The sequence below is a fragment of the Pectinophora gossypiella genome, chromosome 21 (genome assembly GCF_024362695.1).
Source record: "Pectinophora gossypiella chromosome 21, ilPecGoss1.1, whole genome shotgun sequence".
Lineage (NCBI taxonomy): Eukaryota > Metazoa > Arthropoda > Insecta > Lepidoptera > Gelechiidae > Pectinophora > Pectinophora gossypiella.
The window spans coordinates 533,198-655,582 of NC_065424.1; the positions used below are offsets into that span (position 1 = coordinate 533,198).

The window sequence follows — 122,385 nt, forward strand, 5'->3', positions numbered from 1 at the left end:
GTATCTGCTTACTACTGGGACTATTTATACAAAAATCTCATAGTTGTCACACATGCTGAAGCATTATGCAGGTGTTGGTGAGGGAGTCCTAACTGCAGTCACACCCCGGACACTTCATACAAAACACCTCGTTTTACACCGACACTACACATTGACGTTATCGTATACGCGCATCTGTGTGTGAGACGTCTGACGCCTATACGATTGAAGACTAACATAAGACGTAAACCAAGCTCAGCCGTTGGAGGAAGCGGAGACTTGCCGTTCTATACGTAGTATTATTCCTTATTCTATTCTACTGTAGTATGCTACGTATAGGTAAGAGAGCCTAATTTAATCTAGCCTACAAGATCCCACTGCTGGGCAAAGGCCTCCCATTCATTTTTCCATTTTTCGCGGTCCTGTGCGTACTCCGGCCAGTCCCTCCGGCAAGCGTCCAAGTCGTCACGCTATCTCTTCCGAGGTCTACCACGACGCCTGTAGGCACCCAATGCGTGACGATCCGAAAAGTGCGTGAAGTGAGCCTCAGTTGACTAAATATCACATGCATACACATATCTACACACACATCCATAGACATATCTTTCTTGCCTTGTGTATGCGAGGGAGACGAACTAACTGCGCGCGCTACCTTACTTCTTAAGGGTGATTCTTATTCTTACGTTTTTTTTTTGTGAGTTGTAAGAATTGTATATGTTTTTTAGGAAAATCAGTGACCCCTGAATTATTTTACTTAGGTAATTACTTCTAGTATCGTGTCCGGATATAATTTTTGCCATAAAATTATTAGATATTATATTAAAAAAAATTAGAAGTCATAAATGTCACGGAACGTGTCGTGTGAGATTGCCAGAATTGCAGATAAAATGATTTTTTCTGAAGATGTGGCATGTTATTTTTCGAAATATTACAATAACTATGCAAGACGAACCTTTGTTCTATAAGACTGTTTAACAAAATATATAAATAATGCACACTATTTATGATTTTGAACAACATACATTTTGTGAGCAGTTTTTGTGTCACAACCGTGTGCGACTCTTTAAAATTGCAATACTCCGTAGAAATAAATCTATGACATTGGCAACCCTTTCTAAGTTTTTTTAGAACGGCAACAATATGTTCTTGTCAGTATTGCAAATGGCTAAGAGCGTTGAGACCAGTATAAAATCAATCTGCTTTTACATTTTTAAAAAAGGACAACCTTAACGCGTCAACGCCGTGTTAGAGTTTGAAACTTAAGTATCAGTGTTACACTATTGTTTGAAATATAATATGCACGTCATACAGTGTAGTTTAAAATAATTACTTAAGATTTGCAGTATCGTGGATAGCTTTTGGGTTATATCGAACACGTTTCAAATTGTCACAACCATGTAATGATAAAAATGTCACAGCCGTAGACATTTTAAACACATGGTTGTGACATATAATGCATGATCGTGACATTCTTTTTTATTTCAATAATTTAGTGGGTTTTGTTGAATTTATTTATAAATTATATTATTGTTTGATATGCTTATATACGAGTACTTACTTTACTAGTCCATATAGATCCCAGTACTGGGCAAGGGCCTCTTCCAAGATATTTGGAAGGAATTTATTCATAGCCACACTAGGCAGGGGTTTTTTAGGCGGTTGTATGGTATTGTTACGGAAGTGGATTTCGGGATTGGAACGAAACTCACTGAGTTCAAGGAGAAATATTTGTTGATCAAATTGTTAGTATAAATAACAACAACCCTGATACCCCTTGCTACGCTACTAAGAAGAAATATCATAGCGTGATATCAGGAGACACGGTCTTTACCTGGAATAGCAACGATCTTGGCCCTGAAGTTCCCAGTACAAATAACCTCCTTAGAGGAGGCCTCGACAGCTATTAACTCCCTCACGGATCACGTGAGGTCGGTTTTGAACGAAACTTCAAAACAGGTTCCTGAGATGGAAGACCATATCGCTGGAAACTGCCTACCGATATCCGTGATCTGCCAACGGAGAAAAACGCAGCCACCCGCGCATATGATTCCAATCGCACCGAGGAATGTCGCCGTCATTTGCGTCTCTAGCAGCATACTGTAAGAAAACGTATTAATGACATGCGACAGAATCGGTGGGATAATCTTTTGAGCGGCATTGAGCACCACCACCAGGCCATCTGGCAGCTGTCTAGGTCTCTTCAAAAGGATACGGTTTTACCTCTCAATAGGCCTAACCAACCCCCCGCTTTTGACGGTGACAAAAAAGCCGAATGCCTTGCCGACAGTCTCGAAGCCCAATGTTCGCCCAGCACTCTCCCTATCGATCGTAGGCACCGCTCGACGGTGAACTCTGAAGTTCAGCGTAGGGCTTCTGTGCCTCCCACCGATCCTTCTCTTCCACAGGTCACTAAGGAAGAGGTACTAGATATCATTAAAAATCTTCATACCCGAAAAGCCTCTGGCTCAGACGGTATCACAAATCGTGTCCTTAAAAACTTCGGTGCTCCCCTCATCTGTTTACTAACGGCCATATTCAACGTCGCCATGATCAACTGTCCGTCTTTCCACAGCAGTGGAAAGAAGCAATTGTAATTGGTATACCAAAGCCTGGGAAACCTAAAAACGAACCTTCAAGTTACCGCCCCATAAGTCTCCTCAATACCATGGGGAAGATTTATGAGCGGCTCATATTTGCTAGATTACGGGACTACGCCGAATCCAATAGTCTTATTCCACTAGAGCAGTTTGGTTTTAAAACCAAACACTCCTGCGTTCAACAAGTGCACCGTATTATTGAACATATCTCTAGTAGGTTAAACTTAAAAAACCTGTCGCTACGGGAGCGCTCTTCTTCGATGTGGCGAAAGCGTATGACAAAGTCTGGCACAACGGCTTGATCTACAAGCTTTATTCACTGGGAGTGCCAGACCGTCTCGTGCACATCATACGAGACTTACTCTCAAATCGAACCTTTCGCTACCGCGTGGAAGGGACGCTCTCGTCACCGCACCCGATACATGGCGAAGACCCACAAGGCTCCGTCCTCTCCCCTTTACTATTTTCATTGTATACTAGTGACATTCCCAAATCCCCTAAAACCTAACTAGCTTTATTTGCGGATGATATAGCCATCTATTCTTCGTGCCGTGATCAAGTTATGATGACCGGAATTCTCCAACGCGCGGCCAATGCCTTGGGCAAGTGGTTTCGCAAATGGAGAATCGAGGTAAACCCGGAAAAAAATGCAGCGGTGTACTTTTGAAAAAGCTATTATAACACGCCACGGCCACGCCGTCAACTTAAAGTCATGAAGATGTTTGGCAAGCCGATCCCTTGGGAGGAGTAAGTCAAATATCTCGGCGTAGTCTTAAATAGAAGTCTTACGTTTAAGGCCCATATCAAACGTGTGCGCGATCGCGCCGCGTTTGTAATGGGCAGTCTTCATTGTCTCCTTAACAAGCGTAGTAAATTGTCCCTTAGGAATAAGGTGAAAATCTACACGACTTGCATCCGTCCGATCATGACCTCATGAAAAGTATCGGCGTCCGAAGGACGTAATATACGATCCCGACGACCCGATAACTCTAGCCATAGAGGCAGCCAATCAGCTCGCGACACCAAACACTTCAGGACCCCGATACTGACCCCGCCGGCGTGGTCGACGACTTCCCTCAATCAGCGCTTATCGCTATCGACCCTCTAGGATCGATTAACTCTTTCAAATATTTTTCTTCTCACACGACGCTCTGAGCCGAGGTGGGCACCCCCGATACTGACCCCGCCCAACTGGGCACCCTCAGGCCTGTTGCCTTAAACGTTGTACCGGGTGAGAGCCTTCAGCGCTCCCCATTTGTCCGGCCAAGTAGATAATGCCATCTGCGGCAAATGTACAATAAGTATAAAGGTTTTTGTTTCCTAACTTTTTTATGACGCCATCTCAATTATTGTGATTTAGTTAAGTATCACATAATCAGAAAGAAGTTTACCAAATAAATACTTTTGATTAAACCTATTCAGTGTTTGCTTACTGCCTAATTGCTCCAATCAATTGAGACAAAAAACTAAGATGACAAAAAAAATAACAGCAACAGTTACAATGAAAAATGCAAGACAGTCACATCCATGTCATATTGTGTCACAGCCATGTTTAGTGATGTCACGACCGAGGCACAAATGTCACAACCGTGTTTTTCTACCCTTGTTTTTTAATATTCCTGAGGGTATTAAGCTTGTCCATATGCATCCAAAATATGCTTTTGACATAAACTTTTGATTTGCATCATAAAAACTCATAAAAACATATTTTTTTTTTTTGGGTTCTCTGCAAACTATTTAAGAATTACCCTTAAATAGACTAAAGTCTGGTGTTGGAATATGTTCTCCGCTCCGGGCCCGCAATACCTCTTACCTGTGCTTGGGTCTTTATTATGCCCGAATACTCACATAGTGAGCATGAGGCAAGAAAAGTGATCAAACAAATATTCCATACGCAATTAACCATACTTCATAATTACCATATCGAAGTCAGACATGTTGAAGTCAATTTTTATACTTTCTATAATATATCTTAATATATCCTTTGCTTACATAACGAAACTTCCGGATTTCTGGTATTTAGATAACTTCAATTATGACGTAGAAAGTAATGAGGAGTTGGTACAGTTTGAGGTATATGAAGACCAAGGACCCTTATGGGTGGTCGACATCAGTCAAAGTAACGTGTGGCGACCTCTACAATTGAAGAAGGCAAGTGATGATGAAAGAAATGACTTCGACGATGCCGTCGGACCTGTGATAAAATTGTAAGTAATTTAAATAATTTGGCTTATGTACTAATCTACATACAGGGTGTTAGTTACATCGTAACGAAAACTGAGGATGATTCAGCACATTGATATCAAGTGTAAATTTCCGTCGCAAAGGTTATGGAACGGAAAATATTTGTAACAAACACTTAAATTTTCATGGGTTTTCCGACAGGACAATCCATTTGATATCAACTCAGTATCACGGTCTGAACCATCCTCCTCAGTATTTGTTACGGTGCGGTGTCACTAAAACCCTATGGCTACTTGTGCGTACTAAGCTTGTACAGGGTGTAAGTGACATCGTAACAAATACTGAAGGCGATGATTCAGCTCATTATTCTGAGTTACTTAATATCAAGTGGAATTTTCCATTGCAAAAGTGTAGAATAGAAAATTATTTTAAAAAAATACATGAATTTTGCGACAGAAAATTCCACTCGATATTAACTCGGAATCATGGTCTGAATCATCCCCATTGTGATGACACTAACACCCGGTATAATATAGAGGTATATAAGTAAGTTCTAACTGGGTAAAAAAGTAAAGATTCTAGGATATTTTTGCGTTAACGGTAACGTTATTGACCATCGGTGTTCGAAGATCTACCCTAATGTACAAGTAACTGCACGAATTATTTTTTGCAGTTACGAGAATAAGCGAAAACCGGTGCTGTTGGACAAAACCAATCAAAAAACACCAAAAAATGTCACTGAAGCAACCAAGAGTAAGGACGTAGTCGGGGATATATTGAAAATGGTTAATAAGTTCGTGTAAGTCTTTCCTTTGTACCTACTTTTACTAATTAATTACACTCTGTTTCGATTCCCGGTTACTTACATTCTATCTCACGCATTTACAGCATGAAATGAATAACGGCAGGACAGAAATATAGCATACAACCTAGCGCGAAAGAGGCGCGAGAATTGTCTCTTTCGCACTAACGGTATACAGCTTAGTACGATAGAGACATGTGACTCTTCTTCTTATCGTGTGAGTTGCGAGGTGGAGTACTTAACAACTTCATCAACCCTTGTGTCACGGTTATTATTGAGCCGCCAATGGCCCCTGACATGATTCATCCGACTACGTACTTATATCAGTCAGTAGTAACCGGAACCAACGGCTTAACGTGCCTTCCGAAGCACGGATCATCTTACTTTCGGACAATCAGGTGATCAGCCTGTAATGTCCTAACCAAACTAGGGATCACAAAGTGATTTTTGTGATATGTCCCCACCGGGATTCGAACCTGGGGCCTACGGATCGTGAGCGTAACTCTCAACCACTGGACCACGGAGGCCGTAGAAGAAGAAGACGTACCTAGTAGTATGATTAGAATACCAACAGGACTAGCGAACATTTTGATATTTCTTTTTGTATTGTACTGACTATATAGAAAAAATAACTATAAAATGCAATTTAATATGTTACTTAATATTTTCAGTTTATCAGCACTTGATGTGGATCCTGAAGTGCAGCTGCCCGATACGGATGACGAATACACCGCACCTTCGGTGGCTGTACGTATTCTTATGTCGTCACCTTCTTAGAGAAAGGGCATACCCCGGACACTTCGTACAAAACATCTCATTTTACACTGACACTACACATTGAAGTTATCTCACACGCGGTTCTTTTTTTGTGACGTCTGACGCCATTCGAATGAAGACTAAACGACCGAGGGGGGTGAGGTAAACCTAGCTCAGCCGCTGGTGCGGAGCGGAGAGTTGCCGTTCTATACGTAGTATTCATTATTCTATGGATAGGATATGCGTTTATAGTGCGTTTGCTTGGCACATTGGAAGGGTTGCGGGGGTTGTGCCAAGTGAGACTATGATAAGGACAACAAATGATTCTCCGTCTTTGTTACTCCTTGGGACTATTGCATTAGTTCATCTCTCTCACTTTTACCATTTCTCCTCCTAAAGTAGCCTTATAGCGAAAAGCTCTCCTTAGTCGTTGGTATACACTGTACACAACAAAAAAGCGCCAACCAACTTCATGCGTTTTTAAAATCGATGTTCTTTTCCAGATATTCTTCAAACAGCTGTACAGTGCTCTGTTCATAAGATACGGGCGAAACGAGTGGCACTTCTTTGTTCGGCCTCCATCGCCATTCCCCAAGTGGTTCTTCGAAGGCCACGAACACTGCTCAGTCAACCGAGGAAGCATCGAAGTCCCGAACGAAGTCCAAATAGAATTCTATCAACAACTCTTGCGGTTAATGCGTAAATACTTTTCTAAGGTCGATTTGTAGTAAGGATTTTACATGTGTTTCTTGTTTTCGTTTTTCCCGGTTCCAACCCCGGTACCGGACTTATTAATATAAATTAATATCGAGTTACGAGCAGTTTTCACTAACGCAGGTGACTCGACCATTATAGACGGCGATACGGCTCATCATCTATCACGTTGGTCTAACAGAAAATTCCCCTTCGTAAACTTAATTCACCTGAGCTAATTCACCTAGGTGCATTAAACAAACTTTTAGTAATCTTTAATCACCTGCATCGCTCGTGGTAAAACAAAAGACATCTTCGGTGAGGTGTGGGTATGTAGTTTATCTTGCGATGGATGTACCTCTAACTACACTATTGGGAAAGTCATGAGCTGATGTCCTTCTCATGTGTACTCTAAACAAGAAGATTTTGATGAAAGAGGAAAAGCAGAAGCGTACAAAAAACTGTAGAAAAAAATAACATAAACAGCCTATATACGTCCCACTGCTGGGCACAGACCACCCCTCAATCAACCGGAGGGGGTATAAGTACCTTAGTACTTTATAAACATAAACAAGTACTCCTATGATATTATTAGGTATGATGCAGCACATCTATTCCGCTATACTATTTATAATACTTGTCTATTGGTCTTTGTTTGTCTACGATGCCTGCAGACACCGAGTTAATTTTTAGTTTGACAGTTCTACTAGCTTTATCTCTGTCTTACACTCGCCGCAAGTGAAGGACGGCAGAGTATTTTTAGAGTTCTCAATCTAAAATAAAAATAAAGTTTTGTATGTTAGAATCAGCACTAACAACTTAGGTATATTAGTAGCCCCGATTCCTGCAGACACATCCTAATTTTATTTTAAGTTATACCTGTCATTTTCTTGTCCGCCGAAAAGGAAAGGGACGGATGATTGACAACAGTTAATTTTGAAATGAATTAATAAAATAGGCATCTCGCTCTTATGCAATCCGCTTGACGTGTGCTGTCAACTTAATTGTGTCGGGTTATTGGCCAATATAAAAATATGGAATGGTTTAAAAAAAATCTGCTTATCGATAACCCGTTCTTTTATTTCTCAGAGGATAAGAAAATGACAGGTATAACCAGTTAAAATGTAATACATATATGTAAGAGGTGGATACTCCTGACACAGGTAAATTAATTTGCCTACTAGGAGATCCCAATTTATTGTAATTATGTTTATTTGGTTTAAGCAATAAATATTTTTCATTTTTAATATTTTATATTCATAATTCATAACTTAAAATAAAATTAGATGGTGTGTACAGGAATCCAGTACAATAAATATTGAAACAACAATTCAACATAACTTTTCATTTATTTATATAACGTATAATACCTACATCACGTGAAATTAAAAACCTATGTCAAGTATACAATATATAAAGAAACCGATTCTAGTGCGTAAGTAACTTAAGGATTTTGTGATTGACTTACCAACCTATTGAATTCATCGAATAACAAATTCCTGCAATTTTCTTATCATATTGACTGGTTTAGCTTATTCGTATCGAATGTAATACTTGACCACTGTAAGTTGAGCGCGCAATACTATCTACGCCCTTATGCGATAATACATCTGGCAATACTTCGCTAATAGTGACTTATCGACCTTATTATTACTGTACTGTGACCGTTATTTGTAGGGTCATATATGCTGTTTGTCAGTATACTGTGAGGATACCATGGTTTTTGGTAGACGGAATATGTCTCATGCAAATTAAGTTCATAGTGCAGTTATAAGGTCTATTTTTTTAAAACTGCCGGAACTAATTCTGTCCGTGGTTTTTCGTCAATATTCTCACAATCAGAGTATATTGCAAGATGTAATATTGCACTTACGCCGCGGCTAAAGTGCTTAGCTTAAGTGTCGCCGTCTATAGTGTTTACTACGCACTAAAGTCGGCCATATTTGACTAATAAATCAGCCCCCGCGGCACGAATTATATTGAGGGCTTATATATACGAATTATATTGAGGGCTTATATAATAGCTTTACGGCGTTTATCTACGTAGATAGCATTCGCTGCGTCTCTAGGTAGAAACCGTCGATATAAGTCGCGCCAAGCGGCGCGGTTGCTGTGCCGCGGGGCCAGGTTAATTTATGGAGATTTTTAACTTCAAAACATAAAACCTGTAAGTATCTATGTGATGGAAACTGAGAACTAAATTAAAGTTTCGAAAGAAAGTTGAATCGTTAACTATCAACGTGAAATGAGCAATAATATATTTATAAGATCTATTTGACATACTTATTACTTCTAATCTATTATTGGATTAGTGTCGATTTAGGTGGATAAAATTTAATGAAAACAAAATAGTGCCTTGCATTTACGCTTGATGTGGGAAAGAGATAGCTATATTAAACATTATTAGTTCTGTGGGGTTAAAAAATCCACCTCGAAGCAGTTCATCTAAAGAAGCAATATTGCAATTTGTCATTTGCGCATATTAATTGCGCAATGCACACAAGTGTCAAATAGCAATATTGGTTTATTAGATGAATTGTTTCGATGTGGCCTTTTTAACCCTGTCTAAAATGCCTATTACACGAATACACGATACGATATCAAGGGTTAGTTATAGTTAAAGTCTTGTAAATAAGTCTTAAGGTAGGAAGTAGGGTTACGTAGTGTCACATCCCGGACATCATCATCATAAATTTAAGAGCCACGGTCTTGGCCGTGTGGCATTTTCCATGCTACTTTATAGGGAAAAAAAGGGCAGTGGTCTCCCTCTTGCCTTCCGCCCCGCAGTCCTCTGACACAAGTGGGATGGCGCCCAGAATAGTCTATTACAAAGCCATACTATGACTACTGTTCTCCGCCTCTGAATAGTACTGACAGTTACTGTGCGAGCCTATTATATTAAAAAAAACTAGGGTCGCGCGCACCCTATTCGCAGGTACCCTTGTAATCGTGTCGTATTACAGCTCTTTAAATTAAAATTAAGTTCGGCCCGCCATAGTCGACACCGTTTTATATTTAAAAGGTTACTTTGTAGTGAGTTTTAATGGTAATGTGTTAAGGTTGTTATATCTTACTAAAAAGTACAAATTCGGGCGTTACATACACATCCAATTAAGGGTATTTTGGAATGTCCCTGCAAGAAAAGTAAGTTACCAAGATAAAGATAAACACTAAATAGTCCTCTATACGCACATCTTTATTGGGTATTTTAAAATATTTATTACCGTTATAATTCGGTCGTGTACTAGGTTCAAGATAAATTATGAAATTCCGATTACTAAATAAAGACAGATCTAAAACTAACGAAATACATTTTCTTTTTTCTATTTAACTTATTTATGAATTTTAATCAAGACAAATATAATAATAAGTCCGACATTTTATCACGTTTCGTATGACGTCACAGTGTGCTTTTTCATACAAATTCCATAGTAATTTCGTGTTTTGACGTTTAGTAAAAAGTAACTGATTTGACTAGTTGGAAACTAGCCTATTATAATTTTATAGATGTTAAATCCGATATATAAAAAAGAAAAACGACCCGTTCACTATTTGAATATGTATGTAAACCCATAGATATAAAAGTAGTTAAAGTAGCGAATAATAATATTTGTTATAAATAAAAAAAAAATCTTACTTCAGTTCGACATGAGAGTATTTTTAGGGTGGTACCATACAATGCAATCGATGCTCATGAAGTGAACATTTGACGTCAATCGTACGTCAGCGATCAGATTCATCTCACGTTCGAAAATATATAATATACCCATTTCACGCCGCACATCAGAGCTTGTCATTTGCAAGATGAGACAGGTATACATTTTCGCCCGCGAGTAGAAGGCGAGCAATGAGGAACTTTCCAGGCTACGTCCTCAAAAACAATATAGGTGGCGCTGTACAGTTTTTCTTCGTTTAACCTTCTAATTTCACGGATAACAGAGATATGCATCTTTTATCTTTGTTTTTGGGTATAAATGATGACTCTTTTTATTACATTCAGGCAAAATTACATCTCCCACCCATTATTCTGGTCAAAATAAAGAGAAGCAATAGCAAAAGCTATAGCAACAAAATTCTATACCTACATAATGGCCCCGATTCCTGCAGACACCGCCTAATTTTGTTTTAAGTTATATCCGTCATTTTCATATCCGTCGAAAAGGAAAGGGACGGATGATTCACAGCTCTTAATTTTAGGAAGAATGAGTAAATGAATGAATAACCCGGGCGAATCAAAAAGGTATCTCGCTGGTATGCAATCCGTTTGACGTGCTGTCTACTTACCTGTGTCGGGTTATTGACTGATGTAAAATTTTTAGACGGTTGTTTTACATTTGTCCTTAAAATTGACGTGTGTTCCATAAATTTTATGCTTGTCGATTACCCGTCCCTTTCCTTTTCGGCGGATAAGAAAATGACAGATATAACTTAAAATAAAATTAGATGGTATTTACAGGAATTAGCACCAATGTCAACCAAATATCAATCAACAATTACTTTTATATATTTTTGAATAATTATTTATCCGAGTAATGAAAAAATTGGTAATTATCGCGTTAAAACTGTACAACGCCATCTACATATATTGTTTTTTGGTGAACGTAGCCTGGAAAGTGAAAATAAGGCGCGTGGACGAAAAAAAAACGACGAACGAAGTCGAGTCTTCTGTACTGTCATCGATCGATTGGTGTGGGAGCACCCTAACCCACTAAACGGAAGGGATAGAAAGTTAAAAATGACACACACCCAACCATAATACGTATTGTTGTAGATATATTTATTAATTTTATAACTAAGAAATACAGTTATACATAATGACTGTAAATAAAAATCGAAACCAATTTCGATATGACGCTTTCGGCAATGTTCGGTCGGTGTGAATTTTCCACTACTTTCATATACAGTATATAATCTATACTACCGTGTAGTATATAAAAATGCACGAACATAAAAAATCTTGACCAAAGAAAAACAATATTAAAAAAGTATAACGCGGAATATTCATTAGCGATAATTATATTTATCGACCAGTGAATAGCCCGTTTATGTATTTAATACACAGTTTAAAATACAATGCTAAAGAGGTGCGTTCAAAAGATGCAAATTTTTGGTTTCTGCAATTTTATATTTCCTTTCGTTTTTAAATTTATTATATTACGCGTGATATTTGAACGCACCTCGAGTGTGGAAGAGATGCAACTATAAATCGGATTTTAGTTTTCATGGTTGTCCTTTTCTAATAAATCTAAATTGCCACACGGCTTACAAACTTTAAAAACATATTATAATCCGATTTTACAGTTAAACCATCATATAATAAAGTCTACCATTATCAATAGGTAACCAATTTATCAGTCTACGTAATGGAGTAACACAAACGCCTGAAAGATCGCGGGAGACTTATGTCCTTGAGAAATATGTAGTATATATAAAAAATATAGTATAATTAAATAAAATAAATAAATATTATGATAGTTCAGTTCAAAGTAAAATCTTAAAACTGACTAATTTAATCAACACTATCAGTAAATAAGTCTATTAAATAAATAAATAAATAAAATAAAACTATAGATATTAAGACTATAGATCAGAAATTGGGTGACATATTTATTATTTACCCGAACTTGATGGTAGTACATAATATAGAGTTGATATTACAATTCACCGCCTTACCTGACTTTTTAAAATGATAATAATTTTATAGTATAGTACTACCATCAAGTTAAGGTGAATATTCCATCGAATTTCCGAATTATAGTTATGTATGAGCTACCGTCGTTTGTGTTACTCCATAAGAATAATTATAAGACGTATAGACTATAGGCTGTTATCATTATAATTAACGCCCATACAATTGAAGACGAGGATGGGGGGTAAACCTTGCTAAGTAGTATTATTCCTTATTCTATGCCCAAGGACAACTCCGCGGCCGATGTATAGGAACAGAGAAATATAGCTAATGACGTCACCTTGAACTAATAGAAAGTTCGGTGAGGCGTGAGTACTTAGTTCTGACTACCCCCATTGGGGCATAGTCGTGAGTTTTTTTTATGTCAAAGGGAAATAACATCATGTTATGTAAATTTCTCTGAGTGTCTATACGTCTTCTATTTATTCTTTTTGTTAGTCCTAAAGACGACATTTCATTTTAATTTGGCATTCAAAGCAACGCGTTTGCGTCTTCTAACATTTATCACATTTCCTCACTTAAAATAGTATTATTTTCACTGTCTTTAAAGCGCAATGTAATTTAGCGCCAATTACGACGTTGTATAAAACTTGACGAGAAGTATTTTTATAAATTGCTACACAAAGTAGAAAGTGACAGCGTATATGGGAAAAATAATATATTAAATGAAAACGCTCTATATATGTCTACTATTCTCGCCCTTACGAGTACGGTCACGAGCATTAATATGTATACACTTTGGTACCATGTCACATTCACTTTTTTGACAAATTGAACTGTAAGTCTCACTAAATGACAAATATGTTCGTACGACAGAGTCCTGAAGTGGGTACATTATATTACTCATGACTGTACACTCCACTCCGTCTAAAATCAGATTGTTACCGAGTGCCGCCTATAGCGTAAGTACAAGCGAGACAGAGAGTCTGCGCGCTCTCCTTTACTCCTCGACGTTGGTACGTAACGGGAAGTAGGATAGCTGACCTCCTAGAGGGACATAACGTCGACGTCACTGAGTTACTAACATTATGTTTTGTTAGGCTGCTTTCTCACGACGATATTAGGGTTGGATTGCCAGTAATAGACGTTTGACAATTTCTTGAAGATGTCGAACTCATTATTTCGTAAAAGTTTAATAGATACGCTTTGATAATTTTAAAAAAGTCAACTAGGTTGTCATCAACCTTAAGGGTTGAACCACATCTGGCGGCAGCTTATAGCACTTTCCTATGCTCCTCCTTTTCTGTTACGCAGAACCGTCATTTGCTAGAGCGAGAGAGAGCGACCGCATGCGTAGGCACGCTATCGCCTTCTCGATTCTGCCGCGTCATGATTTCCAGACACAACTTAATAGGTTTGAATTTTAAAAGGTTATTCGGTGTTACGACTAGGGTTGCCAGGTGCCATTCACCATTTTTCATCCGCCCAGCTGTAAAAACAGTTTGTCTATAAAAAAACATGTCCAACTTTTATCGCAAAATGTCCGGCCTTATATAGCGCCGAGTCCGGCCTTTGTATTTTAGGGCCTGGCAACCCTACTTACGACCCTATTCTCAAATCGTCATTTGTTCGGATATCGCATGAATTGCATCGCGTCGTGAGGAAGCTCGCTAGAAGTGGAACTTGTGGAAGTCTTCACTAGTTCATAACTAGTTACGAAACTTAGGTTACGACCGCGGCTGAAGGTAAACAGTCCTATACAAGGTGTTAGTGACACCGTAACGAAAACTTTGAGGGATGATTCAGACCATGATTCTGAGTTGATATCAAGAGCAATTTTCCATCCCAATGTATGGAATTTAAATAATTAAAAAAAAGAACGAAATAAAATCTTGAGTAAATGAAATTCCACTTGATATTAACTCAGAATTATGAGCTGAATCTACTCCCTCAGCATTCGGTACGGCGTTACCAACACCCTGTATATTTCGGAAGAACATACATTTAGAGGGTGATGAAGATCCGCCGTTTGTACAAAGCGACGCCGACCGCGAGCCATAGCAGCATGGTAGCCGCGTGTGTCGCCAGCAGCTGCGCGTGCGTCGGCGCCGGTACCGAGTAGTAGAACGGGAAGTGTTTCTTGAGGAGCTCGCTGCCGATGTATAGGAACAGCGCGTTTTGACCTGGAAAAATAATATTTATGTAGGAAAGTGAGAATACTATGGAAGGATAATGAATGGGAATTTGATTGTTTATGGTATGAAAGGAGGATGGTTAATGAATGGGATGTAAGGCCGTTTTAAAAAGTAAGAAAGGCGAGTCGATGGTGCAATGTCGGTCGGGTTAGGTTAGGTTGTCCCACTGCTCTTCAAAGGCCTCCCTCTGGGATTCCACATCTTTCTATCCTGAGCGATCTCTCTCCAATCTGTCTCAAAAGCGTCCTGGTCGTCTTTCCATCGCTTCCTGGATCTGCCTTTGCCTCTGCGTCCAGCTTTTGTATGACACAAAGCTTTTATGTATATGAGGCCTCAAAAGTACCTTTGACGGTTGATGGGGTGGGTCATTGACCTCACAACCCACGCGAGAGGAGTGAATCTTAGACGTTAACTCACCAGCGTAGTAGAGCGGGCGCCCTCCCCACTTGTTCTTCAGATCGACGATGAAGTACAACACGGCTTGTATGAATAGTGCCATTGATGACGTCACGAGGCAGTAGGACAGCGACCACAGGTTCTTGTTGATCGGGATCGGGCCCCCGTTCTTTGAGAACAGGCACAGAGCTCCGCCGGTCACGCCGAAGATGATAGACCAGAACACCCAACGCATTATACGGGCTCTGTTAACAAACATTTGTATTTAAAGTACTTCTGAATAATAATAGATAAATTGACATAAATAAAATAGTAATAAATTAAATAAATAAATAAATTAAATTATGAAGTAAAATAAATGAAATAAACTATTAAATTAATAATAATAATAAAATATAATATTAATATAATATTTAATTATTATTGAATTATTAAATTAAATGAAATTATGTATTAGTTATTTGAAGAACGGGAATTCTGCAATCCCATCTAGCTAGTTATTTTTACTGTAAAAACCAAATTATTATTGTAAACTTGTTATTTTTATTTTAATGCATGTCCGAGTCCAACTTATTTTTATGACATATAATTGCAATGCCCTAGTAACCGGGTTCATGTACTGTTCCACCTATGTAAAACATAGTATTTAAGATCTGTATAAGTATTGTATATGATGGCAATAAATAAATAAATAAATAAAAAGTTCACTGCTCTTGCAGCCCGGACCACGGAACAGAAGAAACAGGTTGGAAAGGCCCTAACGCGCATATTGTATGAGAACCTCTGTCGCCGGTTTGACCTCACTCTCTTTTACTACTACTCCTGCAAACAGATAACTACGACAGCTCTACTGCTTCTCAAATACCGCACATAAAAATGTGACAGGGTACAATTTTATGTGCGGTATTCCGATCATACTAAAATTTTTAGCTTTTCTGTGATAAGGAGGGATCTTCTTGCATGATAGTCTACATATATTTGATATTTTGGTATGCAGGTTATTATGTACAAGACGACCATTTAATATACCATCGCGGAGCTCCGTGTGTCGTAAAGTTTGCGAACGAGTTCAGTGCAAAGTTGAAGTATGAACTATTTGCTCATACATGTATGGCGCTCGATTTGCGTTCACTTAGCCCGTCCAACCTTTTTCTTCTATTCCGTGGCCCGGACATTCCATACAAGTCTTTTTGTTACTAACACCGATTCCGAGATGAGTTACGACAAAGAAAAGCAACCAGTTGGAAAAAGGCAGTGTTGATTGATAATAAGTTTTCTAAGATATCTTTCCATGCAGTTAAACGCTGCGGAAAGGATTATAGCGCAAAAATATAACCAAAACAATACGTTTGTTTACTCAAATGCCATGGGGAACTGTCAAAATTTAAGAACACTCAACAGTGGTGACACCTGATGGGAGAAATAAGCAGTTTATATCATCATTCATCTAAAACAGCTTAAATAAATAGTCGTTACATGAGTCAGGTCAGGGGCATTTCACGGTTCAATAATAACCCTGTGATCAGGGATGATGAGGTTGGTAATACACCTTACAGCCCACACGATAGAATGGGATGGATACTTAGTTTTCAGGTCTTTAAAACCTTGTAAGTATTTAACTACTGCAACAAGTGAATAAGCTAACAATGGCCACTCACCTGGCGTGGTTATAAGCGAGCATGATCCTCGTGGCGTGCGCGCCGGCCTGCACCACCAGCACCCCGGAGAGGATGCCCAGCAGGCCCTCAGGGTCGAAGGCCACAGTGGCTGCGTACAGGCTGCGGAAGCTGCCGCGCTTGTACAGGTGCGACGCACCTAGGACCACCCTGTAGGGGAAATTTACTTACTTCTTTTTTTTTATCTTTGATCAAATCAAATCAAATATACTTTATTGCACAGAACTAAATTTCAACATTCAGACATAACACATGAATACAGTACAATTTGGGCGACCTTATTGCTCTAGAGCAATTCCTTCCAGGCAACCACCAAAAGGAAACAAACATGATGGGTTTGCTCTTGGCCCCAGACTTGCCCGAAAGCATTGACGAGGCCTAACATGGAGCGAGCTCGCCCCGAAGGTGCCTGTTCACTCTGGCCTTGAAAGCAACCGGGTTATATGCATTCGGAAATACAGAAGGCGGCGAAGAATTCCATTCCCTAGCAGTGCGCATAATGAAGGACGATGAGTAGCGCTTTGTGCGAATAGTTGGGATATTCACCAAATAGGGATGGACCCCGGCCGTACGTCTGGAAGTCCGAAGATAAAAGGGGGATGGTGGAATGAGCTCGTGTAGATCGCGGGCACACTCTCCGAAGTGCAGTCTGTAGAATACCGACATACTGGCGACTTTTCGCCGATGTGCTAAGGAGTGTAGCTTAGCTGTTAGCCATGATACTTTAGGATTATCAGATTATCACCACCTATCACCTTGGTCTAATAAGATGCTCGGTGAGGTGTGGGTACTTAGTTCATCTTTAAAGCACTTTTTCAACTTTAAAGTCGTAAGACCAAATGTCCTTTTAAAATCCAAGCCCCACTGCTAAACTATTGTGTATGCAAATGTCGGCCTTAGGAGGTTAAATTAATCTAATAAAAAAAAATCTAAAATTACATTTAATTCGTCGTTAGAAAGTACTTAAAATTCAAAAATGGAAAGGATTCTAAATTCATTTGTAGGTTTTGACCTACGTGGACAAATTAATCCAGAGGTTGAGCATTAAGAAACGGAACTGCTAGGAAGATGATAGTGTGGAGTTTTGTAGAGTCGATTCGCACGGGATAATTACATAACATAGTAAATACTTTATTGCACACACAGGAAATACAAAACAAAAGAGAAATAGAAAGAGCATAATATGCGGCCTTCTTGCTAAGTATCACACATAGTATGTACGGTCACGAGCATTAATATGTATACACTTTGGTACCATGTCACATTAACTTTTTTGGCAGATTGAACTGTAAGTCTCACTAAATGTGAAATATGTTAGTGCGACAGAGTCCTAAAGTGTGTACATCATATTGCTCATGACTGTGTAATACATGTATTACATACATGCATAAACTCACGCCTATTTCCCACCGGGATAACTAGAGACTATGGAATTCCATTTGTTCCGATTGTGACACACTTCACAGTGCTATGTAGCAATCGATAAAAATGTAAGTTTAAAGATAAATATTGTACCTGTCGATGTATCCCGCTATGCCGCCCGTGCATCCGCGCAGATCCTGTCCATAGGCCGACATGTGCAGGCCGCCGGGGCCCACATAGCCGCGGGGGCAGTTCGGAGCCGCCACCAGCATCGTCACGCATACCTACAGACAATATTCATTTGGATGTCACCTAGGTATGTGGAATTAGTTAGTTAGGGTTCTGCGTTTATACTCTAATATGGCCCATTATGCGTGCTATTGTTGACTACGTAAGCCAACCTTTATTCTACACCATATCACACTTCTATAAATAAAGCTTAATTAATTTTATAGATGTCAGAATAATACATTTTCTTGATGTCTCTCGTACTGGGCTGGGATCTTTCGATCATTCTGTCAAACAAGTAATATTTAACGAAGTAGAGTCTTTAGTTGTCATTGCCTGTCTTAGAGACAAAATACATTTAAAAAGAAATAATAAAGTCTCTTCTATCGCTGAAGTTTCTTCTTCTTCTTCTAGAAGAATATTGAAGTGATTTACCTGTACGGTCACCAGCACGATTGTAGCCAGCCACTGCCTCCAACCGGCCGCGATGTCACGGAACAGAGAACGACCTGCAAACAGTAAAAAATGCATCAATCAAGAAATTTGAGGAACTTATGAGGGACTCTCCAGGCTATGTTCACCAAAAACAGAGGAAGGGGTCTTTTTTATCGCTACACTAGGTAGATACATACCGGGCGTGATGTTCTGGCTGGTGGGCATGAAGACGCACTCGAGCGCGCCCACCACCAGGTACATGGCGGCCAGCCGCTGCAGCACGCCGGGCAGCCGCACGTGCGCCCACGACACGTTCACGGCGCCCAGGATGATGCCGATTATAGCTAGCAGCAGCGCGCGACGGGCGACCTGCCAACGCATACATCAGAATCATTTCGTAGCGGACCCAACTAGTTGGCCAGCTAATTCCGCCCACATGCAACAGATGGCGCCACATTCAATAGTGCAGTCGTGAATCGCGATATCGAAGTTTCTGCCAACACATGCATCAGAATCATTTTGGCGCCATATTCAATAATGCAGTCTTCAAGCAGACGTGAAACGCGATATCCAAGTTTACACAACAAGACGCATATATACAACTTCCAATATAACACCCGTTGGATCGTCGATCCCTAGTCACACTACTAACTTGTGGCTAGCGGGGTACTGTGCTCTGTTCGGTACCCCGAACATCCTTTGGCGCCAAACTCACCCTCACCGCCAAAATTTATTCAACGCAATTATCATAGATAAACTTACTTAACCGTTCGTTTTGCACTAATACTAGATCTAACTTTGTAATGTTACTAACAAATTTAGGGCTAGCAATGGCGGCTTGACATAGGATTGAGCATACCTGAGGGGTTAAAACCCGCCTGGTCTTCCTATACCATAGCTTGACCGATCGCAAGTGGGTCAAAATTGCAAAAGAAACTAGAGGAACACATTCCTTATTATGAGTCTCTCTCTTTATTTAAGAGCTGCGCTCTTGTCGGTAGAGTAATCGCCATTACTCCATAGATAGGGCGTGTAGAACGGTGGTTGCCCCAATCGCCTTCCGTTCCGCAGTACCTCAATCAATCAATCCATGATCGTATTCGGCCACAGCGACTCGACAACTAATGAGAGCGTCGTTCGTGCGCTCTCAAGTGACTGACATATCCGATCTTAGCATTAAATGTACGACCGCATTCAATGCACGTCAGCACTCCTCCTAATGTATGTGTACAGTACCTCAATCAGTGATGTTCTAGCTAGAGCCCATTTCCTCGGCCTCCAACCGGTACTGTACTGATACCGCTGCTGCCCGGCATCAGGGATGCGCTTTTGAAGTAGCGGCGCCTACTCGCTACGTCACAAGATCGTCATAGAATCTAAGTAGCATTTTATAGGTTAGCCCGTCCCAGTGAGTGTTATTATGAGTACCTATACATTGTTTTAAGTTTACGCGTTATTATCATAATTAAAGCACATAATAAAGGGTTCTTGCCGCGTTTAAATGGGGATATAAGACTCCCGATATTTCCCGATATTTGGGGAGTCTCATATCCCCATTTAAACGCGGTAAGAACCCGTTATTATGTGCTTTAATTATTATGAGTACCTGATAGAAAGCCGTGGTGCGTGGCAACGAGGTCCGCAGGCGGGCGTTGAGCGACAGCACGAGAGCCTCCCCCATAGCGAACGCGAACCACGGGAACACTACGTCCGCGACAGTTATGCCATTCCATGTCGAGTGGGAGAATATCGCGTACCCACCACCGCCGGCGTTCACGAAGATCTGCGGGGAAAATATTAAGGTTTTTTTTTATACATTTGTGTATTTTTATGTATTTTAGTGTAGGATTTTAATTTTACTATGTTATATATTTTATTAACATTGTAACTATAATAAATAGACAAGTAATAGACATAATCCATGCGAATTAACCCCAATATAAATATATACAGGGTGTTAGCAATGGCGGCCCTAGGGCGGTGCGAGGTGTCAACCAAGACTGGTTCACTGTATGTAGGCAAAGTTTCCATAATCACCCTTTTTGCTCAAACAACTAACATGACCTAAGTTTTACGTACACCTCTTGAGCTATCGAAACTAACATTATCACAACACATACACTAGGATAAAACTGACCATGAGAGCGATGCAGAAACCACGGAAGATGTCCAAGGAGCGCAACCGGGAACGCGTGGGTGCTCGCGGGGCGGATACTTCAGCTGTTAAGACGCGCGTCTCAGACCCCAGCTCGTTGTCCTCCCTGGAAACATATAGGTTTATCTTATCTTGTGCAAAGGCCTCCCCTTGATATTTCTACTATTATTAACTTGATATTACCGCAACGCATCAGAAATCAGAATCATTTATTCAACGTAATTATCATGGATAGACTTGTTGTAGGTCAATTTAACATTTCAGAATCCACATCATTTCGCCAGGTGTTATGGCTAAGGAGAAGCAATGTTTGCAATTTTATCATAACTTCGATACTGGTTTTAGCTTTTCTGTAATATGGAGGGATCTCCTCGCATGATTGTCGATATTAACTGGTTCTAATATACAAGACGATTTTTTAATATATCTTCGCGGAGCTCTGTGCGTCGTAAAGTTTGCGGACGAGTGGAGTGCAAGTTGAAGTATGAACTATTTGCTCATACATGGCCCTTGCAACCTCTATCTTCTATTCCGTGGCTGATTAAATCACGGATCATCTTACTTTCGTAAAAATAAATAAAACTAAAATTCTGATTACTAAATAAAGACTGCACTAAAACTAACGAAAAACATTTTCTTTTTTCTATTTAACTTATTTATGAATTTTAATCAAGAAAAACGTAATAATAAGTACGACATGTTAGCACGTTTTTCTATGACTTCACAGTGGGCTTTTTCATACTCCATAGTAATTTCGTGTTTTGACGTTTTGTAAAAAGTAACTGATTTGACTAGTTGGAAATTAGCCTATTTGTTGAACAGCCTGTGTCTCGCTCACACTTACGCGTAGATTTTGGTATGGAGTGTCTGTGGTGTGACAGAGGGCTTAGATGATTGTGCATAGAGTCAGTAAATAATAGAGCATTAAAGTGATGAATACCTAATTAAAACACATAATAACGGGTTCTTAACGCGTTTAAAATAGGGATATGAGACTCCTGATATTTCGACACTGTTGCAAGTGTTACCTTCTATAATTTTATAACATATATTTATTCCTCTATTTTAGTTAAAACAATACTTTTAAGCTTATTATACAATTCCGTAAAAATCCTAGTTTTTCCACGTCCCTCCATGACAAACCCAAAAAAACAATTCCCCGTCTACCAACATTTATCTTTTACCGTACTTCTAATTCCGGCCAGTGTTGCAATCTCTCGAAAACATTTTACTCGTGAGATTTTACTCGATTAAAATTATTATGTGTTTTAATTATGATAATAACCGCGTAAACTTAAAACAATGATGAATACCTGTTGAAGTAGTTAGCGACGAAGCTATGTGTAAGCAGCCTCTTGCCGATGCCCTTGACGATGTACCAGAGCGTGGCCATGGCGAGGAGCACCACGACCGCCGTCAGGATGGGCAGGTGCGCCGCGTCGGGCTCCGCCTTCATGCGCGGCAGACATTCCTCCTTCGTCGCCTCTGTCAGGTTCAACGTGTATTGGCCGAATTCCCCGAAGAGGTATGTGCCTGGAAATGCAAGTAGATTAAAATCACATTAGTATTGTAATTTTGAGGAGCTCGGTGGCGCAGCGGTTAACGCGCTCGGTCTGCGATTGTTGAAGTAAAGCAACTTTCGCAAAGGCCGGTCATAGGATGGGTGACCACAAAAAAAAAAGTTTTCATCTCGAGCTCCCCCGTGCTTCGGAAGGCACGTTAAGCCGTTGGTCCCCGCTGCATTAGCAGTCGTTAATAACCATCAATCCGCACTGGGCCCGCGTGATGGTTTAAGGCCCGATCTCCCTATCCATCCATAGGGAAGGCCCGTGCCCCAGCAGTGGGGACGTTAATGGGCTGATGATGATTGTAATTTTGAAAACATAAATGTTTGTTTCCTGGTAGTATTTGCTTGGAAGAAATTGCTCTAGAGAATAAGGTCGCCCGAGTTCTACTGTATTTATGTGTTATGTGTGATAGTTAAAATTAAGTTCTGAGCAATAAAGTATTTGATTTGATAAAAACAAGTTTGAAAATAGAATAGGTACAGTCATGAGTAATATCATGTACCCACTTTAGAACCCTGTCGCACTATACCTAATATTTGACATTTAGTGAGACTTACGGTTTAATTTGTCAACAAAGTTAATGTGACATGGTATTCTTCTTCATGACTTGAGAGGTGGATTACCAAACCTATCAACCCTGATGTCAGGGTTACGATTGAGCCGCCAAAGGCCCCTGACATGGCTCATGTCACAACTACTAACTTACATCAGTAAGTAGTAACCGGAACCAACGGCTTAACGTGCCTTCCGCAGCACGGATCATCTTACTTTCGGACAATCAGGTGATCAGCCTGTAATGTCCTAACCAAACTAGGGATCACAAAGTGTTTTTTGTGATATGTCACCATCGGGATTTGAACCCGGGACCTCCGGATCGTGAGCCCAACGCTCAAACCACTGGACCACGGAGGCCGTTGGCATGGTATTAAAGTTTATACATATCAGTGCTCGTGACAGTACCTAAAATCGCTTACTTTACAGTATAGACAGCCTGAGCAGCAGCAGCAGGAAAGGAGGAAGGGGAAGACCAAGAAGAGCTTACATGGAACAGATTAAAGAGAAGGCGAACGTCGTGTCTTATAAGGAGGTGAAGGAATTGGTCTTTGATAGACAAGAATGGAGAATGCTACACCGACAAGAGAGTGGCTTATAAATTAGTGATGATACTTAGGCCTCATCCATCTTTTCAGACGATTTAAACAGTGTCTAGGAGACACTTCTTTTCATGACTATATAAGCCGTGGAGATCCTTGGGGGAGGCGTATGCCCAGCAGTGGGCGTCGTACGGCTGATGATAAGCCAATCCGAGAGCGACAAACAGTGATGAATGATGATAAACAGCTTAGTAATTGCAGGCATTCCCTCTGAGTAGCGCATTAAAAATATCCGATGATGACTCATACATGTAATCCATACAATTCAAAACAGTACTTGATAAAATTGCGCCATTACGCAGCTAGCTTTGGAACCATAGAGCATGAAAGTACTTTATAACCCAACTGGTTTATAGCAACTGTTTTATTTACAACTAGTTCAATACTAGGCCATTTAAATTTTGTATTTCATGCCGGGTCATACATAATCATAACTAGTTACACATACATACGTAAAGTCACGCCACCGGGGTAACGGCATCTGTGGCCCAGTGGTTGAGCGTTGGGCTCACGATCCGGAGGTCCTGGGTTCGAATCCCGGTGGGGACATATCACAAAAATCACTTTGTGATCCCTAGTTTGGTTAGGACATTACAGGCTGATCACCTGATTGTCCGAAAGTAAGATGATCCGTGCTTCGGAAGGTACGTTAAGCCGTTGGTCCCGGTTACTGATGTAAGCGAGTAATCGTTACAGCGGTGCGGGGCGGAGAATGTCCGTTCTATGTACGTATTATTCTATGCTACAGCCAGGAAGAATTGAAACGCACAATAAAGGGCATATGGACCATTTGACCAACCATCCAAACCCCTTAGCAACCATGCTGTTGGAAACCAGCAAGAGAATGGATGTTCTTGGGCACTAATAATTATGGACGATAGTGACATTGGTTGCTTTACTTCTAACAAATGAGTAATATTGCATTAAATGTGATTAAAATTTTGCGACTGATTACAGATAAAAAAAAACAAATAAAATGCTACAGGCATGTTTTAAAAGTAAATATAGTGAACCAAATCTAAATATATAAAAGGAGAAACTGACTGACTGACATATCAACGCACAGCCTTAACGGCTAAACGTAGGCACTTGAAATTTGGAAGGGACGTAGCTTAGGTACCGTAGAGGTGCACTAAGAAAGGAATCCCCGAAATTCTCACGAGAACGGGAATTAGCGGGAAAATCCTTTTGTATGAAAAATCTAAACCACTTAAGTTAGACGCTTGAAATTTGGCATGCAGGTACCTTAGTACACTTAAAGCTTAGTTGCAACAGGATATTGCAAAATTCCCACGGGAACGGGAGTTAGCAGGAAAAAACATTTGTATGAAAAAATCTAAACCGCGTAAGATATGGGTAGATGTTTTCAATCTAGCATGCAAGCATACCTTAGTAAATATAAAGTTTAGTTATGGCTGTATTTTGAAAAATGGGAGTTAGCGGGAAAAAAATGTATCAAAACAATCTAAACTGCATAAGTTAGATGCTTGAAATTTCACATGCACTCCCAAACACACACAAAGATCTCTATAAGACGCCACGCGGACGAAGTCGCGGGCAGAAGCTAGTAACTAACATAAAGGTGTATTTGAATATTTAAAATACAGCACAGGAAATATAAAATACACAAACAAAAGCGAAATAGCAACTTAGTTTAGGACATAAACAAGATTGCTATTTTGTTTGGGACTTAAACTGAGCTGTCCTAAACCATCACAAGAGATCATGAGTTCGCAAACAAATAGGTACGCCCCTTATTGAACAGTAAGAAGTATGTTTGTTTATTAGTGAAATGGTTTTATTTACATTTAACAATAACACATACAGTGCTCCATTGCCCTACATTCTTAGATTTCTATATCTACATTGATATAATGAACCCAATTCATATTGTTTTAGTTGTCAAGTGGAACGGAAAAATATTTTTAATGAGCAATAGTGTTTGATTACTTTAATGAATCATAAATACTTGTTATCCATTTTTATATACAGTCGTACCGGTCATAATAGCAAAAGCTTATATTATTTATTTTGCACCAAATTACTAAATAATTTCAATGGCTGGAAACACTAAGACCTGGACCAGATTAGCGCACGACAAAGAAGAATGAAGAAAAATGGGAGAGGCCTTTGCCCGATGGCACACAGATTTGGTTAAGGAAAAACTTTAAAATCTAACTTCTATTTCTGATATAAGGCTAAAGATAGATAAATAAATAAATAAAATCACTAAATTGTATAACAATATTTTATGTTTTTTTAAAGAATGTCTAGGTCCCTGTGATGAGGTTTTTCTTGCAGCTTCTTTTCCCCAGCTATATAGGTTGTGAGAAGATGCAGTAGCAGTAGTTTTAGGCAGATAAGACATTATGTAAAAAATGATGATTTAAGTGTAACTATGCTACCTACTGAATAAAGATATTTTTGAATTTTGAATTTGAATTTACATATAAATATTGAAACGGCTAATACATATGGGTTAACCTATCACAATAAAGGCTGTCCAACAATGGAAGAACAAGCCTCACTCATCATCATCGACAGTCCAAGGACTGATTGCAAGTTTATATATAACATAAACTGCCTATATACGTCCCACTGCTGGGCACAGGCCTCCCCTCAATCAACCGGAGGGGGTATGGAGCATACTCCACCACGTTTATATATAAAAAAAATATCATTAAAATCACATAAAGCAGTGGAAACTAGTTCAGTATATGACTTCAATATTGTAAAGGATAATAAAGATTACAGCTAAGTGCTTCTTTATCTAATTATTGCCCTGTAGCTTGACCTTAGGAGAGAGTGCATGTTTCTTATAATATTGGATTAACTTCCGTGAACTTTATGGGCTGCATCAGCTATTAACAGTACAATTGAATTTCTTTAAAACATTATGTCATATGTGCTGTTCCTTCGTCCATATAAGGTTCATCATATCCATCTTAGGACTTCAATACAATACACTATTTGTCTCTCTCTTGTTTGTCACTCAGACTTGTTTGCTAGTTCTTGGATCATAATGTTTTAGGTTATCTGAGTTGTCCGTTATAGGTACTATGTCATCTGCAAATCTCAGGTGGTTAATTTTTTCTACATCAATGTTTATATCCATGTCCTCCCAATGAATTGTCCTGAAGAGTTCTTCTAGAACCAATGTGAAAATTTTTGCAACAAAGGGTCGCCGTGTTTTACTCCCCTTTTGGTTGGAATTACAGACATTGGTAAAAAAGGCAGTATTTTGAACTTTGTATCAAGAACTGTAATTTGTTTTCTGATTATTTGTGGCTCTGCCCACCTCATTAGGGATTACGGGTGTGAGTTTATACATGTATGCCATATGTTAGGTATTAGAGGGTAGCTGTAGAAACAATTTTATTTATTAATAGGCACACACATCAGATGGATTAAAAAGGCCACATCAAAGCAATTCATCTAGAAAAGCGATACTCCTATTTGACATTTGTTTGCATTGCACACTTACTTTTATATGCATTTTTATTTCTTTAGATGAATTGCTTCGATGTGGCTTTTTGTTAACCCCCCAGGTAACAATCAATATTACATTCACCCATGAGGGTGATCTACCTCTCGATGAAAAAAAATTAAACTACATTATGATCTAAAGTAGTTTTGAAATAATCATTAATATAATAAATAGAATTATGTAAATAATTATAAAAATATAATGTTATAAATTTATTTCCTCATAACTCTTGATTTCCTTTACATAAAGGACTCTATTCAACATTTCAGAGGAGATCTAAATACCTACAAATAATAGAACTACAAAATTGAGAAAGTTTTAACACTGAGATCTTAATACCATAAACATTCAAATGGAATTATGGATGGAAAGTACCTACTAGCCGAGTGTCTGAGTCATAGTTAGAAATACATATTTAGTAAAATTACTGAAGCAGTTTGATACTGATATTAATTATGTTTATAATCAAAGATAAACACAGTGATTAATTTTCAATGTAAATAGCCTTCGACAACGGTGTCACTTCGACAATGTTTGTAAGACGACACTATAAAACACCCAAACAAAGGAACAATGAGTAAACATTATTAGCTATACTAACCATTGCATATCTGTCCATTGCCATTTTTCACAGCATAGTGGACAGGGCTCAAAGTCTTCAAGACTATTTCTCCGGTGGTCTCCAAAGTCTTCGTTAGCACCAACTTGCATCCTTCACATTCCTCATACTGGCTCCAGAAAGTAACTGTCTCACTCGTGATCACTTCCAAACACGCTTCGTCATAAAGCAAAGTACCATTTCTACAGTCTCTCACAAACGCACCAACGTTCTCAAACTTGCCGAGAGACATTTTGCAGCGCACTACATGGATTTTATCGAATTATTCACCGAAACGACAATGCACACACAAAATAAATGCACAAATTGCAAAAACAAATCTAGTTAGAATCTGTCAAATGTGAGTGATTCATCTGTGAATGAATGAGACGAACGAATGATATTGATATTTTGTTGTCGAGTCGAGGAAAAGACAGACAGCCAGCACTAGCACTATTCGTCCCAATTGAGGTCCCAATGGTCCAAATCTAGCACTCTCTAGCAGAAACAAAACGCGAATAACCTTCAAACGCCTTTGAAATATGAAATGTCAAAAAGACGTTTCTTATCATTGATAGTGCAGTTTCGATCGTGCCGCATCAAAGAACCCGGTTACTTTCTCTCGCCACCATGGAACAGAAGACTAATTTGAAACAAGACCCAGCATACCAAAAACTTCAAGACTTCTATGGCTTGAATTCTGAGAAGATCAACATTCAACAACTTTTCCAACAAGACCCGGACCGGTTCAATAAGTTTAGGTATTTTTCGTGTTTACTTTCAATAATTTAAAATTAATTCGTTTTTTTGCAAGTATAATTTAGTATAATTATGATTTTATCTATTTGACGTAACATTTTTTAAGTAGCATTCAGATTACACGTAGTTTTGTAAAGTTATATCATCAAAGTTTTCGACTTTCGTGTACTTGTAAAGGTCAAAGCTTTCGGCAGTTTAACGCTATCTATCTTGCCTTTCAAACTTATCGATGTGGCACCGAATTGACTTCAATTACTTCCAATGAATTCTGTCATGTAATCTTTAATGATCATTTGGTAGATGTAAGTACCTCACACGATTTTGTTGGAGTTGGAATTGTCAGAAATTCAATCATTACTTCAATTTAAGTAGATTATATGCCTATTTACTATATATACTTTTTGCTATAAGTTTTTGTATATTTTTTACAGGAATATTACACAGTTATTACTCATGATACATTACCAGAATATAGTTTAAAACTCAAGTCAAATATAGTTTTAAACTATATTCTGGTAATGTATCATGAGTAATCATGATGATGATTACTCATGATACATTACCAGAATATAGTTTAAAACTCAAGTCATCATTATTAATTTCAGAGACACGCTTTTGTTGGTGCAGCATTCTCCATTCTTGTCTATCAAAGGATAATTCTTTCACTTCCTTATAAGACATGACATTCACCTTCTCTTTAATCTGTTCCATGGAAGCTCTTCTTGGTCTTCCCCTGCCTCTTTTTCCTTATAGCTTCCCTTCTATGATGTTTTTTATAAATCTTTATATAGCCTCTTCTGTCCTTAATATTTGCCTCTCTCTCAACCCAAAAAACCTATAAATAAGAGGCCACAATAGGTGGTGTTATTGCTTTCTACTAGGCCACCCTATATTATATTGTATATAATATACCTAACCTACCTAGTTAAATACACAAAATGTTTCGGTTTAAATATTTTATTTTACAAGTAGTAAATGACATCAGCAGTACCTAACATGCATTTATTTATTAAAAATGCAAAAGTATTTTTATTTAAAATAAGAATTATATTATATTATTTTAAATAAAAATTCTTTTGCGTTTTTTGGGAAAATATTTTAATGGAATTAAAAAAAATGGGTGTAGTTAAACATAAAAAGTATGGTTTGTGGTACAACTTACCCCTTATAATATAATTCTTATTTTAAATAAAAATTCTTTTGCGTTTTTTGGGAAAATATTTTAATGGAATTAAAAAAAATGGGTGTAGTTATACTGTACTCATATGTATTTGTACAACCAATACATCAACTTAATTATACAGACTTATAGGGCGCTGCTTGCCTTAGGGCTTGCCCTAACAAGTGGTTACTTATGTCAGGTCATTGAAACCACCTATGTATTATTTCAGCCTCCGTATACCAACTCCAAATGATGGTGAAATCCTGCTGGACTATTCCAAGAACCGCGTGGACGGTGCCGTCATGGCGCTGCTCCACAACCTGGCAAGGAACCGCGGCGTCGAGAAAGCCAGAGATGCCATGTTCTCAGGTACTTGTATTTTTTATATTTATTTATTTTGGTTTAGTAACAGTCACTTACACTAAAATATTATAATACATTTGAAATATTAAAAGCTGAATGTAGTGACTAATTATAAGTAAACACAGCATGGAAATGTGTAGAAAAAGTATATAAAAAAAGTGAGTACATATAATTAAGACTTAAGTATTATTTTCCATATCACATAGTTCAAAAAAAAAAAATGTTTATTTACTTTTAAAGTAAATAAACATTTTTTATTTTTTTTATTTTTTATTTATTTTATAGTAAAAAGAACTGTTTTAATAATATGTATATGACACTCATACCAGAAAATGTACTGTATAAAAACACTCCATCAGTAGCCGCATGGGGTAGATCTGTCCAAACCGCGGCGACCAATAGACGCAGCGAGTGCTATCTACGTGGACAGACGTAGTACAGTCATGGTGCGTTTTGTTTGGACAAGAATGCTTTTAGCGATAACGCCGCATTTGCTGTAAGTTTTTTAATGTGTTGCAATAGACGATTTATTTTGTAATACTATATTAGTCGGCGTCGGCTAGATCGGCTTTTTATCGAAAAAATATTTGTATGCAGTGTCTTACGAAAAGTAATGATAAAATTGAGTACCAGTTACAGAATAGATAAAAAATCTATGCGGTCGCTATTAGACCTTTTTATTTATGGGTGAATATCAAAATGTGCCAAGGTTGGTGGCGAACTTTCATATTATTTTTTCGTGCAAAATTGGTTAAAAAAGTTCACCACCGAACTTGGAATTTTGATATTCACCCTTATTCTTTCTATCCAGGCCAGAAGATAAACTTCACGGAAGACCGTGCGGTGCTGCACATTGCGCTGCGCAACCGCCAGAACCGGCCCATCGAGGTTGCCGGGAAGGATGTCATGCCCGACGTCAACGCGGTCCTGGCGCACATGAAGGAGTTCAGTCAGCAGGTCATCTCCGGGGAGTGGAAGGGGTAAGTTGTACCACAAACCATACTTTTTATGTTTATTTTTTAAAAAAAGAACGTCAAAGGCCCTGTGCCGAGGTTTTCCTTGCAGCTTCTTTTCCCCGGCTATACAGGTTGTTAGAAGCTGGAGTAGTTTTAGGCGGATGAGACGTTCGTTATAAGTGTAACTATGTTACCAAAATATTTTTTCTTTTATCAGGTACACTGGCAAGCAGATCACTGACGTGATCAACATTGGTATCGGCGGCTCAGACCTGGGCCCGCTCATGGTCACCGAAGCGCTGAAACCCTACGCCAACCATCTGAAGGTATGCCGTCATGGGCGCTTCTTTCCCATTGCCATAGAATAACGCTCGCTCTCTCTCTCTTTCCCTCTCCACCCCGTACCAATTCATATCAGGCACCGACCTCACCCCCTCACAAATGTCAAATTGCAATATTGCTTTTGAAGATGAATTGCTTCGATGTGATCTTTTTAGACCCCTTGCCGGGTCTGCATGACAACCGCGTCGCGCGCGGCGCGAATTATATCGAGGCCTTCGACCAATAGCCGTTTCACGTCCATCTACGTAGACAGCATTCGTATTGTTTATTTGGTCCGAGCGCTCGATACAATTCGCGCCGCGCGTGGCGCGGTTGTCATGCGGACCCGGCTGGTGGTATACAGATACGAATACTCTTGTATCTAGTTTCAAACATTCAAACATGAATTATTGACATTTACATTAAAACATTGTTTAGTTTTAAAATCTTAAAACTATTTGTAGGAAAAATATATTAAAAAATAAAACATAATTATGATTATACTTTTTCATTCGCTCTCAGGTACACTTCGTGTCGAATATCGACGGCACCCACTTGGCCGAGGTTCTCAAGAAGTTAAACCCGGAGACGGCGCTGTTCATTATCGCCTCCAAGACCTTCACCACCCAGGAGACCATAACTAATGCCACTTCGGCCAAGACCTGGTTCCTTGAAGCTGCTAAGGATGTGAGTATACTTTATCTCGACGTATCTGAGTTTTAGGGTTCCGAACCTCAAACAGAACCCGTAGGGTTTTATTTATTTTTTATTTATTTCCATAATTCTTAAACAATATCTTTACAGGTATACCCAATGCGATATCGATACATAAATGCGATTAAATATTTTATAAAACAAAGTATGAACACACACACAACATAACATCTAGTACCCACTGAAATAATTTAGAGACCGTTGGGTTGTCAGGTGTCTGGCTTTAGCCGGACATGTTTGCGAATATTTGCGTGTTAGGCTTAACATTAACAGCCTATATACGTCCCACTGCAGGGCACAGGCCTCCCCACAATCAACCGGAGGGGGTATGGAGCATACTCCACCACGCTGCTCCAATGCGGGTTAGTTTGGTCGGGTTGGTGCGTGTTAGGCTTGTCCGGCTTTTATAGCAAAATGTCCGGCCTTATATAGCGCCGAGTCCGGCACCGACAAGAGCGTGCTCTTAAATTAGTGATGAATTAACAATAACGTAACAAACTAACAATAAATACAACCTGAGAAATGTCAGTGTTTTTGTGCAATAAAATATAATTTAGAATGTGTTTCCCAGCCATCTGCGGTGGCGAAGCACTTCGTCGCGTTGTCCACGAACGGCGAGAAGGTGACGGCCTTCGGGATCGACTCCAAGAACATGTTCGGTTTCTGGGACTGGGTTGGTGGAAGGTGCGTAATGTTAATTGTAGTTTGACAACTCTTAAACGTGCCGTCCTTCACTTACAATAAACGCAAGACGGAGATAGCGCTACTTTTAGTCCTGTCATTGCTGTTTGCTAAAAATACGTCTTGTTTATATAACGTCGCGTAAAAACCACGTAAGCGCGGACACTAACTTAACGTAATTCTAGTTTGACAGCTCTTAAACTAGTGCCGTCTTTCACTTACAGTAAGCGCAAGAAAGAGATAGAACTACTTTCAGTCCTGTCAAATTAATAGATAGTTTCCAATTAGTCAAATCAGTTACTTTTTACTAAACGTCAAAACACGAAATGACTATGGAATTTGTATGAAAAAGCAAACTGTGACGTCATAGTAAAAAGTGATAAATTGTCGGACTTATTATTACGTTCTTTTTTCATAAATAAGTTAAATAGAAAACAGAAAATGTTTTTCGTTAGTTTTAGATCTATCTTTATTTAGTAATCTAATACACGACCCGATTGAAATTGTATTTAATATTGTAATTATGTTATATTAACTACTATTACACAAACCTCGGTGAAGTGTGGGTTAGGTTAGTTACTTATTTCATCTTGGGTTTGCCTCTGACTACCTCTTTGGGTAAGCACCGAGGTAAGCAGAGACTATCGAGCGGGGTAAGCTTATGTTATTATTTTTTTTAACTACTTAGGGTGGTATTAATGAACTAATATCAGCTTCGAGACTGCCCACAAGATCATGTCAATGTGACAGTTCTCATATAAAAACAGAGACTTGAGCATGATCTTGAGGGCAGTCATAATACCACCTTTAGTTCGTAAACACATACACATTAGGGATTGTTTGTATGTATTTATGGTTGCCGTTTTTTTATATACATTTTTTTGTCTCTCAGGTATTCCCTGTGGTCGGCGATCGGTCTTTCCATCTCCCTGTACGTCGGCTTCGATAATTTCGAGAAGCTTCTAGAAGGAGCCTTCTTCATGGACCAGCATTTCGCCACTGCGCCGTTGGAGCAGAATGTAAGTTTTTTTATTAAGAACACATATGTCACCATCATCATCATCACCAGCCCATTAACGTCCCCACTGCTGGGGCACGGGCCTTCCCTACGGATGGAAACAGGGAGATCGGGCCTTAAACCATCACGCGGGCCCAGTGCGGATTGGTGGTTATTAACGACTGCTCATGCAGCTGGGACCAACGGCTTAACGTGCCTTCCGAAGCACGGAGGAGCTCGAGAAATGTTAGCTGTCACTTTTGAGTATACGTTGTTTTATTGTACCATGATTTAAATATTCTAAAACAGCTATCCCACATCGTCTCTCCCTTTTACTCTCCATTCAATCATACCTCCCGTTCTTCTACTCTGTTCAATCACATCCGGTTTGACTCATTTCCTTTCTCTTTCACACACGTATCCTGCATCTTTGTCTACCTCGTTTAAATTCCATCATCTTACTCATTCTTACCTAAATTTTATTTCATCTGTAGGCGCCTGTGATCCTGGCATTGCTCGGAATCTGGTACAGCAATTTCCACGGCGCGGAGACACACGCGCTTCTGCCCTACGACCAGTATCTGCACAGGTAAGCTGGTACTCACACATTAAAATATCTTTATTCATTAGGTAACATACACACACACTACACCCACCCACACAGACACTACACCCCCACACACACACACTACACCCCCCCACACACACACTACACCCCCCCACAACTACACCCCCCCCACACACACACACTACACCCCCCACACACACACACTACACCCCCCCACACACACACCCACTACACCCTCCCCACACACACACTACACCCACCCACACATATACTACACCCCCACACACACACTACACTCCCCCCCCACACACACACACTACACACCCACATTACACTTTGATTCGTTAATTTTATTATCTACCTGTCCTTTTCAAATCCGCTAAAAAGGTGATATTACAGTTTTCAAATAAACTTTTCGCTAGATTCGCGGCATACTTCCAACAAGGCGACATGGAGAGTAACGGCAAGTATGTGACGCGGTCTGGCCAGCAGGTGGACTACAGCACCGGGCCCATCGTGTGGGGCGAGCCCGGCACCAACGGACAGCACGCCTTCTACCAGCTCATACACCAGGGCACCAGGTAATGACCAAAGCAGAACAAAATAACACTCAGTATCATGCCTGCGTGTATGATCCACTAATGTAAAGGGGAAAATTCAAAAATGTCTTTATTCAGTAGGTAACATAGTTACACTTTGAATCGTCAATTTTTACACAACGAACGTCTCATCCGCCTAAAACTACTGCAAATAACCCCTATTCCCATTAGTTTTACCTAGTATTCCCTTCGCTCCGTCATTCATTATGCGCACTGCTAGAGAGTGGAATTATTTACCGTCTTCTGTATTACGAATGCATATAACCCGGGTGCTTTCAAGGCCAGAGTGAACAGGCACCTTCTGGGCGAGCTCCATCTTAGGCCTCGTCAATGCCTTCGGGCAAGTCTGGGGCCAAGAGCAAACCCATCAAAGGTAAAAAAGAGTAGTCCGACCAGTTGAACTTTTCGGAATTTGCACCAATAACAACATGAATGATCTCTTTCAGACTGATCCCCTGCGACTTCATTGCGCCCGCGCAGACCCACAACCCCATCTCTGGCGGCGTGCACCACAAGATCCTCTTAGCCAACTTCCTCGCGCAGACCGAAGCCTTGATGAAGGGCAAGACTGCTGATGAGGTAAACATACATAATATCACATCTATTTCCCGTTGGGGTAGGCAGAGGCCACGAAATTACCACTTACTACGATCTTGATACGCCTTATTCGCTTTCTCCACTCTCATCAACATTATTTAATACATTTTTAGATACAGTTAAACATGATATACGAAAACCAGGTATGCTCAAAAGTGATAGCTAACATTTCAAGGTTAGCCCAGCTGACGTCATCCCACCCTTTTTTTCAGTTTTGTACTGTACTAAACATGATAATGTACTTTGCAATAGTTTATAATAATAATAAAAATAATTGTCTTTGGGTGCACTCCCATAGTGCATACAGGGATAATCGCCGGTTGGTGTCACACCACATTTAGATTAAACTGTCTTAAGGGGCCTCTACGTGTTGGCTTCGGCCCTACGCACGCCTTCCAAAAGTCCGGGCCTCCATAGGCCCGAGATATGAAAAAGACATAAAAATAATACCCTGCGTAGCCATTGCGTAAAAAATAAATTACCCACGACCAATGTTTTTATATTAACTTTGCAAGGCCATTTTGAACTTTTAGTAAAAGATTTACTTACAGTTTTTATGATTTTTATATATGTTACAATTTTCAGGCGAAGGCGGAGTTAGAGAAGTCCGGCATGGCGCCGGAGGCTGTGGCCAAGATCCTCCCGCACAAGGTGTTCAAGGGCAACCGGCCCACCAACTCCATCGTCGTGAAGAAAGTCACGCCCTTCACTCTTGGCGCGCTTATTGGTAAGTACAAAAAAGCACAATATTCAGTAATATTTAATGTCTTGTTTGAGGTTTACGCGGTTATTATCATGATTGGGTAGTTTCCTAGGTCACAAATAAATTATGAAATTCTGATTAATAAATAAAGACAGATCTAAAAGTGACTAAAAACGTTTTCTTTTTTCTATTTAACTTATTTATGAATTTAAATTAAGAATAATATGTGCGAAATTTTGTCACGTTTTTCTATGACGTCACAGGATGCTTTTTCATACAAATTCCATAGTGTTTTGACGTTTAGTAAAAAGTAGTTGATTTGACTAATTGGAAACTACCCTATTAGCTCGACAGGACTAAAATTAGCTCTATCTCTTTCTTGCGCTTATTGTAAGTGAAGGACGGCACGTTTAAGAGCTGTCAAACAAAAATTAGGTTAACTTAGCGTCATCCGTCCGCGCTTATATGCGACGTTATATAAACAAGACGTATTTTTAGCAATAAAGAATCTGTCATATTTCCCAACAGCAATGTACGAGCACAAAATCTTCACCCAAGGCGTGATCTGGGACATAAACTCGTTCGACCAGTGGGGCGTGGAGCTCGGTAAGCAGCTGGCGAAGGCTATCGAGCCTGAACTCCAGGACAACAAGCCTGTCACCAGCCACGACGGCTCCACCAACGGGCTTATTAACTTCTTGAAGCAAAACTTCTAAGCTATACCCTCTTGCGTTAATAGCATGGTGCTGACAGCTGACATAATACATTAGTATATTGTTCACCTAGGGAATAAAGTGATCGATTACCAACGAGGATGTAGCCTTAATACATCGGAGTTGGAAATTTATACTACACTTAAAAGGAAAATGGCTGAAATTGTTGTAACCCTTATCCATTTTCATATTGAAAATTCGTATAATACAATATGGCGTCCGCGCGCAATTGTCATTGTTTTAAATTTATTCTTTTTATTTATTATATAACATTCAGCCACGTCACGCCTCCTACTAGTAACACAGCCACAAACCTGTTTGTATTTTGACATGTCCCAAAATTTAATTTTAGAATGCGGAATGGTATTTATTTTCATAGGGGCTTATTTTGACATCACAGTAATGTCGTACTTTCTGCCCCTTTAAAAAAATTTTTTTGGGGCCGTCCATTAATCATGTGATATTTTTTTTGGCATTTTTTCTTATTGTAATCTATCTTTCGGTCCTGCTCTCATAAGCACCATGCTAGAGCGAACTTAGTTGGGAAATGGTCTTTATGTAAACGTTATTTAGAATGAAGAATAATTTATTGAAAAGTTTGGAACCTAACTCTCGAAGTAAGATCTGATTGTTTGCGTTTTATTTTGGGCTCTAAGGTCGATCGCACTTTGGTCGCTTTTTAGTTTCGTACGAATTTATCTCGCGAGAACACGTACGAACTAGAGGTGCCGATCGATAGTTGAGCAATAGTAAGAATATCGATAATTTAATCGATAGTGTTGATAGTTACCGATATTATCGAACCGCACAGAAACAGAACAATCGATATTTATTACGCGATATAATAACCTCAAACTAAATCAAATCAAATATACTTTATTGCACACAACATACAGAACAGATTCACACAGATGAAGATAGATACAGTACAAACTAACGAGTTTTGTATCTGTGAGCATCAACAGTATTCCACTATTTCCACTCCGACGATGCTAATGTCAGGTTTCGAGTTATCGATAGTTTTGTTATTATTAATTCAGGTAGGTTTTCAATTTTGGCAAATATTTCACAGAATTTCCGACATTTTTATGTCAAATCCTGTCTTAATTATTATTTCTAAGGTTCCGCTTGTATTTAAATATTGAAGACGTAACACTGCAGTATTTTAAGACCATATTTTTCAATAACTTAAACTTTATTATGCTATACATTCAATAATTTTTAGAGATGCTTTTGTTAATAATGAAGTCGTTTCGTGTATACTTTGATAGCAATGTACGTATGTGTGGTAAGAGATCAAATTATGAAAATATTTATTTATTAATAAGAAAAAGTGGAAAAAAAGAATTAATATCACTGCCTATGTAATGAAAATTATCGGCGAAATAAATTTATTGTTGTATCTAAATGTTTAATCTGATATTTTAGTACATAAAATATTGAAAATACATTTATAATCAATATAAATGTAGTAAAATAGAATATCTTAGAATGTCTGCTTTTAAATGTTCGAAACTCTGTTGGTTTATAGATGATATATTTTTAATGTTGTATAGAGCAATAAATAAAACAAAATTCTGTAAAAATCACGGATTTTATTTATGATACTTATTATTAGAAATGAATTATCATAATAATTGTTACAATAAATGCAGAACGGTACTATTATTAACACAATTATACAGATCAGCTGAAGTCAACTCCCGTATATAATTTTTCGGAGCTTATTTCAAATCTAAGCCGTTAAGGAGTGGCGTATTCGGGGCATCTAGCCGACCAGTTTAAGTCACGTTGGAAAGTATATATCCATTTCACATAGCACAATAGAACTTGTCATTTGAAAGATGAGACAGATATATATTTTCGCACGCGAAAAAATAAGGCATCTGGCCCCATGATCGGTTGGGTTTTCCCCACGTTTCCGTCAATCTCCACTGTGCCAGGCAGGCAGAGAGCATCCAAGACTCGCTGCATTCTTCGCGGCGTGCTTGGCGTTCAAGGAAGGTGAACGCGCATACAGCCGAAGTCATCGCATTTTGAGGAAAACGGCTACCGGCGCGGATAAGATATAAGTAAATAAGTAGGTGCGCGACGTTGCACACGATGTCATATAAATATTTATAAAATGCGATGACTTCGGCGCGTGGCGCTCTTGTGGCGTTTGTAATACATGTACCCACTTTAGAACCCTGTCGCACTATCATATTTGACATTTAGTGAGAGTTACAGTTTGATTTGTCAAAAAAGTTAATGTGACATAGTACCAAAGTGTATACATATTATAATGCTCGTAACCGTACTCGTGACCACACGTTAGGTACAGCAAATCGGAGTTCTAGAGAGTCGCTCACAGGGCCTCACCCGGTTAACTGAACCGCCAGTACCAACCTCAGCAGGACTCGGGCTCGAAAGGCAACTTGACATGACCGGAGTAAGGGAGCGCGCGCGTATGTTTGTCTCGCTCGCACGTACGCGTTAGGCGGCACGCACAACACTACACGCATGGTACACGGTGAAAGTTAGATAATATAGCTACAAAAATTGAGAGGATAAGTTACGGAATTAAATGTTGTGGAGGAACTTTGAAACTGTCATGTCGAACAAGATGGCGGCTGGCACTCTGGCAGGTGAAATAGGAAAGAAAAGGAGGGGCGTGGTGAATCTGTCATCTTCTATATGAGCAACCATAGACGTAATGCGAGAATCATATGTAGGAAGGTAACCGGCCATGAGTTAATGTATATTTAATATTAACTTGTCCCACATATGCTTGCAAGCAAACTGAGCGTGTAACATTCCTGTCACACTTAACAAATGACCTGATAACCTTGAAGACCTGAACCGATTTCCATCAAACATAGCTAAGAACACTCTCGACTGATATACCTTTCAAACAAAAAACCCGCACAAAAATCGGATCATCCGTTTAGGAGCTACAATGCCACAGACAGGCACATACACATTTACACAGACACGTCAAACTTATAACACCTCGTCGTTTTTGCGTCGGGGGTTAAAAATGTTTGAGACGGCCTCCGTGGTCCAGTGGTTGAGCGTTGTGCTCACGATCTGGAGGTCCTGGGTTCGATTCCCAGTGGGGACATATCACAAAAATTACTTTGTGGTCCCTAGTTTGGTTAGGACATTACAGGCTGATCACCTGATTGTCCGAAAGTAAGACGATCCGTGCTTCGGAAGGCACGTTAAGCCGTTGGTCCCGGTTACTACTTACTGTGTAAGTACGTAGTCGTTATAAATGAGTCATGTCAGGGGCCTTTGGCGGCTCAATAGTAACCCTGACACCAGGGTTGATGAGGTTGGTAATTCGCCTCACAACCCACACGATAGAAGAAGAAGAATGTTTGAGAGAGATAGCGCTCTACTTGTTTCGGTGAACGGAGTATAGCTTGGCATTCTCGGCACTCGATACGCATTGGTGCGGGGCGGAGTGTCCGTTCTATACGTATTATTATTTACCCAATTGGCACGACCACTATACGGCGATACGGCTCACTTCCTATAACGTTGCTCTTGCTCTAACAGAAACCTCGGTGAGGTGTGGGTACTTAGTTCATCTTACGATGGATGTACCCCTGACTATCCCAAGGGGTGTAGCAAGCTTTTGTTATGTTATTATTACTTATTCTATGATCTTAGGTACTTAAATACTTAATAGACTATTTGGGTTTCCTTCCTCGGCCGGCGCCTGTTTTAGCTTTTTTATTGTTTGCTTTGTTTTTATCTTCCTCAGCCTTGCGTTTCGGGTTCGGTGTTGTTTTTACCTGTGCAGTATATATCAATTACAATAATGTATCGATAGAATTGATCTAAATGGGGTATCGATAGCCTTTCGATAATATTTTTCTTTTTTTCAAACTATCGATAATGGCCAATCGATAAGCAACACTAGACTTACAGTAAAGAATCCATCGAGGCGGCCCTGGGTGGTCCCAGTCCTTGCCTTCATGAGTTTCTTGGCGCCATTCCTGACCCGCTCCTCGTTGAACTGTTTGTCTCCACACAGGAACTTCACCAGCCCTTCTTCGTCCGGGTCTGTCCACTTTAACTGCAACAGAAGTAAATTATACATACATATACAAGCGGCGGCGTTCGATTCCCGATGGGGATATGGTCGAAATCACTTTGTGTCGGTTGTCCTTTCTTTAGTAAGAAGGACTTTTCAGGCTTGGCTTGAATCACCTTATTGTCTGAAAAAGTAAGATGATTCCGTGGTTCGGAGGTGACGTTAAGCTGTTGGTCCCGGCTATTAGCCGTAAAAACACCTCCACCAACCCGCAGTGGAGCAGCGTGGTGGATTATGCTCCATACCCCCTCAAGAATTTTGTGATATGTCCCCACCCCGGGAATTGAACCCGGGACCTCCGGATCGTGAGCTTTTCACTCAATCACTGGGCTGGGAGGCCTGGACTGCAGCTGTAGTGCGGACGTAGCCTAAGGCCTGTCTAGAAACACGAGATTTTTTTTTTGTACATTTGTGATCAATAGTGTTTATCAGTGTATCTTAGTATGAGTGTCACCTCGATATCCTTAGCATCAGCAACTTCAGGCTGGAGGAACAGTCTCCGCGCCTGCGCGTAGTCCCAGTCTTCGGGCGGCGGGTACTTGCTGTCGAGGATAAAATAAATCATTTTATTTTTTCGTTCTTTTTTTAATTTTTTCGTAAAGAATATAATTTAAAGTAATTTATATACTTCTTCTAATCCTTTTATCTCTTGCTGGGCACAGGCCTCCTCTCAAACAACCTGAGGGTGTATGGAGCATACTCCACTACGCTGCTCCACTGCAGGTTGGTGGAGCTCTGTTCTAATAGCCGGAACCAACAGCTTAACGTGCCCTCCGAAGCACGGAACCACCTTACTTTTTCGGACAATCAGGTGATTCAAGCCTGCAATGCCCTTACCAAACAAATGACAGTCTAACAAAGTGATTTCAACAATACCCGCATCGGGAATTGAACCCGGGCCTCCAGATCGTGAGCCCAACGCTATAATTACTAGTCCACGGAGGCTGTTTATACTTACATATAGATTAGATACTACATTGCTTATATTTTTTTAATTTCCCTTGATAATCATCGAATTTCAGAAAAAAAAAAAGACATTAAGGTTGAGCGGTGGGCACGGATCGTCACGCATTGGGTGCCTCACGACGGGTACAGGCGTCGTGGTTAGACCTCGGAAGAGATGGCGTGACGACTTGGACGCTTGCCGGAGGGACTGGCCGGAGTACGCAAGGGACCGCGAAAAATGGAAAGAGGGAGGCCTTTGCCCAGCAGTGGGATCTTGTATGCTAGATTAGATTAGGCTGTCTATGTTATGTTTATAGTATCTACAGGTGACCTGGTGTCTATGTTCTTGAGGATCTCATCGAGGGAGCGGTGCTGGCGGATGAGCTCTATGGCGCGCTTGGGGCCGATGCCGCGGATGGAGCCGCAGTAGTCGCAGCCCAGCAGGATGCAGAGGTCAATGAACTGTGGAGGATATTTTAAAAACATCAGTATGTTTTTGTGTTGTTGCTTTGTATGTGTGTTGTTGCTGTGTGTGTGTGTGTGTTGTTGCTGTGTGTGTGTGTGTGTGTTGTTGCTGTGTGTGTGTGTGTTGTTGCTGTGTGTGTGTGTTGTTGCTGTGTGTGTGCGTTGTTGCTGTGTGTGTGTGTGTGTTGTTGTTGCTGTGTGTATATTGTGTGTGTTTTCCACAAATAAATGATGATTGATTGTGGGGTTAAATAGGCCACATCAAAGCAATTCATCTAAAGAATCAATATTCTTATCTGACATTTGTTAGCATTGCGCAAATGTCAAATTGCAATATTGCTTTTTAAATGATTTTTTAACCACATTTGGTTACATTTCGTTTCTGTAATAGACCAAAAACACCTACAAAAACATAAATTTTATAATTATGACAACTAATGGTTCATAATTTCACCAATGTTGACAAATAATTCGCACTTTTGCTCTTTGTTTGTATGTACACTAAACTGTAATATTATGAAGAATTTTATGAAATAACTTTTTATTTTTACTAAATTCTTCTTTGCGAGTCGATGGCGATCGATATTAAATTTTTGCTGACCGATAATTGGCTACGCTTACGGCATTGTCAGTAGCTTTGTGAAGGTCTTTAATAGTGCAGGTGTTAGGGGCACTTAGGACAGCACAAAAGGTGAGCCATAGTTTGTGGTGATACTCCATTCATCGCAACCATCGACCAGGTATCCCCACCTGCAGAGATTATCCTTTACTAAATAAAGCATAAGATATTAAAAAAAAAACTTTTGCCAAAAAACTGTACCATTTTTATTGTAAATAAATGCATTATGCTTATTGAACGAAAAAATCAAGCATCTCAATCAATCAATCAATAATACTTTATTGCACAACGACATATACAAAGGACATGAACATACGAATAAAAACATAAGTACAATAGGCGGCCTTATTGCTAAATAGCAATTTCTGCCAGGCAACCTTAGGGTGAAATAAGTTAATGCATTGGAGCACGGGCTGGTGCAATAAACATATAATGACACGAACATTAATAAAATGAAAAAAAGAAAAAAAAATATAAGAAAATAGTAATAATAAAATAATAAATAATATATATATATATATTTACATACACACACATACATATACATACATACAAATAGCCTATACAATATAATAATACATATAAGGAGAATAAGAATTAAAAAAAAAAAACATCTTCTAAGTCACCTCGTCCTGTAGCAGCCCCAGCCCGTCGAGCACCTGGTCGAGGTGGAACTCCTGCACGGGCATCTTGCGCGCCTCCGAGAACGTGAGGTGCCGCAGCAGCACCTTGGAGCCGAACGTCAGCGCGTCCATGTCCTCCGTCGCCGTACCATACACCTTGCCTGCTTTTACCTACACATAACATGATCACTCAGTTTTAAAAGCCTGATCACCTGATTGTCAACGACATCTGTGGTCTAGTGGTTGAGCGTTGGGCTCAAAATCCGGAGGTCCGGGGTTCGATTCCCGGTGGGGACATATCACAAAATAACAAAAATACTATGTGGTCCCTAGTTTGGTTAGGACATTACTGGTTGATCACCTGATTGTCTGAAAGTATGATGACCCGTGTTTCGGCCGCTGGTTGCCGTTGGTTCCGGTTACTACTTACTGATGTAAGTAGTCGTTACTTGAGCCATGTCAGGGGCCTTTGGCAGCTCAATAGTAACCCTGACCATAGGGTCGATGAGGTTGATAAATGGCTGGTGCTGGTTTAATATTGATTTATTTTTTAGGGTTTATGGTCTCCAATGTGCTGAATTATGGTAGTAAAGTGTGTGTGTGCCTGTGTAAGTGTGTGTGTGTGTGTGTGTGTAAAGTGTGGGTAGATGGTTATCCACATCACAATCCACATGACAGAAGAGTCCAAAAACTTACAAGTTCCGCGCACTGCGCTTCGGCCTCGCAGGGCGCCTCCACGACGGGCACGCCCATCAGCCGGAGCAGCTCGCGGGCCTCCTCACCATGCTGCTTCGTCACCTTCACCAGACGCCGGTTGAACTTGTCTATAGACGCTTGGTCGCCTGTGAACATGGATTTATAGTAAAATTGGGTAGTTTCCTTGATCAAAACAGATGTAAAGGTGACAAAAAACGTTTTATGAATTTTAATAAAGAAAAATTACGTTTCGACAAGTTTTTCTACGACATCACAGGTTGATTTTTCGTTTTCAAATCAAATATACTTTATTGCACACAACATACAAAACAAATTAACACAGATGATGATAGATACAGTACAATCTCGTTTCTCGTTTTCGTGTTTTGTCGTTAAGTAAAAAGTACCTAACTGATTTGTGACTAGTTGGAAATTACCCTATTACATAGCTGACTCTGACCTCTGCCTACCCCCTTCGGGTATACAGGCGTGATGCTATGTTATGGTACCATCGCCTTATAGGGAAAATCACATAACCGCATTCAGATGTGTTTTTTTAAAACAAAACTTCAAAAAACAAGTTTATTTTAATCCAGTAAAATAATTGTGCTCTAAATTTTTACCAGGAATAATAAAAAAAAACATTTTTTAAAGAAATCAAGGTTTTGTTTCAAACATTTAAAAAAGAGCGCCATGCAAAGAGCAATCACAATTCACATCAAATACACAACAATTTTTTTATGTTTGCTATATATGCAATCAGCATCCTTTTTTTACTACGAGCATATTTGGTATGAGCAAATACAGAAGCTAATGTTTTATTTATAATTTATTTTAACATGTATTATGTATAAGTTTTATCATTTAATGGGTATTAAACCTTCACCTCTGTGCCATGTCTGTCATATGGTCGATGACCTTTACCACGTTTTGTTGGAATGTGCCCGGAATATAGACGTGAGAAGAAAGGTTTTTCGCTCTCAAGGTGTGATTTCTCTTGGCAACGGAGCAGTCAATTGCTGGTTGGCAGAGCCACTATCAAATAAGGCTTTTAGTTTATACTATCTGGTTGACCAATCCCTTGTCTAAGGGATAGGTACACGAAAGCACCTATGAGGCTGGCATGATCACACAGGGTGTTCAAAGCCTCGTTAAAAATAAGAATAAAAAAAAAAAAAAAAAAACATGTATTCACATAAACCTCGGTACGAATACACAAAAAAAAATCAACAACAAGTTTAAAAAACAACATACCAGCTTCTGTAGCCTTTTGTAGTTCCTTCTCGGCCTCCTCTCTTCTCTCGGCTCTCTTGTTTAGCTGATGTGATTTCAGGTCTGGAGGTTTCCCGTCAAACACGTATACCGGCTTGATACCCGCTTCCACCAGCCGGATGGTCCGGTAAAATGTGCCCATGAGGTGAGATGTTGTTTCTCCATCCACTGACGTTAGCTGGTGACCTGGTATTAAGGATTTTTATTATAATATGATTAATATACAGCCATTAGCATTCTTCAAGTAGTTTCTATGTTCATTATAAACCAATTAAGCTGTTGGTCCCAGTTACTACTTACAGATGTAAATAAGTAGTTGTTACATGAGCCATGTCAGCCCTAACCCTGACACCAGGGCTGATGGGGTTGGTAATCCACCTCACAGCCCACATGATAGAAGAAGAGAAGATAAACCAAAAATAAATTATGAATTTCTGATTACTGAATAAAGACAGATCTTAAGGTAACAAAAACATTTACTTTTTTCTATTTAACTTATTTAAGAAATTTAATAAAGAAAAATTTAATAATTGCAACATTTTGTCACATTTTTCTATGACATCATAGGTTGGTTTTTCATACAAATTCCATAGTATTTTTGTTTTTTGATGTTTAGTAAAAAGTAGCAGATTTGACTAGTTGGAAACTAGCCTATTATACAATGAAACTTATGACACATCCCAGACACTCCATACAAAAGTGTATTTCTTAGCATACCATAACCTTACCGCGTAAGTGTGAACGAGACAGTCTGCACGCATTCTTTCTTGCTCCTTAGCATCTTATGGTTATAGTCATTTAAACTAAAGTAAGAACCGGAGGGGATGAGGCAAATCTAGCAGATACAAATTGGTGCAGAGCAAAGAGTTACTGTTCTACACACTATTATTCTTTATACCATGAATGTGGTCTGCTTTTTTATGGAAAGATTAGTTAAGATGAGGACTTACCTTCACTTCTTACAGCTATCAAGAACTGGTACAAGCTCATAGATGCATCAATTGCTATTTTCCGCCCTGCAACATGAAGAAATGATGCAAAATAATGTCAATAAAGACATTCGTAAACAAACATAAATAGGCGTCGGTGTCTCACTAATTAGCACTGGTCTACCATTGGGAGTGGGTTTATGGAGTATACTCCACCGCGTTGCTCCACTACGGGTTAGCGTAAGCCACAAAGAAAATATATTAATCTTGTTGGTTAAGGTTATAACATTTCGGTACGATTTTCACTCACCGAAATAGTTCTTAATCTCTAATTCTTTTACAGCTTGCGGAGCTATATCCGCAATTAACTTCGCTAAACCTAGAATACCCATTCCGGCTTACTAATTATATTTTTCACTACAAAATTTTGCGTATACACCGGTTCAAGGAAGCAAGACAGTATTTTGGCGGGAATTTTGACGTTTACAGTGTTGTGACAATTGTAAATTAATGATAATGCTTTAAATCGATATTTTGAATGAACGAAAAGCATTACAAAAGCAAAACTCGTAGTGTTCTATTTAAAAAAAACAGCACAATTTAAAGTTTTTATGAATGTTCTTTTTTTATATAATTTTTTTTATTATCTTCAAAATATAATCACAGCTAGCATAGCAAACAGTTGTGCAATATTAAAACGGATTGGAGTGAAAATAGTTTATTGACAATTCACAGGGGTCGCATAATAGTCACGTAGTCAGCTGTTTACGCACGTAATCATTACGACGAATGTGAAAGGGCGTTGTTAATTGTATTAATTGAAGAGTGAATTAAAACAAAACTTTTAACAGGATGGGGAATTACTTTACGGTGAATATGGAAGAAAACTTCAAAAAGAACCAAGAGTTTATACAAACCATAAATAAAATAAAGGTAAACAAAGACTTTATATGTGAAGAAAGAAAGTTTTTTTTAACAATTATATGAAATATTGTAATTCACTGTTTTTTTGTAGATGGAAAGACAAATTCAACTTCAGTATCAAATGCAAGAGCGGCAAGTGGCGATGCAGATTGCTAAAAATAGAGATACGTGCTTGTGGCTTACTGCATTCTACATTGCCAGTGCTACTGGATTGTTTACAGGGTAATATTTTGAACTAAAATAGTTTTTGATAAAGCGTTTGGTTAACAGTAATTTAATTAAATGTGAGTTCTTAATATTTTTAAAAAAATTAAAAAAGTACTTTTTTGATTTAATAAATATTCACATAACTTACCCTTACCTCTAGAGACTTAATTTTTCCAAAATATTTTTTACTTCATTATAAGACTATGATTTTTTTTAGAAGTTGACTTAAGACTTTTTACTAGAAGTTGAGAATAGAGTCACTTTTGATAATTTTATGATTTTGCCTTTTTTAAAGAATGTTATTATAATTTATATAAAATTAGTTTCAGGAGGACCAAACGACAATACCTGCTTATGCCATTAATACCGTTAACATTCGTAACTCTGTACTACTGGGATCTTGCATATGGAAATAAAATACACAGAATTAGAAGTAAGTATCAAAGTTCAATTGATAACGCTAATTTACTTTAGGTTGATGACCTGATGCTTAACTACAGAATGATAACATATTTATATGTATTTCTTTTCAGTGGAAGCTGAACACATTATGACACATGAAGCTGACAGCTTGGAGTGGCCTTGTGGTTTGCCAACCCCATCGTCTATTGACCTCGGTCGTCTCGAAGTGGAAGAGAAGAAAAAGATCCATCCACCATTGCTTTAAAGCTGGTTTACAGAATGTTCAGGAGTGTGCCTTCACGCATCTGCTTCGTAGATTAGAGGGCTGGTGAAAACTGTTGTCATATATTGGAATTTACTAGTTTGTTGATATTTATATTTAAATAACGAAGAGAAATGCGGTTTTATGCACTTAAAACATGGTGGGTTATTATTCGTATACTCAACTACATATCTTCTATGGCAGAAAGAGATAACTTTAGGTGTCTCTCAAATAAGGTTTCGGTATTCGGGTTTATCTTAGTATACATTTCCAATATATGAAGGCAGGATTAAAAGATAGTAAAAGCTAGATTTGTAGAGTTGCGCACGCTTGACTTTGTGCACTCAATTAACGTGAGTGGGTTTGAAACTTAACTTTAAAATCGTTCAAACGTCTTAAAATTTGATTCATTCCATTTTTGAAGAATCTCAAAATAATAGCATGTAGGTCTCTGGTATTGCATTATATTATACAGGTGTTTTTTAGAAATTGTATCTTCATTCTGTTAGCTATACAATATTTAATAATAATAAAAAATGTCGTTAAGTTGGAATAATACATTCTGATTTAATACGCAATAAAATTTGCAAGTGTTTTCAGTACAAGTTAAAAATATTTCCAATTCAAATATTTCAGTTGGAACTATCAATTTCTAACAAATACTCTGCTGAATTTGAATGTGCTATTATGATAGGTAAGTACATACAATTACTATTTAAAAGTGCTTTTACCCGTTCCAATAGTACGTACATATTTAAAATTTTGTCAAGTGATTGTGATATTTTAAAAACCCATTTAGTGCTAAGGACGCATTGATAAATATTTTTTTATTGCCATTGTTATTATATTTTTATTATTATTTTGTAAGAGTAGTTTTATTAATATTGTTATTGTTTTTATGAAGTTTTAAAGTTTTAACTAGTGACTTTAATTTTTATTATATATTTTTGGTTTACGTAGCGCAGCTTTTTTCTATCAAATAAGTTTGTCGAGTTTTATTAATTTTGCATATTAGCCAAATTAATGCCGATACGAGTATATTAGTATTAACAAGACAAATAATTCGTGTATCTTTGGAAATGTTAAATATAACTTTACAAACGTATAAAAGGTATTTCATTGTTTAGAATAAGTTTCAACTACTTCTACAAAGGTGAATGTATTTTATAATTTGTGTGAAAATTTGTAATTATCGATTTATCGATTATACATTTATTTGTGTCATCATCTCTAGCAAAGTTGTCAATCGCGGTTACTATGGCAACTGACAGTCTTGTTTGGGCGCCGTAAACAAATGAATTTCGATTGGCAGTTTTGAGAACCTGTCGGTATTAGCCTAATTACCTCGTGAAATACTTAGTTCCATGTAAAAAGTCCGAAAATATGGAAATTGTGAGACATTATTACTATTTTGTAAGTAAGTACTTGTAAATAATTACTTTTATGGAAGTTTGTGAAAAGAGTAAATTTTCTTGATTGGGGTCTCTTCAATTTATATCGATTTGTCGGTTGCTTAGTGTGTTGTTAGAGATCAATATAGTTTAAAATGATGGTCGGCACGCGCGGCTATCATATTCAAATGAGTTTACGATGTAGAAGGGCGCTGAATTTACATATTACGATAACCGACATGCCTGTCTTGAGTCCTTCATAAATAATGTCCTTTGAATTGTAGAGCGGAATTTTGCATTAGCGATTTGAACAACGAGGTTTTGTGTGCAATATGAGTCAGAATCAGCCTAATGTGAGGAAAGAGGAGAGGAAGAAGGATGCAGCACAAAAACCTGCCCAGAAAAAGAGCCCGGAAAAGAATATGTCTGAAATTGATGAGCATATACTGAAGAGGTAAATTATATTTATTATTAATAATTATAATTATTGGGGAGCATAACAACCAAGAGTGGCTCAAGCCTCTATTAAAAAAAATGGGTAATAGAACTGAACAAGAAAAAGTTTAAGGAAAAGCTTTGCCCACTAGTGGCATAATTTAGTACCTATATAAAGTTTATAATAGTATAGGGTTAGGAATGACTATGGCAAACAGACAATAGTTTCCAACTAGTCAAATCAGTTGCTTTTTACTAAACATCAAAACACGAAATTACTAAGGAAATTGTATGAAAAAGCACACTGTGATGTCATAGAAAAACATGATAAAAATTCGTACTTATTATTACGTTTTTCTTCATTAAAACTGTTAAATAAGTTAGAAAAAAAGAAAATCTGTCTTTATTTAGGAATCAGAAATTCATAATTCAAATATATCTTAAACCTAGAACACAAGCCAATTTTTCAATCTTATTACATAAATATTATTAAGTGACCGGAAAATATTGCTTGTATACCTTCTATGCTGTTCAGGTAGCAAATAAAAAACATGGAACACATTCAGCTGCTTGTCTTCGTTGTCAGCCGACGGAGGGATTGTCTGCTTTCTGTTTGATATCACAGGCGATAGGCTGATCCCTTGTCACCATAAGGTTCATCATATTCATCTTAGGACATTGTATCAACAGTGGCTGCAAGTTGTCTTTGATCGCTTGTGGCTCTGCCCACCCCTTTGAGATTGCGGGCGTGGGTTTATGTGTATGTATGCCTGAAATTAGGTATATATTTTGAGCAAATAATTAACACTACAATAACTACATCAACTGTATGATAACTGTATACTACTCAGATCTTATTTAGCAGATAATTTCTATCAGACACTTATCAGCCAGATATTTTTCTGGGTAGGCATCATTACAGAAATAGTGATAGTCATGCCAATGATGTCATGGTTTGACTGAAGCTTACTTACTCAGCTATTCTGTTCAATTCAAATAGCTGTACTAGATTGACTTTCGTATGTATTACTAGGAATTGAGCTTTTTAATACCTAGAGCTAGGGTTACCTCTTTGAACGATTTTAGGGTTGTAGTAGCTTTTATATTTGATTAGTCATCCTTGGTGCTGATTTCAGCTGACATTTTGTAGTTTTATTTTTATGTCAGTGAGTCACTCAGTCAGTACATGGGTCTCTAGCTATATAATATATCTATCACTTTCTTATGCGCCGAAAGGGAAGGGGACGGATGAGTGACGCGCGAATTATGCGCGAGGGCTTCGTTACAACTTCGTAGCATTCTAAAGTTTTGTACTTTTGTCCGTCAGTGAATGCCATCCAAGGCATCTCTATAAGACACGTCAATGATACTTGCAAAATAGTGGCTGCAAATTATCATCCGATATGTGGTTCTGCTCTACCTACCCCATTAGGGATTACGGAGTTTATTTATGTATGATTTTTGTTTTATAAAACGTGCTTAGGGAAATTCACAAAGAGAAAAAAAATGCTGACTCGGACGAGACTTGAACTTGGCTTTTGTCAATTATTACACGACCGGGTCCTCCTTCTGTCCATGTGAATTTTTTTCGATCTATAAGTTGAAATCTACATGTAACTGTAGACTTCTCGGTCTAAGTAATATTAGTACTCAATATTCTAGATATATGGCGCTGGCATCGGCTTAATACATACGGTCACGAGCACGAGCATTAATATGTATACACTTTGGTACCATGTCACATTAACTTTTCTGATAAATTGAACTGTAAGTCTCACTAAATGTCAAATATGTTAGTGTGACAGAGTCCTAAAGTGGGTAAATTATATTGCTCATGACTGTTATAGATCGAAAGAATTTCGCATGGACAGGAGGACTCGGTGTAATGGTTAACCGGGTGAGAGCCTTCAGCGCTCCCAATTTGTCGGGTCACGTAGTTAATGCCATCTGCGGCAAATCTACAATAAGTCATGTCAAAAAAAATAAAATAGAGGTGTAATGGTTAACACGCTCGTCCCGGCTGCGGGTTCAAGTCCCTTATTCCCCCCCCCCCTCCTTATCCCCCTTTATTTATGTATGTGGTTCCCAAGGTTCGACATAAAGAAGCGTCTAGGTAAAGGCGCGTATGGCATCGTGTGGAAGGCTGTTGACAAGAAGACTAAGGACGTGGTCGCTATCAAGAAGATCTTCGATGCGTTCAGGAACCAGACGGACGCGCAACGCACCTTCCGGGAGATCATCTTCCTACAGTCGTTCAGGAATCATCCCAACATCGTTAAGCTGCATAGTATTCACAGGTTAGTATTCGTTTTTTTTCTTATCGTGTGGGTTGTGAGGTGGAATACCAACCTCATCAACTCTGGTGACAGGGTTATCGTTGAGCAGCCAAAGACCCCTGACATGGCTCATGTAACGATTACGCACTTACATCAGTAAGTAGTAACCGGGACCAACTGCTTAACGTGCCTTCCGAAGCACGGATCGTCTTAGTTTCGGACAATCAGGTGATCAGCGGTAGAGTTAGAAAAGGAAGGCCTAGGCGGACATACCTACCGAGATCAAATTCAGGATATTTTCAAAGGAAAGTCAGCTAAGAGTCAGAGTGGGTATTCAAAACCGGCGAGCATGTATGAAGATTTTGATAATAGTGGAAGAATTGACAGTGGTGCGTCAGGATTGTAGTAAGTGGAACTCAGCCTACCCGATAGAAGCGATTAGGCAACGAAGACTTCTTCCTACAGTCGTTCACTCAACACTGGTTGGTATTAAGACTTAAGTACTGTATAGACTGGGAGCGAAGAAAAAGGTGCTTATCGTCCCCGGGCATGTCGTAAAAACCACAAAGGAATTGTGTACTTTTTAATACAATACAATACTCTTCCTTTCCTTTTCGGCGGATAAGAAAATGACAGATATAACTTAAAATAAAATTAGATGGTATTTACAGGAATTAGCACCAATATCTTTGTTCCAGGGCTCTAAATAACCGGGATATCTACCTTGGCTTCGAGTACATGGAGACGGACCTGCACAACGTGATCAAGCGCGGCAACATCCTCAAGGACATCCACAAGCGGTACATCATGTACCAGATGCTGAAGGCCACCAAGTACATACACTCCGGGAACGTCATACACAGGGACCAGAAGCCCAGCAACGTGCTTATTGACAGCGCTTGCAGGTCGGTGTAATTTAGTAGCCAGTAGCATGGATATATGATGTTAGTGACATCGTAACGAATACTGAGAGGGATGATTCAGCTCATGATCCTGAGCTAATATCAAGTGGAATTTTCCGTCGTGGCCGGATAAATGGAGAGCGCTGAGGGCTCTCACCCGGTACAAAATTTAAGCCAATAGGCCTGAGGGTAGTTGAGCGCGAATCTCTGCTCAGGGCGTTGCCTGAGAGAATAATATTTGAAAGAATTAATCGACTCTAGTGGGACGATAGCGATAAGCGCTGAATGAGTTACACTTATCTTCTAGTGTGTGGCACAACCCACTGGTGTCAGGGTTATTGAGTCGCCATTAGCCCCTGACATGGCTGATGTAACGACTACTTACAAGAGTAAGTAGTAACTGGGACAAACGGCCTTCCGAAGCACGGATCATCGTACTTTTAGGACAATCAACCAATCATAAAAAATACAAAGCGATTTTTGTGATATGTCCCCACCGGGATTTGAACTGGTACGGACCGTAAGGATTAAGATTTCTTCCTTTTTCTGCTTTCACTTGATCGTCAAATCCTCGCCACGGAATCCTTAATAGTTTTCTCACGGTTTCTGTCCAGGGTGAAGCTAGCAGACTTCGGTCTGGCGCGGTCGGTGTCGAGCATGTACTCGGGCGGCGAGGAGGGCGCGGACCCCTGTCTCACGGACTACGTAGCCACACGCTGGTACCGCGCGCCGGAGATACTCATCGCTAGCAAGAAGTTAGTATAACCCGTGCGAATTTATTACATACATCGTGTCAAGGCGGTTGCATACCAGCGAAGTTACTTGGCGAATGAGGATAAAAACTAGAATCGTGAATGTAGGCGGCAGCACTGTTGAATGTTCCTAAATTTTGACAGTACTCTACATTCTGCAGCTAAAATTCGTGATAAACTACTATAAAATGTAGAGCAACGTGGAGTGTATTCCGTCTGAAGGATTACTTACGAAAAAGAAAAGCAGCCAGTTGGAAAAAGGCAGTTTGATTGAAAATACGTTTCTCTAAGTTTTCTTCTTTCCGATCTTTTGGGAATAAATATATAACTTATACCTATGATTTGGCAGTTAAACGCTGCGCAAAGGTTTATAGTGTAAAAATATAACCAAAACAGTATGTTTGTTTACTTAAATACTATGGGGAACTGTCAAAATTTAAGAACACTCAACAATAGCGACACCTGATGAGAGAAATAGGCAGTTTTTATCGACATTTCTCTCTGTCTCTGCTGTGGACAGTTAAAAAGGCCATATTAAACTACTTGTAGAAGAGTTGAGTAGTAGTCGAAAAGGGAGTTTTATATCCCTGATTTTAACGCGGTAAGAACCCGTTGTGTTTTAATTAATTATATTGAAGCATTTTGACATTTATTGGCATTGTGCATTGCGTACTTACTTTTATATTACGCTCAAATGTCATATTAAAATATTGCTTTTTAGATGAATTGCTTCGATGTTGCAGAATTCGTGATCTGTGCCCAAAAGTGAACTGCAATTGAGTTTGATTTTTCGTGATCGGTCGTTTGGAGCCTTTGACAACTAAAATTAACAATTCCATATCTTCCCCAGCTACACAAAGGGCATAGACATGTGGTCGCTGGGCTGCATCCTGGGCGAGATGCTGACTGGCAAGCCTCTGTTCCCGGGCACCTCCACCGTCAACCAGGTGGAGCGTATCATGGCCGCGCTGCCCAAACCCTCCTCTGAAGGTATATTAGGGTTCCCAGACTTTCTGTAAAGCCAAGTTAAGTTTTGTTACCTTGTTGCCATTTTGTAAAACTATACATATAGGTTCGTAATGAAGAGTAGCCCTGTTAGATAGTCCTCCGTTGAGGTCCAAGAGTACAGCACAGGAATTTCTGAGATTTCACGAGATATGTTATACGGCCTTCTTTTTACGGAAGCTTGTCGTTTTCTCAGACATAACAGCAGTGTGCTCCGGCTATGGCTCGTCGCTCATCCGCGAGCAAGTGTCGGGCGGGGCTGCGGGCGGAGCGCCGCTAACGTCCCTGCTGTCGTGCGCCCCGCGGGACGCCGCCGACCTGGTGCAGCGCCTGCTGCTGTTCAACCCCGCCAAGCGGCTCAGCGCTGAAAGAGCGCTTGACCACGAATATGTTGCCAAGTAAGTGATAATATAATAATTGATTTCCCTTTGACGGTCGGGTAAAAAGCAACAAAGGTCACCGTGGTCCTGTAGTACACCGGCTTGCTTCTCAATTGGGGAGCGCTGTTTGGAACCTTGGTACTGGACTTGCACCAATGAGTTATCAATTTCTTTTAAATGCAGTTTTCAGTAACAAAGTTGGCTCGACCATTATAAACCGCGATACGGCTCACTACATATCACTAACAAGGCTAACGTCTAAAACCATGAGATTTAGATATGTTCTTTAAGCAGCATTATGGATTATTTTACCGATGATTGATTTTCAACTAAAGCTGAGTCTCCATTTGAGCGAAGGGAGTGTCAGCGAAATCCCCGTTTGAGAAGCAGCCTGGTGACGCACAGGATCAAAAGATAAATAAGTAGCCAAAATATCTCGTTCATCTTTGACAAATGACTGTCGAATTTGTTTTTCGAATCCATCTTTGGATCATAAATGATTATCACGTGCTCAGCGGTTAAGGAAGTCATTGTGAGGAAACCCACATTCCCGAGAAAAGCATTTTCGGAGGTATGTGACGTAACCTGTATCGGGCTGGTTTTCCCTTCGCGGGTTCGAAGGTCAGACAGGCAGTCTGTTTCTGTAAAAAACTGGACCTGTCAAATCTTCAGGTTAGGTGAGCGGACCCTGTGGAAAACGTGATAATGCTAGGGAGATGATGATCTGGTTCATCTTTCCTAGGTTCCATTGCGAGCGAGACGAGCCGACGCTCCCATCAGATGTATTACTTCCCCTTCGCGATGACAAGCAGATGTCAGTGGACGACTACAGGAACAAGCTCTATAGCATCATGGCCAAGACCTCGCACGGACACCAGCCGCAGACAAGGAAGAACCATACCAGGTAAATACAACAATGCTTTCAGGGCGCTGCTGGGGTTGCCGCGACGCTGTGGCGCCTCCGGTGTGTTTTCGAGCTGTACGTCTCTGTTGTGTCGTGCGCGCGCCAGCTCCAGCGCCATCATGAGCGCATTGGTGGAACGCTACGACTTGCTGCTGCTGAACCGCTGGGTTCGATTGCACGCAGTCGCCAGCAATGTGATCGGTGACTCGGGCTTGTCCCATGGAACTTATTATTTAGTTGTCGTGTTTCGAATCTGTTACTAATACTAGGTTAAGCTTTCTGTTACCAACATAATAATGGACTAGTTTCCGAAATAAATATTTTTAAATTGAAATAAGGGTCTCTACGTCTGGGGCCCTGTGCTGAGATTTTTCTTGCAGCTACTTTTTCTCGGCTATATAGGTGGTCAGAATCTGCAGTTGATTCAGCATAACGGCAACGGCAACTCTCCGGTCCCCACCAGCGGCTGAGCTAGGTTTACCCATCCCCCTTCGGTCTTACTTTAGTCAAACTGATATCCTTTTGAATTCTTCACAGTACGAAGCCTCACCCAATGCAAGCTCCAACAAAGAGCAGCAAGAGCTACCACGAGCCAGAACCGACCCGAATTTATTCCAAGAGCAAGATCAGTGTCTCCGCAGACCAGAAGTCTCGGCAGAAACCCGCGCAGACCAAGTCCACCGAACGGCATATCAAGGAGTACCGCTCAGAACAAACTGGCCAGAAGCCTTTACGAGCCATGGAGTACGAACGCCACGACTGGCTTGAGACTAACTGCCGAGGGGATTACTTCCAACCAGTCACCAGACAATCGCCGTCTAGAAGCGGATTCATGAGTGGGGACAAGAAGACGGTTCAGCAACGAAGGAGTTCCACCTCCTTCTCGACAATAACTCTAGGAGGTGACGCCGATTACATAAGGTGTGTAAGGCCAAGTCAGAAGTACGGAGTGATCACAGCCAGTGCCTTCATGGACCTACGGACCAGCATGAGATGAGTTCAGGTAGGTAGCGCGTAGAATCTCACTTTGCTCTCGCTTTAGGCCAACGGTCTTTTGTATTAGTTTTGAGGTTAATTATTTGTTATTATGTTTGAGTTTTGTTGTTTTCTGGGTGCGATTGTCGTTTATTTTTGGCGGGAGATTTTAATAATGGCGGATTTTTGATGGGATGTAAAAGGTAATATTAAAGTCGATCGATTGATCCAGATTTTATATTTGATGGGAAATTGCTGGTAGGTTTTTTTATTTAGTTTACAATAATATTTCCGCAATTTTGTTCTCAATGTTGGCATGCGATAAAAATATGACGATCAAAGATTAATTTGATAAGAAAGACTCTTATTTTAATGATCTGTCTTATCTAGGCAAAGTATCTAGGCAAAAATAGGCTAATGGGGCACAATTATAAATAGATTTTATTTATTTACTACTTATATTGAAACTGCCATAAAACTATTGATGTTCTACATATCGGACAAATTGACAAAAATATGAAATAAAAACTGTGATCTATGAAAACATAGGAAATTTTAGAACAAACAGCGCATTTTCATGAAAATCGAATTAATGTTGCTAGTTAAAAAAATACTTTGCCGTTCGATTGCGGATTCTTCTTGGCTTCTAATGTCAAGGTTTAGAAATTGTTTTAACCTATATTTTTAATTATTTGATTTTTTTTATTATATTCTGTTAAATTCTAGTCCTAAATGTGATAGAATAATATTTACTTTTTCTTTTTTGTATTTTGTTGGAAATGTAAATTGAAATGAAATGTCAAGTCCGTCCAGACAGAATAAAAAAAAATTTGTTAGCGACGGCATTTTTTTATAATACTTACTACACTATAGATATTAAAATTGAACTCAGGTATTCGATTGTCATTTAAGTAAATTATTTGACGTTAAAAAAAGTCTATATACGTCCCTGTCGGGCACAGGCCTTCCGCTCATTCAACCTATTTCAATATTTCATGATATTTTTGTAGATATGTCTATGTACCACAATTCAGAGAAACAAAACCCTGTGGTAACAATGTAATACAACATAACGCGAGGTAAATGACGACACGAATGTTGCCATCCTTGCACTAATTTTAGTGCAAAGATGGCAACACTAAGCAACTGTTATTTTTCATGTGACAATTTCTATCTTGTTCACATTGCGTATTGGGTAGTTTCCTAGATCAAAGATAAATTATAAAATTCTGATTAATAAAAAAAGACAGATCTAAAGCTCTTTTCTATTTAACTGCCACTGCTGGGCAAAGCTTTTCCTTAATCTTTCTCTTATTCGGTTCTGCTACTCTTTTTTTAATCGAGGCTGGAGCATTTCTTTGTGGTTATGCTCCTTGTAAAAAGTAACTGATTTGACTAGTTGGAAACTACCGTATTCAAGGATTTAAATGATAATCGAGTACGATTTGTTTTTAGGGAATATTAATATAATTATACACGATTTTGCAAATTTTAATATAGATAGAGTACAAAAATTGATTTTACTAGCACCCGGGTGATACCAGTCATTCAAAACACTTATGATCATTCTTATGATAGACCTATTGATAAAGTATACAACCACTGCCATAATATTAATAATTTTTTATTTTACATTTAAAAAGCGGTTTTTCGGCGTATCTTTCTCGAATGCGATTTGTCTCTTTTTAATGAGGGTAAACTGGAACATTCTAAATACTTACGTTTAGAAATAAATAAATAATAATAGGTACCTATTTGAATTCTAGATTTTCTATAAAATATAAAGTGGCCTTTCACACTAATCAATTGCATATACATTACGTGTAAGTACTTAAACAACTTTTTACCAAAAATTCACCTAGTTTTGGGACCTTATAACAGGAATCGCTCACTATTTTTTCTAATGGTACCTAGACTTGACTAACACAAGTGTTCAAAAGGGATCAAATATCTAATACGTCTTGATGTCAAATTTGAAGCTGAATTAATCTTCCTGTGAAATATAAATGCTTCAAAATTGATAAAAATATTGCGTATTCATTTTATTATACCTTATAATAACACGGTTTGAACAGTATAAGGGAGTACTGTACCGCGCCTTAGGTGGCACAGACATGCGGGGGAGGGAAAGCACGAGTTCAAATACTGCGGGCTTAAAACGGCCACATTGAAGCAATTCATCTAAAAAGCAATATTGCTATTGGACATTTTATTTGCATTGCGCACTTACTTTTATATGCGTAAATGTCAAGTTGCAACATTGCTTTTTTAGATGAATTGTTTCGATGTGGCCTTTTTAAGCCCCATGCTCTTAACAGACCGAGATAGGTAGTGTTTAGTGAGTTACTCCGACGTGCTCTGTCTGAATCGCGCGTGAATCGCAGGAGAGTAGTTTTTCGAACACCGGAATACAATATCATTAAGTACCTTTAACGCGAATATATTCTGGAATCTTTTGTCTGGAAATATCCAGTTAAAACTTATATGTCGCCAACTTCGTATATTGACTTCCGGTGTTGGAAGAACCACCCAGTTACGGCCGGGCGTAGCGCTTGGAGTTAAACCGCACTAGACGTACGGTCACGAGCATAAATATGTATACACTTTGGTACCATGTCACATTAACTTTCTTGTCAAATTGAACTGTAAGTCTCACTAAATGTCAAATATGTTAGTACGTCAGAGTCCTAAAGTGGGTACATTATATTGCTCATGACTGTACCTACTATGATCCTTAAGGTTTAGATAATATTGAGACGTACAGGCACCTGTATTATGTTGTACCGTGAAACGGACCACACATACGACAAGCTGTAAAAATTGTAGCAAGTTAAATAGCACAAACACCTACGAGGCTCTTTATCGAGTCAGTGTTGCTATATGAGAATAACATTTCAGTCGTATGTGTATTGTACTGTGGATTAAAATATGTGGGTACTTCATGGAACTGTTAAAATGTTTCGTAGAAATAAAAGACAAATGTATGTTGAAATGAAATTGGAATCCCGAAATATTTGTAAAGTTTTGGTTTTGTTTAACACTTTTGTATGATGAATTTTACATGGCAAATAAACGATTGTACTCGAAATGTATTTTTATTAATTAAAATAGATATGCTATAGCGGTGTGCTATGTCGCTTCATCGATTCTGCTGCGTGTTGACGCTAGCTCTCACTCTAGCAAATGATGGTTTTGAGTAACAGAAAAGGATAGATGCATAGGAAAGTGCGATGAGGTGCTGTCAGGTGCTATATTCTGCGTATTGCGATATGCGTCTGAAGGGATCCAAATCATTATAGAAGACACCAACCATTGACCAGATTGACAACTCATGCATCAAAAATAGAATAGTTAACACATTATAATTATCATCATCATCACAACAAAGTATGCTCAATCCTATGAAAAGCAGCAATTGCCAGGCGTCTGAAGATGTAAGTGTAAGTAAGTACATGAGTATTAACATTAAATTGATATCTCCAACATTCCAAAGACTTGAATTTTATTATTGAAAATTAAGCGAATTACTGACTTTTGCCACATACTTATATAAAAAGCATTAAAACTGTAAGTAAATCTTTTACTAAAAGTTTTGTTTTGTTGTACCATGCCATGCATCAATCAATGTGCGCCAACAATCAAAAGCTCTGTCAAAAACATCCTACCTAGGTACCTAGTGCAATCTCCTTTCATAAAATCCATGAAAGTCGAAAAAAGTAACTGGCCACTCTCATTCTAGTCCACTGAAGAGAAAACGATGACAACACTCAAAGCTTTTTGAATCACCGTTTTACAGACGTAATCTAAAAAAAATTGTAAAATCAAGATGAAATTTTCTTTCTTCCTCCTTCTCGAGATCCTATTGGTACTGGGCAGGTTGAACTCATTGCTTGGGAACAGTGTGCCTGTCCTGAGCCCTGATGCGGCGAAGCTGTCCATTGCGAACAAAACCCGTAATGATAACTTGCAGGTAAAATTTCGTAAAGGGTTTCACAATAAATCTTTACACCTACCTCACGGGTAGAGAGCACATATTCCCTTGTATATAAGTAGATACCTTTTCTTGCTAATGTCATGTAACCTTGGTACTAATTTTACCTTGTACCTCATATCATTTGTACCTTGGTACACATTGTATTTTGTACCTTATCATTTGTATGTTGGTACTTGTGGCTTTGTCCATGACAAAAATTACAATTACATTACAAGCGTGATTAGCTACATATTAATAACATAGTTCTTTGGACATTGTTTGATGTTTACGCGGTTAAATTATAGGTAGGTTACATGATGAGTTAGCTAAATAGAATACTTACAGAGCTAAGTCAAATACAAAGAACTAAGTATAATTAAATAATACTGGGTTATTACCGCGTTAAAATCAGGCACGTGTTGAAATATCTATCTGATTTTAACGCGGTAAGAACCCGGTATTAAATATGTGTTTTAATTGTAGTCCTTTGTATTTGACTCAGCTAACTGTATTCTATTTAGCTACCTCATCATCTATACCTTGGTATTTGAGGTTCTTTGTCCATGCCAACTCTTCCACAGTTCCTTCCATTCATAATGTTGATCGACAAGAGCAAGGATACCAGCGAGTTCTGGCGAGAGACGGAGATCCTGTCTCTGGTCCGCAACAACTTGGACAGCATTGACTATGAGCAGTGCAAAGCTGGAGAGAAGAAGAATATCGTGGTCCGGTTTCCCAGCAGAAGGACTGTCAGACCCATTTGTCGAGGACCTAGTGGTAATGTTTTTATGTTGTTATAAATAAATTTCAGGACTGACCATTGAACTTGGCACCCATTTAGATCTCACTTCTTTTGTCGTTAGGTAAACGTGAGGTAAACCTAGCTCAGACGCTGGTGGGGAGCGGGGAGTAGCCTTTCTATACGTAGTATTATTCCTCATTCTATGCCTCAAAAAACATTTCGTTTTGTGCATATTTTGGACTATGACGACTATGCTACCCAGGCATTTCTATATAATAAGAGTTCGGTGAAATCGACCATGGACCTTGCTATAGACATTCCACATCAGGACCGACCGTTTTCCACATAGTTCTTCAGAAGTTAAACCTACTTTAAAGAGAATTCATAATCAACTCTTGCACACAGACTTAACCAGTAGTGGCAGGGTTCATAGCGAACCTCCGTGCTTTTGTGATAACTTCCCGTTGCGAAGCTTCAGGGTCAGAAATCGCATATTTGAACATAAGCACTTATGTCCTTGCTACAAGAAGAAAGGGGTTCCAATCCAGACGAAGAGGAGGAAGAATATGAAGTCGGTGGAATCGACAAGTTTGACAACTGCGATGGATGTGGATTCAGATTGGAATTGTAGTTTTATTTTAATGTTTGGTTTAGTTTGAAAGTGGAAAGTGGAGCCGTGGTAGCTCAGTTGGTAGAACGCTCGCCTCTCTCTTTGAGGTCGGAGGTTTGAATCCACCACGGGCCTGAACCAATGATTGTCGAATTTGGCGTTTACGTGGTTTTCACTATAAGGCCGCGTTCAGGGACGCGCGGCGGGCGATATGGCTTAAGTGACGCGGTGGGCGACGCCACAGGTGACGCGGCGGGTGACGCGCCACGCGCCTCTATGGCACTAAACTGCGCGCGCCGCATGACGCGCCTCTATGGCACTAAACTGCGCGCGCCGCATGACGCGCCTCTATGGCACTAAACTGCGCGCGCCGCATGACGCGCCTCTATGGCACTAAACTGCGCGCGCCGCATGACGCGCCTCTATGGCACTAAACTGCGCGCGCCGCATAACGCGCCGCATGACGCGCTGCTCGATGTGCCTCTTGACGTGCCGCTTAACGCCCCGCCTCTCCATTAAAGGAGAAATCGCTTGAAGCCCCGCGCGTCGCACAGGGAGACTCCCCGCGTGTCCCTGCACGCGGCCTAAGGCGACGTCACGTACGGTCACGAGCATTAATACGTGCATTAATACTACTACTTTGGTACCATGTCACATTAACTTTTTTGACAAATTGAACTGTAAGTCTCACTAAATGGCAAATAAATGTTAGTGCGACAGAGTCCTAAAGTGGGTACATTATATTGCTCATGACTGTACCTAAGTAGGTATTTGGACATGTAACTGATATCGTACCTAATAATTGTTTATTTCTATTTAAGATCGCTACCTTTGCCCGCAATGCCCTCAATTCAGCAATTATACGGAATGTGAACTGTTCCGGGACTCTTGCAAGTAATATTTTTTTGTTAACCCTTTCTCTACAGGATTTTAGTGGTATCGTAACGAATACTGAAGGGGATGATTCAGGCAATGATACTGAAAAAAAGTTGACTTTATATCAACTGGAATATTCCGTCGCAAAATTGACGTTTTTTTTAATTTTCAATTCTACAAGCACCATGATTCTGAGTTGATATCAAGTGAAATTTCTTGCCAGAAAATTCATGAAAATTTTTAGTGTTTTTATAAAATTATTTTCAGTTCCATACTTTTGCGACGGAAAATTCTACTTGATATCAACTATGAATCATCCCTCAAAGTTTTCGTTACGATGCCACATACTAACAACCATTTAATATATAAGAAGATGATTATGTTGATAATCAAGCGTCCAGTTGAGAGCCCTCGAAGTACTGAATGCCATATGCGGCAAATCTACAATAAGTCACGTCAAAAATAGATTACCAAGCATCGGACTGCTTTGTCTTTGGAAGGCTTCTAACTCATTAAATTCAAACCTTAGCAGTGAGATAACTCAGGCTTTTGAAATACCTTTACGTACATAAAGCTTATAATTATGCTGTATACAATACGCATGTTTTTAGGGAAAGGCGAGTGTTGCCAGCTGAACGGCAGACATACTGCGACCGGAAGTATGGCAAATGGCGAGCCATGTTCATACCAGCTGATTACACCCAGTGCAGATGTTGTGACGAGTGTGTCTTCTATAGAGGTAGGTTTGCTGAGGTGAGGTTGGCTGACCGAGTCCAACTGTCAATTACTGAACCACGGAGGCCGCAGGTACTGAGAGTGGTATTAATAAACGAATCTCAGCCTTGAGACTGCTCTCAAGATCATGTCAATGTGACAGTTCTCTTATAAAAACGGAGACTTGAGCATGATCTTGATACCACCCTAAGTTTCAGGTTCTATTTTAGTTTTGGTGGTTACCTGAACAGCCTTTTGCCACACTCCGGTCAACGTGTGCTGTGTGTAGCGTGTGCTGACTGCTGGCTTACCAGCCTTATTTATTAAACAGCCTTGTTTTTTGTTGTTGTTAGAGTTTAGGTTATTTATTTATATTTTAATTTATTTAAAAAATCGGTGAGAAAGCTTTTCTCTTAGTAACATTATCTTTTTGTCGCATTTAGAATTGGACCAATCCTGCATATCAGATGAATACAGCTTCGACGCTGAAGAATTCTTGCCAGTCACTTCAATTGGTGAGCCTTGGACCTCTGCCTTCTCGTTATTATACAGGGTGTTAGTGACATCGTAACGAATACTCAGAGGGATGATTCAGACCATGATTCTGAGTTAATATCAAGTGGAATTTTCCGTCGCAAATTCATGTTGTTTTTTTAGATTTTTTTAATTATTTTCAATTCTATACTTTTGCGATGGAAAATTCCACTCGATATTAACTCAGAATAATCAGCTGAATCATCCCTCTCAGTATTCGTTACGATGTCACTTACACCCCATACAAGTACATACAGTAGCCATACAAGTAGGTATGGGTGTTAGTGACACTGTAACGAATACTGAAGGGGATGATTCAGACCATGATTCTGAGTCGATATCAAGTGGAATTTCCTGTCGGAGAAGTCATGAAAATTTTAGAGCTTATTTAAATTATTTTCCGTTCCATACTTTTGCGACGGAAAATTCCACTTGATATCAACTCAGAATTATGGCCTGAATCATCCCTCAAAGTTTTCGTTACGATGTCACTAACACCCTGTATTTAGATTTTGACCACGTCACAAATAAAAAATAAACTAGTGATGAACGTGGGTTTTAGTATTTGACAGCCCTTTGCTTATTTTTAAGGTGATAAATGTTTTATTATAGTTAGGTTAAGTTAGGTTATTAAGCTTCAGTACGACCTACTGGGTCGATAGCGATAAGCGCTGATTGAGGGTAATCGTCGACCACGCCGGTGCGGTCGGTATCGGGGTCCTGAAGTGTTACATGGTATCGCGAGCTCATTGGCTGCCTCTATGGCTAGAGTAATCGGGTCGTCGGGATCGTATATTACGTCCTCCGGACGCCGATACTTTTCAGACGACCTACTCTGAACCGGCGTGCGTGTATGAAACGATTGATGAATGTGGAGGAAGCAAGAGAAGTGGGTCCGGATCGAAGTCAATGGAATGATCCATAATCTCTGCCTCGGTGGGAAATAGGCATGAATTTATGTATGTAGCTTTGATGTGGCTTCTTTAGACCCCAGCTCAAACTCAGATTCAATGAGGGCTTTTAAGGCCTCCGTGGTCCAGTGGTTGAGCGTTGTACTCACGATCCGGAGGTCACGGGTTCGAATCCCGGTGGGGACATATCACAAAAATCACTTTGTAATCCCTAGTTTGGTTAGGACTTTTTGATTGTCTAAAAGTAAGATGATCCGTGCTTTGGAAGGCACGTTAAGCCGTTGGTCCCGGGTACCACTTACTTCTTCTTCTATCGTGTGGGTTGTGAGGTTGATTACCTACTTACTCATGTAAGTAGGTGCGTAGTCAACTCAGGGGCCTTTGGCGGCTCAATAATAACCCTGACACTAGCTTTGATGAGGTTGGTCATCCACCTCACAACCCACACGATAGAAGAAGACCGTGTTTAGATTTCAGAGCCGGCTGCAACCCTTATTGGGGCCATACTGAACAGGAGTTCCGAGCACTTAGATGCGATCACATTCTAAGACGATGTGAGTAGGTTACTTATATTCCTGGCTTAGGGTGGTATTAATAAACTAATCTTAATTTAATTTTATATAATCCCACAATTAATTCAGATTGTTTTGACTTATATTATGTTATGCATGCCCTCTGCTTAATTTGCACACCTGAATACAGGTTGAATATACCTACTGTACTAGATTTAAGACCTTTAACAATGTATATCGAGCAAATAAATGTTTTTATTATTATTATTATATCTCAGCTGAGACTGCCCTCAAGACCATGCTCAAAATCCTGTTTTTATATAAGAACTGTCACATGGATATCGTCACTGGAAAGGCAAAATTACATAAACGCCTAACTATTGCTAGACATAGAAATCGAAAACTCAAGGTAATCTGTAGATTGGATAAATGGGTAAAAAGTTATGATAAAAAACGAAAAAAATACTTTAAACGGCTTTTCAGTGACGATATGATCTTGAGAGTAGTCTCGAAGCTGATATTAGTTTATTAATATCAACTTTAGTCTATCTGTTGTAGTTTGTGCCGCTGTGCCGCGCCTTCAATTTGAGAAGCAGTAGTGCAATAGTGGAGGAGCTCGGTGGCGCAGCGGTAAACGCGCTCGGTCTGCGATTGTTGAAGTTAAGCAACTTTCGCAAAGGCCGGTCATAGGATGGGTGACCAAAAAAAAAAGTTTTCATTTCGAGCTCCTCCGTGCTTCGGAAGGCACGTTAAGCCGTTGGTCCCGGCTGCATTAGCAGTCGTTAATAACCATCAATCCGCACTGGGCCCGCGTGATGGTTTAAGGCCCGATCTCCCTATCCATCTATAGGGAAGGCCCGTGCCCCAGCAGTGGGGACGTTAATGGGCAGATGATGATGAGACAAGAATGCATAATGATACACCAACAAGAGGGTGGCCCTTAAATTAATGATGATGATGTAGAAATCGAAGCAGACCGCGTAAAAGATGGTGTGACGATCTCAGTGCTCATCGAAGGGATAGGCCGGAGATCGCGCAAAGTCGAGACTAGTGGAAATATCCAAGGGGAGGCCTTTGCCCAGCAGTGGGATCGAATGGGCTAGATAATAAGATGATGTAGTTAGCGGCAGACGTACGGGGGAGGGGAAGGGAAAGCATAGTAGTTAGGTATGCATACTTAGGTAGACTCATAGATTGTACTTACTGTATTGATTTATTGATAAGCTTAGAAGAATATTATTCTTATGGTTGTTTTCAGGCGTCCCTGTGTCCGTTCCAAATGTACCTAAAGAATCACTACACATGTAAGTATATTTTTAATCGAAAATTAATAACGTAAGTAGGTACCTAGGTAAATATGTAAGTATGTTGTTACATACAGTACAGTAGTTGTCCAAGAAACCACTATGTAGGGGAAGGCTGGGCAAAGTGAATACCCCGGGCAAAGCGAATACTCCCCACTACTCCTAAAATATTAGATATTAATTCAACACACCACTACTGTTACGTCGGGCCATCTTGGTTTAATACGCGGCAAACATCGAAGCGAGGGGCTGCGTCGTGTCCCGTCCGCGGAGTGGAGATTTGTGTTTTCGTAAATAAAAGATTGATTTTACGCGGTAAGTACATTGATTAATTCTCCTATATTTCTAGTTTTTGATTCTTAGGAATGTCTTAATTCAGTAGCATACCAAAATAGGTTTTTATGGTATATTTAACAGAAAGTCAGAATTATTAGTTTTTGCATGAAATGTGTTAACCTCAAAATTTACCTAGTGGGGCAAAGTGAGTAGGGCAAAGCGGATACCATATCCACTGATGACTTATTATCTAAAAAGGTCTTTTACTTGTTTCAGATGATGAATAAATTTAAAAAAATTTATTCACCGTTTTCACCGAAGATTAGGAAAATATATATAAAAGAAGACGGTAAACTAATTGAAAATTGGATTCGTTGTGACATTTGTCAACAATGGTATCACGAAGATTGTTCTGCTTTTGATGGCACTTAAGGGTATACCTGTGACAATTGCCAATCTTAATTTTATAATTTTATGGTCAATAATAAAAGTTATTGTTTCAGTTTATTAAAGTTATTTCTATATTTTCAGAGACTGATTATGGGTATTCACTTTGCCCAAGTGCTGTATCCGCTTTACCCGGGGTACCGGGCAAAGCGAATACAATCGTACTTTTTTTTATTTTAACTGCAGTTGATTATTGTTTAAATATTCTTGGTTACTGATGTTGGTATTTGTAAGAGCAATAAATAAAGACTAATTTGTGATAATTATTTTGTTTTTGTATTGTAAACCTTTTCTGCTATAACCTTAAATACCTTAAGGTATCCACTATGCCCGGCCTTCCCCTAAATGAATACTTAGGTATCATTATCTCCCTAGCATTACCTAACCTGAACATTTGACAGGTCCGGTTTTTTACAGAAGCGACTGCCTGTCTGACCTTCCAACCCGCGAAGGGAAAACCAGCCCAATACAAGTTAGGTCACATACCACCGAAAATACATTTCTCGGGAATGTGGGGTTTCCTCACGATGTTTTCCTTCACCGCTGAGCACGTAATAATTATTTAATATACAAACATGAATTCGAAAATAAATCCCACAATCATTGGTCATTGGCCTGTGCTGGATTCGTACCTGCGATCTCAAAGTAAGGGGCAAGCGTACCAACAAATACCAACTAGGCTACCACGGCTAAATTTGACATCCCTAAGAATTAATACTTAGGTATGTCACATTTAAAAATGGTTTTGGTCGTATTTACGGTTGCGGTTGGTTTGGTTGTATGCTTCAAATCGCCAAAAACATGTGTATTAAAACAAGGGCTTTAATACACATGTTTTTTGGCGATTTGATGGTTCCCAACGGGAAATAGGCGTGTTATTATGTGTGTTGATGGTTCATTTTATGCTCAGAGACCCAAAAGATCTTATTGTACTTATGTGTTTGTTGGTGGTTCATTTTATGCTCAGAGACCCGAAAAAATACTCAGTATTGTAGCTACGTACCAATGTGTGTGGTTATGTTGGCAGGCGTCGCAACTTCCGGTACGAGCCCCCCTCTGGTGGTAGCGACTGTCCAGTCTCTTGCCGGGGATATGATTGCAAAGAAGGTATATATTATTTATTTGGAGGTACGCCATTCATTTAGTCCCATAAAGATATAACCAATAGGGTATCTGAATGGGTCAAAGATAAATTATAAACTTGCCGCGGGGGTGGGCGCCATTTAGGTACTTCAGTAGGCCGGAGCGAGATGGTGGCTGAGTTCGAATAGGGACCCAGCCCAACGGGGTAAAACGTAGAACCCTTGCCCAGGGATACGGATGAAGACCTCAACGATTGCAGAGGCGGAGATGGGAGCCATCTGTACGGCAATGCGGGGCGGAAGGGGCAAGTCACAGGGACTGTAACCTGGAACGCGACAGAGGGCAGCAGTAACTGTCAGTACTATTCAGAGACGGAGGTCAGGAGTCTTAGCTCGGCTTTGAAATAGACTACTCTGGGCGCCATCCCACTCGCGTCAGACAGAGTACAGCGGAGCGGAAGGCCAGACGGAAACCACTGCCCTATTTTTCCCTAAAAAGTACCATGGAGAGCATTAGTGGTGATGAACACTAGCATGTTGGCAATGTTTTGTTTTTGTTTCAGATAAGCTGAAGGAGGCTCAATGCCGCCCTGGTGCGTTCCTCCCAGACAGGGACACCTGCAACTGCTGCGGGAGGTGCAGCTCATACCAACGTTAGTGTTTGGTTCTTTTATCATTTAAATATTATAAAGATAGACCTCGTATAACAAATGGATAGCCAATCTCTGTAAACAGCGGCCGCGGCGCCTTTGTTGAGGTTTTTATTTTGTGAAATCAATTATGTTCCAGAATTAAACGAGAAATGTGCAGAATTCAAAAAGACAGTCCATAATGTAAATGGTACCAAGGAAATCGAGGTAAGTTTCGTACAACTTTTCGGTTGATTGTATCGTGTGTGCAATAAAATATAAATAAGTATTTGATTTGAATTTTGATTTGATTTGATTTGTGTGCACTCAAGTGGCGAGCGGGCTGATGCGGGGAATTTCCTGGCTCTGTATGCACCAAGCTAAACTTAGGGCAGATGTTTTGTTTTGACGTGACTTATCGAAGATTGGCAAATGGCATTAACTACTTGCCCGGAACCGTGGTGTGCCGTCCCCAGGAATGTTCCGAAGTGGGAATGTTCCTGTTGTAAGAACTCTAATAGTAAGGACAATGGCTGCTTTTTTTAAAAAATATTCTTTTTTTGTACTCTGCTCTTATCTGCCTAAAGATTAAAGCTTACATAAGGTTTGCGTCTTTCTACTGCCGGGAACATTCCCAAAGTGAGGACTGACTGAATGAGGGACTCTCCAATCGACGAGGGACGATTGTGAATCCCAATACCGACCCCGCCGGCGTGGTCGATGATTTCCCTCATTCAGCGCTTATCGCTATCGACCCACTAGGATCGATTAATCCTTTCAAATATTTTTCCTCTCAGACGACGCCCTGAGCCGAGGTTCGCGCCCAACTGGGCACCCTCAGGCCTGTTGTCTTAAACGTTGTACCGGGTGAGAACACAAGTAGAACTTTTTCTCCAGGTGGAAGAAGAATTCCTGGAGCCAGGCTGCGACGACGGGCTCGTGTGCCGGCAGGGTCGCTGCCAGGACATCCACACCGTGAAGACCACGGTCGGCAGCCGCCGGAAAAGAGACGAGAGCGACCTTGAAGCCAATGGTGACTTGAGGATGAACATCTCATCGGCTAATCACTCGTTCTTCGCGTCCATACATATATAAACAAAACATGAAGAGCCTTTAAACGTCCCACTGATCCGCACAGGCCTCTCCTCAATTAACCGGAGGGGGTATGGAGCATACTCCACTACGCTGCTCCGCTGCGGGTTGGTGGAGGTGTCTATAGGCGGGACTAACGTGATTTCCGAAGCACGGAATACATACACACGCGTACATAAGTATACGTTGGCAATCCGCATTACCTACAGACACATATACAATGCAATGAGCATTTGAGCACATTATATTAAGTAGGTATTTTAAGTTTCTTCACTCCAACTCTTACAAAGATAAGGAGTATTTATAGTGCACAGTTAGCTAAGTAATATTAAGTAGTAGTTGTCTAGTTTGGGATGTACAATTCAATACAATACAAATATACTTTATTGTACCAAAATAAAAGGATATATTAACAAAGGACTCCTAACTAAGTACATGGCAAATTGCCCATAAGGCAAGGAAATATATAAAAATTAAAAGATTGCGGGTGCAAACTAGAAGTACAACTTACCAATAAAATATATACTACCCTAGAACAGGCAGTTATTTTTTTTGGATTTCCAAAGGATTCCAGGCCTTACTACCTTAATTAAAGGTTGCTAAATACTTCTGCAGAGCCGTGCAAACGCGAGCTGAAGTTCTTCAAGAAGAAGTACGGCCCTGACGGCCATCTCCACTACGATGCGCCGCAGTGCACGCCGCTTTGGCTCTACGCCCCTGTACAAGTAAACAGCTATATACGTAAAATCTATTTATTTTTTATGGAGAGTGCCGGTACCAACCTCAGCGGCGGACTTGCGCCAATTGAGTTTTTAATTTAACTTAAGTGCAGTTTTCACTAACACAGTTGATTTGATTAATCATGTCAAATCACACCAAAGTTCATGAATTTGAACATCGACGGCGCTTAGAGCTTGACGCCAAGCGCGATGAATTGAAAGCCCGACCACCTACGGTGATCAATTATGCATATTTAAATGGTGTACTATGTGCGAGGATCTTTTCCAATAAGATTGGCTATATAAGCCACATGCGAGCACATGAACGTCGGAGTTGAAGCAGTCGCCGTAGCCGAAATCGGCTCGTTAATGATATCACCGTAACGAACTCTGAGTTAATGTCAAGTGGATTTTCCTATCGGAAAATTCATGAAAATTTTAGTGTTTAATTATTCTCCGTTCCATACTTCTGCGACGGAAAATTCCACTTGATATCAACTCAGAATCATGGCCTGAATCATCCTTCAAAGTTTTCGTTACGATGTCACTAACACCCTGTACCTATACGGCGATACGGCTCACCAACTATCACGTCGGTCTAACAGAAAGCTCGGTGAGGTGTGGGTACTTAGTTTGACTTGCGATGGACGTACCTCTGACTACCCCATTGGGATATAGTAGTGTGTATGTTCTATTTTATTCTAAAGTGGGCAACTTGGGTAGCGCAGGACCGATCGTCGTGGGGATCCTTGGGGGAGGCCTATGCCCAGCAGTGGGCGTCGTACGGCTGGTAATGATGATGATGATGGGCAACTTGATTGTAAACAAGATACCTTGCCGACCGACAAAGCCCTTGCTTTCAATTTCACGCACTTAAGGGTTTCGAACCGACGCTCCCCGATTGAGAAGCAAACCAGTGATTCGAGCTGTATTCTTCTTCTTCTTCTATCGTGTGGGTTGTGAGGTGAATTACCAACCTCATCAACCCTGGTGTCAGGGTTACTATTGAGCCGCCAAAGGCCCCTGACATGACTCATATAACGACTACATACTTACTTAAGCTGTATTAGCTGTAGAGTTAATCTGTAATAAAATAATGCTAATATACTTAAGTATAATGTTACTTTTCCATTCCTCCAGTGCCGTCGCTTCGTGTGCTACTGCTCGTTGGAAGACGGCAGCATCATACAGGGGATCAAAGTACCGAGAGTTGAAGTCACCAACATGAACTGTGGTTGGTAGTAATACCTTAATAATAATAATAATAATAAAAAAGTTTATTTAGGTAAAATCTACGACACACATATACATTTACAACATTAAAATATACACACATTAACATTAATATTTAAGTAGTTGGAAAACATAAAGGTATATGGGTGCCGCAGTTCACCAAAACAGGCCAGGGTTCAGTGAAAATTTACCCAGAGGGCAACACTGATTTTCAACCCACGCCCATCGGTGAAACGCGAGTACCCGCACAATAAACCTTCTTTTCTTTAATATCTTTATTCGCGGTTTCCCAATGGGGACATTGTCGAAATCACTTTGTGAGACTGTCCTTTGTTTGGTAAGGACTTTTCAGGCTTGAATCACCTGATCGTTCGAAAAAGTAAGTTGATTCCGTGCTTCGGAGGGCACGTTAAGCCGTTGGTCCCGGCTATTAGCCGTAAAAACACCTCCACCAACTCGCAGTGGAGCAGCGTGGTGGAGTATGCTCCATACCCCTCCGATTGATTGAGGGGAGGCCTGTGCCCAGCAGTGGGACGTATATAGCCGGTTTATGTAAGTTGGCAGTTTATGTCCTATAGGACAACTCCTAAATTTTTCACTACTTTAAATTTTATAGTGGTAAAAAATATTGTCATGCATTTATTCATTGTATTTGGAGCTAAAATACACATGAATTATGATTTTTTGATAATGAAAATCGTTGGTTTAGATTTAGACCTACGTTGGGATTCTAACCTGCGACCTAAAAGTGAGAGTCAAGCGTTCTACCCACTGAGCTAGGGTCTTGTCTGCTACGGCTAACACGCGTAACGTGATAAAATTTTGTCACGGGTCATTTTATCGAATCTGACGAAATAATTATATCGTTTTGTCGATTGGTGCTAATATGTGAACCCGAATAAGTCATGGCGGTCTGTACCGGGTGAGAGCCTTCAGCGCACCCCATTTGTTCGGCCAAGTAGTTAATGCTATCTGCGGCAAATCTACAACAAGTCACGTCAAAAAAAAATCACGAAATCACGTGGCACGCATGTTAGGGATAAAAAGAAACTTAACGACTTCGACTTTATTGAATCGTTCGATAATTTTATTATGTTGTGCATGTTAGCCCTGCTCATCATCAGTCATCATCATCAGCCCATTAACGTCCCCACTGCTGGGGCACGGGCCTTCCCTATGGATGGATAGGGAGATCGCAGGCCCAGTGCGAATTGATGGTTATTAACGACTGCTAGTGCAGCCGGGACCAACGGCTTAACGTGCCTTCCGAAGCACGGAGGAGCTCGAGATGAAAACTTTTTCTTTTGTGGTCACCCATCCTATGACCGGCCTTTGCGAAAGTTGCTTAACTTCAACAATCAACAACAACAGACCGAGCGCGTTTGCCGCTGCGACACCGAGCTCCACAACTCCTGCTGGTATCGACAAAATACTTCGACATTCGCCTGTGATATACAGGGTGTTAGTGATGTCGTAACGAATACTGAGGGGGATGATTCAGCTCTTGAATCCTTCTATCATGTGGGGTATGAGGTGGATTACCAACCCCATCAACCCTGGTGTCAGTGTTACTATTGAGCCGCCAGAAGCCCCTGACATGACTCATGTAACGACTACTTACCAGTAAGTAGTAACCGGGACCAACGGCTTAACGTGCCTTCCGAAGCAGGGATCATATTACTTTCGGACAATCAGGTGATCAGCCTGTAATGTCCTATCAAACTAGGGATCACAAAGTGATTTTTGTGATATGTCGCCATCAGGATTTGAGCCCGGGACCTACGGATCGAACTCAACGCTTAGACCACTGGACCACGTAGGACTGGACTCCGAGGAGGAAGACCTCCTTAGGTGGTCCCTGTTTGGTACATATTAAAGTCTATCTATCTACTCTCCCTATATGCACCCACGGCTGGGTATAGGCCTCCTATCTTTCACGCCATCCTTTCCGGTCCTGTGGAAGTCTCATCCATTGCTTTCCGGCATACCTCACAATGTCACTAGTCACTGCTTATTAAAAGTACAGTCACGACCATCAATATGTATACACTTTGGTACCATGTCACATTAACTTTTTTTGACAAATTGAACTGTAAGTCTCACTAAATGTCAAATATGTTAGTGCGACAGAGTCCTAAAGTGGGTACATTATATTGCTCATGACTGTAATGTAGACGACAGGTCGACATGGCAATTCTCTAGTGACGTGACGTTTTCAATATCGATATATTTTTATTATGTATGTATCAAAATGTGAATAAAATAATACCACGTTTTCATTTAAGTTAATATTTATTCATCTGAATCATCTAACGTATCGCTACAAAAACATAAAGAATCTTCGTCACTGGTATCTCCGACTTTTATAATAAAATCTTCCATTTCATTTTCCATTCCCATGTCTTTTTCCCAATATTCATTTTCAAGGTTCTGGACATGTTTTTCGAAATTGCTCCAGTTTTCTGCCGTGACTGACAAAATTGCATTCGTTGTTATCTCTTTAAGCTTTGTCAAACACAAATCGAAGTCAAACACGCGACGAAGATGCAACCGTAGCCATTTTTAAAACACAATAGGAATAAATTATGTGAGCGAGATTATAATCGATAAACGCGGTCGATACGGACTCGTGCGACACTTAAGACTAAGACGCCGCGGGGACTGTGCGGGTGTGCGGGGCGACCCCGCCTCCGCGGCTCACCTCATGCCCCGATTGCCATGTCGACCTGTCGTCAACAGTACCTATGTAAAATAAAATTGTGTTAATTTGTGCCAACAGATTGTGCGCGCGAGAAATGCCGTACGGGCTCTGACGTGGAGTGCGATGGTTATGGCAACTACAAGGAGGCGGTGTTCACGCCGCACTCCGACGTCTGGAGCGAGAAGGCTTACGATGACGTCGGTGCTGGTAAGTCCGAGCTATCTATCGACCCACTAGAGTCGATTAATTCTATCAAATATTTTTCCTCTCAGACGACGCCCTGAGCCGAGGTTCGCACCCAACTGGGCACCCTCAGGCCTGTTGTCTTAAACTTTGTACCGGGTGAGAGCCTTCAGCGCTCCCCATTTGTCCGGCCAAGTAGTTAATGCCATCTGCGGCAAATCTACAATAAGTCACATAAAAAAAAATACTGAGCTAAGACTGAGATATTTTTGATCATACTTAGGTTTATAGAATCTTTATTTCTTATTAAAGACTTACAGTCACTTACATAAGAAATACTTCATAATAATCATGCTTACGATGCTATACAGAAACAAAGTTATCGGATGTTCTAAATATAAATATTTTGTATTACATAACGGGAAAGTTTGGCCTTAAAATGAGCGATCTGAGTCAATACGTTTCATATCGGACTGTAGTCGGTTATAAAGTTGTGCTCCCTCGTATGTAAACATTCGCTTACCGTAGTTTGTTCGTATCTTTGGCAATACGATATAGCTTGCGCGTCGAGTTATACGCTTACTAATATGTTTTGTTTGCGTGAGAGAGATTGATGTGTGTATTTTTTTGTTAAGCACTTTCCGAAGGAGAATACAAGTGTATTACGAAAAGTAATGATAAAATTGTAGCCTATCACATTGCCGGTAAAGTGGTTACGGAATTTGAGAAGCAGTAGAGCTATAGTAGTTATCTGTTACCAGGAGTAGTAGCAGAGTGGGGTTGAACCGGCGACAGCGGTTCTCATACAAAATGCGCGTTAGGGTCTTACCAACCTCTTTTCTTCTCTTCTTGTATTCCGTGGGTAACGTATTACATTTTTTGTTTCAGAATCCCAAACACCCGTGCGCACGTCATCACAAGAACCAATCCAAGAGCCAGCCACAATGATGTCATCATAACCCTGATGATGCATCTAAGAAATTACCAAGTATCCATAGTTTTATAGGTTCCAAGTTAAATTTTGTATTCTTTGTTAAGTTTTTATTGGTATTTTGGATTTAGTTAAAGCGTTACATAATTTGTCAATGGGGTTTTTATTATACGTATATGATTTCATCATCTCCCTAGCATTATCCCGTTTTTCACGGGGTCCGCTTACCTAACCTGAAGATTTGACAGGTCCGGTTTTTTACAGAAGCGACTGCCTGTCTGACCTTCCAACCCACGAAGGGAAAACCAGCCCAATTCAGGTTAGGTCACATAACCCGAAAATGCGAAACATTGGATTTCCTCAAAATGTTTTCCTTGAGTTTTTCTCACTGGTCAGATTGATGGTCAGACTATTCTGACCAACGGGAAGTTTTGTTCTCGTTGTTCAGATTCATTTAATAGCTGGTGGACATCGCAGAAAAAAGTACAATGAAATTAAAAAATGTTTTGCATATTTTTATTTAGTTACTTTTGTTCCAAAATACAATTTTGAGCCGTATCGCCGTCTATAATGGTCGAGCCAACTATGTTAAAAAAACGAAATGCGAAAACTGCGAACGAAAACGACTGTAATTCCGAAAAATAACAGAAATAGAAATATTTATTAGAGATTATATGGAATTTTGTTCAGGGAAGATGGATGACTAACCGGCCGCGACAAACTGAAAAATGGCGCGCGTCTCGCCCGTTCAATGCCGTTTGGATCTGGCAACACTGTCTTCCGTATCGCGCTTGCGCGGTTCCGCGGTCAGCTGTTTGTTACGTCAATATAACCAGAGGCAAACACAATGAAGATTATTTGTTTTATAAACACATACAAATTCATGTTGGTCTAACTAACAGAAAACTATGTGAGGTGTGGGTACTTAGTTCATTCATTTTGTGATGAATGTACCTCTGACTATTACTCTCTGACAGTTGGGATAACTCGATGTTATGTTACGTTACAAATTCACGTCCGTGATCCCAAAGGTGTGGGCAGAGCAGAGAAAACAAATTACCTCATTCAGTGTAGATATGAATAGATAAGAATAGTATGAGCAAATAGTTCATACTTCAACTTTGCACTCCACTCGTCCTCAAACTTTACGACTCACGGAGCTCCGCGAAATATATTAGTTAAAACGTTGGTTTGTGAATTATAACCTGCATGGCAGTAAGTAAAAATCGACTATTATGCAAGGAGATCCCTACTTATCACAGGAAAGCCTAAAAAGAGGTACTTACGCCGGAAATCAATGGATGAGATTTTTTGTTTTGTTGAACAGAATAAATACAGATCTAAAAGTTAATACCAATTTATACTTCATCAGACTTAACTTTGGGAAATATCCCGTTGGCTGGAGGTCGGTTAGAAAACTTTGTATTTCCGTTTTTATAACGGAACAAATTCTGTTTTCAGGATAATTCAGTAGAACAAATTCAGATCTAATTCTCTGCATCACTCTCTGAGTGTAGACACATCCGCACAGGACCTTTTTTGACGTGACTTATTGTAGATTTATCGCAAATGGCATTAACTACTTGGCCGGACGAATGGGGAGCGCTGACGGCTCTCACCCAATGCACCGGTTTTTCCCACTGGTCACATTGATGTTCAGACTAATATGACCAACACGGGAAGATTTGTTCCCGGTCGTTAGATCTGCTCTGGGTACACAGGACCAGAGCGGGCTGAGTAGACTGAGTAGATAGATAGTAGATAGGAATTGCAAGCGTCAGATATCCTTAATTCCTATCGGGGTAGGCAGGTTAGCTTGCAGCAACTCGGGAAGGGATAAAACGTACGGTGACAATTTACGAACTTAGCATCACTTAGGCATCTATCAATATACCTATACCTACAACATTATAGGAGAGCTCATAATTCCTTAGGGTCAGCGCAGACCAAGAGCAGCGGCGAAACACTTTCATTCCAGCAGAGAATAGCATTTGTAAGTAATAAAAGAAAGCAGTTTTTTCTTTTTTTTTGCAATCAGTTTCCTAACCTTCACCTAGCGGCTGAAAGAGAGTATTTCTGTGCGTCCTTGTGACGTCACATCACATTACGGTACTAACCAGTGTTGCCAATATATGAAAATTCTTCAGATTCCGTGGGGTTTTATTTAATGTAATGAGTATGGAGCTGCTACCAATCAGACTACTATCAAACGAAATAGAAAAGAGACTTAACTAGGTACAAATAGTCACCTTATCTCGATTAAATTGAAATGATGAACCGTATGGTGACAGCTGAACAGCGTATAGCCCGTATAAATGGACCATAGTTAGAAAGGACACAATACATTCCTGAAAATCTTTCTTTTTACCTATTTTTTTTGTACTAGCTAACTAGCTGAATGTGTTCCTTTGTTCGCTAAAGGGCAACTTCGCAGGAAGTTAACTCGCTAAATGGTAATTTATCGAAACTGGAAAATCCCATAAAGGCAATTTTAGTAGGTACCTACCTACATCCCTTCGTTCTCTAAATATTATATTCTCAAATTCTACTTGCTGTTTTTATCACTACCAGTTCCTCAAATCAAATCAAGAAAGCCAAAACAAAAAAAAAGCAAGAAGGATGTGAAATCCGTTCATCATAGAAGTTAAAGCTAGAAGTTTCGAAAAAAAAAACCGATAATTTTATCATTGCATTGCATTGCATCAGTAATATTATTTCGCCCGAATCGAATTTATAAACTAGCAACACCGCACGTGCCGGGCAGTCGATACCGCGAGCGAGTGGAGGCACGTCGTCTCCCGCCAATTTTGTTTATATTTTTCGTAAGACATAGGTGCTAACCCATAATGCCTAATATAATTAACGAAGTGAAATTAGACTTTAAAGATGTGCTTTTAAGACCAAAAAGAAGTACTTTGCGGAGCAGGAACGATGTAAGTAGCAGTTAGTGTTAATAGCTTCCTGAAATACTAGCTGAAAGATCAAGGTTCAATGGAAAGGCCGTTTGGATGATTCTTTTAGCGATCTACCGGTACAGATTATATAAACCACAACCCTGATTTACTGTTGTGACGGAGGTAAAGACTTTAATAATTATCTCCCTAGCGTTGTCCCGTTTTTTCTTCATAAGTTCCGCTTATCTAACCTGAACATTTGGCAAGTCTGATTTTTACAGAAGCGATTGCCTGTTTGACCTTCCGAAGGGAAAACCAAGTCACATATCTATCTATACTTACCTAAAAACATTTTTTCGGAATTTTCATGATGTTTTTCGTTCACCGATGACATTTTGTTTTCAACAAATTCGAATATGCATAAAATATGTTAATAGAAAACCAGTAACAAAGTGACCTAGGTCGCCAAAAGGGACATTATTATACAGCGCTTTTCTTCTTTCAAGGGTAAACAGAGATAATGGAGCGCGATCTGTTTATAAGATAAATCTAACCCATAAGTACTTAACTAGTTGTTTACATTGTAGTAATGTACTTCAGGCCTATAATCCCTGACGTGGTAAGTAGTAGACCCCCTGTTCGGAGAACGCATAACTTAGGTACATCGTAGTGTCATGGGTTCGAATTTTGGCTCTAAACCACTGAATTCGACTTTACAAGTTTACCATCCATTATTTTCTTTTTAATATTATTATTTTTTCATTAATTTTTGGCGCGAAGCGACCTATCCTGTTCGTAATTTCGTAAATAAAAATAATAATTAGGTACTTAAACTAATTTCAGAATCCTATACTTACCTACCTATTATCTTTTTAATAAAATAGAAATTAAATCATTAACTTATTAGGTACTTACCCATTCGAATCAGATTTTTTCGATTTAATTTTTACCGACTTCAAAAAAGGAGGAGGTTCTCAATTCGACCGTATATTTTTTTTTCTCTTTGTGAGTTTCCCTAAGCACGGGGTATTACCTATTCCTTATTCTATGGCACGGGTGAATGCTATAAAAACAAAGAATCCTTTAATTATTAGGAGTGTCGTTATCTTTTGCAGAACTTAAAAAATCTAAATACCTATAAATAGGTAGGTACCCAATGGTGCTGATTTTAAAATTAACATTTGTAACCTGAGTCTCCACCGGACTTCGTAAGTTAATCTTTATGAAAAATTGTTTTATCATATAGCTACTGCGATACAGGGGAAATTGTAGTGCAGGGCCCACTATTAACTTGTGTTAATTTTACTTTATTTGGTAATAAATATTTTTTACTTTTTTACTTTACTTCAATCACCCGTCCCTTTCCTTTTCGGTGGATAAGAAAATGACAGGTATAACTTAAAATGGAATTAGGTGTCTGCAGGAATCGGGGCCACCAACTGATATATCGCCGCTGAAGTCGCTAACTGCCGTATCTGAAATTTTTGTCGAATCTGATTTGCACCTTTTGCAATTGTCAATAAGACACAAACTATTTAAAAATTGTAGATACGTCAGTTTGCAAAGTCAGCCACGATAGGATGATATGATTGATGTGATGTTGTATCACAGTTGTACAGTCACCCACTTTAGAACCCTGTCGCACTATCATATTTGACATTTAATAAGACTTACGGTTTAATTTATCAAAAAAGTTAATGTGACATGGTTTTAAAGTGTATACATATTAGTACTCGTGACCGTACCTATTACGTTACGTTACGATTAAACGGTATTGATAATAAAAAATATTACCTTTTGTAAAACATCGTTCGTTCGTGATTCGTGTCTTATCACTTGACATCTCTCTCATCATATTTTCCGTTTATTTATTTTTTTCATATTCACTTTTCACGCAACTCAAGCAAACATTGATCTAAGGGTGCATTGTATTACCGGTGCTATGAAGCGATGTCCCTGAAATTGAATACTTATTGCTATAATTTATGTAAGTATGGAGAATTAACTCGATTGATCGCTAAACCACCGTTCCAAACCTAGGGGTTCCACGATTTTATCTATTTTTTTTATGCACACACATTTAGGAAAATAAACTCATGCCTATTTCCACTGGGGTAAGCTTTCATTTTCAATAATTTCAAAAGGAGTTCCGAAAAATACAGAGTTCGATGCGGATTCCGCTTATAGGCCTTAAGCTACAAAATCTTTAACATGATACATTACTTCTTTATTACCGAAGGGATAGGCAAAGGTGTATAGTATATACAGCCACTCCTCGCCAACTATGTTTAGGTAGGTTTCTTGTAATATGGAGGGAGACAGGAATAGAAGAAAAAGGTTGGAAAGGCCTTACGCGCATTTTGTATGAGAACCGCTGTCGCCGGTTCAACCCCACTCTCTTTTACTACTACCCCTACAAACAGATAACTACGATAGCTCTACTGCTTCTCAAATTCTAGCCACTTTACCGGAAATACAGTGAAACCTGGTTAAGTGAGACATCAAGGGACCTGCAATGTGGTTTCACCTATAGAGGTATTCCACTTACCCAGTGTCTCAGATATACAGGTATAAATAAGTATCTGTCTCATTTACAGAGGGTTCCATTAATAGAGGTGAGAAAATACAGGTTATTTCAGTTATACAGGTGCGATCATTAAATAAAATAAAGTGTTATGTATTTTCCAAATAAACATCTGTATGATAGTAAAGCGAAACTAAAAATGAAGGTAATTGAAGCTCAAAATTTGTACTTACGTACTTGGAATTACGTGTGGAATTTGTGGGTAGAATAAGAATGAGTAAACAAACAATGTTATCTCAGTTACAGAGGTTTGTGCATATAAAATTTACTCGCTGTCTCAGTTATAGAGGTAACTATGATGATAAATCGAAAGAACGAATCCCAGATATAGAGGCTTACCTCGTCCCACTAACAGAGGTAATTCAGTGCCAAAGTCTTGGGACCTCAGCATGAGTTCCAGTTATGGAGGTTTCTCACTTATCCAGGTCCCACTTAACCAAGTTTCACTGTATATACTTTATGTGATAGACTGCAATTTTATCATTACTTTTCGTAAGATACTGCAACAAACGAAGTTTTTAGCTAAATAACCGATCTTACTAAGGTTTTTAGCTGTCCTGTGATATGGAGGGATCTCCTTGCATGATATCTAGTCAGATTTTAGATGTTTGCCCTGCAAATAATGCACAAGACGACCTTTTAATATGTATACTACCTCGGAGCTCCGTGTGTCGTAAAGGTTGCGGATGAGTGAAGTGCAAAGTGAAAGAAAAGAAAGAAAGAAAAAATACATATTAAGACAAAATTATACAGTTATGAATGTATGCCGAAACGGTTCCACCTCAGCATAATGCTATAGCCTAGACTATAAAAAAAAAAAAGAAAAAAAAAAACATTTTTATTTCAGACTTTCATCCATACATGTGTTAGTAGAAAACCTTAAAAGTAAGTTAGTATCAAATTAAACAATTCTATTTAAATATTTTTTTTAAAGTATACATATTTATGGTCTATTCCGCTGATTTTCAGTTGGAACCGGTAAGGTAAACACATTCAACAAAAAATGGACACGAAGTCTAAGCACATTAAGGAAAAAAGTCAAAGTGGAAGTATGATGAACTATTTATTTGCTCACACTTGTATGGCGCGCGTTTCCAACCTCATTTTTTATTTCGTAGATCGAGCCCTATCTATTGTCATTAACCTAAATCCGTGAGTTAGGTACCTATGTTTAGTAAGTTTATGTATTTGTCTGGAGTAATGAATAGGAATATTAGGTAAATGGTTTATTTTATAAAACACTTCATAGGTACACAACAGATTAGGTCGAATTTTCTTAAAATATAATACTTCTAATAAATATCGTCTTTGTTAGTAACTGTTTTTTTTTGTTATTATAATTGGGTAGTTTCTTAGGTCAACTAGCAATATTGCATTTTTAGATGAATTGCTTCTCTGTGAAGAAGCGAGTGTAAACGTATCCCCTGCCTGAAATAGATATCACTTCCCTACTTGGCATCGGATTCCCAAACAACTCACTTCCGAGCCAAGTGGGTCAATAGAACAGATAGGACTCTACCAAATTAAGTTTATACTGGCCTCGATTCCTGCAGACACCTCCTAATTTTATTTTAAGTTATACCCGTCATTTTCTTATCCGCTGAAAAGGAAACGGACGGGAATAACCCGGGCGAATAAAATAGACATCTCGCTCATAACTCAACTGTGCAACCTATATGACGTGTGCCGTCAACTTAATTCTGTCGAGTAAAACAAAACTGTCGAATAAAACTTTGGAAGGGTTTTTTAAATTTCTGCCTAAAATTGACATGTGTTCCTTAAATTTAATTTCTGTCGATTACACGTCCTTTTCTTTTTCAGTGGATAAGAAAATGACAGGTATAACTTAAAATAAATTTAAATGATGTGTACTGGAATGAGCGCCAATGTCTACTTATTATAATAATATGCGCATCTTCTTCGAAGTTTTGATGATGAAAATTACGGCAGAATGTGATTGATACAAATACAAATTGATTTATAAATCATGTTTGCCATGATTTTTTTTTGGTTTTTTTTATTGATTTTTCATAAAGGCCTGGCATGTGTTTCCAGGTCTGTATTCCGCGTCATGTGATTTGCATTTATCCTTATCTATGTGCTCACTAACAATCTATGTAATTGCACCCGCAGCTGTAAATGTAGTGACATTACACAGACCGACCGTGAAGATAGTGTAGTAGATAAGTGTCAGGTATATTATACACGTTAGGCACAGTTTTTTTTTATTGTAGAACTGCCGCAAATGGCATTAACTACTTGGCCGGACAAACGGGAGCGCTGAGGGATCAGACCCAGTACAAAAAGACAAAAGTCCTGAAGGTGCCCAGTTGGTCGCGAACCTCGGCTCAGCGCGTTGTCTGAGAGGATAATATTCTTCTCTCTTTTCTTATCGTGTGGGTTGTGAAGTGGAATACCAACCTCATCAACCCTGGTATCAGAGTTATTACTGAGCCGCCAAAGGCCCCTGACATGACTCATGTAACGACTACATACTTATATATCAGTAAGTAGCGACCGGGACCAACGGCTTAACGTGCCTTCCGAAGTACAGATCATCTTACTTTCGGACAATCAGGTAATCAGCCGGTAATGTCCTAACCAAACTAGGGATCACAAAGTGATTTTTATGACAAGTCCCCAACGGGATTCGAACCCGGGGCCTACGGATCGTGAGCCCAACGCTCAACCACTGGACCACTGAGTCCGTTACGGTGGGGGGAATATTTGAAAGAATTTATAAATAGACGAATTCATTAAACGATGCCGACCTCGCCGGCGTGGTAAACGATTTCCTTCAATCCGCGCTTATCGCTATCGGCTCACAAGAGTCGATTACTTATTTCAAATATGAACCTCTCAGACGACGTCCGGAGCCGAGGTTCGCGCCCAACTGGGCTTAGTGTCATAGAATAGGGAATTATACTACTTATAGAACGGAAACTCTCCGCTCCCCACCTAACCTGAGCTAGGTTTACCTCGGTCATAGTTTAGACTTGAATCGTATGGTGTCAGACGTCACAAACAAAGATAAGCGTGTATGATAACGTCAATGTGTGGTGTCTGTGTAAAACGATGTTGTTTGTATGAATTGTCCGGGGTGTGCTAGTGTGTTAAATTTTGTACCGGGTAAGAGTAAGCTCCCCATTTATCCGGGCAAGTAGTTAATGACATTTGCGGCAAATCTACAATAAGTCAGGTCCAAGATATATGGTCTGAAAACGCGTCGAAACCGCTTGGTTCCCGCCAGATTTTATTGAAGCAATTTTTTTCAATTTGATCTACCCTGAACCGGCGTGCGTGTATGAAGCGATTGACGAATGTGGAGGAAGCAAGAGAAGTGTGTCAGGATCGAAGCAAATGGAATTCTATAGTCTCTGCTTACCCCGGTGGGAAATAGGCGTGAGTTTATGTATGTATGTTTTTCAATTTGAAACGTTTCTCTGCATTACAATGTATTTGTTTCTACACAATCTATAATAGACTATTGGAAACGTAATGGTTGGTTGTGACAGCGTGAGGCAAGAGCAAACTGGATCAGCCGCGGGCCCACAGTCATTACTGTCAAGGTGACAGTGAACAGTCGAAGAAAAAATAAATTGAATCGGAGAAATTTGGAGATATCGCCGACAGGCAATATTGATCAAATTGTATTACAAGAAAATTGGTTTGTTTTATATACGCAGTCAGGGCAGTTAGGGTACGAATAGACAATTTAGGTTATACCTACCTACCAACATACCTATATACAGGGTGTTAGTAACATCGTAACGAATACTAAGGGGGATGATTCAGAGTTGATATCAAGTTGAATTCTCCGTCGCAAAATTCATGTTTTTGTTTTAGTTTTTTTTTTATTATTTTTAATGCTATACGTTGCGATGGAAAATTCCACTTGATATTAACTCAGAATAATGAGCTGAGTCATCCCTCTCAATATTCATAACGATGTCACTAACACCCCCGTGCAAGTACATACAGATAGCCATACAAGTAGGTATGGGTGTTAGTGATACCGTAACGAATACTGAGGGGGATGATTCAGACCATGATTCTGAGTTGATATGAACTGGAATTCCCTGTTGGAAAATTCATGATACTGTTTGTGTTTGTTTTAATTATTTTCAGTTCTATACTTTTGTGACGGAAAATTCCACTTGATATTCAGAATCATGACCTGAATAATCCCTCAAAGTTTTCGTTACGATGTCACTATCACCCTGTATAAGGATAGATACAAAAACTAAAACTAAAATCATTGTAGTATAGGATTAGGTGAAAAGTATGTACTTTTCACCTAATCCTACTTTTCTCCTAATCCTATACTACAATCCAGCAACATTTCGGCGACTAAGGTTTTAATTTTAATGTTGGGGTTGTCATACAAAAAAAATGCTTCATTGCCTACACAAAATGGGATTTCCCGCGGCAAATCACTGGTAGGCACATTTCACGGTACATCTTTTAAAATACGGTCGTATACTTAACATTTTCTAAGTAGATAACTTGTGACTACACAATGACCCACGTTTTTAGATAAGTTTGTTTTCTAAATTTACAAGACCGGGGAATCGAACCCGGATCTCATTTGGCTATTGAGGTCTCTAACCGCCGTACAGATGTCAGAGGTCATCTATCGTTTACTGAAATTATCCATAACTTTGTTAGTATTAATAAGATTTTTAATTGACTGATATACATAACATATCTAAGTACATAATTAAAGCACATAATAACGGGCTTGTCATCCCGTGATCATGGCACTTGCAACAGTGTCGAAATATCGGGAGTCTCATATCCCCATTTAAACGCGGTAAGAACCCGTTATTATGTGCTTTAATTATAATAACCGCGTAAACTTAAAACAATGTATATCTAAGTACATATATTAATTAAGTAAACTTACAGGGTGTTAGTGACATAGTAACGAAAACTTTGAGGGATGATTCAGACCATGATACTGAGTTGATATTAAGTGGAATTTCCGTCGCGAAAGTATGCAACTGAAAATAATAAAAAAACTATTTTTTTTCCGACAGTAATTTCCACTTGATATCAACTCAGAATCATGGTCTGAATCATCCCCCTCAGTATTTTTCACGGGCTAACTAACACCCATACGTACTCGTTTTTGCTTCTTGCACTTTGTTGAATAAGTTATTTTGATGTGGTACTAAAATAAAAGAAAATGCTCTTGATTGAGTCAAAGAAAAATCGACCTTATCAATTCTGTGCTAATGACCGTAACTAATAGACTCACATGATCTTGATTATGATCACGTGATCGGCTATTTGATCGCTTATTTACTTACGTACCTAAAATTCATAAAATCCCATGGTATTAGGTTGGGTTTCCCTTCGTGGGTTGGAAGGCACGGGCAGTGGCTTCTGTAAAAAACCGGACCTGTTAAATTTTCAGGTATAACGCTGCGCTAGGGAGATAGTTTGCATTTAACTTGCATTGTAAGTATATGGATCATGTATTTTTCATAAGAATACAAAAAATATTGGTACAATAAAAACCCCAGAAAAGAATGGCCCCGATTTCTACAGTCACCTCCTAATTTTACTTTAAATTATAATTTTATCTGTCATTTTCTTATCCGCCAAAAAGGAAAGGGACGGATGATTTCAATCTTAGGAAAGATAGCTCTTAATTTTAGGAAGAATGAGTAAATGAATGAAAAACCCGGGTGAATAACCGCAATTTTGTGCAATAAATGATTTGATTGATTGATTGATTGAATCAAAAAAGTATCTTACTGGTATGCAAACCGTTTGACGTGTGCTGTCAACTTAATTCTGTCGGGTTATTAGCCATTGATTTAGATTTTTCAGGGTTGTTTTATATTTGTGCTTAAAATTGACGTGTGTTCCATAAATTTTATGCTTGTCGATTACCCGTCCCTTTCCTTTTTGGCGGATAAGAAAATGACAGGTAGGTATAACTTAAAATAAAATTAGATGGTGTGTACGGTCACGAGCAATATGTATACACTTTGGTACCATGTCACATTAACTTTTTTGACAAATTGAACTGTAAGTCTCACTAAATGTCAAATAATGTTAGTGCGACAGAGTCCTAAAGTGGGTACATTATATTGTTCATGACTGTACAGGAATAAGCACCATTGTCTAGACAATACTTACAATTTCTCATGTATAATATATTTTGTTATCTAATCGGGTACATGTCTGTCAGAATATTAGAGCGTTATGAACTATGACTCATGTCAGACGTTGGCTAAGAACTGGTGTTATCCGGATTCTATAAATTGGTTTGCAGCAGAACAATTGGTACCTAATATAATTAGTTCAACGCCTGCTGTTTTATTGTTGCATTTCACAAATAAAAAATCTCGAAAACTTGGTATGTGGATATTATAATAAGTAGGATACAAAATAAAAAAAAATAACTTACATTTTTAAATCGCTTAGGTATGTGGTGCCACGACGGGCCTTGGGTGACCATAACTCTACAAGAAATCTTCTTAATGAAATCTACTTTGCTCTGGCGCAATCCATACTAACGTATTGCATCCCCGCGTGGGGTGGGGCTGCTAAAACCCAGTTTCTTCACCTAGAGCGAACTCAACGTGCTTTGATAAAGCTCATGTATTTTAAAAATAAAAGGTACCCTACTGAACAACTGTATTCAGAATGTAACCTACTTACTGTACGTCAACTATATATTTTAAATTCTGTACTAAGAAAACACTCAACCTTAGAATACGACCCCAATAAAACAAAGAAGAGGCGAATTAATTTGGTAGCAGATGTACCCATTGTACGCACAACTTTTGCTAGACATCAGTACAACTGGCTATCGGCTTTTATATACAATGGAATAAACTCGTCCATACCTATATACTCAATGATACACCGGGAATGTAAAATACTAACTACTAAACTACTAAAATCGAAAAACTATGATGAAACTGAAAAGATTTTACAATGCCAAGCATAAAATGTTTCAGTCATACATTGGTTACACTAGTTTCTGTTTTGGAGTAGTGTGGGTGTGTGTGTGTGTGTATGTGTGCGCTTGTACTTATGTATATATATGTATGGGTGCGGGTGTGTATATGTACATGCATGCATATATATATATATATATACATCATCATCATCAGCCGTACGACGCCCACTGTTGGGCATAGGCCTCCCCCAAGGATCTCCACTACGATCGGTCCTGCGCTGCCCGCATCCAGCGGCTACCCGCGACCTTCACCAGATCGTCGGTCAATAATTAGTATTATTTGTTAATGAATTCTATTTAATTTTATTGTAAATATACATAAGCGCGCACACGTATGCATGCACTGCACACATTGCCTACATGCACACACACACACACACACACATCCATCTGCACTCCTAAGTACAGAAATAAAAATATAAAACAATGATAAAAATATACATTAAGGAAAGACATAGATATAATACATACATATTTGGTATAATAAGTCACTAATTAAGTAAGTTAAGATAAGGAAGAGCCAAGCCTCCTAACACAGACTTTCCCAGTTTAAAGGGGGGCTTGGGTCAACTAGCATTTAAAAGAAAATATTGTCTAAAACGAATAAAGATTTTATTTATTTATTTATTTATTTATTTATTTATTTATACACACTAAGGGTGGTATTAATAAACTAATCTCACCTGAGACTGCCCTCAAGATCATGCTCAAGTCCCTGTTTTTATATAAGAACTGTCACATTGACATGATCTTGAGAGCAGTCTCAAAGCTGAGATAAGTTTATTAATATCACCCTATATATTTTGGAAATAGAAGTTAGGTCGTCTTCTATCGTGTGGGTTGCGAGGTGGATGACCAACCTCATCAACCCTGGTGTCAGGGTTACTATTGAGCCGCCAAAGGCTCCTGACATGACTCATGTAACGACTACGTACTTACATCAGTAAGTAGTAACCAAGACCAACGGCTTGCCGTGCCTGACGTGATCTTCTTACTTTTGGACAATCAGGTGAGTCAGGAGAAGGTAGGTAGGTACGCAGTAACTTCTAGATTTCTGATTCTGTTCTGAGGTACAATCAAAGAGCAGAAGTGCAGTCACTGAGCCCAGCGAATTATTTGTAAACAGTATGAATCATTAGTTGTCATAATTATAAAATTCATGTTTTTGTAGGTGTTTTTGGTCTATTACAGAAACGACATGTAATCAAGAGGTCTTAAGTGCAACCAGTTAATCTATTACTTTGCAAGAAACTGATTGGACTTTTGCACCTTATCGTACCTACTAATATATATTCAATATAAAGGCGGAAGTAGGCTTGTTTATTTGTCACCTTTGCACGCCTAAACCGCTGAACGGATTTTAGGTAAAATTCGTACGGAGATGGTTTGTGACACAGGGAAGAACGTGGGACAGTTTCTGTTCCCAAAAAGGCGGTGGAAATAAAATCTGTCGACGCGAGTGGAGCCGCGGGCGATAAGTTAGTGATAATTATAATTCCGCTATTTAAATATATAAGGTATTAATAGTGTATAGACAGAGTATAAGCGCAGATAACGGGGAGAGCTGGTGGGCATGATGCCAATTTTGTGACAATGTCAGTGGAGTGAAGAAATTCCTCGCCAGCTCTACATCAAGGCCAGATAAATATCATGGAGATCTTATGTGCGTATTTATATTTGCAAATTAGTGTAAGTAGTATCTTATTGGTGGGTAATAATATTATAATAATTAAAACACATAATAACGGGTTCTTACCGCGTTTGAAATAGGAATATGAGACTCCCGATATTTCGACACTGTTGCAAGTGCCATGATCACGGGATGACGGGAGTCAAACGCGGTAAGAACCCGTTATTATGTGTTTTAATTATGATAATAACCGCGTAAACTTAAAACAATGAATAAGATTATAGATTTGATTTGATCAGTCTTCTAAAAAAAGGCTTCTCAAACGGGGCTGGTTCGAACCCCGGTACCGGACTCAAATTCAAATTCAAAAATATCTTTATCCAGTAGGTAACATAGTTACACTTTGAATCGTCAATTTTACATAACGAACGTCTCATCCGCCTAAAACTACTGCAGCTTCTCACAACCTGTATAGCCGGGGAAAAGAAGCTGCAAGAAAAACCTCGGCACAGGGCCCTAGACGTTCTTTAAAAAAATAAACATAAAATATTGGTATACAATTGAGTAATTTAGCTGCCTAATATCAGTTCTCAGACAGTTAATCCCATGCATTCATATCTTCTAAATAATCACTAACTTTATAATAACCTTTTTTGTAAAGTTTTTGTTTAACTACTGTCTTAAAACAGTTGAAAGGCAAATTCTGAATGTCAATGGGAATCTTATTGTAAAAACGTATAAATTGCCCCTTAAAAGATTTAGTAATCTTATGTAATCGACTGACTTGTAAAGCAAGTTTATTTTTATTCCTGGTATTAACAATGTGCCGATCGCTATTTTTTGCAAATAATCCTATATGTTTTTTTTACATATATTAAGTTTTCAAAGATATACGTATTGTGATGCCAAAGTTGAAATATTAATTTCTTTAAATTTATTTCGAAGTGACTTGCACCAATGAGTTATTAATTTATCTTCAGTTTTCACTAATACAGTTCGCTCGACCTTTATAGTCGGCGATACGGCTCACCACCTAACACGTTGGTCTAACAGAAAGTTCGGTGAGGTGTTGGTACTTAGTTCATATTGCGATGGATGTATCTTTAACTACCCCAGTTGGGACAAGGTCGAGAGTTTATGTTATGTTATAATATTAGCCGACGCATCTTATAGAGATGGTGGGAAAACGTAACAATATTTAAATGAATGGCGGCTATCCGTTAGGTTTATTTCCAACTAGTCACATCAGTTACTTTTTACCAGTTTTTTTTTGGTTGCCTAGATATTGTAGTGCCTCTGGGATGTTCTGTTTCTGGCGCACAGATGGTTTTGCAGCTGTGTTAAGGAAACGTGTTGCTTCTCTCATGCAGAGAGTAATGTCTAGTTCTAACACCATCATTAGAAGTATTGCGACAAGTTTCGACTCTCACATCATGCGATTCTGGACATTGCTCTCTGTGGGGAAAAAGTAGTGGTATACTATGATAGTTATTTAAGTAAGTATTGTTATTATTGTCAGGTGTTGTTATTTTTGTAAATTTTATTATTATATTTTAATTGTGTTGTATTTTGTATGTATGGAATGTTTTCTGAAATAAAGCTTTATTATTATTATTATTATTATTTACTAACCGTCAAAACACGAAATCACTATTTCCTCTGTATGAAAAAGCACACTGTGAAGTCATAGAGACGTCGTGATAAAATGTCGGAGATTTTATTACTTTTTCTTGATTCAAATTTGTAAATAAGTTAAATTGAAAGAAGAAAATGTTTTTCATTAAGTACTTTAATCAATCATTTATTCGTAATAAACATTACAGTCAAAACAAAAATACACATTATATAAAATAGACAATAACAATCTATTTAGTCAAATAAGCCCCCGCGGGTGGATCCGGGCGCAAAGGTCCCCATCACGCTTGCCGCGTTACCACGTTGTATGGCGATGGACAACCTTTGCGCCAGGAAACAACCCGCACGAGCATCCGACCCCCTGTCACTACTTTCATTACTTTTAGATCAGTATTTATTTAGTAATCAGAATTTCATAATTTAATTTGAACCTAGTACAGTCATGAGCTATATAATGTACCCACTTCAGGACTCTGTCGCACTAACATATTTGACATTTAGTGAGACTTACAGTTCAATTTGTTAAAAAAGTTAATGTGACATGGTACCAAAGTGTATACATACCTATTAATGCTCGTGACCGTACACGACGACTAATTGTGTGTGTTTACACGTGCGAGTTGATGGCTCGTTCTCACAGCATAGATACATTTACGTCAATAAAATATTACGTTGTGATGACGTCATCATAGCCCACTTATCAATACGGTTAACGTTATGTACTTACGGGAAAATTGAACTACTATTACAGCCTTAATTAATTGAGCGATGGTGTAGCCCAAATGGAAAAAGCGCTGGGAGGTCGCACGTTCGAGTCAAGCACGGGTCTAAACCAATGAATTTCGATTTTTACTTCGTGCTTGAATCATAAATTCATGATTAATTTTCACGTGCTCAGCGGTGAAGGAAAACAGGGAGGTGTAAATTGTGTAAATGGTCATTTCTCATTGGTGTAGGCAGAAACCACGGAATTCCACTTACTACGATCCTCAGACACCACTGTCGCTTCTTCCACTAAAAAAAAAAAATTTTTGTATTATTTTCAGGTGGACCTCTACCGCGAGATTACGTTCCGCAACTCGGGGCAGACGTACCGGGGAGTCCCCGTCATGGCAAGCAACATGGACACCGTCGGCACCTTCGAGATGGCACAGGAACTGTCCAAGGTTAGTTGCACGTGTTGTTACTAGTGGTAGGTTAGGTGAGCGAATGGCCTACAGTTTGCTAATGTGCTCACGATGACAAAACCGCGCTTGACTTCCTATGCTTATAAGTAAACATTGTTTAATAAACAAATCATTGTTACTTTGTGCCTATTTCCTTTCCTAGTATTTACTTATACAAAAGATCTGTTATATACTTGTTTATTTTTTGTTAATTATAACTAACTGGCACGTTTATGTTATCGGCTCCGGATTTCCCATCACCCTGTGTAGGTACCTACTACTTTTATAAGAGAAACTCTGTAATGTGGCAAAGACTGAATATCATAGAAACGAGATTTGCCCTCAGCACTAAATTACACGAGTTCGCATGTCGCCTGGTAAATGCAATCCCAACTCTAGATCACAAATTCGAGATCCCGCGGAATTGTAAATATCAATTCCGCGTAATCCCGAAATTTTCGGAATCTCGTATAGTTCATAAAAAATGTTAAGTTAGGAAGGCTGAAAACGATAAAAACTGTTTGTTTGTGTGGTTAACCTCACAAAAAAAAATATATAAAAAAATAAAAATATATATTATTATTATTAAAATTAAATTATTATTATTAAATAATTATATATTTTTTAATTTATTTATTTTTGTTTTTATTTATTAATAAAAAGCAAGCAAGCAGCTGAGTAACCGGCCATCCTGACGTCAAGGAGCGCTACATCGACTTACCCGCCATTCATTGCGTAGGATAAACACAAACAAAAAAAAAATCGATTTAAAAAAAAATTGAAGTAATTTGGTTGCCTCATATTGGTTCCCAGGCGGTTATTCCCACGCATTCCTATCTTTAAATAGTCATTAAAATTATAATAACAATTTTACCTTTCTACCTGGTTACGATCCCGCCCGCGGCATCCCTATATAAAAAAAAAAAACTGGAAAGAACCCCTAACACGTTCACAGTGAGGCAATACATTTGAAGATCATACGTGCATGTCCCATATGTGGGGCACATTTTTTCTTGTTATATTGTGTCTATGTACATAATTTCCAAAGTGTTTATCGAAAAATAAGATTGCACGTGAGGGGTTGATATCTAATTTTCACTTACACAGTGAACGTGTTAAGTATACAGGATGTTAGTGACATCGAATACTGAGGGGGATGATTGAGACCACGATTCTTTTTTTTATTATTTTCAGTCAATTCAGTTAATCAACTTAGAATCATGATCTGAATCATCCCTCAAAGTTTTCGTTACGATGTCACTAATACCCTGATGTTATATGCGTACGCCCACGATGTTGGTTTTCATGCGACAGAAACTTTCCAGAATTAACCTATTATCTAGGGTAAGTAAATAAAATAAAGTTGCCGATTCGGGCAACCACCAACATAATTTTAACTTAATTTGACACGTCTCGTCTGAAACTAGCTCTATCTGTTAAGTACTTGTAAAATAAGGATCACTAGTGATTTTTGTGATATGTCGACGCCCAACTATCAACCATTTCTCAACCCTGGACATAGAATAAGGCATAATACTACGTATGGAACAGCTACTCTCCGCTCCCCACCAACGGCTGAGCTACCTTTACCCCACTTCCCCTCGGTCTTACTTTAGTCTTCAATCGTATGGCGTCAGACGTCACACAAACACAGATTGTTGTTGCGTATGGCAGACAAATATCCTGCTTGGATCAAATATCCAGCTTAAGCTCCCTTAACCAAGTCTGTGCTGCATCCGTCACACAATGCAGCTCGGCTATACCACCTGGGAACCGGTGCACCGGTTTGTAAGTCTGTGCTACAAACACAGATACGCTTTTTTTTTTTTTTTTTTTTTTTGACGTGACTTATTGTAGATTTGCCGCAGATGGCATTAACTACTTGGCCGGAGCACAGATACGCGTGTACTATAACGTCGCACATAAAACGAGGTGTTTTGTATGATGTGTCTAGAGGCCGTTTTTTAAGTACCTCCAGTACCTACTAAGAGTTTCTATCAAAACCCATCAAAAATACCTTGAAAATAATCACCGATGACGTCTTTGTTCCAGCACGGGCTGTTCACGTGCATCCACAAGTATTATTCCATAGATGAATGGAAAAAGTTCGCGGCTGAACATCCGGAGTGTCTCGAGCAGATGGGTGAGTCAGTAAACAAATCTTTTTCGTCGTAGCTTTACTCTCAGGTAAACATTGGTGCTAATTCCAATACAGTCGTGAGCAATATCATGTACCCACTTTAGAACGCTGTCGCACTATCGTATTTGACATTCAATGAGGCTTATGGTTTAATTTGTCAGAAAAGCTAATGTGACACGGTTGCAAAGTGTATACATATTAGGTAGTACTCGTGACTCTACACACCATTTAAGTTATACTTGTCATTTTCTTCCCCGCCGAAAAAGATAAGGACAGGTAATTGACAGGCATAAAATTTATGGAACACATGTCAATTTTAAGTCGAAAAAACCCTTCCAAAATTAAAATTAGCCAATAACCCAACAGAATTGAGGTGACAGCGCACGTCAAACGGGTTGCTCCTGTTTTATTCCTCCGTATTATTAATTCATACACTCAAAATTAACAGTTGTCAATCAAACAACTGTAAAATTTTAGGGTTAGCATTTTTTAAATTTCTGCCTAAAATTAACGATTACCCGTCCCTTTACTTTTCGGCGGATAAGAAAATGACAGGTATAAAAACCCCGTCGTAGTGAGCACCTACGTCCCAAAAGGAACCCAAATGCAAAATTTGAGAATCCTAGTATTTTTTAAATCATAATCCTTTCGCTTTTAATAGGTATAGATAATGTTTGTTCGGTCTCCAGCCGCCAGCTCGGGCACAGCAGAGGCTGACTTCGAGCGCCTCACGGAGATCCTCACCAACATCCCTGACTTGAAGTTCGTCTGTCTGGACGTCGCCAATGGATACTCGCAGCACTTCGTCGAGTACGTGAGGCGAGTCCGCGCGGGATTCCCCACGCACACGATTATTGTAAGTCTGGGCATACATAACATAACGACTATATCCCAATTAGGGTAGTCAGAGGTACATCCATTGCAAGATGAACTACGTACCCATACCTCACCGAGCTTTCTGTTAAACAACTGTGCTAGTCGGTCACAAACATCTTCTTGATTTTGACATATCATTTTTTAGTCTTGGATGGCATTCACTACTTTACTGGACAAATGGGGGACACTGAAATGGGGAATTTAAAATAAAAAACTTGATGATGCCCAGATGAACGCGAACGTCGAACCTGACGGCGTCGTCGGAGATTATGTTTGAGAGAAGCGACTCGAAATGGATATCGATAAGCGCTGATAGATGAAAAACGTCTACCACGCGTCGGGTCAGTATCGGAACCTAACCATTATCCCGAATCTGAAGTTCGTCTGCCTGGATATCGTTTCGAATCCGGATCCGGATTGTTTGCGCTGGATTCTCCACGCATAGGTACTATTATTGTAAGTCGGGGTAATTTCCACTATTTGTCCGGCCAAGTCACACCAAGGAAGAGGCAAAATGGCACAAAAATCAACCAAGAGTCTATTTATTTGTCTATTTATGTCCGTAAGGCCCAAATGCCTACATGCTTACCCCTTTTATCCCCTCTTTTTTGTCCCCCCATTTAACTACTCCAAGTTTTCTACCCTACCTTTGTATCTACGTAAAATTAATTCATCGTTTTCGTTTCAGGCCGGCAACGTGGTGACTGGAGAGATGGTAGAAGAGCTTATTTTATCTGGTGCTGATATTATAAAGGTACATCTAATCTCAATAACTCTGACGCCCCTACGGCGTGGGTCTCTATCTGTGGACATCTATCGCAAGCTTCGACCAATATAATGCTTTTAACAATTCAAAATAGGAAAGACTAATCTACCCTGAGAGACTGTGTGAGTTTACCTGCGTCTATTGGTCGTATTTATTGCTTCGCATGCGATAGATATAGTGTAACCTGTGCAGACTATGTTACATGAGGTGGATCATTGATCTTACACCATAAACAAGATGATGATGATGATGGGCACTGGTATTCATAAACACTCGCGGACCGGGTGGCTCCCTTTGCGCTCAGGCAGGGTCGCCATGTATGGTGGTGAGACGAGTGAAACAACGGATGATCGATACAAGACTGATTTATTGATTATAAAGACAATAGTATAATGACATAATTATAGGGAGTGTGTATATGCACCTCATCGTATCTAGCCTACCCACGTCCCACTGCTAGGTAAAGGCCTCCCTCCAATTCCTCCATGACTTACTATTCTGTGGTTCTTCGAGCTGGCCATGCAGTCCAGGGACCTGTTTAAAATACATTTTAATGTTCATTGCGTCACCACTATGGAGCTACAAAACATGTCGGATCAAGCTACACACGCACTTCGCAATGTACATTAAAATGCAATCGTAATGTTTATTGAATTGGCTCTTGGAAGGGGTCGTTATCGTCACGTCATCTCGGCTTTGGTCTATTCCTGTTTGAGGACATCTCGGAGGGGAGTAAAATATAAATTTATATGTATTTTATATTTTTTTAACTTGTGGTTGCAGGTAGGCATCGGCCCAGGGTCGGTGTGCACGACGCGTATAAAGACGGGTGTGGGCTACCCGCAGCTGTCCGCTGTTATTGAGTGCGCAGACGCCGCGCACGGACTCAAAGGACATATCATTTCGGTAAGTATTGCAGCGTGGAAGCGTTGACCAACTTTTAGGTTTCAGTTTTGTAGACCAATCCATTAAGACGGTTTGTGTGATTTGTAAAAAAATCGTCCTTTCTATCAATCACTATTCAATTATTTTACCACCATTTTGTATTTTTAAGTGTTCTCGCAAATAAATTGATTTGATTTGATAATCCATCATTGCATCGTGATTTTCCCAAGGGATTATCTTTTCGTTAAATTATTGAATTTGGTGAGAAAATATGGGTGATGGCCACAGAAAGTGATGGCTGATGGGCTAATCTCATAATAACTTCTTAATCTCTCAATACTGATAGCACCGGCGGGAAGATTTTTTATAACTAAGAAAGGAACTCTCTTTTTTTAAAAAAAATCCGCGAATTACGAACAGATTAACGTGATGTTTATCATCTACGTAGACAGGACAATCCATACTGCGTCAAAGTTGCGTAAAAACTGTATAGCTCCTGGCCCGCGATATACCTACATACATTTTCAATAATTTTCAAAGGACGGTGGCTGCACATGCCCCGGCGACGTAGCTAAAGCGTTCGGCGCGGGCGCAGACTTCGTGATGGCGGGCGGCATGTTCGCCGGGCACGACCAGTGCGGCGGCGAGGTGGTCACCAAGCCCGATGGCAAAAAGGTCAAGCTGTTCTACGGCATGTCTTCGTCCACTGCTATGTTGAAGCATTCTGGTGGCGTTGCCGAGTATCGGTCCTCTGAAGGTGAGTTTTGGTGGTTTTCAAAAGTTTTTAAAGTTCACGTATACGGAGGCAGCTCCGCGGATGATCGGGCTGGTAATAATTTGTCATACTTATTTAAAATCGCATGCTGCAACGGGGTGCGTTTTGATATGACGTATATAAACCTTCATTATTAGTATTCTTATATTTCATTAGCGATTGATGAATGTGGAGGAAGCAAGAGAAGTGTGTCAGGATTGAAGCAAATGGAGTTCTATAAACTCTGCTTACCCCGGTGGGAAATAGGCGTGATTTTATGTACTTATGTATGTATATTTCATTAGTAGTGTTTCTTCATAAACACTTGAAAAAATACTTTGTTAGTCACTTTAATTATTGATTGCGGTAGCTAATATTTTTATTTCTTTTCGAGTAAGTAACAGTTTTTTGATGAATATGAATAGGTACCTACGCTATTATTATAATATATTATTAGAATATTTTTAGCGAAAACAACTTGACTCTTATGTGATCCACTCATCCGGAAACTGTGTCTAACTTACTCTTTTATTAATTTCCAGGTAAAACAGTAGAGGTAGAATACAGAGGCGATGTCGGTGCAACAGTCAAAGACATCCTTGGAGGCCTAAGATCAGCGTGCACGTACGTCGGAGCTGCACGACTGCGGGAACTCCCTCGGCGGGCAACCTTCATACGATGCTGCAGACAGGTCAATGACACCTTCTCGTAACTTCTGCGTTCCTAGTAGCCTGGTACTCGAGAAGTTAGATCTGTATATGTCTGGCTGGCTGATAATCGGGGATAGCGTATTTTTATGGCCTGTTTTTCATTATGAATGTGTAATCTATAAGCCATAACATATGGCGTGCTGGGCGATAAATAAATGAATTCTACTGCTTCATTTATCGCACTGCTAGGTGTACTAATTAAGTGCAGATAATTATAATCAAAAATTGATCGTCTTTTCTACCGTAAGCCTGTAACGTGACATGGCATCAGATATGGCGCGCGATGCGATGAATAGAGTCTGTTTATTTATCGCGTCGCGCGCGATGTTCGGTTACTGATATTCTCTGGCATTAATATTTAAATGTGTAATTTTATCTGGAATTCTAAAGTATGTTATGCATAAAAATACGCGGATTACATACGTCCTTACTTACCTACCTACGTAAAATAAATTATGAATCCCCGATTATCAGTCATTTAGATTCCGCTTGCTTATCTGCACAAATATTGGCCTTCAATTATGCCAGCTGGCCAATACCTAACAAATATTACGTACAATAGTAGGTATAATTATACGTCTAATGTCTTCGATGGCCTTTTAGTTGAAGAAGGAATCAAATAGGATTTAAATATTTAATTTTGAGTCGATGTCGTATCGAGTCCTAGTAAATGTGTTACATAGGTCGTTTCATTTATTTATTTTCTTTCTCATACGAGAGTATCATCTTCTCAGACCGTATTTTCCTTCGTCGAAACCCTGTTATACCCCGTCACGCGCGATAACGTAACCCATGCAGCGAATGCTGAATCGTCATTGTATTGGGTTACGAAAAAAAATATATGGGAAGTTGAACTGACTGGGTAGAACTGTTATCCAGTCAAACAATTATGATAAATTCTAATTGATTCCTGATTCGACTTCAGTAAAATTAACTAGTTTCAATTCATAGCTTAATAGGTATTGTAATCTATTCGCTGGTGCTAGTTTTGGAAGGTTACTGTTCAGGGTGGCTTGTATAGCTTCGTCCGGATGTTATGGAGTGTGCAGGGGGGGTCAAAATAGCCACATCAAAGCAATTCATCTAAGAAAGCAATGTTCCAATTTGACATTTGCGCATATAAAAGTAAGTGCGCAATGCAAACAAATGTCAAATAGCAATATTGCTTTCTTAGATGAATTGCTTCGATGCGGCCATTTTAACCTCCCAGGTCGTTACAAGTAAAAGATTACTAGCCTTTGCGGCACGGGATACGCATCGCACGCGACGCGGCTCATTGTTGCGGGCTTCGAGCAATTGATGTACAACGTTTATCTAACGTAGACACCATTGGCCATTCTATTGGCCTAAGTAGATAGCGAAACTCATGCAGTGGGGGCAGGTCGGTAAAAGTATGCTGCAGTACTTATGCATAGTGACAAAACAATGCGAGGTTCTTCTAATATACATATAGAATACAAATGAAAATAGCACGTGATTAATAATAATGAATTGAAAACCGCGTTATAAGTCGCGTCGCGCCTGGTCTGCTACGACTTTTGGTTTTACTAAAGTATTTATATTCCATTATAAAAATTAAAAAAAAATACAAAAAAAACTGAGTATCAAATGCAATCAAGACATTATATCCTTCCTCGTTAAAATCAATTTTGCTGTTACCCAGCATTTATTTAAATATTAACCTATTAGGTATTAATTAAAAATATTATATTTGAAATTATGGATGAAAGTGTATTTTCTTTATTTTAAACGTAAGAATATCAAAATAATGAATTGTAGGTATTAAAAAAACAAAAATGCTACATGCAACTAGACGTTTAAATTATCATGGTTTAAAAAAAAAGGTTTTGTGAAATAGCTGAAAGCGTACCTACTTAGAATCTATAATTATTTTTTTAGGGTAAACAGTCCTCGTTATTGGCACCCCAATTCGAATAGATTAAATTAAATGTGGAAATACTTAACTTTGCAAATATTACAATAGGGTATTTGACCGGGTCAAAGATAAATTATAAAATGCTAATCTAGAAATAGAAGCCAGTCTGAGATGATCAAAAATCAATCTCATTATACTTCTCGACTTATTTTCAAATTTTATTTATGAAATATGTTATAATCAATACGACGCTTGACCGCTTTTATTGATGACGTCACATAATAGTATTTCCATACAAACTACAAAGGAAACTTTCGTTATGACGTTTCGTAAAAAGTATCTCATTTGACTAGATTGTCATCTCGTATATTTAGGGTATGAGGTGCCAATAAACGGATATTCTACCAATTTGAACATGACGCACAAATTTAAAAAAGATCTTTTTGTTTTTTAAGCCAATAAAATCTTTTTAAATCCACTTTTGCTTATTATTTTTAAACGATTTTTATTAGGTTTATATATCTATCAATTTTTAAGTTCAAAGAACACATTCGTACAATATTACTCAAGATTATACAGGGTGTTAGTGACACCGTAACGAATACTGAGGGGGATGGTTCAGGCCATGATTCTGAGTTGATATCAAGTAGAAATTTCCGTCGCAAAAGTATGGATTGGAAAATAATTAAAAAGAAAAGAAAAATTTTCATGAATTTTTTGACACGAAATTCCACTTGATATCAACTCAGAATCATGGTCTGAACCATCCCCCTCAGTATTCGTTACGGTGTCACTAACACCCATACCTACTTGTATGGGTACAGTATGTACTTGTGCGGGGTGTAAGTGACATCGTAACGAATACTGAGGGGGATGAAACAGCTGATTATTCTGAGTTAATATCAAGTGGAATTTTTCATCGCAAAAGTATAGAATTTAAAATAATTTTAAAAAACTAAAAAAAAATCATGAATTTTGCGACGGAAAATTCCACTTGATATCAACTCAGAATCATGGTCTGAATCGTCCCCCTCAGTATTCGTTACGATGTCACTAACACCCTGTATTTTAAGTTAAATATAAGTACTTTACTTAAATATTGTAAGTCGCGTATTGTACTGTTTTATTTTGTTTTACTTAATTGTGAAAAAAGACGATGAATGTGATTGTTATTTTCAAGTTTGTTCTTGAAATATAGTTATTGTGAAAATTATTGCCTTTTTACTGATGATATTTAGTGAATTAAGTCGGAAAAATCATCGCGTGAATATCGGAGCCAGATAAGTGATAAAGAAAAAAGTAAGTATATTGTTAAGTATTGGTAAGTTTAAGAATTTTTTGGTGCTGATTCTGGAATCTCCATCTGGAAACACCACCTAATTTTAATTTAAGTTATACCTGTCATTTTCTTATCCGCCGAAAACGAAAGGAACGGGTAATCGACAGACATAAAATTTATGGAACACACGTCAACTTTAGGCAGAAATTTGAAAAATCTTCAGACCGAATTAAGTTGACAGCCCACGTCAAACGGGTTGAATATCAACGAGATGCCTATTTAATTCGCCCGGGTTATTAATTCATTCACACATTAACTTTGCTCATTAATTTCAAAATTAACAGATAAGAAAATCACGGGTACAACTTAAAAAAAATTGGACATTGTACAACGATGCAATACGAATTATCAGAAAAACATCGCACGAAAAAATGCATTATTTTATTACCCGACCGTTTTGTTTATTTATTATCACACTTGACAGTTGTACACAAAACGTTACCATTTCTTAGACAGAAGCAGAAATTACAGTCTACTTTATACATGTGGTCCTTTGGACACGGCTTGCCACCTCTCTGGCTCACGGGAATAATGTCCGCAAAAATTGGCAGATCTGGCTTAGGACAAATTTTGGACGAACAAATTGCTGTTTTCCCATCCGACAAGCATCGGCAAGTGTTGCAATCCTTCGAGTAAATGTGCGCTGGCTCACAATACCCGTGCAAGTCATAGAAATTCGATGTTCTTGGTTCTCTATTCATCTCGGGAAGGTTACATTTCGAATCTACCATACACGTCTCTCGCTTGACACCGTCTACAACGGTGCAAGTACATTCGAGACAGTTCACCTCATAAGCCGTGTCCGCGACGCAGTCCGATCTCAAAGATGCTATTTTACTCCTCATCGAGGTTTTACAAGTCTTCACGGTACACGACAACACCTTTCTGCCATCTAACGTCAAAGAACAGTAGCATGTATTGCAATCGACCTTGTACTTTGTTCCTGGTACGCAGTCTTCTTCGGATATCGGGGGCTCTACCACTTTGATCGACCTGACGCCTTCAGGTTCTACAGGTATGTCTATGTAATTATTATTGATGTTACGACATTTCTTAGTAGTGCATATGACCATGCCCCTCTCGTTGCAGTAACAAACGTTGCATTCCAAGAAGAAAGCGGTATTTACTTCCATCCTTGAGCAGTGAGTCTGAGATCCTACTCTGGTAACGTCGACAGAACATTTGTCGCAGAGAAGTCGGTTGTTTTTCAAACACATGCAGTATCCACAGCCAATTTCGTACTTTTGTCCTATGACGCAGGTAGCGTATACCTCTTCGAGCTCACCTTCATCAAGTTTGGTTTCCCCCTTGTCGAGGACTGGGTCGTTTTCGGAGCAATTGTTTTTCGTACACATTTCGGGGTCGATGACGCCAGAAGAGGGACAAATACAGACGTTACACCCGTATAGATACAGTCTGGTCGCGGTGCACTTGTCACCAGCAGTCGCTACACTTTGGTCGGTTATTTCTACCTAAAGAAATAAAAAAATAAACGTTTTATTATTTTCGTACGGGATAAAAAAAGAAAAATAGTTACATAAAAAAATGAAAATAATCAAGTCCGAATCAGAACTAGGCGCAAGCCACGACGAAACTGGTATTCTACGTATTTATTTATTATTTATGTTATTTTCCGTGGGCAATGATGAGTGAGCCACGGAAATCAGGTGAATTATTATTATTATTATTTTTTATTTAAATATGTTAATTGAGAAAACCAACAGCATTATAAAAACATATTTACCAACACTTATTATCTAAACTTAAGCTATTTATAGGTTTCCCTAGAGTTCTGGAACATCTTTATAATACGTATATTTTTAAAAGCGAAGCCAAAAAAATAAAAAAAAGAAAGAGGCCAGAAAAATATTTTTTGAAAAGGAAAGTACTTATCAGTAAAAATAAAAATATGAAATGTTTTAGCATGGTTTAAGGCTAGTACCCAAAAATAGAGTATGATTACAATGATTATGGACCCATAGAGTATGGATTGTAGGTACATAAAGTGCCAACTGACCTCATGTAAAACGCGGAATACATCCCTGCAGACTGGGTTTGGCCAGTTGCCGTCCTCGTCACAGATGCAGAGTAGTCCGTCTCGTTGATAAAATGATTTTGGTTGGCACACCGTCCCGTTTGACCGCCATGAGCCTTTTCCTTCCATTCCTACTATGTACTCGCGTATCTGATCTGCAAAGTTAGAGTTAAAAGTATATTTGTCAATTTTTCCCGCTTATGGTCCTATGCAGTACGACGTTCTATAAAATTTGTATGAAATAATGAATTGGGTACAGTTATGAGCAATATCATGTACCCACTTTAGAACCCTGTCGCACTATCATATTTGACATTTAATGAGACTTACGGTTTAAATTGTCAAAAAAGTTAATGTGACATGGTTGCACAGTGTATACATATTAGTACTCGTGACCGTACATATCATCAAACGTCGAGCTCTTTACTACATATGCTACATGGTCCTATTATGGTAACTTACCCTAATATCGCGGATCAATGCGATATTGAATCGCGCTGTGAAAATTATCGCCAATCTAACGACTTCGACAAATTTGAAACTCATACGTGTATGTCCCATATGTGGGGCACATTTTTTCTTGTCATAGTGTGTCTATGTACATAAATTCCAAAGTGTTTATCGAAAAATAAGATTGCACGTGAGGGGTTGATATCTAATTCTCTGTTACACAGTGAACGTGTTAAGTATACAGGGTGTTGTTAGTAACATCGTAACGAATACTGAGGGGATGATTCTGAGTCGATAAAGTGGATTTACACAGTAAACGTGTTAATGTATCTTTCTATATAGAAGGTATATCTCTACTAAGGGTATGACTCTCATGGGTATTTCCCTTTTGTTTTGTATTTTGTTTTTTCCTGTTTGTGCAATAAAGTATTTGTTATGTACTGTACCTACCATTTTTAAGGCAAATAAATGAATTATGAACTATTATTATTATGTTAAATATATCTGTGTTTACTTATCTATGGTATACTTACCGTTGAAATGTCCAAACATATCGACTTCAGAGCATACTCGGGCCGTACATGTATATTTTTGCTGCCTACAGACGCACCAATTGCAGTCGTTCAAAATCCTCTGTCCCCTGGTACATGGCTCAGGCCATAGCACTTGGGGTACAGCTGGAAAACAAAATCGTTTCGGTTCGTACAGTGCTAGCCATAATCTAACAGCGACAGACATCAAGAAAATAAAAGCTTTCCTAAACGCATACGTACGAAAAAATCCAAATGAGACTATTGTACAATTATTACATCTTGAAATTCTTGAAAAGCACAATTTTCATTACGGTCTGTAATACAGCCAGTCCTCTCCAGCTAATAGGGTTATTTCCAACTAGTCAAATCAGTTATTTTTTACTACTTAAACGTCAAAACAGGAAATTACTTACAATGGAATTTGTAAAAGGAACATGTGATGTCATAGAAAAACGGAACAAAATGTCGCAAATTAAGTAAATTTTTCTTTATTAAAATTCATAAATAAATTAAGTAAGTACGTAAATAGAAAACTTTTTTGTCACCTTTAGATCTGCCTTCATTTAGTAATCAGAATTTCATAATTTATCTTTGACGTAGGAAACTACCCAATTCATATACATAGTTATTAAGAGATAATCTTCTTACGAGTTTACGAAACTAAAATTGGTACTTACGTTTTTCATGCAAATACAAAAACACAAATCCAAATTGAAAGGACAGTAGAAACACCGTTTTAAGAAGCATTTTATTAAAAGGAAATCAAATATAAATCATATATTGTAGTTACTCACGACATGGTAATTAAATTCTCAATCAAATTGAAATAACAAGAAGGCATTCTTCCTTTCAAGAATCATAAAGTTAATTGATTTAAAAATATAAATTGACGATTAGCATCATTGAATTTTACGACTGATAGGTATTGAGTTTGTGGAGAGCTTAATCTGTATGGTAATCCTTCTGGATACGTTAAGTATCTAAACAGTCCATTAGATCTTTGACAAATAAAATAAGAATTTCTAAAAGAAATATTTATTAACACTTCTTATCAGTGCACAACATTTTTCCGTTCGTCAAACAGTAGCAGTAGTTGCAGCCGTCCTGCGACGTCTCCCCGGGAACACATTTAGTCTTCGAGTTGATCTTAACCATGGACTTCCTTAGAGCCATCTGGATCAACCTGTCCAAAACCGACGGAAGGTGGATCTTTACCACGTTCGGGTCCGGGGTCGATGTTGGAAGAGTCATTAAAAAGAGAGACACTGGGTTAACAGGTGGTGGGATTGTTGTCGTCGGTGGTGCGAACAGTAGTGGCTGAGCTGGTTGTGGTGGCTGTTGCTGCAGAGCGTCTTGCAACGGCTGCGGCATCTCTACTGGCATAGGTGGCGGCTCCATCACTGGCAATGACATTGAACCGGAGAGAGCACTGTCACTGCCTGGAGACCCTGGAACTTGCAAAGAATACACAGGATCGAACGTCACTCCAGGCAAGCGCGACATATTTCCATTGTCATCGTCAACTTCATTTGAATCATTCACGTTCTCTTCATCATCATCATCGTAAGGCAGTAGAGTGCTGAGTTTAACCTCCCTCATGGGGTTGTCTCTCGCTATTTGAGCTTCGGTTATCGTCGTGATGTTTTGTTCTTCTGATGATTCGTACTCCACATTTTCAACAGGTTTAGGGCTTTCAGAAGTTACAGCAACGTTATTGGCTATGGTTTTTGCTTGAGCGAGATGTATTTGAAAGTTTTCTACTAAATACGGCTCGGAATCATATGGCCTTGATGAAGACTGGACGGTAGTTCTATATGATGGTGGACTGGTTGGTTGAGGTGTGGATGTAGTTGTCGTTGTCGGCTTCTTGGTAGTAATTCCGCCGTCCCTTAGCGCCTTTAGTCCATCAGGAATAAGTTCCACGACTTGTTTTATCAGGTCCAAGCCACAAACGGTCAGGTTGTAAGCACCCAGCTCTAGCTTTTCGTTTTGAGTGTTGCCCGTACTGCATACGAGTTTGTTGGCGTGAACGCAGAAACAAAATTGACATGGAGCTAGTGAATACCAACTGCTAGGTTCACAGCTACCGTGAATACCGCTGATAGTCCGGCGTCCAGCTTTACCGGTTTTGCAGGAGTTCTTAGTGCATCGGTCGATGACACCGTTCGCGCCACATTTACAAACATTGCAATCTCTGATCACGTAGGAGTTTGGTTCGCAAAGATCGGAGGGCTTTGTCTTTGAACTCTTTGATTTTAAGGTCCTGAAGCGTTCACATCTGTCGTGCGGCCAATATCCATCGCTATCACAAACGCAGGTGGTTCGGTTGTTCTGGTACACCATAAGCGGGTTGCATGTTGCTCTAGTTGGGTCCCCTAAAACGTGATGGTCTAGATCTGTAAAATAATTACATTAACTTACTTATCCATTTAGGCTGCGTTTCAATTGACGCGGAGCTGTGCGGAGATGAGCGGAGATGTGCAGGATTCGACCAATCACCGTGAGGGAGAGAGTGACAGAGCGTCTTCGTTTTTCGCTGTCTCGAACGCTGTGATTGGTCAAATCCGCACAGCTCCGCTCTTCTTCACCCACCTCCGCGTCATTGGAAACCCGGCCTTACACATTTAAGATGTTAGGGCTGTTGGCTGGCTAATGTTAAGGCGATCTATGGAAGACCTCGTACTCAACTCAAAATCGGCATTCGTAGACGTCGCTTAAACCTTATCTCTAGTTTACTCCAGTGAGGTTGAGAGGAGGCATGACGTCATTTCGTCGTTGTCGTCGTTTTTTCGTATTATTTTAGGCAGTATGCTATGCTCGACTCCAGCGATTAAAGTCCTTAAGTCGAGGACGTAATGTAATGTCAACATACTCAGCTGACGCAGAGTCGAAGTTTCGAGTTAACATTTCGAGTGTAAATGGGTGAGTAAAAGTCTTTTGAAATACATTAATTAATCTATCTATACAACCAGACATATATTTCTGACATGGTAACTCTCATTCTGATCTGATTCCATTCTGATGACGATGTCACTAAAACCTCTTTTCCGACATGTACTTACCATCGTCACAAGGCTTTTCGTTGCAGTAATAAGCACCGTCTTGGTCGCACAGACATCTCATGCAGTTGTTCTCGACGACATCGTTAACTGAGCACTTCTGTGCGTTCAGTCCAGTACGAACTTTTACAGCTGTAAATACAGTAGAGTTACAGTCCAAACTCTTTAAGCTACGCACATAGAGCCGCTACCGCGAGAGATACGGCCCTGGGAGCGGGGTTTTAAATGAAACCGCGGCGGATTTCTGTGTGAACATGTTCATATGACAAAAAAAACCGTGTCTGGAGTCTCCCGGTGCGTATTGTGTGTGCAGGGACCCTAAAAAGTGGGTTGTGAGGTGGATTACCAATCCTATAAACCCTGACGCTAGTCAAGGTTATTATTGAGCCGCCATAGGTCCCTGACTAGGACTAAGTAGGACTTGTTTCCACTGACGCGGAGATGGGCGGAGAAGAGCGGAGATGTGCGGATTTGATCAATCACAGCGTTCGAGAGAGCGAAAAACAAAGACGCTCTGCCACTCTCTCCCTCGCGGTGATTGGTCGATTCCTGCACATCTCCGCTCCTCTCCGCCCAGCTCCGCGTCAATGGAAACGCAGCCTAAGTATAGAAGTGGATTTTACCTTTTAACACGTTTGAAGAGGAATTTTCACTAGCACACGTAGCCTGAATGAAAAATAATAAATAAATGACTTTCATACTGCTACTCTTAAAACGGAACACGAAATGGGTGACAATTGATATTTTTTATGACAATAATTGGATGCGATTTTTACCTATTTGATGCGAGTTTTATTATGATTAATGTATTCAATCTGGTTGCGATTGTGATGATTGAGTTTTAGTGATTTACTTTCACTTAATGATGCCGTAGTTTAAATCAAATATTAAATAAACAATTAAAGATTTAAAGGAAAAACGTTATTGCTTTTTTATTCTTCGACCTACCTGTTTGTCACATTTTATGGTGGGTTCTATAACATTGGCCCTGGTTCCTGCAGACATCTAACTCTCAGACGACGCCCAGAGCCGACGTTCGAGCCCAACTGGGCACCCTCAGCCCTGTTGTCTTAAACGTTGTACCGGGTGAGAGCCTTCAGAGCTCCCCATTTGTCCGGCCAAGTAGTTAATACCATCTGTGCCAAATCTACAATAAATCACGTCAAAAAAAAAAACTGCAGACATCTAAGTTTACTTTAAGTTAAGTATATCTGTTACTTTCTTATCCGCCGAAAAGAAAATGGATAGATAATCGACAGGCTTAACATTTGTGGGAACATTTGAACAAATATTTTTGTACATAAATGGCGATTTTTGATTCGTTACTATGTTTAAATATTAGCAACACTTATTGCTTTTTTATATGAATTACTTTAATGTGGTCTTTTACGCTGTGTGCCTTTTTTAGCCCCCTGTACATACATACATAACATAAACAGCCTGTATACGTCCCAATACTGGGCACAGGTCTCACCTCAACCAACCTGAGGGGGTATGAAGCATATTCCATCACGCTGGTGGAAGTATTTTACGACTAACCTGTTCAGCTTAGTATAAAAATGAAACCCAAGAAGAGCATCAGATCTGTTTAATTCACATCGAGCACTGCTTATATACGTCCTACTACTGGGCACAGGCCTCACCTCAGTCAACCTGTGGGGGTATGAAGCATACTCCACCACGCTGTTCCACTGTGGGTTGGTAGAGGTATTTTGCGACTTAGCTTGAAAATGAAACCAAAAACCAAGAGAAGCATTAGATCAGTTTAATTCACATCGAGCACAGCTTATTTATTATTTTTATGATTTATTATGTTTATTTTTCTTTTTTTTTGTTAATGATTTTTGATCTTGGTTTTTTTTTGCGTTTTGTTTCTTTTTTTTCTTTTTTCTGTGTATTGATTTCCGTATGGTTTCTGTCCTGTGTTGAATGTAATGTACCTGTCTGTCTATGGTGTCCGGAAGTAATAAACGTTTCTTTCTTTCTTTCTTTCTTTCTTTCTTTCGTTCTTTCTTTCTTTCTTTCTTATATACGTCTCACTACTGGGCACAGGCCTCACCTCAAATTAATATGAGGGGGTATTTAACAGCGGGTTGGTGGAGGTATTTTACGATTTTACGACTTAGCCCCCTTGAGCAGCTTAGTATAAAAATGAAACCCAAGAGGAGCGTAAGATCAGTTTAATTCACATCGAGCAAGAAAGATGGTGTGGCGTTATCACAACGGCTGGCATTACTTTTGTAGCAGTGTTCCATGATGAACTGGTCCTCGTCACACTCGCACACGAAGCAGTCGTCGACCACCTGCGCCTGCGACGAGCACTCGTACCGAGTGTGGTCGTGCTGTATCACCGAAGGGAACGTTATTGTAGTGTTGCCCACGCTTAGAGTGGTCATGTTGCCAGCTGTTTTCCCTGGAAATGGAAATTGGACGTGGTTTTATGATAAAACTTTTATCAAGAATTCGATCGTGTTTGATCACACAGGCAGAAGTATGTGTTATACGCGGAGATATTGTTTTGTATCTTGGCTGTATTTTTGTTTGGGCTGGAAAGCGGTTACCGTACTGGTATAAAATTATGTTACCTATTGATTTAAAGGTAGAGCCATAACGGGTAAGAATAGGGTACTTTTTACTAAGCATCAAAACACGAAATGACTATGAAATTTGTAGGAAAAAGCAACCTGTGACGTCATAGAGAAACGTGACAAAATGTCGCATTTCTTATTAAGTAAGTACTTACATGTTTCTTTATTAAAAATCATAAGTAAATTAAAAAAAACAACGCTTTTTGTCACCTTTAGATCTGTCAGAATTTTATAATTAAATCCTCGACCTAGGAAACTAGGTAAGTACCCAATTGACAACATTTCAAATTTTTAAGCCGTGGTTTTTTTGTGCTATTTCGAAAGTACTTGTTTAAATAGAAGACACGTATTTTTTCTTTTCAAGATTTTTCCACTAGAAGTTACAAAAAATATTTTTTGAAAATTGGATTCTGCCATTGATAGAATGAAGGCAGTATAATGTAATGTACCTTTGCATGCGTATTTAAAACAAGTCGCAAACAAAGTGTCATGTTATGTATGACATTTACTTTTTTTATAATTTTTATGTAAAGGTCTGAACTTATTATGCCTTCCTCTTCTGACCTCGTGGATTTTTCAATATATTTCTATTATTCATCATCATCATCAGCCGTATGACGCCCACTGCTGGGCATAGGCCTCCCCCAAGGATCTCCACGACGATCGGTCCTGCGCTGCCCGCATCCAGCGGCTTCCCGCGACCTTCACCAGATCGTCGGTCCACCTTGTAGCGGGCCTACCCACTGAGCGTCGTCCGACACGTGGTCGCCACTCCAGAACCTTTCCGCCCCATCGGCCATCGGTTCTCCTCGCTATGTGTCCTGCCCACTGCCACTTCAACTTTGCAATTCTCCGAGCTATGTCGGTGACTTTAGTTCTCCTGCGGATCTCCTCATTTCTGATTCGATCCAGCAGGGAAATACCGAGCATAGCTCTCTCCATTGCCCGCTGAGCGACACCGAGCCTCCTCACGAGACCCATAGTAAGCGGCCACGTCTCACTGCCGTAGGTCATCACTGGCAACACGCACTGGTCAAAGACTTTCGTCTTGAGACACTGAGGTATTCTGGACGAGAAGATATTCCGCAGCTTCCCGAACGCTGCCCATCCGAGTTGGATCCGACGAGAGATCTCTTTCTCGAAGTTGGACTTACCTAACTGGATTATTTGTCCTAGGTAAATGTACTGGTCTACAACTTCGAGTGTAACGTTCCCAACCTGAACTGGAGTGGGTGCGACATGGTCGTTGGCCATAATTTTTGTCTTTGCCATGTTCATGCTAAGACCCACTCGTTGGGATGCGTTACTGAGATGCTCGAGCATGGTGTTCAGGTCTTCCAGGGTCTCAGCCATTAGGACTATATCATCGGCAAATCGAAGGTGCGTCAGGTACTCGCCGTTGATGTTGATGCCAAATCCTTTCCAGTCCAGAAGCTTAAAAATATCCTCCAATGCAGCAGTGAACAGTTTCGGAGAGATGACATCTCCCTGTCTCACTCCTCGCTGCAGTTGGATCGGATTAGAGCTCTGGTTCTGTACTCGAACTGACATAGTGGCATTTTGGTAGAGGTCCCTTAGCACCTCGATGTACCTATGGTCCACTTGGCACCTCTGAAGAGACTGCAACACAGCCCAGGTCTCGATCGAATCAAAGGCTTTCTCATAGTCCACAAACGCCAAGCAAAGTGGCAAATTATACTCTTCGGTCTTCTGTATAACCTGCCGCAGCGTATGGATGTGGTCTATGGTGCTAAAGCCTTTTCGGAAACCGGCTTGTTCGGGAGGCTGGAATTCGTCAAACCTGCAAGCGAGACGATTCGTAATGACCCTCGAAAACAACTTGTAGACATGGCTCAGAAGCGAGATAGGTCTGTAGTTCTTCAGTAGGGCTTTATCCCCTTTCTTGAAGAACAAGATCACCTCGCTTCCGCTCCATGCCCTCGGCGTTTTGCCCTGAAATATGACGGAATTGAAGAGCCTCTGGAGGACTTTAAGTATTGGCGTTCCGCCCGCTCTCAGAAGTTCTGCTGTGATTCCGTCATCTCCTGCCGCTTTGTTGTTTTTGAGTTGTTTGAGGGCCATCCTAATCTCGTACAGGCTGACGTCCGGGATATCTTCAGTGTAGTGTCGGGTAAGCTTGGCTCGAGGGTCTCGAGCCATGCTTTCGCCTGATGTTTTCGTGGAATATAGCTGTCTATAGAAACTCTCAATCTCTCTCAGGATTTCGGGAGTCGACGAAATGATTCTGCCGTCCTCAGTTTTCAGTCTCGCTAGTTGACTTTGCCCAATAGACAGATCTTTTGCGAACACCTTGGAGCCCTTGTTCCGCTCTATAGCCTCTTTAATACGTTTAGTATTAAATTGGCGAAGGTCGCTCGTCAAAGACTTCGAGATCTGTCTATTAAGTTGTCTATAACGTACGACATCCGCTGAGTCCTGCAGCCTCATTTCGTGTCTCTTATCCATGAGTTCGAGTGTGTGTGCGGAGAGTTTCTGCGTTTTGGTACGGCGGGTTCTAAAGTGTTTAGAACCTACCGTACGGACAGCATCCACCATCAGGTCGTTTATATCGTCCACGTCTGCGCAGTTCTCAAGGTACTCGAAGCGGTTTTGAAGCTCGAGCTGAAAGCGCTCGGGGTTTTGGATCTGGGCTGGCGCCGGTCGGAGCGTGGATTTTATCAGTCGCGATCTTTCTAGCTTGATATTGATATTCAATGTGCCTCTTACCATGCGGTGATCGCTTCCCGTCTTAACGGCATTGATCACAGAGACATCATTGAATATGTGCTTTTTCGTCGACATGATAAAATCGATCTCATTTTTATACCTGCCATTGGGACTTATCCAGGTCCATTTGCGGGTCGCGGGCTTCCTGAAGAAGGAGTTCATCATATAGAGGTTCTCCTTCTCCATAAAGTCCGCAAGCATCCCGCCTCTGGTGTTCCGGACCCCAAATCCAAATTGCCCCACTCTCAGCTCGTTACCGCAACGTTTCCCCAACTGTGCATTAAAGTCCCCCATCACAATCGTGTAGTGGCTTTTATGGCTATGCATGGCTTTAGAAATCTCCTCATACATAGTCTCCACTTCTTCATCATGGTGTCCCGAGGTCGGAGCGTATACCTGGATGACAGTCAGCGAATATCGCGATGATATTCTGAGTACCAGGTACGCTACCCTGCTCGAAACACTACCGATGGTCAACACGTTGTTGACTAGGGACTTGTGGACGATAAACCCGACACCACCCATGGACAGTTGTTCGCCCTCCCGGAAGTACAGCAAGTTACCGGAGCCCAGAGTTATCGTGTCCTCGCCCTTTCTTCGGACTTCAGACAACCCGATGACATCCCAGTGTAACTTGCTGATAGATTCTTCCAACTCGGTAAGCTTCTCGTCGGTCCTCAGTGTGCACGTGTTGTATGTTGCCAGGTACAGTCGTCGTTGGTGGTAGCCGAATCCAGCCCGGAGATTCTTCGCACCCCCTGCCCCGCCGTTACCGTAGCCGCTACCGTAGCCACGGACAACGGGGCTGCCGGGGACTGGGGGCCGTTTTTTATGTGTTGAGGTCATATTGGGGGGGGTTTGGACCATAAGCCCACCGCGCTGGTCCAGTGCGTGTTGGTGGGTCGCCAGAGCCTCTTTCGTTGAATAGCAGGATGTACCGCGTGCAGGCGAGGTTGGCTTGGGCTCCGAAAGGTGTCGTTTGGAGCCCCTTACATGCCCCTTCTATTATTACTGAATTAAAAAATCTGAAAAAATGTGTTTTGTGTAGGTAAATCATAGAAATATCTCGAAATGGTTTTCGATTTAAGGCACCTTAGTAAAAATGAAATGTTGTCAATTGTGGTCATGGTACCAGTAAAACAATGGTAACGTTACACCTGCCATCGGACTATGGAAAGGTCCCCGTACAGCCTTAGGGTAAATAGAGTTAAAACTCGAACAATTCAAATTTCGAATGTCCAAGTAGGTACCTAATGTGGGAGCGCACATATCACCAAATGCAAGTCCGTCATAGACCAGCGTACAGTCATGAGCAATATCATGTACCCACTTTAGAACCCTGTCGTACTATCATATTTGACATTTAATGAGACTTACGGTTTAATTTGTCAAAAAAGTTAATGTGACATGGTTTCAAAGTGTATACATATTTGTACTCGTGACCGTACGTATCCGCACCGCGACCTGCGTTCAAACAACGTGTTTACTTTGTTAAAGATTTAGTTACCTATGTGAACTTCTTCGTCATCCTCCAATCTTCTTGTCGGCATCGGCATGTAGTTGAAGTTAGGGAACGCTTGTTCGCAAAAGAATTCGACAGGTAGTGGCCGACAGAACTGGTTAATTTGCCCCATGTACGGGCAGATGCATTCTTTGCACCTGGAATTATGGAAAACTAGATAACCTGGTGAACTTCAGATCACTGTTTTCAATATTTTGAGGCGTTTAAACCTTCCCTGGACTGAATACTTCAAGACTAAAACTAGCCAAATCCGTTCAGCCGTTCTGGAGTTTTATAATATACGTACAGGGTATTAGTGACATTTGGAATTTTCCGTCGCAAAATTCATGATTTTTTGGTATTTTATTTTTTTAATTCTTTTCAATTCTATACTTTTTCTAAATAAAAAAAACTTATTCTAAATACTAACTAACTATAATTTATAAATGTTGATAGAGAGAATTGCAGGTGGGGCGCAAAATAATGCGAACCCTCTTCTTTTGGCGGTCGGGTAGAAATAGAAGAATATCAAGTTTAATTGGTTGAATATCAAGTTTAATTCAAGTTGAATGTAATTTATTTTATCAATGTATTTTATTTTATTTCGTGTAATTTCATTTTTATTAATAATATTAATTTTATTTGATTTTATATATAATTTATTTTTAATTTATCTAATCTAATCTGATGTACTTATACTTATAATTATGGATATTAATCTGAAATAAATAATTTGAATTAATTTGAGGAACTGCTGCAGTTACACGTGAGGTACGTACCTCTGGATGTACATGGACCCAGGAGTACAGTCGTGTTTGTTCTTCTCTTCCTCTGTGACGTTCATGGTGATGCAATTCTCACGGCGAGTGTTCAGTTTGCGATGCCTCGACACCTCCCTATTGCTGCCGTTCAGGTCCTGCGACTAAATCGGTAGAAACTACTTAAAGATATCCTGTAATTTTGTTACTACAAAAGTTTTTACACGTGTAAGTAAATGGTTGCGGGTCGGAATTTTATGTCAATATTGAACTCGCAAGATTCGATACTAGCAAAACGTCGTTAGACCATAATTATATACAGGGTGTTAGTAACGTCGTAACGAAAACTTTGATGGATGATTGAGACCATGATTCTGAGATGATATGAAGTGGAATTTTCCGTCGCAAAAGTATGGAACAGAAAAAATAAAAAGAAAAACAAAAATTTTCATGAATTTTCCGACTGAAAATTTTACTTGATATCAACTCAGAATCATGGTCTGAATCATCCCCCTCAGTATTCGTTACGGCGTCACTAACACCCATACCTACTTGTATGGGTACAGTATGTACTTGAGCGGGGTGTAAGTGACATCGTAACGAATACTGAGGGGGATGAAACAGCTGATTATTCTGAGTTAATATCAAGTGGAATTTTTCATCGCAAAAGTATAGAATTGAAAATAATTTTAAAAAAGTAAAAAAAAATCATGAATTTTGCGACGGAAAATTCCACTTGATATCAACTCAGAATCATGGTCTGAATCATCTCCCTCAGTATTTGTTACGATGTCACTAACACCCTGTATATATCAATAATCAGCAGGGTTAAAAAGGCCACATCGAAGCAATTCTTCTAAAAAAGCAATATTGCTATTTGATATTCACGCATAAAGTAAGTGCGCAATGCTAACAAATATCAAAAAGCAGTATTGCTTTGTTAGATGAATTGCAACAATGTGGCCTTTTTAGACCCTTTTTAGACCAACAGCAATAACGTTACATCATTTACTTGAATGACCTAAATATTCGAAGTCTCACTTACATTTTTATCTGCGCTCCTGTCTTCATCGCAGAGCATAGGAGTACAAGACGCATACATCCTCAACCCCATGTCTGGGCAGACGCACAGCTTGCATCCGACTGCAAACTCTTCTCCGAGGAAGCAAAGGTCCAAAGTCCTAGTCGCGTCTTCCCCAATCTGATTGCCAAGAAGAGTATCCGACAGCTGGAAGATCTTCTTCCAAGGAACCGTGTCAGTACAAGTGTAGTTCGTACAAGCACTTTCCAACTTGTTACCGTTTGGAGGGCAAACGCAAACGTTGCATTCGTCACTGAACAGCTGCCCAGACATGCAATTATCGGACCTCAAGAAACCCTTTTCACAATGATTCTTCGTGCATTTTGCGAGGTTCTTCATCCCGTCGCGGGGACAAAAACATATGTTGCAATCCACTTCGTAATACGCCAAAGGCTCGCATGTGAACTGATCGAACGGCAGCTGTTTATTTTTAATAGCCGAACAATCATTTTTAGTACACACTCTGTCTTGAGTGTAACCACTGTCACTACAAATGCAGAAATTACAATCTACTCTAGAAATAGTACCAGGAACGCACGTGTCGAGAACTGAGAATAGAGTGCTGGGTAACTCCGGGTGTTTGTTATGCAACTCTTGGATCATTCGTTTAGCTTCACAGTCGTCGTATGTGCACCATTTTGGATCTAATTTCCCTTTTTTTGAGCAAAAACATGTATTACAATCGAAGTCGACAAATGTATTCGGTTCACAAGTTGCATTAAAGTCTATTAGAGGTTTAGGCTCCACCTTGTTCACTTTTAGTAAAGTCTTGTCCATAGTAGTGCAAAGGTCGAAGTTTGCGTTTCCATTATCAGGGCAAAGGCAGTATCTTCCTGGTTTTATATAGACAGAATTTGGTTCACAGGCTTCGTCCTTATCAGTTCTTTTTACAAGGTCAGTTGCTACGACGTAGTCATTATTTGGAATGTTCGCGACCTTTTCAAGTACACTGATTTTATTATGATAAGAACATGCTTTAGAACAGTAATCCTCAGATGACATCCCAGTTCGCGGACACAAGCACTGAGTGCAAATGGGTACCATTTCACCAGGGCTGCAAGTTTCTCTGACTATATCAAATTTAACACTGCTAGATTTCAAGCACTCCGATTCAATGCACGACTTTTCATCGACAACACCATCAGCGTCGCAATGGCAGTAAAAACATCTAGGTTCAGTGAAGTGATAGGGGTCGCATTTGAAACTCATGCTCTTTAGAACGCGGATTGAAGTAGCTGATTGAGTGCAAGGCGAATGAGTACAAATTTTATCGTCAGGAAAACTGCTATCAGGACAAAGACATACATTGCAGCCGTTCCTGTAAAGAGTGTTAGGAATACACCTCCGAGCTAATTCCGCTACCTGAGTTTTGACACAAGTCTCGACACATTTGTCGAGAAGAAAAAATCCATCATCGGAGCATTGGCAGTGAAGACATGGGAATAGGTACATGACCTTTGCGATGCAGGTGTTCTTTTTGCTGGCGAGGTCTGACGTGGTTGGTTCTCTGTGGAGGGAGCATGAGGAATCAACTGCACAGTGAGCTTCTACGCTTCTGCCTGATGCGGGGCAGACGCATATGTTGCAGCTGATGTAGTAAGCTCGGAAAGGCTTGCACCATGGCAGAACGTAGTCGAGGCTTTCGTGGACGGTGTGCTGGTCGGGAGTGTCGGAGCAATGTTCCTCGCTGCAGGACAGCTGGCCGGTCTCCTGGCAGATGCAGCGGCTGCAGCCTTGGAAGATTACTTGCCCCGGTCGACACACCTGCCTCCGTCCAATATCGTAGCAATCCGCGTCGATCCATTCTCCATCTTGGTTGCAGTTGCAAATTTTTCCGTTCAGAAGGGTTTGTGAGTTCGGTACACACACACCTGTCCACAATGTAATACGTTAATTTTATGTCAAACTCAACATATCGGAAGCAAAATGAGTGAGAAGTGTACTTACTTAAAGTGTTAATTATGTACGGAAGTCGTAATATTAATACAAGAAATGTTGTTGTCATCAACATTATTTAAACTAAATAAGAAAACTGAATAACTTGTATATTTAATACATAAAATCTAATTTCACGCACGAGGAAGATGTAAGGTATTAAAATTTGAGTCTTCGACTGCTGCTTTTAATTTTTCAATTTTAATTTACCATTTTCATTGTCGTCATAAAATTTAGATTGGAATTATTCCCGATGAAATCATTTTTCTTATCTTGACTTTCCTAATAAAATATAATTTTGTCGGCATTTATTAAAACAAGGAAAAATAAAACTATGGCTTGAAATAAAATCAAATCGAATGGCCCGGGTTTGATTCTCGGTGGGGTCAAATTAGGAAAGAAACTCAATGGTAGTAAATGAAACACCATTAGTAGGATATTATATTTGGTAGTCTGTAATCAGATTTAAACAATTATTTCTGACGTTGCTATACTTTCTTGTTACCGTTACCTATTACCTTCACTTCACTAACCATAAGGAAGTGATTTTCGATGCCGCACCAGCAAATCTCCGATGCTCGACGTCTTAAAACTATACACCGTTTAGTACATGGGACAAAGCTCCGAAAAATGTTTTTTTCTGACGTGACTTATTGTGGCTTTACTATTTGGCTGGACAAATAGGTGCCCTGAGGGCTCTTACACAAGTACAAACACAAGACCTGAAGGTGCCCAGTATAATGTTTGAGAGAAGCGGCCCCGAATAGGCTGATAGCGACAAACGTTGCAGCCTTCGCGGCACAGACACCGCGCCGCGCGCTACGCGATTTATATCGAGAGTTACAACCAATAGCCGTCATAGAGCAACACGGATCACTGCGGACCAGCTACGTAGATAGCATTAGCTGCGTCTGTCGGTGGAAACCTTCGGTGCGGACCTTGTTGTAGATAGAAATCGTCGACCATGCCGGCGGGGTCAGTATGGGAGTCCAGACAGACTTAGCTAGGGAGCCAAGTTTCCAAGTGGGCACCTTCCTGACCTACAATAAGTCAAGTCAAAAATAAAAAGATATACCAACAGGGTGTTAGTGATACCGTATCGAATATTAAGGGGGATGAATCCGCTCATAACTGAGTTAATATCAAGCTGAATCATCCCGTATTCGGTACGATGTCTCTAGCACCCGGTATATTGTGGTTTACAATTTACAATCCTTCTTGAAGCAGCTTTTGGCGCACTTCATCCAATTTCTTAACCTGGGTGTAAGATAGGCAGCCTTTTCTGGTGCAACGGAGACTATGATCTGCTTGGCAGTAACAGTCGTTGCAGGCTTGTCTGAAATTACAGACATATTGTAAAATTAGATTACTGGTTCTAAAAACAGGACATTTCGAAGAACGACTGTACCTAAGACGAGGAAGCCCAAAAACGAGATGGGCAGACAGTCATCAAGATCTGAGTTCCTGCAATGTTTCCGCAGACAGTGTGGGTTGTGTGGTGGATTACCAACCCCATCAACCCTGGTGTCAGGGTTACTATTGAGCTGCCAAAGGCCGTGACGTGGCTCATGTAACGACTACTAACTTACATCAGTAAGTAGTAACCTGGACCAACGGCGTAACGTGCCCTCCGAAGCACGGATCATGTTTATTTCGGACAATCAGGTGATCAGCCTGTATAACCAAACTAGGGATCACAAAGTGATTTTCGAGATGTGTCCCCATCGGGATTTGAACCCGGGACCTCCGGATCGTGAGCCCAACGCTTCAACTACTGGACCACAGAGGCCGCGGAGACATGTGTCTTATATGTCTAAACGCGCGCCTTACAGTATGAGCAAATAGTTCATTCTTCAACTTCGCACTCCACTCGTATGAAAACTTTACGACACACAGAGCTCCACGTTAGTATATTAAAAGGTCGTCTTGTGTATTATAACTTGCAGTGCAATAAGTCAAATATCAACTATCATCTATCTTCTTGTAACAGGAACGCTAAAACCTGTATAATCGGCTATTTATCAAAAAGTAATCCCGCTGTTGGTCCCGGTTACTAACTTACCGATGTAAGTTTGTGGTTGTTATGGCTCATGCCATGTCAGGGGCCTTTGGCGGCTCAATAATAACCCTGACACTAGAGTTGCTGAGGTTGGCAATCCAACTCTTAACCCACACGATACAAGAGAAGATCAAAAAAAACCTTGTATGCAGTATCTTACGAAAAGTAATGATAAAATTGTAGTCTATCACAAACGATATACATTGCCGGTAAAGTGGCTTTGGAATTTGAGAAGCAGTAGAGCTATTGTAGTTATGGTAGTAGAAGTAGTAGTAAAAGAGAGTGTTGTTTGTTGGTTCTCATATAAAATGCGCGTCAGGGCCTTTCCAACCTCTTCTATTCCGTGCTACCACACCACTTGGATTAGGAAAAGAGTAGGAGGATGATGAGGGGGGGTATAAGTAGTGTTATTCTTCTGTGGCCTTAGAAAAACATCATTGAAGGAAAGAGAGGAAGGAGAAGAGAAGAGCTTATATGGAAC

General features: G+C 39.6%; 9 protein-coding genes and 1 long non-coding RNA gene across 10 annotated transcripts; 7 read left to right on the top strand and 3 right to left on the bottom strand.

Moving 5' to 3' along the window:
• The first annotated feature begins 4,352 nt into the window (after window positions 1-4,352).
• On the top strand, window positions 4,353-8,211 carry LOC126376894 (uncharacterized). Its single transcript, XM_050024455.1, has 4 exons — window positions 4,353-4,783; window positions 5,434-5,559; window positions 6,234-6,309; window positions 6,822-8,211. Exons 1-4 carry the CDS (start codon window positions 4,512-4,514, stop codon window positions 7,044-7,046), a joined length of 699 nt encoding a protein of 232 aa, XP_049880412.1. The 5' UTR covers window positions 4,353-4,511; the 3' UTR covers window positions 7,047-8,211.
• Window positions 8,212-8,341: 130 nt separating this feature from the next.
• LOC126376864 (heparan-alpha-glucosaminide N-acetyltransferase-like) lies at window positions 8,342-28,263 on the bottom strand. The gene is made up of 10 exons (XM_050024418.1): window positions 27,898-28,263; window positions 22,401-22,620; window positions 21,070-21,193; window positions 20,539-20,715; window positions 19,130-19,301; window positions 18,933-19,006; window positions 18,423-18,553; window positions 16,890-17,057; window positions 15,253-15,476; window positions 8,342-14,823 (listed from the first exon to the last, which is right to left on the bottom strand). The coding sequence occupies exons 1-10, from the start codon at window positions 28,145-28,147 to the stop codon at window positions 14,645-14,647; spliced, it is 1,719 nt and encodes a 572-aa protein (XP_049880375.1). The 5' UTR covers window positions 28,148-28,263; the 3' UTR covers window positions 8,342-14,644.
• Window positions 28,264-28,468: 205 nt separating this feature from the next.
• LOC126376865 (glucose-6-phosphate isomerase-like) lies at window positions 28,469-38,613 on the top strand. Its single transcript, XM_050024419.1, has 12 exons — window positions 28,469-28,655; window positions 30,045-30,184; window positions 30,990-31,158; window positions 31,352-31,460; window positions 31,978-32,142; window positions 32,741-32,853; window positions 33,743-33,869; window positions 34,342-34,436; window positions 34,838-34,996; window positions 35,461-35,593; window positions 36,197-36,338; window positions 36,843-38,613. Exons 1-12 carry the CDS (start codon window positions 28,525-28,527, stop codon window positions 37,028-37,030), a joined length of 1,671 nt encoding a protein of 556 aa, XP_049880376.1. The 5' UTR covers window positions 28,469-28,524; the 3' UTR covers window positions 37,031-38,613.
• A 1,037-nt stretch (window positions 38,614-39,650) lies between these two features.
• LOC126376873 (flap endonuclease 1-like) lies at window positions 39,651-47,121 on the bottom strand. Its single transcript, XM_050024429.1, has 9 exons — window positions 46,971-47,121; window positions 46,682-46,747; window positions 45,714-45,917; window positions 44,460-44,605; window positions 43,767-43,934; window positions 42,388-42,518; window positions 41,566-41,653; window positions 40,944-41,093; window positions 39,651-40,809 (listed from the first exon to the last, which is right to left on the bottom strand). The coding sequence occupies exons 1-9, from the start codon at window positions 47,050-47,052 to the stop codon at window positions 40,705-40,707; spliced, it is 1,140 nt and encodes a 379-aa protein (XP_049880386.1). The 5' UTR covers window positions 47,053-47,121; the 3' UTR covers window positions 39,651-40,704.
• A 276-nt stretch (window positions 47,122-47,397) lies between these two features.
• LOC126376896 (plasminogen receptor (KT)-like) lies at window positions 47,398-49,458 on the top strand. The gene is made up of 4 exons (XM_050024461.1): window positions 47,398-47,593; window positions 47,676-47,806; window positions 48,115-48,224; window positions 48,325-49,458. The coding sequence occupies exons 1-4, from the start codon at window positions 47,513-47,515 to the stop codon at window positions 48,456-48,458; spliced, it is 456 nt and encodes a 151-aa protein (XP_049880418.1). The 5' UTR covers window positions 47,398-47,512; the 3' UTR covers window positions 48,459-49,458.
• A 469-nt stretch (window positions 49,459-49,927) lies between these two features.
• On the top strand, window positions 49,928-57,525 carry LOC126376900 (mitogen-activated protein kinase 15-like). Its single transcript, XM_050024465.1, has 8 exons — window positions 49,928-50,300; window positions 52,372-52,578; window positions 53,256-53,462; window positions 54,074-54,214; window positions 55,062-55,201; window positions 55,413-55,614; window positions 56,339-56,500; window positions 57,038-57,525. Exons 1-8 carry the CDS (start codon window positions 50,179-50,181, stop codon window positions 57,495-57,497), a joined length of 1,641 nt encoding a protein of 546 aa, XP_049880422.1. The 5' UTR covers window positions 49,928-50,178; the 3' UTR covers window positions 57,498-57,525.
• Window positions 57,526-61,301: 3,776 nt separating this feature from the next.
• LOC126376800 (uncharacterized) lies at window positions 61,302-76,972 on the top strand. The gene is made up of 15 exons (XM_050024347.1): window positions 61,302-61,445; window positions 62,030-62,225; window positions 63,622-63,694; window positions 64,288-64,415; window positions 64,834-64,905; window positions 66,306-66,389; window positions 67,606-67,651; window positions 69,402-69,481; window positions 70,020-70,109; window positions 70,246-70,313; window positions 70,983-71,118; window positions 71,793-71,902; window positions 73,037-73,130; window positions 75,909-76,037; window positions 76,902-76,972. The coding sequence occupies exons 1-15, from the start codon at window positions 61,302-61,304 to the stop codon at window positions 76,970-76,972; spliced, it is 1,521 nt and encodes a 506-aa protein (XP_049880304.1).
• On the top strand, window positions 67,757-68,637 carry LOC126376902 (uncharacterized). Its single transcript, XR_007567773.1, has 2 exons — window positions 67,757-67,966; window positions 68,204-68,637. It is a non-coding gene; the product is annotated as an uncharacterized LOC126376902 (long non-coding RNA).
• Window positions 76,973-79,713: 2,741 nt separating the features above from the next.
• On the top strand, window positions 79,714-101,461 carry LOC126376880 (GMP reductase 1-like). Its single transcript, XM_050024436.1, has 8 exons — window positions 79,714-79,877; window positions 93,713-93,832; window positions 95,885-95,975; window positions 96,662-96,828; window positions 97,537-97,602; window positions 98,398-98,520; window positions 99,040-99,256; window positions 99,796-101,461. Exons 1-8 carry the CDS (start codon window positions 79,791-79,793, stop codon window positions 99,963-99,965), a joined length of 1,041 nt encoding a protein of 346 aa, XP_049880393.1. The 5' UTR covers window positions 79,714-79,790; the 3' UTR covers window positions 99,966-101,461.
• Window positions 101,462-103,579: 2,118 nt separating this feature from the next.
• Window positions 103,580-106,911, bottom strand: LOC126376801 (uncharacterized). The gene is made up of 4 exons (XM_050024348.1): window positions 106,874-106,911; window positions 106,197-106,340; window positions 105,196-105,368; window positions 103,580-104,650 (listed from the first exon to the last, which is right to left on the bottom strand). Exons 2-4 carry the CDS (start codon window positions 106,213-106,215, stop codon window positions 103,580-103,582), a joined length of 1,263 nt encoding a protein of 420 aa, XP_049880305.1. The 5' UTR covers window positions 106,216-106,340; window positions 106,874-106,911.
• Window positions 106,912-122,385: the final 15,474 nt, after the last annotated feature.

Excerpts from the sequence above, each read along its gene's own strand:
- LOC126376894 (XM_050024455.1), top strand. The coding sequence starts at position 4,512 with ATGTTGAAGTCAATTTTTATACTTTCTATAATATATCTTAATATATCC. Across the intron at positions 4,784-5,433 it reads GTCGGACCTGTGATAAAATT|TTACGAGAATAAGCGAAAAC; the intron begins GTAAGTAATTTA and ends TATTTTTTGCAG. Across the intron at positions 6,310-6,821 it reads ACACCGCACCTTCGGTGGCT|ATATTCTTCAAACAGCTGTA; the intron begins GTACGTATTCTT and ends GTTCTTTTCCAG.
- LOC126376864 (XM_050024418.1), bottom strand. The coding sequence starts at position 28,147 with ATGTCTCTCGGCAAGTTTGAGAACGTTGGTGCGTTTGTGAGAGACTGT. Across the intron at positions 21,194-22,400 it reads GTCGCTAACTACTTCAACAG|GGAGGACAACGAGCTGGGGT; the intron begins GTATTCATCATT and ends ATATGTTTCCAG. Across the intron at positions 19,007-19,129 it reads CAGCCAGAACATCACGCCCG|GTCGTTCTCTGTTCCGTGAC; the intron begins GTATGTATCTAC and ends TACTGTTTGCAG.
- LOC126376865 (XM_050024419.1), top strand. The coding sequence starts at position 28,525 with ATGGAACAGAAGACTAATTTGAAACAAGACCCAGCATACCAAAAACTT. Across the intron at positions 28,656-30,044 it reads GACCGGTTCAATAAGTTTAG|CCTCCGTATACCAACTCCAA; the intron begins GTATTTTTCGTG and ends GTATTATTTCAG. Across the intron at positions 32,143-32,740 it reads TCCTTGAAGCTGCTAAGGAT|CCATCTGCGGTGGCGAAGCA; the intron begins GTGAGTATACTT and ends TGTGTTTCCCAG.
- LOC126376873 (XM_050024429.1), bottom strand. The coding sequence starts at position 47,052 with ATGGGTATTCTAGGTTTAGCGAAGTTAATTGCGGATATAGCTCCGCAA. Across the intron at positions 46,748-46,970 it reads AGAGATTAAGAACTATTTCG|GGCGGAAAATAGCAATTGAT; the intron begins GTGAGTGAAAAT and ends TTCATGTTGCAG. Across the intron at positions 41,094-41,565 it reads CTGATGCTAAGGATATCGAG|TTAAAGTGGACAGACCCGGA; the intron begins GTGACACTCATA and ends CTTCTGTTGCAG.
- LOC126376896 (XM_050024461.1), top strand. The coding sequence starts at position 47,513 with ATGGGGAATTACTTTACGGTGAATATGGAAGAAAACTTCAAAAAGAAC. Across the intron at positions 47,594-47,675 it reads AAACCATAAATAAAATAAAG|ATGGAAAGACAAATTCAACT; the intron begins GTAAACAAAGAC and ends GTTTTTTTGTAG. Across the intron at positions 47,807-48,114 it reads GCTACTGGATTGTTTACAGG|TTTCAGGAGGACCAAACGAC; the intron begins GTAATATTTTGA and ends ATATAAAATTAG.
- LOC126376900 (XM_050024465.1), top strand. The coding sequence starts at position 50,179 with ATGAGTCAGAATCAGCCTAATGTGAGGAAAGAGGAGAGGAAGAAGGAT. Across the intron at positions 53,463-54,073 it reads CTTATTGACAGCGCTTGCAG|GGTGAAGCTAGCAGACTTCG; the intron begins GTCGGTGTAATT and ends GTTTCTGTCCAG. Across the intron at positions 55,615-56,338 it reads GACCACGAATATGTTGCCAA|GTTCCATTGCGAGCGAGACG; the intron begins GTAAGTGATAAT and ends CATCTTTCCTAG.
- LOC126376800 (XM_050024347.1), top strand. The coding sequence starts at position 61,302 with ATGAAATTTTCTTTCTTCCTCCTTCTCGAGATCCTATTGGTACTGGGC. Across the intron at positions 70,110-70,245 it reads GAGGTGCAGCTCATACCAAC|AATTAAACGAGAAATGTGCA; the intron begins GTTAGTGTTTGG and ends ATTATGTTCCAG. Across the intron at positions 71,903-73,036 it reads GGCTCTACGCCCCTGTACAA|TGCCGTCGCTTCGTGTGCTA; the intron begins GTAAACAGCTAT and ends CCATTCCTCCAG.
- LOC126376880 (XM_050024436.1), top strand. The coding sequence starts at position 79,791 with ATGCCTAATATAATTAACGAAGTGAAATTAGACTTTAAAGATGTGCTT. Across the intron at positions 96,829-97,536 it reads TCCCCACGCACACGATTATT|GCCGGCAACGTGGTGACTGG; the intron begins GTAAGTCTGGGC and ends TTTTCGTTTCAG. Across the intron at positions 99,257-99,795 it reads CGAGTATCGGTCCTCTGAAG|GTAAAACAGTAGAGGTAGAA; the intron begins GTGAGTTTTGGT and ends ATTAATTTCCAG.
- LOC126376801 (XM_050024348.1), bottom strand. Across the intron at positions 104,651-105,195 it reads TATTCCGCGTTTTACATGAG|GTAGAAATAACCGACCAAAG; the intron begins GTCAGTTGGCAC and ends TTATTTCTTTAG.